The 136,474-nt window shown below is 39.5% G+C and overlaps 21 protein-coding genes, 1 long non-coding RNA gene, 1 other non-coding gene and 1 pseudogene across 29 annotated transcripts in view; 13 read left to right on the top strand and 11 right to left on the bottom strand.

Annotated features, from left to right (window-relative positions):
- LOC133736461 (probable polygalacturonase) overlaps positions 1-322 on the bottom strand; it is a 2,836-nt gene extending 2,514 nt beyond the window's left edge. For 2 of the 5 annotated variants that reach the window (XM_062163952.1, XM_062163956.1), the window contains exon 1: positions 1-322. This exon is cut by the window's left edge and continues 120 nt beyond it. The gene's annotated coding sequence lies outside the window, so the exon portion shown is untranslated. The other 3 variants (XM_062163955.1, XM_062163957.1, XM_062163953.1) reach the window with 2 other exon arrangements.
- A 1,941-nt stretch (positions 323-2,263) lies between these two features.
- LOC133739530 (fumarate hydratase 1, mitochondrial-like) lies at positions 2,264-6,541 on the top strand. The gene is made up of 17 exons (XM_062167317.1): positions 2,264-2,516; positions 2,597-2,714; positions 2,802-2,951; positions 3,051-3,161; positions 3,242-3,325; positions 3,455-3,553; positions 3,675-3,725; positions 3,809-3,858; positions 4,190-4,271; positions 4,410-4,504; positions 4,600-4,666; positions 4,758-4,808; positions 4,950-5,045; positions 5,491-5,589; positions 5,695-5,724; positions 5,821-5,886; positions 6,245-6,541. The coding sequence occupies exons 1-17, from the start codon at positions 2,368-2,370 to the stop codon at positions 6,329-6,331; spliced, it is 1,485 nt and encodes a 494-aa protein (XP_062023301.1). The 5' UTR covers positions 2,264-2,367; the 3' UTR covers positions 6,332-6,541.
- A 520-nt stretch (positions 6,542-7,061) lies between these two features.
- Positions 7,062-10,875, top strand: LOC133739342 (fumarate hydratase 1, mitochondrial). The gene is made up of 17 exons (XM_062167094.1): positions 7,062-7,238; positions 7,334-7,451; positions 7,532-7,681; positions 7,763-7,873; positions 7,964-8,047; positions 8,169-8,267; positions 8,422-8,472; positions 8,564-8,613; positions 8,851-8,932; positions 9,073-9,167; positions 9,278-9,344; positions 9,450-9,500; positions 9,603-9,698; positions 9,900-9,998; positions 10,113-10,142; positions 10,240-10,305; positions 10,400-10,875. Exons 1-17 carry the CDS (start codon positions 7,168-7,170, stop codon positions 10,484-10,486), a joined length of 1,407 nt encoding a protein of 468 aa, XP_062023078.1. The 5' UTR covers positions 7,062-7,167; the 3' UTR covers positions 10,487-10,875.
- Positions 10,876-11,509: 634 nt separating this feature from the next.
- LOC133741621 (U6 spliceosomal RNA) lies at positions 11,510-11,615 on the bottom strand. Its single transcript, XR_009862062.1, has one exon. It is a non-coding gene; the product is annotated as a U6 spliceosomal RNA (small nuclear RNA).
- An 83-nt stretch (positions 11,616-11,698) lies between these two features.
- LOC133736152 (probable ethylene response sensor 1) lies at positions 11,699-14,945 on the top strand. 3 transcript variants are annotated; one of them, XM_062163590.1, is made up of 7 exons: positions 11,699-11,863; positions 12,222-13,148; positions 13,277-13,645; positions 13,733-13,999; positions 14,111-14,154; positions 14,267-14,394; positions 14,566-14,706. In XM_062163590.1, exons 2-6 carry the CDS (start codon positions 12,243-12,245, stop codon positions 14,355-14,357), a joined length of 1,677 nt encoding a protein of 558 aa, XP_062019574.1. In that variant the 5' UTR covers positions 11,699-11,863; positions 12,222-12,242; the 3' UTR covers positions 14,358-14,394; positions 14,566-14,706. The 3 variants fall into 3 exon arrangements, with proteins under 3 accessions (XP_062019574.1, XP_062019573.1, XP_062019572.1); XM_062163589.1 differs by lacking the exon at positions 14,111-14,154 and having other exon boundaries at positions 11,700-11,863; positions 12,228-13,148; positions 14,566-14,945; XM_062163588.1 differs by lacking the exon at positions 14,111-14,154 and having other exon boundaries at positions 11,700-11,863; positions 14,566-14,945.
- A 484-nt stretch (positions 14,946-15,429) lies between these two features.
- LOC133736153 (large ribosomal subunit protein eL19x) lies at positions 15,430-17,181 on the bottom strand. The gene is made up of 5 exons (XM_062163591.1): positions 17,007-17,181; positions 16,447-16,569; positions 16,002-16,315; positions 15,776-15,813; positions 15,430-15,660 (listed from the first exon to the last, which is right to left on the bottom strand). The coding sequence occupies exons 1-5, from the start codon at positions 17,116-17,118 to the stop codon at positions 15,636-15,638; spliced, it is 612 nt and encodes a 203-aa protein (XP_062019575.1). The 5' UTR covers positions 17,119-17,181; the 3' UTR covers positions 15,430-15,635.
- A 2,424-nt stretch (positions 17,182-19,605) lies between these two features.
- On the top strand, positions 19,606-20,936 carry LOC133741228 (uncharacterized). Its single transcript, XR_009861697.1, has 3 exons — positions 19,606-19,826; positions 20,333-20,475; positions 20,569-20,936. It is a non-coding gene; the product is annotated as an uncharacterized LOC133741228 (long non-coding RNA).
- A 2,891-nt stretch (positions 20,937-23,827) lies between these two features.
- LOC133740584 (octanoyltransferase LIP2p, chloroplastic-like) lies at positions 23,828-25,337 on the top strand. Its single transcript, XM_062168535.1, has 4 exons — positions 23,828-24,212; positions 24,297-24,567; positions 24,667-24,817; positions 24,913-25,337. Exons 1-4 carry the CDS (start codon positions 24,037-24,039, stop codon positions 25,266-25,268), a joined length of 954 nt encoding a protein of 317 aa, XP_062024519.1. The 5' UTR covers positions 23,828-24,036; the 3' UTR covers positions 25,269-25,337.
- Positions 25,338-25,902: 565 nt separating this feature from the next.
- On the top strand, positions 25,903-27,487 carry LOC133740585 (dirigent protein 1). The gene has a single exon (XM_062168536.1). It carries the CDS (start codon positions 26,880-26,882, stop codon positions 27,423-27,425), a length of 546 nt encoding a protein of 181 aa, XP_062024520.1. The 5' UTR covers positions 25,903-26,879; the 3' UTR covers positions 27,426-27,487.
- A 1,262-nt stretch (positions 27,488-28,749) lies between these two features.
- On the bottom strand, positions 28,750-30,064 carry LOC133738307 (ethylene-responsive transcription factor ERF071). The gene is made up of 2 exons (XM_062165821.1): positions 29,724-30,064; positions 28,750-29,642 (listed from the first exon to the last, which is right to left on the bottom strand). Exons 1-2 carry the CDS (start codon positions 29,908-29,910, stop codon positions 28,882-28,884), a joined length of 948 nt encoding a protein of 315 aa, XP_062021805.1. The 5' UTR covers positions 29,911-30,064; the 3' UTR covers positions 28,750-28,881.
- An 8,694-nt stretch (positions 30,065-38,758) lies between these two features.
- Positions 38,759-39,956, top strand: LOC133736230 (proline-rich protein 3-like; annotated as a pseudogene).
- A 4,421-nt stretch (positions 39,957-44,377) lies between these two features.
- LOC133735892 (protein SEED AND ROOT HAIR PROTECTIVE PROTEIN-like) lies at positions 44,378-45,542 on the top strand. Its single transcript, XM_062163340.1, has 2 exons — positions 44,378-44,788; positions 45,011-45,542. The coding sequence occupies exons 1-2, from the start codon at positions 44,524-44,526 to the stop codon at positions 45,355-45,357; spliced, it is 612 nt and encodes a 203-aa protein (XP_062019324.1). The 5' UTR covers positions 44,378-44,523; the 3' UTR covers positions 45,358-45,542.
- Positions 45,543-46,169: 627 nt separating this feature from the next.
- LOC133741238 (26S proteasome non-ATPase regulatory subunit 4 homolog) lies at positions 46,170-47,641 on the top strand. The gene has a single exon (XM_062169169.1). It carries the CDS (start codon positions 46,376-46,378, stop codon positions 47,561-47,563), a length of 1,188 nt encoding a protein of 395 aa, XP_062025153.1. The 5' UTR covers positions 46,170-46,375; the 3' UTR covers positions 47,564-47,641.
- Positions 47,642-48,877: 1,236 nt separating this feature from the next.
- LOC133738091 (protein SEED AND ROOT HAIR PROTECTIVE PROTEIN-like) lies at positions 48,878-49,829 on the top strand. Its single transcript, XM_062165532.1, has 2 exons — positions 48,878-49,098; positions 49,340-49,829. The coding sequence occupies exons 1-2, from the start codon at positions 48,912-48,914 to the stop codon at positions 49,675-49,677; spliced, it is 525 nt and encodes a 174-aa protein (XP_062021516.1). The 5' UTR covers positions 48,878-48,911; the 3' UTR covers positions 49,678-49,829.
- A 133-nt stretch (positions 49,830-49,962) lies between these two features.
- LOC133738090 (APO protein 2, chloroplastic) lies at positions 49,963-51,656 on the bottom strand. The gene is made up of 3 exons (XM_062165531.1): positions 51,394-51,656; positions 50,984-51,312; positions 49,963-50,888 (listed from the first exon to the last, which is right to left on the bottom strand). Exons 1-3 carry the CDS (start codon positions 51,490-51,492, stop codon positions 50,060-50,062), a joined length of 1,257 nt encoding a protein of 418 aa, XP_062021515.1. The 5' UTR covers positions 51,493-51,656; the 3' UTR covers positions 49,963-50,059.
- Positions 51,657-52,287: 631 nt separating this feature from the next.
- On the bottom strand, positions 52,288-59,941 carry LOC133736565 (putative GTP diphosphokinase RSH1, chloroplastic). Its single transcript, XM_062164107.1, has 24 exons — positions 59,564-59,941; positions 59,083-59,276; positions 58,416-58,595; positions 58,242-58,307; positions 58,048-58,140; positions 57,828-57,959; positions 57,570-57,671; positions 57,411-57,488; positions 57,249-57,320; positions 56,549-56,656; positions 56,303-56,400; positions 55,835-55,895; positions 55,667-55,729; positions 55,517-55,573; positions 55,317-55,418; positions 54,974-55,132; positions 54,709-54,840; positions 54,502-54,588; positions 54,328-54,399; positions 53,776-53,862; positions 53,227-53,689; positions 53,005-53,066; positions 52,847-52,915; positions 52,288-52,762 (listed from the first exon to the last, which is right to left on the bottom strand). The coding sequence occupies exons 1-24, from the start codon at positions 59,586-59,588 to the stop codon at positions 52,658-52,660; spliced, it is 2,667 nt and encodes an 888-aa protein (XP_062020091.1). The 5' UTR covers positions 59,589-59,941; the 3' UTR covers positions 52,288-52,657.
- A 2,305-nt stretch (positions 59,942-62,246) lies between these two features.
- Positions 62,247-64,141, bottom strand: LOC133741116 (probable receptor-like protein kinase At1g80640). Its single transcript, XM_062169063.1, has 6 exons — positions 63,595-64,141; positions 63,324-63,490; positions 63,162-63,226; positions 62,923-63,061; positions 62,689-62,835; positions 62,247-62,607 (listed from the first exon to the last, which is right to left on the bottom strand). Exons 1-6 carry the CDS (start codon positions 64,004-64,006, stop codon positions 62,539-62,541), a joined length of 999 nt encoding a protein of 332 aa, XP_062025047.1. The 5' UTR covers positions 64,007-64,141; the 3' UTR covers positions 62,247-62,538.
- Positions 64,142-64,595: 454 nt separating this feature from the next.
- LOC133735531 (exopolygalacturonase clone GBGE184-like) lies at positions 64,596-66,909 on the bottom strand. The gene is made up of 5 exons (XM_062162936.1): positions 66,451-66,909; positions 65,969-66,289; positions 65,573-65,862; positions 65,238-65,472; positions 64,596-65,117 (listed from the first exon to the last, which is right to left on the bottom strand). Exons 1-5 carry the CDS (start codon positions 66,811-66,813, stop codon positions 64,854-64,856), a joined length of 1,473 nt encoding a protein of 490 aa, XP_062018920.1. The 5' UTR covers positions 66,814-66,909; the 3' UTR covers positions 64,596-64,853.
- Positions 66,910-89,571: 22,662 nt separating this feature from the next.
- On the top strand, positions 89,572-95,185 carry LOC133738234 (sucrose synthase 2). Its single transcript, XM_062165700.1, has 15 exons — positions 89,572-89,828; positions 89,925-90,057; positions 90,636-90,787; positions 90,877-91,069; positions 91,399-91,517; positions 91,644-91,860; positions 92,067-92,162; positions 92,247-92,420; positions 92,917-93,033; positions 93,118-93,284; positions 93,631-93,855; positions 93,941-94,262; positions 94,340-94,584; positions 94,669-94,807; positions 94,932-95,185. The coding sequence occupies exons 1-15, from the start codon at positions 89,728-89,730 to the stop codon at positions 94,968-94,970; spliced, it is 2,439 nt and encodes an 812-aa protein (XP_062021684.1). The 5' UTR covers positions 89,572-89,727; the 3' UTR covers positions 94,971-95,185.
- A 948-nt stretch (positions 95,186-96,133) lies between these two features.
- On the bottom strand, positions 96,134-98,729 carry LOC133738236 (endoglucanase 17). Its single transcript, XM_062165702.1, has 8 exons — positions 98,345-98,729; positions 98,023-98,229; positions 97,734-97,934; positions 97,547-97,639; positions 97,293-97,454; positions 97,102-97,207; positions 96,850-97,013; positions 96,134-96,762 (listed from the first exon to the last, which is right to left on the bottom strand). Exons 1-8 carry the CDS (start codon positions 98,612-98,614, stop codon positions 96,430-96,432), a joined length of 1,536 nt encoding a protein of 511 aa, XP_062021686.1. The 5' UTR covers positions 98,615-98,729; the 3' UTR covers positions 96,134-96,429.
- A 3,244-nt stretch (positions 98,730-101,973) lies between these two features.
- Positions 101,974-106,325, bottom strand: LOC133738235 (pectinesterase-like). Its single transcript, XM_062165701.1, has 3 exons — positions 105,446-106,325; positions 105,164-105,324; positions 101,974-103,092 (listed from the first exon to the last, which is right to left on the bottom strand). The coding sequence occupies exons 1-3, from the start codon at positions 106,276-106,278 to the stop codon at positions 102,398-102,400; spliced, it is 1,689 nt and encodes a 562-aa protein (XP_062021685.1). The 5' UTR covers positions 106,279-106,325; the 3' UTR covers positions 101,974-102,397.
- Positions 106,326-109,733: 3,408 nt separating this feature from the next.
- Positions 109,734-111,762, top strand: LOC133738237 (probable pectinesterase/pectinesterase inhibitor 20). The gene is made up of 2 exons (XM_062165703.1): positions 109,734-110,676; positions 111,068-111,762. The coding sequence occupies exons 1-2, from the start codon at positions 109,734-109,736 to the stop codon at positions 111,760-111,762; spliced, it is 1,638 nt and encodes a 545-aa protein (XP_062021687.1).
- A 4,481-nt stretch (positions 111,763-116,243) lies between these two features.
- LOC133740789 (probable pectinesterase/pectinesterase inhibitor 7) lies at positions 116,244-118,390 on the top strand. Its single transcript, XM_062168730.1, has 2 exons — positions 116,244-117,300; positions 117,492-118,390. Exons 1-2 carry the CDS (start codon positions 116,313-116,315, stop codon positions 118,184-118,186), a joined length of 1,683 nt encoding a protein of 560 aa, XP_062024714.1. The 5' UTR covers positions 116,244-116,312; the 3' UTR covers positions 118,187-118,390.
- Positions 118,391-119,979: 1,589 nt separating this feature from the next.
- On the bottom strand, positions 119,980-120,864 carry LOC133739702 (putative invertase inhibitor). Its single transcript, XM_062167491.1, has one exon. It carries the CDS (start codon positions 120,745-120,747, stop codon positions 120,136-120,138), a length of 612 nt encoding a protein of 203 aa, XP_062023475.1. The 5' UTR covers positions 120,748-120,864; the 3' UTR covers positions 119,980-120,135.
- Between the last annotated feature and the right edge of the window lie 15,610 nt (positions 120,865-136,474).

Raw genomic sequence — 136,474 nt, 5'->3', positions numbered from 1 at the left:
CGACACAATTCTGCCCTGAAAGCCTCAACAGAGAGAAAGTTTTGTAATTTAATCATTAAATATGATTTGGAATTTAACGAATTTAAAGGGACCATATACGTCGAATACTGACGACGGAGCCGTCGTACGCTGGCGTCAGGAACGCCGGACAGCAACCGATTGTGGCGTCAGCATGAGGGGCCCGCCGGGACCCTGTTGTGTTCGGCAGCTACTTTAATTAGGGGGGAGACCTTCTGTCTGTGCCTGCGGTGATTTGCTGAGTTTGATTATTCGTTTCCTCGTACGGTCACATATAGAATTCTGGGATTCACAGTACTTATTATGCCTTTTACAACACGTCTCGTCTTGTCTTTGTTTTTACCTTTTTACTTTTTTACTTTTTAACACTTTCTTTTTTGTTTGGTGACTTGTTTTACCAAAACTTGCGGCGCCATATGTTGCAGACCTAGTGCCAAGCAGTCCATTTGAAATTTAAGGTGAATTCATTGGTCAAAAGTAAAAATATTTAGTCTTTAAAGTTATCTCAAATAACGAGTTGAGTAAGAGTTGCGTAGTAACTAGAGTAACTCATCATCTTTGATAGAAAGTAAGAAAAGAACAACTCTCATAGATTCAATTGCGACTATAAGGCAACTAGAGCAAAATTATGAGCATATAAAATATTTTTTTCATTGCGTAAACTACTCATCATTTACGTATAATCTATGTAAGTAATATTATTATATGTCAATAAGTTTTGGTCAGACAACTTGGTGACCAATTTTAATGGTTCGCACCCAAAATTTCTACCTCCTATTCACATCATAAAGACCTTACATTTTAAATGGTTTTGCAGTAAAGTTTGTAGTGTACGTTCTAAGCTCTAACTACGCATAACCACAAAATCTGCAGTGAAAAGTGCCCAAGTCTTGTAATAAATAGTTAGGAAACACCATATAGTTCATACACAAGTTGATCATACCAAATACAAGTTACATGTGATGTAGGTGAGCAATATTAGCTGACCACTGGCAACTTGATCATGAGAACATGTAGTGATATCCGAGGTCATGCTTTTAAGTATAGTGTTTAAAGGAGACAATCACATGGTGAATCCGCCACAATATGTGGCGGAGGTAACCACGCAACCAAGCTGAGCAGCTAACCGGAAACTGCCGCCACAGATCCAACGCCTTATTGCACCAGATTTCATTTCCAAAGGGTTTTGCTTCTCCTTTTCTTCCTCTTTTTGTTTCTGAAGTTGGGAAGCAAATGTGTCAATCATGAGTAGTTGAGTACTAGCTAGTGGCCCCTGAGCGACAAATTTGGTTGTTCACTATAACGGTCAATGTCCGTAACTTTGATAAAGTTTGATTTCAATATACGCCGGCCGGCCCAGCTTTCCTCTCATCAGTTCTTGTAGCATGCAGTAGCAGTAGGGTCTCATATCTGCAGGAGATCGAGTGAGGGGTCCTCGTGCTTCCTACCAGATTCATCAATCTACTCCAAGCGTGAAAATTGTTCTTATTTTCTTAATCAAAAACCTCGCACTCTCTATTCGATCTTTACCTCTAATAGCATCATTCAATTGATTGAAAGATCTTTTGCGATAGAACATTATTTTGCTCAAACCCAAGCGGACAGATGTTTGGTGTTCCAATGAGTGGCCGGACTAGACATGACTTAACTAACGGACCAGTTGCAGTCATGCCACACGAAGCGTTAGTGGTTCAATTTCTCGTTCATTCTCGTATTGTCTTTTGTTTATCGCGCTCATTTTTTGCTATGTTTGGCACAAATGCAATGCTCATTAATGTTGTGACACGTAATAGTGCATGTGTGTTCCAAACACAAACCCATTTGTAATAGTTCAACCCCGTGACTAAAAAAATGAACATATCACATTCTTTGAATAGCTTGTTAGATTAATTTGATGGTCCTGAGTTTGAGTCACTGTGGGGGTAGGAGTGAAATCATTTGATCCTCTTTTTGAACATAGGGAAAAAAAATTTGATTGTCCGACCGCCTCACATTGCTTCCTCTTTTTGAATATAGAAAAAAACAAAAAATTTGATGGTACATTGCTTGTCATACCGTGGACATAGAATCAATCAACTGACTGCATGAGCGAGACTGCCAATACATGATCGTCCAATTTAAATTTGGGCCCGCCCGTTCTACAGATCTACATCGGCCCAATAGCCAGTTGGGTTCGTTGGGAGATTGCGTATCCGATTTTCTCTCTCACATAAACAGTCCAAAACGACCCACGCCGCCCAATAATTTCGACCCGACTCCCAGTCCTTCCATACTTCTCGCCCATCATCTCTCAACTCCGATCACTGTGACCTCAACCACCGCTCTGCTTTTGCTTTCAGCTCGAGCCCTATGGCGATGTACGTCATTTCACGGCGAGTAACCGCCGGATCGACGCAGTTAACGGCGTTCCGTTACGCCACTACTTGCTGGAGGAACTATTCGACGTCGTTTCGCGAGGAAAGGGACACCTTTGGACCCATTCTCGTCCCCTCAGACAAGTAAGTAGCTACTCTCACCACCTCCTCCTTCATTTTATCGTTCGCTTTTGACGTGATTCGATTTATTCAAACAAACACAGACTATGGGGAGCTCAAACTCAGAGATCGTTGCAGAACTTCGATATCGGCGGCGACCGCGAACGAATGCCGGAGCCTATTATTCGCGCCTTCGGTGTCCTCAAGAAATGTGCTGCCAAGGTTTTGATTCTTTTGTTTTTGACTGGCTGACTGAGTTTGATAGATGCTGTTTGATGAATTGCCTAGCTGAAATTAAAACCGGTGCAGGTGAACATGGAGTATGGTCTTGACCAATCTATAGGGAAAGCTATAATGCAGGCTGCACAAGAAGTGGCCGAGGGGAAGCTAAATCAGCACTTTCCACTTGTTGTGTGGCAAACTGGTAGTGGAACACAAAGCAACATGAATGCCAATGAGGTTGGTTTTCGACGACTAATGTGAAACAAACTATTCGGTCGCATTGATATTGCTTATACTGCTTGGTGAATATAATTGATGGAATGGGATTGTGTACAGGTCATTGCAAACAGAGCAGCTGAGATACTTGGACATAAGCGCGGCGAGAAGTTTGTGCATCCGAATGACCATGTTAATAGATCACAGTCTTCTAATGACACTTTCCCATCTGTATGTCTTTTCTTTTAATTTGTTGTCCTTATTATTCTCTTGCTTCTCACTGTGTGCTAACCAGGGTGTTTTATTTCCAGGTCATGCACATTGCAGCTGCGATGGAAGTAAATTCAAGACTGGTACCAAATTTGAAAACATTGCATTCTTCGCTACAACAAAAGGTTTTGTTTCTCTCATATATAAATATATTGATTTGTAGCTTTAAGTAGTTTTTATTTCATTTATTTATTTATTTTGTCTGTAAAGAGGTGAAAACATGTTTATGATTCCATCTGTTCTAATATGACCAGTCGGATGAGTTCAAAGATATTGTTAAAATTGGACGCACTCACACACAAGATGCAACACCTTTGACTCTTGGGCAAGAGTTTAGCGGCTATTCTACACAGGTATGCTTCCTTTCCCCTTGCATTGATTGATTTGAGCCACTTTTCCTCCTTTACAATGGCATGACATTCTGGATATCTATTTATTGAGAGACTTATTAATAGCTCTTCTCTTTGGCTGCAGGTGAAGTATGGAATCGAGCGAGTCTTGTGCACTCTACCCCACATGTATCAGGTACTCAAATGACTCTCATTTGGTTTCACTGCCTTCTTGTCTTTTCCTTCGTCAGTACTGATTAGTTGATTTCATTTGAGCAGCTGGCACAGGGTGGTACTGCTGTTGGGACTGGATTGAATACAAAGAAGGGGTATGAATTTAAGAATATTCACCTCTTCGTTGTTATATCTCCTTATTTTTGTCTGCAATGGCATTGTTATGTACTTTTGGTTGTAAGAATCATGCCTTCATCTCGATTTTTTCTTTCTTTCTTGTTTTGATGTTTCAAGATTTAACTTTCTTAGATTTGGACTGCTACGTGCTCTGTAATTTAACATTCATTATAAATTCTAACTGTCATTGTAGAGTACTTGTGTTTCTTTACATTTGTAGTGATGTCATGTCTTCCCATCTTCTAGAATGAGTAATTGCTGTGATCCAGATTTTGTGATACTGACAGTACTTTTGTGCCTATCACGTAGATTTGATGTAAAGATAGCCGCAGCAGTAGCTGATGAAACAAACTTACCATTTGTCACCGCAGAAAACAAGTTTGAAGCTTTGGTTAGTAACTGACTAAAAGCTATCTCTTCTTCTTTGGGTAGAAGAGATTTTCAACTAAATCTAGCATTTGGTACATATTTTTGCATCTTTTACAACAAATTAATGTTGCATCATTGATGCATTTGGTTTTTGTGCCAGGCTGCACATGATGCTTTTGTGGAAACTAGTGGAGCCCTGAATACAGTTGCTACTTCTTTGATGAAAATAGCTAATGACATACGTTTATTAGGAAGGTTTGTCTGCTAGTTGGCTGATACATGATTTTTCCTCATCCCCTCTTGTCATGCCCTTAGTATTTTATGAATTTCATGGTGCTTTCATTGTACAGTGGTCCACGATGTGGTCTTGGTGAACTCATTCTTCCTGAAAATGAGCCTGGAAGCAGCATTATGCCGGTAAAACTCCCAAATCTTTCCCATCATCATTACACGACTCAAAGGAGTTTCCCACTGTACTTACGTTTTGACTGAGTCCATTCTGTTTCAGGGGAAGGTTAACCCAACCCAGTGTGAGGCTATCACAATGGTTTGTGCTCAGGTAAAGTATATTCAATTCTATTCTGTGAAGATAATATACAAAATAAGGTAGTCATTAGCAAGTTGTTATGATATTTGGATATAGTAGTCTTAATATTTATAAGTTTCCGTTTTAAGCTTCTTCTTTTTTAATGTCATGCAGGTTATGGGTAACAATGTGGCCATTACAGTAGGTGGATCTAATGGTCATTTTGAACTAAATGTATTCAAGCCAATGATTGCTAGTGCTCTCCTACACGTAAGTTCTGCTGTAAATTTTGATGATTTTTATTTGAAAAATGTGGTACTTACCTGTACATTACAACTAAACTCTATCAACTGGGTAGGCACATTTCTTGCTTTTTAAAAATTTCTCTTGCTCTGGAGTTTTCAGCATTATAAAAAATGAAAATTAATTTAAATGGAATCCTCTTTGATCTGCGTCTGAAAATTTCCTGAAATGTGCATTCTGGTATTTAATTGTAGTTTGCCTAGGATATATTTGTATAAATATTTTATTTTCAATACTTGGACACCATGTGACTTTTTTGGTTCTCGTTATGATGGACCTGTCCAAGGATTTATCCTTACAGTTGTCTACAAGTATGTGCTTGATTTCGTTTTGGGAATCTTTTGCCCCTACTACATCACCAAATACATTGGCACTTGTTCACTCAGCTGGTGTTTTGACACTTTACTGGCAGTCTGTTAGATTACTTGGGGATGCATCTGCTTCCTTTGAAAAGAACTGTGTTAGAGGAATTGAAGCCAACAGGGAAAGAATCTCAAAGTTACTTCATGAGGTTAGTTTAAACTTTGTGAAGAATATTGAACTTTGTAATAATATCCCCAGCTAACTGATTCTTTTTCTTCTTCTCTTGGTGTATGTCAAATGAATGGCACTGCAGTCACTGATGTTGGTCACGTCCTTGAATCCTGTAAGATAACTGATTTTACTTTCCCAGACACATGTCAATCTTTTCTCATGTTCTCTTTTTAATGAAATAAGAATGATATTCTTGCTCCTGTTTCAGAAAATTGGTTATGACAATGCTGCGGCAGTTGCAAAGAAAGCCCACAAGGAAGGATCCACTTTGAAGGTATTTACTGTACCCTTGTTTGAGTGAAAATTTCTCTGTTGCAAATTCTTGTGCTGAAAAATTAGGAGTTCATAAATAGTGACATTATTTGTTCTGGTGTAACGGCTGGCTCAGCTGAAACTCTAAGTGCTGGAACATGTTTCCATTCTTGTTTGACACAGAAAGCTCATGGTATTATTAAAGCATGTGTTGAGTATAGGATGCATAGGCATAAGTAGGAAGCATGAAATAAATGCAACACATTGAGACCATTAAAGTGCTTAGTACCTAGTTGATTTTGCAGTAGTTATTTGAATCTTTTGCTTCTTTGGATAGTTGATCTTAAGTACTTAACAATGAAGATATTACAATTCTGCAGGATGCTGCATTAAAACTTGGGGTGCTAACGAGTGAAGAGTTTGATAATCTTGTGGTGCCCGAGAAGATGATTGGCCCGTCTGACTGAGTTTCTCAGGATCAAGGCTTTATGTTTCATCATTGCATTTTCTCTCTCCAGATGAAATAATGATTCAACATTGATGTGATTCATAATGATTACAAACTATATTCTTGAGGTTTTCCCCACAGTTGAATTGGGTCTCTCAGGGAAATGCCTCCAAATTTTGTAACAATACGTACACTCAGAATAAAATAGAGGAAATATTACTTTACCGTATTGAAGAGAAACATGTGATGAACCTGTTTCTTTCATTTGTATCAACACAGTGAATAGGAGATGAGCGATCTATTTCCTATTAGATATTGAATCGCATTACAACCTAAAGAACATTCTTCTTCATTTCGGCACCCATGGGCACTCACGTTACCCACCACTTTTTGACTCTGGGTTTTCCCCGAAGTTTAGGCGCATCGTCTTTGAATACGTTTAGTGATGCCATTGAATTGTTCATGTAAAATAGTGTAGCCTATCACCCGCTAGCGGGGACCGGAGGACCTCCATGGTAACGCAAGGACTTGCAAGTATAAAGTTTAAAGAAATCAATGTACGTGCATTTCAGAAGGGATATATGCACCACAGAATAATTTTATATAATTGCTTAGAGGTTCATACTTTTGGCGCCAACAGCGGTTAGCCGGCCATAGTAGATATTTATTTATGGAGAAATACAAAAATAGTCCTACCCAAGTCTAAAATTTAGATGCTAAGAATTTGCGGGAGTACTTTTCTCTTCGGCTCACAGGATTCAAAGAAGATTGTATTTCTATTGGCCGAAACAGAGAAAGAGGATTAAACAAGTAACCAAGTACGTAAAAACTAATTTCATCAGAGAACACAGAACAATGACATCTGATTCAGCGTCATTTAGAGAGGAACGGGACACATTTGGACCCATAAATGTTCCTTCAGACAAGTAATTAGTGTGCCTCTATCGCCTGCATGGACATTTTCTTTTTCATTTCTATGTTTATTGTGAAGTGGGTTGCTCATTTTAGATGTAATTTTCAGGTTATGGGGAGCGCAGACTCAAAGATCCTTGCAGAATTTCGATATAGGAGGCGAGCATGAACGAATGCCCGAACCTATTATTCGGGCCTTTGGCGTCCTCAAAAAATGTGCTGCCAAGGTTTGATATTTGTTCGACTGACTTGTGGAGTGGGAAAGACAATTGTAAGGACTAGCTTACTTTGGTAAAAATTGGTGCAGGTGAACATGGAGTATGGTCTTGATCAATCTATAGGGAAGGCTATAATGGAAGCTGCCCAAGAAGTGGCTGAGGGAAAGCTAAACCAACATTTTCCACTTGTTGTTTGGCAAACTGGTAGTGGAACCCAAAGCAACATGAATGCCAATGAGGTTGGTTTGCAATCATTCATGTAACCAAACTATTTGGTCCTGTTCATCTTTCTAAATATGATGTTATTGGATTGTGGCCAGGTCATTGCAAACAGAGCAGCTGAGATACTTGGCCATAAGCGCGGGGAGAAGTTTGTGCACCCAAATGACCATGTCAACAAATCACAATCTTCTAACGACACTTTCCCAACTGTAGGGATTTTGATTTGTCTAATTTCGTAGTGGAAGTTGTGTTTTCCACTTGCCATTTTCTTGAAAGTTGTGTGTTATTTCAAATCTCAGGTCATGCACATTGCAGCAGCAATGGAACTAAATTCAAGACTGATACCGAGTTTGAAAGTTTTACATGCTGCTTTAGATTCAAAGGTGTGATTTATTTGGTTGTCCATGAAACGCAGACTGTTATATATCTCATGTATCAAATGTTCAAAAATCTAGTTTTCTTTTTTAAACTTGTTCTTGATTCCATCTTTTCTATCATAACCAGGCTAATGAATTCAAAGACATTGTTAAAATCGGACGTACTCACACGCAAGATGCAACACCTTTGACTCTTGGGCAAGAGTTTAGCGGCTATTCTACACAAGTAAGCTTACTTTTCCTAATGTACAGGTTGATTTACCATGGAGGAATTTTTTCTTTTTACAAGAACAGGAATATAGGATCATATACAGGTCCTAGGACAAGCTTGATATACTTTCTGGAGAGGACTTGTCAATAGCTTTTTGCTTTGGCGGCAGGTGAAGTATGGAATCGATCGAGTCTTGGGCACTCTTCCCCGAATGTATCAGGTTGGCAACTCATTTGATTGTCAGTTGCTTTCCCTGTCCGTTTGTTATTTTGTTTGGATGTTCTGGTTGATTGTTGATTTTGTTTGGGCAGCTTGCACAGGGCGGTACTGCTGTTGGGACTGGATTGAACACGAAGAAGGGGTAAGAATAGCTTTAGGAATATTGAAGTTCATCATATTCTTTTTCATTTCCTACACCTGATTCTGCATTTAATAGAGAGGCATGCTTTGTTAAATTTAAATCATAACTTTCATTGTAGTTTTTTTTAGCATTTTCATTGAGATCTTGTCTCCCTCTTACTTGTTGCTTATTTACTAGCATATAATGTGATCGGGATTTTGCAAAACTCACAGTGGTTATTTTCTGCCTGTCATCTAGATTTGATGTAAAGATAGCTGCAGCGGTAGCTGAGGAAACAAAGTTACCATTTGTTACAGCAGAAAACAAGTTTGAAGCCTTGGTTAGTACTAAGTTTTGTCTTCTTCTTCTGGTTGAGGGGATATTTAACTACATGGAGTACCGGTACAAATCCATGCATCGTATATTTGTATTCGATCGTTCATCTGATATTGCAGCTCTATGTAATTTGGTTTATGCCAGGCGGCCCATGATGCTTTTGTGGAAACTAGTGGAGCCCTAAATACAGTTGGTACTTCTCTGATGAAGATTGCAAATGACATACGTTTCTTAGGAAGGTTTGTCCACTAGTTGGATCATGCATGACACCTGATTTGTGTTCCTCCCCCTCCCATGCCCTTCTTGTGTTTATGAATTTCAAATCATATATGGTGTTTTCATTGTACAGCGGTCCACGTTGTGGCCTTGGTGAACTTAATCTTCCAGAAAACGAGCCTGGAAGCAGCATTATGCCTGTAAAACTCTCATTTCTTACCCATCTTATGTTCAGTACTAGCTTTTTGTATAGATATTGGTCCTACTAAACTTGTCATTTTGACTTGGTTCTTGTTCTGTTTCAGGGAAAGGTTAATCCTACCCAGTGTGAGGCTCTCACAATGGTCTGTGCTCAGGTAAAGTGTCTCTAGTTCTGTAATTTCAAGATAATATGAAATTTTCTGAAGTCATAGAAGTTTTTGGTATGAGCAATTGGTATTGTTTTCTTATGTATGCAGGTTATGGGTAATCATGTGGCCATTACAGTTGGCGGATCAAATGGTCACTTTGAACTTAACGTATTCAAACCGATGATGGCTAGTAATCTTCTACATGTACGTTCGGTTGTATATTGCGACGAATTTTTTCTTGGAAATTGAAATGTTGTTCTTAAATCAAATTCAGATAAAAAAACTGTAGTATTTAAAAAGACTCATCTATTGCAATTAATGTGATAATGCTTTGCTAAGAAACTCACTTGATCCAAATTCATGCACATGTTCACTGAGCTTATGTTGCTGACTCTTTACTGACAGTCTCTAAGGCTACTGGCTGATGCATCTGTCTCATTTGAAAAGAACTGCGTGAAAGGAATTCAAGCCAACAAGGAAAGAATTTCGAAGTTACTTCATGAGGTCAGTTTATTCTTGGCAACGACTCCTCAACTGTTTAGCATGTAAATATTAGATCCCATAGGCTATAGCTAATTGAATTTATGCTCTTTCTTTGTGGAAATCATGGCGTTGCAGTCGCTAATGCTGGTGACCTCCTTGAATCCTGTAAGTTTCTACTCAGCATTTGTGTCTATACGTTCATAATGTACCTTTGAATATTTGTGTTTTACTATTTAGACACATATTCCTGTTTCTGTTGCAGAAAATTGGTTATGACAATGCCGCAGCGGTTGCAAAGAAAGCCCACAAGGAGGGATCAACTTTGAAGGTATATATGAATCAAGGCGCCTTGAGTCCTTTGAATCTTTGGATAGTTTAAATATCGAAACCTAGCAAGTAACAACAATGTAACACTCCTGCAGGAAGCTGCAATGAAACTTGCTGTGCTAACTAGTGAAGAATTTGATAGTCTTGTGGTGCCTGAGAAGATGATCGGTCCATCTGATTAACTGACTTGTTATCATGATCTGCTGGGGAGTAAGTGGTGCCACCGCACCCGGCTCCCCCTCCTAAAGCTTCCAAATTTTCCGGCCAAGCTGTGTACACACACACACACACATATATATATATATATATATATATATATATATATATATATATATATATATATATATATGTACCCTACATACCACTTTGATTTTTTTTTTTTTGAAAGGACCACTTTGATGTATTTTCATGTGAGAGACCATAACTGATGTAACAAATTTTTTGATACAAAACTGGTGTAACAATTACAAGTCTTATTGCCGGCCTTGAGTTGTATACATGTTTCTATCTACCCTTTTGGTGTAGGTAATTATGCATATACAACACTTGATTCTCGATGTTTTAAGTTATTACTTTTCATTCAAGACTGCTTTTGATTTGTTTTAGTGTACACGTGACTCTTGAGTTAACTTTTAAATATTTTGAATGAAGTTTGTGTACAAAATTAATGACGAAAATTATAGCAATTTTAGTTTTTCTAAGCTTCTACTAATTATAACTCATTTTTCATTGTAAAGATCATAATCCATAATTTAGGGTTAAATGAACTTTTGCTATCCCACTAGGCCACTGCTACACTGTTACTCTATTTTCTCCGACTTTTTACTAGCTAGGTTAAAGGGTCTTCACCTATATGATCATCCACTTTCACGAACTGATAATGATATGTATCAAGTGACAAAAAGTAATATATAGACTGTGCCTATTGCCTAATGTTTGCTTCATTTCTCTTTTTCTTTTCAAACAAGTAGCTGGCAGCTGGAAGATCGCCATCATACAATGCACCTTGCCCCCTCTTCCACATTTCTGAGACAGATTAAGTGAACAAGGAGTCAAGGGCCTGCGCGTGCCAATATTTCCCATCCCTTTCATGACTGTGAACTTTTGTCAAATTAAACTTTTTAATTAGAAACTCCATAATCACCAATTAAAATCTTAAACTTGTCCAAATTTGATACCAATTTCTTAAACAAAAAACTTTAAAAAAAAAATTGGACCATTTCTGAATTTATACCTGTCATTTTTACGCATGAGTCATGCTAATTTTCTATTTATCGTTTTAATTTTATCGCATGGTCGAACGGACTGAACAAGAAAGTTTTGAAAAAGAAAAAAAAGAGTTGAAAATCTCAATTGGGTCATTCGCACGTGTAAAAGACCCTTGTATTCTCTCGTTCATCGACTCCTTCGTTGTCTGTGACTACTGACTACGCTTTTTGGCTCCACTTTACTCATCCCACTCCTCATCCTCCTTCTCTGTTTCTGAAATGGGTTAGAAGCTTTGAAGCTCTGCTAGTGATCTTTCACCCTTCACTTTCTCCCATCAAGCTTCAAGCCGGGTAATAATAGCTAAAGTTTCTATCTTTTTTTGGTTATATTCAACTCCTTTGCTTACGAATCAAGTATAGATTTGTTCAAACTTGAGCATTGTGCCCACAACAAACTAAAGATCCTTGCTTTTTTTTTTGAAAGTTTTGAACTTTGATGAAATGAAATGCTAGATTTCATCTGCAACAATAGTAGTTGGATATTAATGATTTGTTTGTCACCTTAAGCATTGTCAAAATCACACCAACAGGAAATTATAGATCTTTGCTCCTTTTGGAAAACTTGAAGTTGTGATGAAATGAAACCAAATTGGGTCATGTCAGTTTGACTAACTCTATCAGTTGTTGTTGTTGTTTGTGATTCATTAAGGTTTAGGACAGTAGCCGCATAATGGAGTCATGTGATTGTGTTGAACCACAATGGCCCCCTGATGAACTTCTGGTGAAGTATCAGTACATCTCTGATGTGTTTATTGCGTTGGCGTATTTCTCAATTCCATTGGAGCTCATATACTTTGTGCAGAAATCCGCTTTCTTCCCATATAGATGGGTGCTTATGCAGTTTGGTGCTTTCATTGTGCTTTGTGGCGCAACCCATTTCATAAACGTGTGGACATTCTCTATGCACACCAAAACTGTTGCCATTGTGATGACTATTGCAAAGGTCTCTTGTGCTGTTGTATCGTGTGCAACGGCGCTGATGCTTGTTCACATTATTCCGGATTTGTTGTCTGTCAAGACCCGGGAGCTCTTTCTCAAGAACAGGGCCGAAGAGCTTGACAGGGAGATGGGCCTTATTCTAACTCAAGAAGAAACAGGAAGGCATGTTAGAATGCTGACACATGAAATTAGAAGCACACTTGACAGACACACTATACTGAAAACCACTCTTGTTGAGCTGGGAAGGACTTTAGGCCTTGAGGAATGCGCTTTGTGGATGCCGTGCAGGAGTGGTATGAACCTTCAACTTTCTCATTCTCTCAACTATGAAGCACAAATTGGGTCTACTGTGCCATTTAGCCTTCCTATAGTTAGTGAAGTTTTCAAGAGCTCTCGAGCAATGCGTATACCATATACCTGCCCCTTGGCCCGGATCAGACCACTCGTGGGAAGATATGTGCAACCTGAGGTTGTTGCTTTGCGTGTACCGCTGTTGAATCTTTCAAATTTCCAAATCAACGACTGGCCTGATGTCTCTGCGAAAAGCTATGCCATCATGGTTCTGATTCTACCAACAGATAGCACTAGAAAGTGGCGAGACCATGAACTTGAACTGGTTGATGTTGTTGCAGATCAGGTATTTTTATTGTTCACCTGTTTCCTTTTCACTAGTTGCCTTAATGTCATAATATTTACCCTTTTGGCTCAGTCCCTAGTTACTTCTTTTGTTTAAATCATCAATTGATAGGATATCTATTAATACAGGTCGCTGTTGCTCTTTCACACGCTGCTATTCTTGAAGAGTCTATGCGAGCCAGTGATCAGCTTGTAGAGCAGAATGTTGCTTTAGATTTGGCCCGGAGAGAGGCAGAGCTGGCAATCCATGCTCGCAACGACTTCCTTGCTGTCCTGAACCATGAAATGAGGACACCAATGCATGCAATTATTGCATTGTCTTCACTTCTTCTAGAAACAGAACTAACACTAGAACATAGGGTTATGATAGAATCGATACTAAAGAGTAGCAACCTTTTGGAAACTCTTATTAATGATGTTCTAGATCTTTCTAGACTTGAAGATGGCAGCGTAGACTTGGACATTGGAAAGTTTAACCTCCATGGAGTTTTCAGAGAGGTAAGTTTTCCGGATTCTGGCTTCAGTATATACTTCCCAAAAATTCCATTAATGAGCACTTACACTAGGCATGTCTCTAAACTGTAGGCAATCAATTTGATAAAGCCTATTGCAACTGTGAAGAAGTTGTCGATGACTTTAATTCTGGCCCCAGATGTGCCTGTGTGTGCTGTTGGAGATGAGAACCGGCTTATGCAAACTATTTTAAATGTTGCTGGTAATGCTGTCAAGTTTACAAAGGAGGGTTATATTTCAGTTATAGCATCTATTGCAAAACCAGATTCTTCAAGAGATTGGCGACCGCCTGAATTTTATCCAGCGTCAAGTGACGGCCATTTTTACCTACGAGTTCAGGTCAGTGCATTCAATTTTTGTACAGTACTGCATCCTACCTCTTTGCGTTTTGAGACTGGGGTTCTCTTAGTCTTCTGTATTCTATGGACAATTGCATTTTTGTGGTTGCAGGGTGTAGTTGTTTTAGCTCAACAATCATGTATTGTGACCCAATGGTATCTCGAAATCTAAAGGGAATACGCCACCACATTAGCTGCATGGTGCTCCCTAATAGTATTTTCTTTTTACTTCTGTGACTTGTTTGTTAATATATTCCTATTGCTGCAGGTTAAAGATTCTGGCAGTGGTATTCTTCCACAAGATATTCCTCATATATTCACCAAATTTGCTCAGCCCAGAAATGGATCCAATCGAGTAAATGATGGTGCAGGACTTGGACTTGCCATTTGCAAACGGTAACATTCGAAATGTCTTCACTTTTCACAATTTCCACATGTCACTATACAGTCTATACCAACTATTTAGTGCTTGGAACTAATGTTGGAGCTATGAAGTTGGGCTGTAGCCTCTGGTATGTTGCCTGTGTATTAACATTATAGTCTCACTTTTTGTATTGACCGGATTAGGTTTGTGAATACCATGGGAGGTCATATTTGGATCGAGAGTGAGGGCATTGACAAGGGGACTCTTGTTGTATTCATCGTCAAACTCGGGATATGCGACAATTGTGGTAATACAACAATAGCACATCAAAAAGTACCCAAAGGGGAGGCAAATCATGGAAGTGCAGATCTCATTGGATACAAACCAGCTTTTAGAGATGGTTACGGTTTAGCTTCAACAAATCCGCGTTATCAAAGAAGTCTTTGACTGCAAATGTCTTTGGCTGCAATAACCGTAAATGTTGTACTAAAAAAGAGAAATTTCGTAGTGTATGGAATGTAGATTTAGAATTTAGTTGATGCTAGAAGAAATTTGCGGTTTATATGATTTATCATTTGCCTGAGTTCATCTATGCAACTGGAGTTAAAAAAAACTCCAAATATTAGGCCCTTTTCGTTATTTCGACCAAAGATCATCGGTATCCTTCTCTGAAAACAAAAGAAAATCTTCAGCATCAGTGATTTTTCATCCTTCTTGAATTGTTTCTGCCAGAGGTACCACTTTGAGGAACATCAGCACCTCTACCACCCAACCAAAAAATCACAACTGAATCAAAAGATAGGCCAGTTTCACTTTCAAAACAAGTATTCCCTTGGAGAGCGCATATACGTTTTTTTTATCTCTTAGCAAACAATTGTTAAGCATGTTCCGGGCAACACTAACCTTTCTGCTCCTCAAAAACAGATTGCCATGATAATTTCTTTCAAGGTAAGGGGTTTGTCATAAAAAAGGTTAAGTTTTGAAAATTTGTACACCTGAATTAAATCACAAGAGAATTGGAATACACAGGCTTCAAATTAGAAAACTGATAATATAGAAGATCAAGATCAAGTGCAAAAACCAATAAATAGATAGCAAAACATACGAAACTTCATACATAGTACAAAGATCCTGAAACTTCGTTCAACTACAAAGCAAAGTAATTTAGTCCAAAACAAACAAAGATGCTGGTTCTTTAAAACTAGCCTATCAAAACAACTTGAAACACATGGACCATCAACAGCCATCCATCTATCAGTTATCTTCATAGGACTCACTTCTTGGATTTCTTAGATGCCCTGCAAGCAAGTACATGAGATTGTTAAGTAAAACTAAATAAAAACGAGTACATGAGTCTAGTAAACCTAAATAAACATGATTTGTAGACATAATGTTCTCAAAGAGTGAACTTACTGTGTTGATGCGTCAACTGGCGCTCTCTCTCCAGGTCCCTAAACACATTATAGAAGAATAAGCACCGTAAGAACATAAACTCTTATCATTATAATCCAGAACAGACCATAATTGTCAGTTTACTGTATTAGTACTTCAGTAGAATATAGTTTGTTCAGACTTAGCAAAGTAGGGAACACTGAACCAGACAAATGCAAAACTATCTGATTGATTATTCCAACAATACCTGAGCCAAACGTTCTTCCCTCCTAGCATTTTTCCTCTCCCTGCTAGCCTTGTTCTTGGCACGCTTAGCTTCAAACTGGTCAGATAAAGTCTTCTCTCTTGCCTTCTCGGCCTTAGACTTGTGGATGCTCTCCATGAGCACTCTCTTGTTCTTGAAAACATTACCCTTAACCTTCATGTACATGTCATGGTACATGTGCTTGTCAATCTTCTTTGCCTCCCGGTACTTGCGAAGCAACCGCCTGAGGACACGCATCCTGCGCATCCAGAGGATTTTGGTTGGAAGCCTTGCCTCCCTGGTACCCTTACGCTTACCTAAAATATTCAGAAACCACATATAAAATGTCACACACTGCAGCTCCAAGTAACAGCAGCAATGCAAGGAACAAAATTTCTCAGCCCGAAGACTACAACAATGTCTAAATCTCATATGTAATCAATAATACCATATCCAGAGTGACGGCCCTTTCTCTTGGCCTCCTTCATACGACGTGCACGGGAGCGCGAGTGAATCTTGGTGGGCTTCCTGATGATGAACCCATCCTTGACCAACTTCCTTATGTTTTGGCCTGCAATTTGACAATCCAAACCATCATTAAGCAAGCAACACCAGCAAAGATATCCAACATATTTCATTATAAACATCCATTTATGTCGCAAATATTTCCTGCTAATTCAGAGGTAACATTAATATATTCAGAGGTAAACATAGATAAGCACAGTTCGGTATTAAAACATAGAAAACCACAGCTCATAGAATCCAACCAAATCAAGTCTTACTCTAAACACATACAGATCCCAACCCTAACCCCAACAAGACAGCCTGAGATGCCAAACAATCTACAGCACAATACTCAAACCGCAGCCTTACTTTATCTATGTCTCATCGATATATCAACATCAATACCAAATAGTTCACAGAATCAAACAGATCCTGAAGAAGAACAGACGAAAATGAAAGCAGACTAAAGAGAATCGAACAGAGAGATAGAGGGGGAGAGCTTACGAGAGTTGGCCATGGAGATGTCGCTGACTTCATTGGGGTCAAGCCAGACCTTTCCCTGACCACACTTGAGGACGCTGGCGGCGAGCCGCTTCTGGAGCTTGAGCGAAACCATGTCTCTTACCTCCTCACTTTTCTTCAGAGCAGCTGCAGCTATAGCAGAGAGGCTAGAGTTGTGTGGAAGAGACGCTCTTATATACCACTTGCGTTTGTGGTTTACACCTAGGGTTTCGATTTTGGGTCTTGCAACTCTCGGCCCATTAAACACGCTATTGTATCTGGTATTTTTATTAGCCCAATACCAGGCCCAATTGACTTTGTTTGGTCCGGTTGAAAAGTCTAATATTATTTCTTTTTCTCTTAATTTGGCCTGGCTTCCTCGTATTATTTTGACCCATTGTATATGGTGCGACTAGTAGCATATGCATTGCATATCACGTCCAAATTTTCTAGTTGATTCCAATCTTGGAGGCCAAGTTTACTTGCGGCCTAAGTTTAGTTCTATGTCAATCTATGATTCTATGTATGTAATACTTGCATCATAATATATAAGCACGCAGTCAAGACTGTAGCTTTAAGGGGGTCGAGATATAAAGTACCAAAAAAAAAAATTAACAATTTCAAATCAATTGACAGTATTATTATGTATTAATTGAAACCGAACTCATTATTTGTGCATAATTTTGAACTCTATAATCGTCTGTTGTAAAATTTCATTTATTATATATTTTTATACGGAATTTCATTTAATATTATTTCCATGTACATGACTATATTTAAAACTTAAATGTATGGAAAATAGGACAATTATTAGGTTCACCCCTAGGGTGAATGAGCATATTCACCTCCATTGTCGATTAACATACTTTTACTTAATAAATTTATAATCCAACGGTCCATATCTTAAATTAGTCTTTAAAGATCATTTTTATTAAAAATCAATCGAATCGGAAATCGTTTAATTATCTAATTGAATCAAACAAATGGATGGTTCTAACAACACTTACTACTATTATGATGAACCGTCCATGTATTTCATATAAATGAATAACTAAAAGGTCTTCAATTTGATTGATTTTCTGCAGAGCTAATCTTTGTGGTACGTTATACAACATGAATGGTTTGATTAGAAAATTATAAAGTTATTATGCGTTAATCACAAGAGAGAGTGAATATGCTCATTTACCCAATAGGTGAACATAGAATTATCCTGGAAAATAAATAGTTAATAAAGTAGATAAAATTTTACAAAAGCTATAATTAATTTATTCTGATGATGATATGGCAAGAGGCAATGAGGAAGGAAATGTATAGTCCAAAATCAACGTAGTCGTAACATGTCGCGATATTATTGGAAAAGGGGGCCAAACCTGTACAATTATAATCATATAATAACACGGTATAACTAATATGTTTTCAAAAACTATGGGAGTGTTAGGGCAGCGTTTGGCAAATGGTAGAGATAACCCATTGTGAGGGTCCTTTTAGAATTAAGCAATGAGTAGGCCAAAATCAACCGAATAATTTGATTAATGGGAAGAGTGTGTATGTGATTTAAATCATATAAAAAACAAATGAGGCTTAACGGTATGAAGCATGTTGTGGAAGTTAGAAACACACTGCGGTGAGATAATTGGAGGGTTTTTTGATTTGGAGTTTCTGAAAAATTGGTTTGTAGGGAAGGTTTGGGAAAATGGCTGAACGTTGGACTTATGCTTGAAGGCTTGATTTGCTATAGGTGTTTCTAAGTTTTTTGGGTTTTGCTCCATGATCTGTTTATTATTGCAAGAGTTCCCCTTTTTATAAGCTCCATTAGAGGATTTTAGTTTCTAGGTAAAAGGAAATTACCTTCTTTTGAATGAAATGAATGAAATGAGGTTCCTTCCTAAATTCAATTAAGAAAGGACCAGCTTACTTGAATGACAATCACAATTGTTGGCACCGAGGCTTTGAAGTTGGACGTTGCTTGCTGCAATGAAGTTCACTGCAATGGATTAAGGCAGCGATGGTGCAAGAGTTGCAGGTATCGAAATTTTCATGTTGTTAGGTTATAGCAGCGCCTAGGATGTCAACCATGCAGCTGGCATCAAAACAGGTTTAAATCACCGTGTCAAGAGTCAAGACTAAAGGTGTTATTACATCATTTATAGATTGTACGTTGTAGCTCTGATTTTGTCGTCCCAGGTACAAGTTTACTTCTGCATGGCCTCTAGGCTACCAACAGACCATAGGGTATTAGAGAGATCAGTCCAGGAATTATTGTTTTTTCATCATGAAATGAAAGACTAGTCCATCTGTTTAGGCAGCAAATTCCTGGCCTTGATACTTAAACTGGCATTACTAGCATTACTCTGTTTAAGCCTCAACAGATGCTGCCCAATATGGCGGGGGCCCTACCTCTCACCATTTATTAATTCTCTTCTCATCCAAGAATTAAGAATTTAACAAAAATCTAAGTTCCTCCCTACAAAACAATGAGAGTAGCGAATGGGTGACATCTGTATCCCTACAAAACAATGAGAGTAGCGAATGGGTGACATCTGTATGCCTCCGAAAAAAATAATTAAAATTGGTCTTTATTGCAATGCGTAAGGAAGCTAAAGTGAGAAGCCTTTGGAATCCGAAGCCTTTCATCACTTTACCAAATTATCGATCTGTTGTGCAAAACAGCTCTCTCTCTCTCTCTCTCTGTTTTTGCCTGTGTTGAATCTAATGCCATATTTCCTCTCGGATCTACCCACCAGCGCATCTGAATTCATTTCTACGGCACTCCATGAGCATTCCGAACTACATATCAGTCACTAACCAATAGACTCTTTTCTGGTGAGGAGCTAGCTAGCTTCTTTTTTTTATTTCACCATTTCAATTGTTAGATCCCATGTCCTGGTTGGTAATCGACATCAGGTTTTCTTTTTTGATTGGGTTCTGCAAGTAGAGAAAGCCACATAACTATCTTCTAATCTAGTTTTTTTTTTTTTTTGGGTATTTGGTGTCTGATGCTTATTTTATTGAGATTTAGTTGTGCTGCTCATATGGGTTTTTTTTTTTTTTCTTTTGAGAATAGTCTACTCATATGTTTTTAATGAAAACGATTGTTTAATGGACTAGGTGCTTTATAAGATTTAACTTGTACGAGTTCAGGTCTTTAGGATATGGAACAGAAAGCTGCAATAGCGTATGATCTAGCTGCAACAGAAACTGAAATATGCCAAGTCCTCCTCCAATCATCACCTTGGATTTACTTTCATTATTTCAGTTCTTGGAGGACTTGGCAATATATATCTTTTGTTTAGCATTTTACTAAATTGCAATTGATGCTTATTTTGCAGTCAGTAATATAGAAGAAATAACTTCAGGAAACGACGAACAAGAGAAGATCATTTGCTTGTTCATTTTCACCATAAAGCAATCTAAAAAATGTCTGATCCTTACCCTCCTTGTGATGGCGGAGAACGTGGATGCCCCAGTCTAAGTTTGAACTCTCTCTCTCTCTCTCTCTCTCTCTCTCTCTCTCTCTGTGAATACTATTTCTCATATTTTAATACTATTGTTTGATTTCTCACAGGATACAAATATTCATGGCCTGAGTTAGTTGGAAAACCTGGGAAATTAGCTAAACAAATAATAGAGAAGGACAACCACTTTGTTACAGTCTTGATCCTAAAACCAGGCGATTCAATAACTGGAGACCGTTGTTGCAACCGTGTGTATTTTTGGGTGGATGACCATGGCAATGTTACAAGCTACTATCCACCCAGAATAGGGTAACGAGGAACCTTGTGATCTGTTGTATACCTTGTGATCGATCATTTGTGAGCCCAACCTTATTTAAAATAAATTCCCAATAATTAGAAATATATGTTACCCTTTGATAATAAGAAATACAATATTTTTCAAATGAGATTGAATGTGAAATACAGTTTTCTTCCTAAAGGAGTAAATCATGTCACCAGACAGAATTACATAATATTTTCGTGTGCAACAGTAAGGGCAATGGTGCCAACCTCGGAAGCCCTGCCATTAGCGTCTAAATTGTCATGAACTCATGACCGCCAGCTTCCTTTGGTTCACTTCATCCCATTGCTTATCTAGCACACACAAGTATAGAAATATGGAAGCTGTTTTAACAATTTAAGGTTTCACCAATAGAAATATGGATTTCCGGATACAAACAACATTTCCGTACACAGACAACGATATGGTGAACCGTAGTATTTCTATCATGAAATCTTCGACGACCTCGATCAATCACCGGCGTCATTATGGAAAGGACAATATAGCTTGGATTTTCAGAGAAGAGAAAAGAGACACACGGACTAGCACTACTATTTTCTCTTGAAAAGGCTAGGATTGAGGTGCTTCATTAATATATAGATACGGGGTCTGTGGGTATTAGTTTCGTATATCCGTACGCAATTCTACTGCGCAAGCCTGTTGGCTTATTTACTTCATCTGAGACACTGAAATTGAGTTGCAGAAGGATCGAGTTTTAATTTGATACAAACATGTAACCACATGCTTCAATTTTAATTTGTTACAAACTTGTAACCACATGTATATATTAATCAATTTGTCTCATATCTTCCATGTTATGGATATGAGGATATCCATCTTCTATTCAGATTAGGTTTTATATATATATACACACACACACACACTTCTATATCTTTATATTTAGGTTTCCTCCATATCTACATGCATTGTGTCTCAAGTCAATACTACAAATGAATCACAGGGTGCGGCCCGGCCGATTCTCATCATACAACTTAACTCTTCAAGCTAGCAAGCCTCCAGTAGCTTTGTAAGTTGAACAGAGATTTAAGTACTGCCACTGTGTCCAGTGATCGATTTCATTGCCGACGTCTAGGGTTTGAAAAGATTTTGTTTCACTCTTTTTTTCAGAAACAAAGAAAAGCAGATAGCCGTGTCTCTTCACACAAAAAGGACAGAGGCAAACATGTCTATCACAGTTTTTGAGAAGGATAAGCAGGAAGCCAATCCTCTCAAAGAATTAAATGAGGTATATATAATTTCTTCATTGTAACTATTCTATAATCATGACAATTTATTTATTGTAGTTTGCAAAATATTATACATCGAAATTATCTGCATATTAAGTTTTACTCCTTACAGACACTTCGCAGGCTTCAGAATCAGAAGCATAAGCTTGAGAAGAAGGTCTGTGCAAATTATTGGAAGGCTCAACGATTAAACGCAGCTGTAGAGAGTAAGAAGGCCCTACATATTAATAAAGTATATAATCAATACGGTAAAACCCCTATCTACGTACGAATGTGTGTGTGTGTGTAGGTTATCTATGCATACCTATCACTTTTTGGATTGATTAATTTTATATACCTTGAAGATCTAATTTGAAAATATGATTCATACACAGTGTTGAGAGAATGTACAGAGAAGAAGGGACGCTTACAGAAGAAAATCGACAAGCTTATAAATTTCAGCTTTTGCATTGAGAATCAGGTATGTACATGTAAATGTACAAAATTATTGTTTCAAATTCGAAACAGTGATGAAATTCATTTAAGAGTATAGCCGATTTTCAATATTTTTTTCCTTTATTATTTTAGATTACTTTACTGGAAGGACATGCTAATATTGGGAAAACACCTGTTTATGATGACTCACCAACAAACGAAGAATCTGCAATGAAATCTAAGGACATGGAAATGACAATGTAAGTTGAATTTGATATACATTCCATTAATTTTCAAGGGACTCGAGGGTAATAGTATATCATTTGCTCTGCTTAAGTACATTAGTGCCTCCTAACTTTGGCCTTAATTTTGTATAGGAACAATGATGAATTGAGGGAAATGATAGATGAGATCAATAAGGACATTGAATACATGCAATTGAAATCCTCAGAAAAATTAAGGAGGCGTTGTCGGCACACATTGAACAAACCATTTGTTTCAATGAAGAATAATCTCTGCAAGCTGTTTCAAGGTGATAAATCAGTTATGATATCATGGAGTAAGCCTGGCAATGGTGCTTTTAGATTGAATGTTGATGGATCCAAGTCTAATGGTGGTTTGATTGGTGCGGGGGGAGTGATTAGAGACAGTTCTCCAGTTAGGAGTGTTACAGGCTGAGGCTTGGGGAATTTTCCATGGTCTACAGTTGGCTGTGGGTTTAATTTACTGATTAAGAATATTGTTGTGGAATCTGACTCTACTGTTTTGGTCAGTGTCCTCCAAAGAAATGACTTTATGCTTCACCCTCTTGGTACTCTGTTCAGGAATTGCAGGCATTTTAATGGATTATTTTGATGATTGTCAACTCAAACATATTCACAGGGAAGGGAATATCAGTCACTCTAATGGTCTATGCATTCTTTACAGACCTCCTCCTTTGGTGACTGAGGCGTTATTTGATGATATTGGTGTTGCAAGACCTAGTAAAATTAGAATTGGCCAGGTACTTGGCTAGTTAATGTTCTCTGTTCCTTTTTGAGTTTTGGGGCGTTCTGCCTCCATTGTACCAAAAAAACAAACAAAGGGTGAAAAATCAGTTAGTGAAGGTACTAATCAGACAACAAATGAAGGCCCGAGTCGCACAACTCAACCAACAAACTAACATAGGCATTTTTTTTTTCACTAATTTCAAGAGATCTGTTAGGATCTGAACATTCTTGAGCAAATTGACCGGTACTAATTGCTTTTGCTCAATCGAAAAAAGAAGAAGAAGAAATTACTTGCTTTCTCTCGATGAAAAAATGGGCCTTAAAGCCCACAACTGACAAAGCGCTCAAACAAAACTCAACTCATGTCTCATGACTCATGCTAATGGTTTCAAAACTCCCGAAAGCTTTGAATGCACCGCTAGTTCCCCCATTCCTATTCCTACATCTTTCGATACAAACCAAGCTACTCCTCCATCTCCACTAATCGAAAACCAGATTCCCAAGCTACATATTGCTTCTTTTTCACAAATCTCTGTTGTTGTACTCATCATTTTTTGCCTTCCTCCTCTTAAGGGTCTCACCAAGTCAAAATATCAAAGATCATAACAGATGACTTTCTTGGCGACCCAATGTGTCGTCGCCTCAATCCCAGCATACCCAGTTTGTAATCATCAGCCCAAACCTCCTCGGTGCCTCTCCCAGAGAATCCAATCGAAATCGGACAGAATCCCAGTTGTTAAAACCCAACAGTCGAGCTTTCCAACTACTCAGGAATCGAGAAGAGAGTGAGTTTCCCTACCTGCCATGCCATTTTCAAAAACCACCTGGTGTGTATTCCATGGAACTCACCTGGTCTAATTGTCCTACAGGTCTGAGTGTGAGTGCTTCAATCTGTACGAGGAGCTAGTTCCTTACAGGCAAGCTTGGTCTTGGCAGAAGAGCATTGTCAAGGAGAAAAAGGCTCTGATTGAGAGGAACGAGGACTGCCCGGACTCGCTGTTTGTTCTTCAGCATCCTCCTGTTTATACAATGGGCACTGGTAGCTCAGAAAAGTTCCTCAATTTTGACCTCAAGGATGCTCCATTTGATGTTCACCGGACCGAACGCGGCGGCGAGGTTACATATCATGGTCCTGGTCAGGTAGTGATGTCAACTAATTGCTTGTGTCAGGGTCAGGGTTAGTTCCTGTTGGATGCAATTTGTGTAGCTAACTCTTGATGCATGTTTGTGGCAGTGTAGTTAGTAATGTACCCCATTATAAATCTCCGGAATCACAAAATGGATCTTCATTGGTACCTCAGGTCACTTGAGGAGGTGATCATTCGCGCTCTTTCAAAGACATTTTCGATCAAGGCATCTCGGCTTGAGGGTTTAACTGGTGTTTGGCATGGTATGCTTTTCTTTACTTTTGTTATATTAGCATCATTTGTAATTGCTAAATGGAAATCAGACCAGAAGTATAAATTTTATGTAACTTTTCTTCAGGAAACCAGAAACTGGCAGCCATTGGTATACGAGTGTCTCAGTGGATAGCTTATCACGGTTTGGCACTGAACGTAACCACAGATTTAACTCCTTTTCGTTGGATAGTACCGTGTGGTTTACAAAACTATCAGGTCGGAAGCATTAGAGGGTTGTTAGGGGAGTTTGAGTCATTTGACGATAGTAGTAGAAAACAGCTACCAGATCCTGATGATGGCCAGCTACTTAATATTGCTTGTAAATCTTTGATCAATGAGTTTTCAGAAGTTTTTCAGGTTGGAATCAATTATGCAACCATCTCGAGGTTAGAGTTTTTAGAAAGTGAACCTGTAAAGCCTCTAAAAGAGGAAGTAATTTAGTTGTGGGATTCAGGTCAACATTTCTAATTGCTGGTGTGAAACAGATCTTAACACTCTTGAACATTTTCATTTCCAATCTGTTCCTAGAGGAGTAGGTCATGTCACCAAACAGAATTGCGTAATAGTTTTGTGAGCAACAACAGTAAGGGCAATGGTGCCAACCTCAGAAACCCTGCCATTAGCGTCCAAATTGTCACGACCGCCAGTTTCATTTTGGTTCACTTCAGCCCGTTGCTTTTCTAGCACAGTAAGTATAGAACACTTGTTTCGCATTGAATGTTTCAAATGCGACAAAAGTGAGCAGCAAAGATAACATCACTTTTCCGTCCTTTTTATCTCTTGGAAACTAGATTGCATTGTCAACCTGTGAGGTTTGGAACCCTTTTGAGCAAGTTTGAGTTACTGAACTGTTTTCAAAAGAATTTAGGTGTATCATCATGTAGTATGTGTATTTTGACATTAGTCGAATTGAAGTGGAGTCTGTAATTTTACATATTTAAACTTTTTTAATTAAGTAACATTTTGATGATTGATTACAGGATAAGCACTAATAATGATTAATGAATGTGAAAGTATGAAGGTGTGATACTATTGATATCCAGTTACTTTTGTCCGTTGTTGCTTGCATGTCTTGATTGACAGACAAGATTTGATTATGAATTTGTGATGTCCTCTTATTTCATTCTCCTTCTGTTTAATTTGATGTTTGGACTTTGAAGGCCTCTGTTTGGAATAACTTGCGTGAAGTTTGCCTTAAAATATTGGTAGATGTGTTATCTGCTTCTAATTTCTGCTGTTTTTGCGAGTGAATTTTATAAAGCTAGGTTGTCTTAGTGTCTTATATACTCTCTAAATGGATGTTGATGTAGTTGAGGCCGCTGCTTTTGGGCAATCAGACTCATAGTCCTTTGCCTGATTTGAGTTATTACTTTTATTTCTACTTCTTGCTAATTTGCATATCCTTAAACTTCTCAAGCACTGCATATCCTTCCAGATTTTTATGCAGTCTGAAGCAAGCATACTTACCCAGATTCATATAGATGTGCAGTGTTGCTCTCTACTTTTGAGGTTCCTTCTCTGTTAAACTTTTGTTTTTCATGTGAGAGGTGGAGATTGTGAACACCAGATGCTTATTATGCTCTTGATACCACGTTTTATAACACCTATTTATAGATGTCAGTATTTTATGCTTTGGAAACATTTGGATTAAGATTATTAATCATTATGATTCAGGCACTACGATGAAACTAACCTGCTTTCTTTTATTCTAGTTTCTTATACAATGTTAATCTGTTTGTGTGATGGTAGGCTTTAAAATATAATGTTTCAGCCGTGTCTATTAAGTTTATATATAGATAGGCAGGAGATGATGCAAATCTTCCCATATGCAGGTAGTAGGATGACTTAGAACTTTTAAGTTGCCTTTTTTCCTTTTATGGGTCATAATAGTGACCTCTTGAGCGTCACAGACTGTATGGTATTGGTTTGGTTATGGGATTCTCAATGTGGATTAGTTGGCCTAATCAACAATGTAAAATGTATTAAATGGCCTCAAGGTGCATAATATTCCTCCAACTGCCCGAGCAACTACTTCCAAGTTTCAATGCATGAATGATGCTGGCTAGGATCATATTTTGCGCTGCAGTCCTTTTGGCAACACTCGCTGTGATTCTTCTGGCTTTGGTTTCTCCAGTACCCGAAAGAAAGCCATCACAGCCTTGGCTGGACCTTTCCTTGTACATCCAGCAGCCACACATTGCAAGCTCCAATGCGCATCAATCGGTGGCACAATCAGACCCCGGGGCATTCATCTTCCACCGCAAGCTCACGGAGGGACCTGAGAACACCTCTCGGGTAGTCGGAAAAGCCCAAGGTTTCATTATCCCTATGGAAGACTTTGCACAATCAGCATTCAATATTATCTACCTAACCTTTCACACGCCTGAGTATTCTGGCAGCCTTAGCGTTCAGGCCAGGCATGTATCCCGCAAAGACACAGAAGAGCTCACTGTGATGGGTGGAACAGGATCATTTGCCTTTGCTCGGGGACTGGCTGTCTTTGCTCAGACGGATCAGCAATCGTCGGGTGTCGAATCCACTTATCATGTAAAGCTGCAGCTTAGATTTCCTAATCAGTCTCGGACTACTGTAGGCTGATGAACCTGTTTTGATTGAATTTATTGCTTATATGAATCGGCCTATAGATAATTAGATGTCGACTTGGAGCTAATTGCGATAAGCCCTTCTGATTATTGATATATTGAAGCCATCTATCGGATTTGCAGCAATCGAAATTCTTACAGGTTTAAAATAAGAGAAGCAAGCTGTTGATGATCGTAAGGATTATTTGCATGTTTTTGAGTTTATTTGTATCCGACATTTATCGAGAAGGAAATAATGTAACTAATAGGTAGCACACTTTGCTAGGTTAGATCATGCTATTGATCTTTCTAGGTTAGATCATGCTATTGATCTTTCTGTAGATGTGGCTCTTGGGTTCTCACAAAATGTCATCTACGATGATATGTGTAATTCTACTATGAGTGCTGGAGGTGCAGGTATTACGTCCCTCTCGATGCGACAAACTTTAATAAATAATAATATGATCGTAGAGATGAGCCTCCCAGTTTGATTAGATTTCAATCTCCTTATTCAAAAAAGAAATAAGAGAAGCAAGCAGGAGTTCAAATTTGTCTACTAATTCAACTAAAGATTCAAGAGGGTACTTTCAACAAAAAACAAAAACATAAAGAGTCAGTTGGGCTAGATTGCAGCTAACCCAGTCCGGCATAAATTTACTACCCAGTCCAAATCTGCATGTAGAAGAATTGTCGTAGCAGAAGGCCCAATTACAAGAGAAAAGGCTGCTCCATGATTACGTAGGCATAATCTATGGAGTTACGATATAGACCAGTAGTACGATAAACGTACAAGTTTGAATAGTGGGCTAAAAAATAAGTACAAGTTTATCAAGGTGAGAATCAACTGGCGCCCACAAATTTAAACAATGGAATCTGGTAAAGCATCCAAAACCAGTAGCGCTGCTGGGAATGGGAATGGGATTCCCACGTCCCAACAAAGCCACCCGGAATCATGCAACTTGCAAATTCTGCATCATCATTCATCGCCATGTTTTTTGTCTTCGTTAATAATGTTTCGTTTTTTTTTTTTTTTGGTCGAAAATTGTTAATGATTTTTTCTATAATGCAAAGATTTTGTTAATGAATTTTTCCTATCATGCAAAGACGAATCGGTATAATTTCATCAGTAATTGGAGTTGGATAAAACAGCTCCCACAAATCGATTTAATTGGATTTAGGTTGCCATTTTTTTCAATCTGATTAACTAGTGCTCTTTGGATTTTATCGAGTAATTGTTAATTTCTTGTTGGTGATGCTAGTAAAGACAGAGTACTGTTGGCAATCGATTCAAGCCGCTTTTTTGTAGAACAATTCTTTAACAGGATCATAAGAAACTAAAATGAAAACTGAAAAAAATTCAAACTTCTTATTACAAAATAATGAAAATTAGCATTTTGATACAGTTCTTATAACTAAGACCGAGATACAAATTAAACAAGAATCAATGATCAAATTCATCAATTCGACCATCATCAATCGAAGGAAGATGTGACAGAAGCAGGAACATTCTCATTCTCATCATCAAAGCTCCACAGATCGCCAACCATGCTTTCCTGCGCAGCAGGATTTACAGGGGCTGTGGACTGCCCATCCAGATAGGGAATCTGATAGAACTTCATGTAGTTCTCAAACGCCAGTAGCTCCTCAGAAAGCTTCTGCACTTCATTCTCCTCAGCGGCCACAATCGCATTACCTTGTGTTGATTCCTCTCTCTCTTTCCCATTGTGATTGCAACCCACCAACCCTGTACAGGAGTAAGTCCCCTCTGAACCAGACCCAGAATTCTCTTCCCCAGAAACAACAATTGGGTCAGTCTTAACCACCACCGAGTTAAAACCATTTGAACCATTTGAATTTGAGGGAAATGCTGCACTCTGGTTCAGATCATAACCAAAACCCATATCAAAGCCTTTTGGGATATGATTGTCATTGAAATTACCTGTATTGGGTTGAAATGGATGAGGATTGGAATTTTTCAGATGAGTCTGATGGGGGTACTCTTGGTCATCTTCATTAGGAAAATTAACCTTGGCTTTCTTGCCACGGATTTTGCGAGCCTCCCTGTCATAAGCTCTGGCTGCTTCTTCAGCGGTGTTGAAGGTACCGAGCCAGACTCGGACTCCTTTTCTGGGGTCGCGAATCTCAGCGGCCCATTTGCCCCATGGGCGCTGCCTGATGCCTCTGTAGAGGTTCTTCCTCTGCCTCTTGGCGGGCTTCTGTTCTTCCAGACCCCCTGTTTGTGTAAAATGCCTCACTCAGAATGTAATCGAAACTTTTCATCTTTTAACGGGATACATAACAAATAGCAGCATACCTGAAAAGGGTTGGGATGTTTTGCTCGGAGGTGAGTCCTTGTGAGTAGGTGGGGTGAGATCTAAGTTGAAGAAGAAATTGTCGGGATTGAGCTTCGCGAAGGGCGAGTTGGGCCATATCTCAGAGGCGGAGTCACGGCGGCCGCGGTTGCGAGGGATGAATTCAGCTATTATAGCACCGCCGCACATTCTTGAGCTTCAAGAGACTTGGATTTGTGAGAGGTTTTGTTGAAATGAGAGGGGGAAATAATGAGAGGAGATGTTTAAGAGGGAAAGGGTTTTAGGACGAGGGAGAAATGAAGAGGGAGGAGGGGGCTTTTGTACGAGGAGAATTGACGCTGCTTGTATGGATATGTCGTAACGTGGAAGTTTCGTTGGGGATTTACCTCGGTATTTATCTTACCATATTAGTTAGCCTTTATCGTCACCACAAATATTATTGGATCTTGCGTGGCTGCCAAGGATGTCCAAGGCATAGGATGGATCGGACTGCAGTATAAAATGAGCAAGTGGCCTTTCACTTTGTCATACAGCTCGAAGTGACAGCTGGTCCCTCACAAGAATGGTAAATGGTAAACAGTAAATGCTTGCATCATCTTTTTTTTTTTTTTTTTTTTTGAGGATGTAAATGCTTGCATCATCGAAATTTTACGAATTGTGATTAGACGTTTGTATAATAAAAAGGCTTGACCGCCCTATGAAAATTTGTCTCAACGTGTAAATCATTCATGTCAGACACTGTGACATTGCAAAAAAAATTAAAGTAAAGTTTGCAAGCGATAGCGTTTTTGTAACTTGCAGATTGCGATAACAAACTGTGAGAATGCCAACTGCAAGAACATAAAAAAATAAATTACAAACAACTTAACTTATAGAAGAGATTGCAAACAGAAAAAACTTAAAAGACAAGAACAACGGTTAACTTTCAAAAATTTTAGAGTAAAATTAAAATTTAACCCATGAAAGCTAAGCACGGCACTCTCAGATTTAGTTAAAATTAACATCGTGCATTGTCAAATGGTGATTTGATGAGCCGACAATATGCCAACACAATCTAAATTGCTACACAAGTCAAGAGATTAAGGAATTAAGAACACTTGGAAACCCGGCAGTAAGGTAGTAAAGCACATCGTACTTGAGTAGACAAGCGTTACTGTACTCACAGCAAGTGGAATTATAAAATAGCAACTGGGGATTAATATACACTTTAATTTGGTTCACCAATGTTTACCGAGTTCTCAAAGAAGTCGGTAGATGCTTTAAGTAATACTGATACTACTAGTTGTTTTGAACCCAGTATATTAAAGCACATTGTATGATTACGTGATTGGCATAATCCATGTTGGTTGACTCGTAATCAAAGAGGTGGGATTGAACTGATCAACAGCAAAAGCACGTTGGCAGCTAGCTTCATATTGACTGTCAATGTTTGTAACATGCTTGAGATAGTCTAGTCCAATTTGGCATTACCATCTTCCCAGGTCCAAATTGCTACAGTTAGAAATGTTTACTCTCATAATGGTAGAAAATATGTGTTGCAAGTCAATTAGGTTTTGAGAATACTAGCTGGCATCCAAATGTCTTCTCATGATTGGATTCAAATACTTCTTGCTGAAAATTTTGGATAGATTTAAATGAACCATGTAATTTGAAAATTTAAAAGATAAACTAAAATAAGATTGAACCAATCGTTTATTTGCAAATTCTTATTTGATATTAAAGTCCCAACAAATTAAAGCACAAATATTGGCACTGCAACATTAGTGATTGAAACCAGGAAAATTCACGATCGAAAAGAAAATGTATGAAAGTGGATTTGGTTGGAAATGGAAGTCGATGAAGTTCATCTATTAGCTAAAAAGAAAAAGGAAAATATATTATTTTGTTATGTTTATTTTTTAGTTAAATTTTTAATAGTGAAGTGATATTAATTTATGAAAAGGGCTAAGATATTTTAAGTTAGATAGTGCACAGGGCTGGTGGTTGTGGGGCTCTTCTTCTGGTCCCATCGGCCGGTGTGACGGTAGTTGTGTCTATGGTGGCGGCGCCGGCAATACTGTGGAGGAAGAAGGTTGCTCACCTAAGGTTTGGCACGGTTAGGCTCTTTGTACCTTGGTGTGGGCTTGGTGATTTTGGACTGACAAAATTGTTAGGTTTTTACTTTTTCATTTTAGTTTTGAGTCTTCATCGATGATGGGCCTATTCTTTTTCATTCTTTTGAGTAAGGAATATCGACAAGAAACTAAAAGCTTCGTTGGAGATGGTCTTTTGCCATCTGGCAGCCCAACGTCTACTTTTGACTGTCCAAATTCGTTTTCAACCCATATGCCATTTACACGTGTATTTGACAATTTGAGGCTTTCTGTCAAATTTGACATCCCAAACCTCATCTGTCTTTTTTTTTATTTTTATTTTTATTATTATTTCTCTCTCTTCTCCCTCTTCCTTTTCCCTTTTCCCTTTTCCCTTTTCCTTCTCAGTTCTCACAGAACATCAAAATCCCTTATTAATCAAGAACATCAAAATCCATGATTAATCAAAAAAGTTATTTTCTGCTATCTTCTTTCGTCGACCTCATTCTCCACATCTGGGTCCTCGGCATCTCTATCATCACTTGTTTAATTTACCAATCGGATGAATGATTTTGCAACAACAATTTTCAATTAAGGGGCAGCACCCACAACGAAATCAAAACCAACAATACCAAGGTCTCAAGGAACTCTTCAGCATAAGCTTGAGCGAATTGATTCTGAAGCTAGTTCTTGAAAATGTCAGGGTTGAATTGCCTTGAAGAAGATCTGCTTGACAACGATGAAAAATCCATCATTGCTCACTGAAAATCATCCTCGACTCTCTTTCTTGATTTGTCTCTCCCTCTTTGTTAAGCATCTACAACCCTACAGTCCTACACAACTCCTATCGCTGCTCTCTTTCCATGGCTTCTTGAAGAGAAGAGATACAGAAGAAAAGAGATAGAGAAGAAAGAGAAAGTTGGTTTTATTATATTTTATATAATATTTGAAAAAGAAAAATAATAAAATAATATTTAAATTTGACATCTCTATTAGAGTAGAAGTTTGTCAAAAACAACAATTGCTACATCATCTTTCAAATTCAAATTTGACATAAGCATTTTGACCAATTTATTGGAGATGCTCTTAGGTAATTTTATTTAATTTTGGAGTTATTTGGTTTCTTGTTTTTGTGCTTAATAAAAAAAAAGGTAGTTGTGCTACAGGTGTGCTTAGTAGTATGCATGTGTGAGGAGTGTGCTAGTGTTGTGTAGTCTATGTAATGATTTCTCCTAACATCATTTTCATATTGCTACCTTGCTGAAATGCATAATGGTGGATTGGTGGATGACATTTTTAACTCAAGTTAGACAGTGTAAGTGACTTAATCTAAGCTATTAGTTGTATCTAAGAGTCTAACCAGTTAGCTCTAGAGCATACTAATCAATGAGAGAATATAATCCCCAAGAAATATATTATTGATAGGAACTAACTACTAAGAAACACATTAAAAAAGATGACTATCCTGAAGAAAATCAGAACCTAGCTTCTATCAACCAAAGAAAAAAAAACCTGAAAATAGAAGAAATTGAGCTAAAGAGGGTAACAATATTAGAAGTTTCTTATCCCTACAAGGCTACACGTACGCCCTAGTTCGAACATTCTATAGCCTTGAAACTAGGAGATGGAGATGCTTGACTAGAACTCAAAGGAAGCTTCAGCCTGCAGTTCCATTCACGTTTATGAAACCTTGCGTATTCGTTTATCCTCATAGTGCCACCACGTACGTCAATACTACAAACACCCGCACCACTCCCCCAGTTAAACTGGGAGAGTTCATTTTTCGAAAACCTCACTAACGGCTGTCCTTGAAGAATTGTATGCAGAACGGTCGTGTTCTGGTGGCGTTGTCTGAAAGGTGGTGGGCAACTCAGCAAACTCATCCTTCCCATACTTGGCAACGACTTGGATGTTCTTGTATTGCATACAGATATTTTGTTGGTGTTTTTGATGGCGAGGTCGAGCGTAAGGTTGCAGTTGAGAAAGGCTTCGTTGAGCTTGAATTATATAAGAGGGATCCGGCTCCTCTAAAGTGAAGGGGGTGTGAATTTACTTCAATTTCATAAAATCTGGACTCTCTATCTAATCTAACGGTCTTGACAACTGACACAGCACTCTTCCACAAATTTTTGGTTTTTCATCTAAACCTTAGTTAACTTGCCGTTAACTCTAGAAAAAAAAATTTGAGATTTCTGATCGTCAGTGTTTATCATCTACGTCAAGTTTCTTCTTTTTACTTTTTTTTTTAATTTCTCTTTACTTCTATGGCTGCGCACTAACCATAGAATGACTTCAGTAAATTTTTTGCACTCCGATTCTTTCCAGCCCCATCATCAATCACATCTTCATTAATTAAAATCACCAATCAATTTGAAAATAAATTAATTTAATCTGGAGTTCCTTAAGTTCTTCAAAACCACACGAATTTCTTTTCATGTCGATCTCATCCTTTTCTTTGCTTTTAGTCGTCTTTGGTCCTGTAGGATTTTTTGTTATCGCTACATTGGCTATGCGTTTTGGTTAATGACTTCAGTCCTTTATTTATTTGGAATCTGCTTGCCTCGTCTTCTCTATTTTATATTCTAGCTTGAATTGTTTGGCCATGGGATCTCTTCATCCTTGTGATGAATTTACTTCGTGGGAGTTGAAAATCTAAGATTATGAGTACCTGTGTGTTTTACTGTTTTGTAGAGGCAGTTAGTTTGAAATATTATCTCTCACCCTACTTGGGTCTCAATCTAAAAAAACTGCAAAAAGGTCATTCCATAGTTTGTGCGCAGCCATGGAAGTAAAGAGAAATAGAAAAAAAAAAAAAGTAAAAAGAAGAAACTTGACGTAGATGATAAACACTGACGATCAGAAATCTCAATTTTTTTTTTCTAGAGTTAACGGCAAGTTAACTAGGGTTTAGATGAAAAACCAAAAATTTGTGGGAGAGTGATGTGTCAATTGTCAAGACCGTTAGATTAGATAGAGAGTCCAGATTTTATGAAATTGAAGTAAATTTACTCCTTCCTCACTTTAGAGGAGCCGGATCCATATAAGAGAGGCATTAGTGACTTGACGGCAGGCTTGCGAGAAGGCCTACACCCCCAACGGCTAGGAGGATGGTGACGATCTTGAGGAGTAGTACTCCGTCTTCAGGTTTCATGGTTGAAATAAAGAAATGGCCAAAGAAATAAGAGAGAAGGCAAATGCATGGGCTGAACTATATATGTGCTCCTCGATCTTTATAGTGGTAGCATCTTTATGAAATCTAAGACACCTCAAAAAAAGGCCAAGAAAAATTGAAACAAGGGAATACCAAATCAAGTATCGGGTTGCATGCACAATATGAAAAGTAAATATATACAAAAAATCTACGGGGGTGTATTCATTTAAGAGTTTACAAGATTTTTTTGTATTTTGAAAGTCTATGACATGGGTATTCAATTGAGATTTTAAACAATCCTTTAAAATCTTGATGTATTTAATTAAAATTAAAAATTATCCATTCAAATATGTAGATATTCAAAAATATACGGATTTTTAAGGATTTCATTAAATGCTGAATTTTGGAGGATTTTATAGTGCTTTTTATACATATCAAAACTCAAAAACAATCCAACCACTTCCCAAGAGATTTTGATGGATTCTTTCTCACTAAAAAAATGAAGAAGCTCTTCACCAAAAAAAAAAAAAAAAAGCAACTCTCAATAGGTGACACTCATCCAATTAATACTCATAAAAGTGTAGGAATAAAAATTCTAGACCCAATCTAGGGTTTGTGCAGAGAGCGGTGGCGGGCCTCCAGTGATCGTCTGCTCTAGCTTTGATGTGGCTTTTCATCGTGGTCGAGAGATTTACAGGGTGCGAAGGCTGGATCTTGGTCAAGGCTTGCAATTTGATCTTGGCCAGAAGGTTTTTAGGACGGATCGGGATTGGGCTTGTTGTTAGGTCACTCGATCTGTTGAGGACGTCGACCAAGCAGGCGACGGCGTAGAGTCGGCGGACACTAGGGAGGCGGACTCGGTCTCTTGATTCCTGCTTTCCTAGTTGTTGGGATTGGATTGAGATCGTGATCTGTGTTTGCAAAAGAGCTGCAGATTGTTTGATCGGTGCTTGTTGTCCGGTTGAACGCCGCAGGCAGATCAGAGGGTTTCCTACCCAGATTTGTCTGGGCTTGGTGGTTCGCTGATTGACAATAAATGGCGTGGTGGAAGGGCCAACCACCAGAGCTAATGTCGGTGACGGCGGCGGCTATGGCCAGGCAAGGGAGTTGGGCTTCTAGTTCTATAGCTTGGGCTTGGGCCTGGGCTCAACTCGAGTCAGCAGATTTCAAAGAAAAGCAAGAAGACCAACCTGTTGCCGAGGTTGTTAGCTGCTATATTCTAGTTTTGTTTTGCTATTAGACTTTTGGATGCAAGTCTTTTTTTAGGTAGGGGTAATCTCTATGAGCTTTTCTAAGATGTTTCTAGTTGTTATTTGTACCACAATTGCGTGCCGGCAAATTAGACTAGACGAATGATTTTTCCTTAGAAAGCGAGGTTGTTCTTGCTTAGCTAGGCTTGCTTCATGCGAGCGTCCCATAGACTTTAATGAGTTTAGTTTGACTTAGATAGGTTGTCTGGTTTTTTTGCCAGATTGCTTATATAAGTGCTTGTTAGACTCTGGCCTGTTTTATGGCTTGATTATCTAATGAAATCAACTCCTATTAAAAAAAAAAAAAAAAAAGGTGGCACTCATCCATTTTTTCTTAGACCTATCTTCCCACTATCCTCCTCTGCCTCTGCTCTCATCTAATAATTTTTTTATTTTTATCACTAGCTCTGGAAGCCTTAATCCTTTTGGCTAATTAAGCTCACTTTCAATGGTATTGTTAAGATGATACATATTCACATGTTTTTTTTTTAATCAAACAGGAAGTCGGGTGCCGATATATATATATATATATATATATATATATATATATATATATATATATATATATATATTGTCACTGATATAGCATTATAGTTGGATCCATACATCCATTGCTTTTAAAGAAGAATGGAAAAAAAAATTAACCTACCAAAAACATCATAAGGACTTGTAAAAGCTAAACAAATATCAGTAAATCAATCCATTAGAATCGATCAGAGTCCATATAGAATTTAAACAATCCGTGGATTAAGTAAATCCATGGATTATAAAAACTCAAACAAAATATTTTAAAATCTAAATTGAATACACCCCCCTACATGAGATTTAAACTTGCTTTGGTAAAAGTTTTCTCAAGGTGGCTGTTATTTCATGTATTCTTCTAATTATGTATAAGGTCGACTTAAAAGGAATTTTATGAGGAACATATAGCTAGCCAAATAGCTAGGAAAATGCAACTTCATGTCATAGTAAGCATATATATGTACACTGTATGCTGTGTTTATGTACATAATTGAGTTTGGTGGAGCTGAGTTTTTAGTCATCCCATTGTTAGGATAGTTTTGATTTACTGAAAGCTAACACGGACTTATGTCCTTGATCTAAATATGAAAAACGGTTCGTCTTATTTTCTAGATAAAGTGTTTATTGTAAATTTCAAAAACTGTTTATAAGCATTTCAGATACACACACACACATACATACATCAAGGCCCTTCTAGTGAGGGATCTTTTTTTTTTGGTCTTTTCTAGAGATAGGGCACTAGACCAACTTTTCGATTATATTTTGGCATATTAACCGTTCAGTTTTTAGGTCCTAATGTGTAGATCACTTCTACAAATTTTCAGCTAAATTGATTATCGTTAAGGTATGCAAAACAGTGACTTAAAATTATAAGTATGAACGGTTCAAGTTTGACAGATTTGATTCGTTCATTGATTTAATCTAGTTTGATACCTTAACGAGACCAATTGGCTGAAAATTTACAGAAATGATCTACACATTAGAACCTAAAAATTGAACGGTTGAGATGCCAAAATGTTATCGAAAAGTTGGTCTAATGCCTTATCCCTAGAAAAGACCAAAAAAAGAAATTCCTTAGTGAAAGGACCTATATATACATACACACACAAATATATGAAGATTACAAACAATAATGTTGATTATATTTACAAGCAATTCAGATTTCGCATTACTTTGATGCATCACACAACTAGATACATCATTTGGCTTCTCATCTAATGTTAATCATCCATTTCTTCAAGAAAAAGAGTTTTATTTTTTTTTATTTTTATCCTACAATGTAATCTTTTCTTTGAAACTTCACCAACCTTCTTCTCGCTCTTCTTTAAAATATGTTTCTTTCAAACTGCTTCATCAATCTTCTTTTTGGTTATATTGAGATGATCGAATTCTTAAGGCAGCTAATTCTAATTCGGTTGTCTACCTTCACTACTTAAGCTAACTCGTTCATCCGTTGGGTCACCCACTATTCACTGTTTTTAGTGTTTATTTCCACCATTTGGGTCACCGGCACAGTTTTCAAACTAACCTGGGTCACCGGGTCAGTTTGCAGGTCACGAATTAAGTGACCCAGAAAGTGATTTTGGCCGGTGATCCAGGTCAGTTTGGAAACTGTGCCTGTGACCCAGAGGGTGAAAATAAACACTAAAAAACAATGAATAGTGGGTGACCCGATGACCAAACGGGTAAACTTGCTCTAAGGCTTACCACTAACGTTCTTCTTTCTCATTTTTATATATTTGTACTCTCATAGACTTTGTCGGCCCAGAAAATTGAAACGGCCCAAGGCAATACCAGTAGCAATAGGATACTACAACATTGAGAAGTAGGACATAATAAGCACCCACGTCTACAAAATCGCAATGCCAGCCTATAGATATTATGGGGAGAATCGGAGATTGGTTTTCTTTACCAACGTGCAGTGCACCCTTTTTTGTAACTCTCAAGTACATACAATCCTATCAAAGTTGATAGAAACCAAACCTATATAAGGACTTGGTAGTGACTCTTAAGTTTCAAGCCATCAATCGTTAACAATCCAATTCACCTCTTGTTGCGAGTGCACATTGTTAGTATTGCAATGGCTCTCACTCGCTTCCTCCTCCCCACCTGTCTGGTTTTACTTTCATTGCTACTCATCAACGTCTCTGCAACTGATTATGGCTATGGCCCAAAACCACCACAGGTTGAGCAACCAAAACCTCCACAGGTCCAGAAACCAGAACCACCACAGGTCCAGAAACCAAAACCACCACAGGTTGAGAAACCAACACCTCCACAGGTCTCTGCTACTGATTATGGCTATGGCCCAAAACCACCACAGGTTGAGCAACCAAAACCTCCGCAGGTCCAGAAACCAAAACCACCACAGGTTGAGCAACCAAAACCTCCGCAGGTCCAGAAACCAAAACCACCACAGGTTGAGAAACCAACACCACCACAGGTCTCCACTAATGATTATGGCTATGGCCCAAAACCACCACAGGTTGAGAAACCAAAACTAGATCAGTTGTACGTACGGAGAGCTACTACCTCACAATCTGTTCGGCATTCAAGGGCTTGTTTTATGTAACTCAGGACTTAAAGCCTTCCCAATTCAAGGTAATATAGCTAGTTCTAACTCTATCTTAGCGATTCTATGTATAATTTTATAGGGTAAAAGTTAACGAACATTACTTGAGCTTCAAGCAACCAACACTTTGTAGTTTGTACTTTCGATTTCAACACAATCACTTTTGGACTTCAACATCATATTACATCGTTCTCCTTGATAATGATTTTTGTACTTCAATATCATATTCTATCGTTCAGCTTGATAATGATATGTTTAAAAATTGAGTCTAAGATTATTTATTTGTGTTGCTCAATATTTTGTTGGAAATGCATGCAGGAGCTGTGGCAAGGATTACATGCGTGGGCGAGGACGAAAATGGGTACGAGACTGCACCTTTCTCCATCTTAAGTGGTGCAACTGATGCAAAAGGCTACTTCTTTGCAACATTGTCACCTTCGAAGCTTGAAGGTAATTACAACAATAAGTGGAAGCTCACAGAGTGCAAGACATTCCTCGACAATTCTCCACTGGAGAGCTGCAAAGTCCCTACTGATGTCAACCATGGAATTAGTGGTGCTCCGATTGCTTCTTATCGCACTATCAATGCCAAGAACATGAAGCTGTTCTCTGTTGGACCCTTCTTCTACTCCTCAGAACCTAAACCAGCCCCTAGTGGCTATTAGTTATCTTCTCTATTTACCAATTCGTACTTGAACGGGAAAAGGGGAAATGAAATTGACTCTCTTCATTTTTGTTAATTATGCTTTATTTATTAGTGGTAAGAGTTTTCAACTCTGCCATTTGATTATTTGTAACAAGCTTTGCTCTATTAGGGCATTCCTTATTTTTCACATTGTTTTGCTGATATATAAATTGTTCCTCTAACACCTCTGTTTTAATTTTAAGTTTATCTTTTTCTCTAAACGTACACCAAAGCAAGTTTGAAGTCTTAATCACATTTAAATTAGAGATTTAATAGAGCACTATTTTCCTTCCACCTTCCACCTTCCACCTTCCACCTTCTACATTCCACAAGGTAAAAATGTTACTACTTTTGATGATGAGATATATAGGACTTTCAGAACTACATTATGCAGTAAAAAGATAAATGACATGTAATACCCCGAAAAATCCAAATTAATTTCCGTGGATTTTTAGAAATGATTTCACAATAGTGGGAGCGAGTACGAGGCTCTGAGAAGTTGTGGAATTAGTTCGAACGATTAATTTTCGAAAACGTACGTTATTTAGGGGCACGCGAAAATCGACTTTTTATACGTATGGAATTTGGGAAAACTTCCTTCATGAAAGTTGTAGAGCTCGTCGACACGATCGCGTGCATATATGGAACGCAAAAATCGGAGCTCGTATGAATTAGTTATGTTTTTTTGAAAACGTTTCCAGTTTAATATAAAAGCTTCCTTTTTTGTTAATTTTCCAAAAATACATTAAGTTTCCAAAATTGGAAACTGAACATTCTCTCTCTTCCTCACGCGTCCGAAACCGACGGAAACTGGGCAATCCTTCGCCGGCGTCTATCTTCCAATTCCGGCCACCTCTGGACGAGCAACCACGTCCATCAGCTTCGCCTCACTCCTCCGAAGCCATCTGTGGCAACCTTGCACGGCGGCACGGCCCCTAGCGGCGGCGGCGGCCCGGTTTCGATTTAAGCTCGATTTTGGTCAACGCCGGTTTTCTCCTAGCTCCGGCCACCAAAACTCACAATCATTAGCTCCTTGAACTCACCTCAACCTAGTGATCATGCTCGGAGAAGGATCGCACCTGGAGTGAAGGTTTTCACGTTCGTCGGAGCTCGACTGTTCTTGATCGAGAATCAAACCTTTCGATCGTGATATCTCGAGCTGTAGTGCATCGTTTTGATTGATTCTTGAACCAGTGAGTTCGCCTTGATGTTCTTAACAACTCTCCAGAAGGGATCGAGGCCGGAGGATGAAGTTTTCACGTCGAAATCATAGCATATCGGTTTCTGCATTTCTTCGCCGGTTTCTGGAAAAATTCCGGCCAGTCTAACTGTTCTAGGTAATTTTCGACTACTTCCGGTCATTTTCAGACTTCATGCTAGTTATGAAAATTGTTAAGCTTGTTGAGATGAAGAAGGGCAGCCCGGCCCCGACACCATTGGCGGTGGTCGGCGGCGGCTCTGCCACTAACTCCGGCGGCCCTTTCCGGCCACCTCCGGGGATCAAAAATATGGTTTCTGTACATTTTCAGATTCTATATTTCAATACGATCATTTCGATATATTATACGCAATTTTTGGATATCGTATGATTAAGTTATGAATTTTACGATTTCGATCGATTTCGATCGTTCGATTTGTGATCTGTGAAGATCGGACCGTCCGATGGACTTGTAGTTTTGTTATGTTGATCTTATGACTGTCCCAGTGGCTTTGTGTGGTCATGGGCGAAGATCCGACCGTTGGATCTTCGTATAATTGTGAAATAGTGATTCGGAAGGCGATTCGTGAGAATCTAACCGTCGGATTTTCGTATAATTTTGAGGAGATGTTTGTTAGAGTGATTCAAGAAGATCTGACCGTTGGATCTTCGTGATAATTTTGGAGGATGATCCTAAGGGCGATCCGTGAGGATCCGACCGTTGGATCATCATATAAATTCGATTTGGCCGTTGGATCATCATTAAATTAGAATCCGACCGTTGGATTTCCGTATATGTGTGGTTTATGAATGATTGCTAGGTTAAGATCGTATCTGACTAGGTGATTGACGGTTTGAGTTAGTGGACGATTGTGGATCGTATTTTGAGCGGAATTGAAGACGCAGCGGGATTATCGAGGTGAGTAAACCTCACGTGGTTCATATTACGAACCGAGTACTTTTAATTAATTTATTTTTTGTCGTCATTGTGTGAACTATAGTTGGTATTAATGGGCATTCCTGTGTGAATGTCTATCTATATATATATTATTTATGTGAAATAATATGTATTGTTGAAATTGTGAGATATTATGTACTGTTATGGTTGTGTTGAGTTTATTGTTGAAAAGCAACAATATTGTGAGAGGTATTAAATTTATTGTTGAGAAACAATAAATTGTTGATTTGTTGAGATATATTGATCTGTGGAGATCAATAGGTCACGGGGGTGACCATGGCATCTATTAGTGAACCACGCCCTTGTACCGGGTAGGTGGAAACTAATAGCATTAAATCGTGAACCACGCCCTCGCGCCGGGTAGGTGGAAACGATCAGTTAGAGCTCTAGTCTGTCTGCCAAATGTTGAGTGACCTTATGAGGGTAACGGGGAGTGACTCATAAGTGTATAATATTTATATATATATATATATTTATATATATATGAGAGTGAGAAAGTGAAGTGGTTTTGTGGTGATCATTGTAATTGTGATGTTTCTACATTTCTATACTTGAGTTAAAGGAAATGTATTTTATTAAATCAACAGTTCTTTCTTGTTTACTCATACTGGCTGTAAAAAGCTTACCGGGTTTTGTGTTGTTGCAACTCCCGGTACACTATTCAAATTGTGTAGCGGGTAATCCTACAGGACAGGAGAACCAGGACGGTGATCGTGCGGTTAGAGCAATTGTTAGAGTTTTACAGCAATTGTACGTTGTGAGGTGTGTTATGCTCATTTGAGCTTTACAATATTGCTTGTGAGAGTGAATTGTAATAATGAACTCGAAGTTTCGAGATTTGGATTTTGTAATTGTAATTATTCATGTTTCGGATTTGAATTTATTATTCAAAATTCGGGGCATGACATGACATACTTAAAGGATGCAGAGTATAATCAAGCATCTCATAACAGGAGAGGAAAAACAAAATTGTAAAAGCTAACAAAAAAATTCCAAGTCTTACGAGGAAACAAAGAGACGCATATGATCATACCTATAACAATGGATACGTTGATACCTGTATTTTTAATATGGAAGTTGGAGATTGAGCGACCCTTTAGTTTGGTTTCTAACGAGCAAACAAAACCACAACAATAACATGTATGGATTCAACCGAGTTCTTAAGTTTTAGTAGAGCTTCTCGGTACGTACATGTTTGTGTGCCTACAGTACGTGCATGCATATTGTTACTAATTATATTAACAAGAGTGTTAAATCAAAAGTAGGTGATCATCCAAAAACTCAACATATTGTCAGTGCAATTAATCCTGTTCTTTTCCCTTCTGTGGTTCTTTTATTTTTATTTTTGTGAGAATCGTTCTTTGTCCTTCTGTTGATTTAATATGTTACCTAATTTAAACACAATCTAATAGTCAAACCACTGTGTCGAAAATTCTTATGCTGGTAGCAATTAGCCTTTGCAGTTTTGAGCTCTGCCCGTCTGATACTAACTGGAATTGCTAGTGTTAGCCTTTTCTATAGTTTTTTTTTTTTTGGCAAGGGCCTTTTCTATAGTTTGACGATGTAATTGAAGTTGTTTGAATGACAACGTGTAGAGGGTATAGTAAAATTACCAAAAACATGAGGCTTCCTGCTTTTGAGAATTTGAGCCTACCTTTGTAGGCTGTTGTATCTTCTGTTTATTTTTCACTTTTTTTTTAGTTGTGTAATATGTTAGGCTTAGTGCCTTTCAGTTAGGCCAGGGGGCCTTGACCCATAAAGATAAAATCGGATATTTCTTTTAGTTTCTTTTATTATTATCTTTTATTCTATTTTTTTTTTATCGGAGTGAGCAGGTAGTAAGCTACTTCGGTTATGTTACCGAATTAGTAACACACCCACCTAGTTATCCCAACAAAGTCAGACTAATCTCCTGTAGCAGGCCCAAGAACTTAAACCCCCTCAAACCTGCTTGTCACAAACTATCGACCTCCAGTAAAACAATTTATTGACCCTCACTTATTTTTTATCTTTTTATTCCCAGTTGGTCTTTTTTCTCTTGTAAATTTATTTTGACCTTGTAAAACACTTAAACAGACTTCCAATTTTAGTCCATAAAATTGAGCAAGAACATGGATATATACTTGAGATGTAGGACCATTGTAAGCACCCACGTCTACTCATCTCCATGCCAGCAGCATATAGATATTGTGCGGAGGTGGATTTCTTCTCCAACGTGCAGTGCACACCCTTGTACGTAACTACGTAACTCTAAGTTGCAGCACATATTCAATCCTATCAAACTTGAAAACATACCTATATAAAGAATGTCGTAGTGAATCTTAAGTTTCAAGCCTTCAGCATATTCAGTCATCCTTCACCTTGTTGTGTGTGCACATTGTTAGTACAATTGCAATGGCTCTCATTCGCTTCCTCCTTCCCACATGTATGGTTTTCTTTTCATTGCTAATCGTCAATGCCTCTGCTACTAATTATGGCTATGGTCCAAAACCACCACAGGTTCAGAAACCAAAACCTCCACAGCTCCAGAAACCAAAACCGCCACAGGTGGAGAAACCAAAACCAGATCAGTTGTATGGAGAGATACTACCTCACAATCTCTTCGGCATTCAAGGGCTTGTTTTATGCAACTCTGGCTCTAAAGCCTTCCCAATTCAAGGTGATCTAGCTCTAACTCCACCTTAGCGATTATATACATGTATAGTTTTACAGGATAAAGTTCACAAACATTACTCGAACCTTAAGTAATCAACACTATTGGTATCTCAAAATTCAACACTATCTTAAATTTCATATTTTTGTCATTAACCTTGATATCTTAACGATCTTATCTAGGCATTCTTGTTTTGCTTAATGTTTTACTGGAAATGCATATATGCAGGAGCTGTGGCCAGGATTACCTGTTTGGGTAAGGACGAAAATGGGTACGAGACTGCACCTCTCTCCATCTTAAGCGGTGCAACTGATGCAAAGGGTTACTTCTTTGCAACATTGTCACCTTCAAAGCTTGTAGGCAACTACAACAAGAAGTGGAAGCTCACAAAGTGTACTGCATTCCTTAACAATTCTCCATTGGAGAGCTGCAAAGTCCCCACTGATGTCAACCATGGTATTAGTGGTGCTCCGCTTGCTTCTTATCGCCCTCTCAATGCCAAGAACATGAAGTTGTTCTCTGTTGGACCCTTCTTCTACACCTCAGAACCTAAACCAGCCCCTAAAGGCTATTAATTTATTAATTATGTTCTACATTTACTAATTTGGAGTTGAATGGGGAAGGGGAAAGGATATTGAGTCTTCATCGTTGTTGTATGCTTTATTTCATTACTGGCAAGTGGTTTTACACTCTGCCATCTCGGATATTTGTAATAAGCTTTGCTCTGTTAGAGCATGCCTATTTTTGTTTTGCTAATATATAAATTCTTCCTCTAAACACCTCTACTAGTAGATCTAATTTTGTTTTTCCTAAGTCTGAACTCTGAAGTCTTAATAACATTACTATTTCTACATAGTACTTTTCCTTTCACATCCGGGAAAGTAAAATGTTACTTTCTTACTTTGATGATGAGATTGGAACTTTTTGAACACCAATGTGCAGCAAAAAAAGTGATGAGAATCATAAGATGCAGAGCACGATCAAGCATTTTATAACCAGCACAATTTTGAATTATTTGGGTGCTAAAATACAGTTGATGACTTGATGAGACCAAATAATACTCGCAATGTTGTGTAAACCAAGACAATGAATGTTACATTGATAGGTTCCAATTTCTCTGATCCAAATCCAGATCTAAATCTAGATGGAGAAGCTAATAATCCAAGTCTTACTAAGAAACAAAGAAACTCGGGAACAAAGTAAATTTCAACTTTTGTACATTGTAAGTCATTCATCAATTTGAAAGTAATAAAAAGTAACATTTTACTCTCCTTTTTTTTTTTTTTTTTTTTTTTTGAGAATAACATTTTACTCTCCTTATGGAGATAAAGTTTTATAAATTAACGATCAAAGACGATGTATTACAGAATTGTAGTGTAAATGAATGCAATCACAAAATTGAACCTAATTCCTACTAGGAAACCTAACAAATCTAAATCTTTATAGGAGAGGGAAAAGGAACTAGTCCAAATCCTAAAAGGAAACAAAACTCGCATGGGAGCATATATAAAAACATAGCCTTCTTGTATTAATCCTCAACAAACACACTTCTGAACCAAAACTTGTCCACCCGCGTACCCAAACTCGGCAACCATGGTTCTCGAGGCGACTATGATATGCATCGACAATTCAGAATGGATGCGAAACGGTGATTACTCTCCCTCCCGATTCCAAGCTCAAGCCGATGCTGTAAATCTCATCTGTGGTGTCAAAACCCAGGCCAACCCGGAAAACACAGTTGGTGTGTTGACAATGGCGGGCAAAGGGGTTCGCGTGCTGACCACACCCACCTCTGATCTTGGCAAGATTTTGACTTGCACGCATGGCCTCGAGATAGGGGGTGAGATGAACATAGCAGCTGCAATCCAGGTAGCTCAGTTGGCTCTTAAGCATCGCCAAAATAAAAACCAACAACAAAGGATTGTAGTATTTGCTGGAAGTCCTGTCAAGAATGACAAGAAGGCATTAGAAATAATTGGGAAGAAACTGAAGAAGAACAGTGTTGCTCTTGACATTGTCGATTTTGGAGGAGAAGATGATGGAAAGGCGGAGAAGCTGGAGGCCCTTGTTTCTGCTGTTAATAATAATGGCACTAGTCACATAGTCCATGTACCTCCTAGTCTCCATGCTCTCTCTGATGTTCTTTTAAGTACACCTATATTAACTGGTGATGAAGAAGGAGGAGCTGGCTTTGCAGCCACAGCCGCAGCAGCTGGTATTGGTGGTTCTTCTGGCCATGACTTTGGAATAGATCCCAATATAGATCCCGAGCTTGCTCTCGCCCTTAGAATGTCAATGGAAGAGGAAAGGGCAAGACAAGAAGCTGCTGCTGCCAAAAGAGCTGAGGAAGAAGCTGCTAGCAGACGAGGGAAAGGAGAGGAACGGCCATCCAAATCGGAGGATGTGACCATGACAGAAAGCGATGATGTTGAAATGGTTGATGAGAATGCCTTGCTAATGCAGGCTCTTGCGATGTCAATGAATAACTATGGCTCTGGTAGTTCTGCAGTTGGTGATGCTGAGATGTCAGAGGCAACTGGTGTGGATCAGGACTTGGCTGTAGCTCTTCAAATGTCCATGCAGGAAAGCGCAGGAGGGGCATCATCATCCGAGACAGTTGATGTGAGCAAGGTGTTGGAGGATCAGTCTTTTCTTTCGTCTATCCTGGAATCTCTTCCGGGAGTTGACCCCAATGATCCTTCTGTGAAAGAGTTTCTTGCATCTGTGATTAATCAGTTTGAAAAGAATGAACAAGATCCATCTAATGACGAGGACAAATAAAGTGTAACGGAATTGCTTCTTCAAAACCAAAGATAATTGATATTTCAGAGGAAGTCTCCTATTTATCACAGTACTATAACTTTTAGAGATTCTTACATTATAAAGTTGATCAAAATAGGTGCAAAGAAGGGCCAAATTGGCTCTTAGATTGTAATCGTATTGCTTCAGATTTTTCTCTAACCTTAGATTGTAATCGTATTGCTGTTCTTCTTAGATCTGTAGTCTTTTGTGCATGTATCACTAATATCTGTTCTATACATAAGAGAGTAATCCGCAATAGATGCAAAAATCTATAAATCCCTCTCTCTAAAACCTTTGGTGTTCTTAGCGCACACTATACTCATAATCTCACTATTGGTAAAGCAGAGCTTCTCCAAGTGACATACATCAAAAATAACTCAAGTTTGTTTTACGGGTTTTCCGATTTTTTGACTATGCAAAATTAAAAAAAAACATGGGTTGAGATTTTTTAACTCCCCAAAGTTAAAATTGTTTGAAATCATGATTGCGGGATGAAAAGATTTGGTGAGAAATTATGAACATGGGATTTTGACTAAAAAATCGTGTGCTAGTCCATAGTTTTTAGTGAAAAACATGATCTCAGACAATTTTTTTTTATTTAGAGAAAGCTCGTAAGTTGGTTACATGGGGTTAAAAAAATAACATTTTTTTTGTGTGCTTAGCCTCGCTTCGGTTTGCATGTGTATGATTAGCCTCACTTGTGAATTGTGATCATTATTCTCACTTGCATAGGCTAGAGCACTTGAATGGGCATCATTGACCTCAGTCACCTCACTTACGTCGACATGGGCGTGGACATTTGCATGGACATTGTTAGCCTGACAAGTCTAACTAAAATTTATTACCGTTTTTAATTACATTTTCATTACTTACTCTGGTAAAATCAAAATTGCAATTTTGCATGAATGGATGGGAGGTCGTGGTTTGCATGCAGAAAAGGTCAACTGGTTGGCCCGGATTATTTTATCACCCAATGATTTGCTCTATCTAATTAAGCAGAATTTGATTTGTTAAATACTCAAACCCACTCTCAAGAAGATACAATGTATCAAAAACGACATGGAAACATCTTATTCTTATCTGCAATTAGCCTTTTGCAGTTTTGAAGCCTTTCTTCATTATTTGATTCCAACAAGTCTACGTGCATGTCGTGCAACCAACTAATTATGTTTACTAGTTTCATGTATTTTATTCGACAATAAAAAAACAAGGTTACTTATCCCCCTAAATGCCTTATAAAAACGCCATGGGTGATTCCTATAATTCTATCATCCAGTACTCATATTTGTTTTCTCAGAATTAGATAGAACTTCACAACTTCTTGACAATGGCTTTGAACCATTTCATCTCATACGCTAGCTTTTTGTTAATCTTGGCAGTAATGGTGGTTACGGTCTCTGCAGAACCCGAGTACAAGAAACCCAAACTAGAAAAGGAGAACTTACTATCAACCATTGTGGGCATTCAAGGCCTTGTGTATTGCAAATCAGGCCCTAAAGTCACTCCCCTTGAAGGTATTCACTGGCTCTATTTCTGAGTTACACTTAACTGACTCTACTTATGTCTGAGTTACCCCTGCCCTCTATTTCCATGTCTTTTGAGGCAGTTCGTTGAACATGCACTCATCTTCATCCTCCAAGTGTTGGGCATTTTCCTTTATAGAAAATGACCAATGGGTTCCTCCAATTGAGATATTAATTTGAGTAAACTAAATGTTGTAGTCTCTAATTCTCATTATTTGAATTTTTTTTCCAGGATCGGTGGCCAGGATAACATGTGAGGCTGTAGATGAATATGGGTTCGAAACTGCACCAATCACTATTTTGAGTGATGCAACTGATGCAAAGGGTTACTTCCTTGCAACAATATCTCCATTTGAGATTCAAAACAAGAAGAAGAAGCTGACACAGTGCAAAGCTTTTCTTGAACTCTCTCCACTAGATTCTTGCAACGTTCTCACAGATGCAAACAATGGAATCAGTGGCGCTCTACTCACTTCATATCACCTCCTCCATGAGAAGAACATGAAGTTATTTACTGTAGGGCCTTTCATTTTCGCATCAGAATCTAAACCGGTCGATAATGGTTACTAGAGACACTTATATGAACTGTAACATTGGGTTGCTAAAGCTAGCAGCCCTTGAACAAATGTACCAAGATTGATCTGTTCTAGTTAAAAAATGAGTGATGAAAAAGTGTAGAAAAATGGCTGTAACAGACAAGAAAGTGGATATTATCAATGTCAATGCTCATGTTCATGTTATTTTTCTTTCATTACGGATCAAAGTGAGAATTGCAGGCACTACCAACTCTTTTACCAGTAATTTCATCAGGTGTTGAAGGATTGTTTTAAACTAATGTTCATAAGCAGGTCAACATGTACAAATTTATCACTCTGCATTCAATTCCAATGTTGTGCATACAATTCGCTGTACTGAAAGGAGCAGAAGAAGGGGCAAGGATTAACTTACCTCATCAAACTACCATTTCAGCTTCTCTAACATTTGAGGGAATCCCCACATCCAACCTCATAGTTGGTCTGCATTCATCCGGCACAGCAGCGCCTGCCTGAACACACATTTCAACCACCGCGGGGGCTTGTCCATAGAAGCTCCTCAGCTCCCGTTGCAATGGTGGTCCATTCACATCCGGCACATGCCACACATATCTCGGTGGTATCAAGTCATTGAGCACCGCAGCCTGCCATCCATGCTGCCCATTTCGCTGTTGATGCTTGAAGGCACCACAGTTCTGAGCTTTGTGCCCACTTGGACCTACATGAATCTCAGGGCAATACCCACAAACCCTCACCAAATACATCTTCATTAGCCTCTTGGCTCCTCTCCTCATCTGTTCCCATGCTTGTAGCGTTTCCTCAGCAAGCAAGATCTTCTCCTCTTCATTACACGGGCCCACAATCTCCGAATCAGGTATCTCAGCTAACACCGTTCCCTTTGGACCTTCAGGGTCTGGCAGCTCACTCTCATCTGCATCAACAAACTCACTTTTCGCAATGCGGATGATCGGCTTTCTCCTCCTCTTAGTGGGACACTCGGGGATATCAACCCCAGCCTGAATGCAAAGCTCAACTACAGCTGGAATCCTCGGAATTGCGAATCTCTCCTCATGAGGAATTCGCCTCCCAAGTCGATCAAACAAATGGAAAGCCTCAACAGGCAAGAAAATATCATCCACAGTTGCATTCGTTATCCAATCATGAAGCCCCTTTCGGATACTAGCATCCGGCCCTTTACATGACTTAAACGGATGCCCAACCGGTCCGACATGAATCTCATTACAAAACCTGCACAGAGTCATATACACTAACCAAACTTTACTCTCCATTTATACATAGTTCCTAACAAGTTTCGAGGCTTCGAAAAAAAAAAAAAAACTGACCTGCAGGCATGTACAGGCACCACCTTCAAAAGCTTCTTGAGGTTGTTGATCAGTGTGATTCTGGCATTGTACACATCAAAGGCAACTGGTATGAGGGACTTGACGAGCAGGCCATTCTTGGGAGGTGGGACTGGCTTTTTGGGCTTGCCCTTGCTCTGCTTAAGCCTCTCCCTTGCCCTACGCCTCAAATCTACTATGGGCACCGGAAAGGGCTTCTTCTCTCTTTTCGAATAGTACTTGGGAAAGTCGGAGTTTTGAGGAGGATCCTCACTCCTCACCACCAATTGGGAAACTCTTCTGGGCTTCAATGAAAGCTTGAGTATATTCTTCTGCAAAATCAATGAAAACAATTGAGTGACTGAGACTGCGAAATTTACAGAGGAATGGATTAGTTGGTTAGTAGCGGAAACCTGGAATTGAAAAGAAGGGAGGGAAGTGAAGAGGTGGGGATTGAGAAATTCTGATTTTGATGAAATCTGCAGGGTCCCAAGTTTGGAAGGAAAGTCCATTTCTTCACCACAGACCGGAGCAAAGCTATATTGCCATGCGGGAAGCTTTGAGAGCAAGATAGAAGGAGAGCTAGTTATGTCAGTAAACTAGTGTAGGGAGTTTTTGAGAGAGGATTTGGGTTTAGAGGGCTGTGAAGAAGAAGAAGAAGACGGAGGAGATGATGGTAGAGGATAGAGTGAGAGTGATTGTTTTGGGCAGAATTATTTCGATTGAATGAGGCCCAATTGGTGAAACTGGGCCAAGATTAACTCATGAGCTAGCAAGGGTTGGTTCGATTGAGAGCCCAAGTGATGTTTTGAAACTCGTTTAACAAAGTCATCCAAAATAACTAAATTGAAAACATATATGTGAAAAACACTTTTGGGCGTCGACTAATTTTTTCTTTCTTTCTTTTACTTGTGACGTTACTGGTTCATACTATCCGATTCATCAATGTCCAAAAATGGAACTCGTTTAACAAAATTATCCCAAACAATTAAATTGAAAATATATATGTGAGGAACACAATTTCCTAACGATGAATCCATTTGGTTTCTGATTCGTTTAAAGGCCCAGGAGAGTCCACCAACGTTGGGAAAATGAAAACTGATGCCAGTTCTTTACGTTTCATTTGGTCTAATGTCGGTGTTAATTTGGTACTTTTTATCTACATTAACCATGCCGAAATCCCCCTAAAACTGAGCATAATGTATGTAGCACGTACCATGAACACCACAGTAGACAAAACAAATACTATTTAACAGAAGTGAAAGCAAATAAAAACACCAACCACCTCTGCAGACGGGAAAGACAAATGAGTAAAGACTAGACCATTGATTGCCAAAAAAAAAAAAAAAATACTGGACCATTGAAAAAGAATATGTATGGCAACATTCGTACAACCCTGTGTGTAACTTTATCACGGTCGTCTCCTCAATCGCAACTTCATTTACAAAGTGTATATACTAAGCCTAAGTATCCACTCCTTTCCTATATACAGTGCCCTTGAAGTCGGATTTTGCTCCTCGTATGATGTCCGCTTATCCGGCTAAGAGTGTCCAAAAAATAGATGAAAACTAAAATCTTTTATTCAGCGTGCTGAAATTTCAGTTTTCTCAAGGCAAAACTTCATACCCATGCCTGCAACAGCTGGGGGGATTGAACTATACTGGCTCCATGAATGGTTTAGCATTCAAGTAATCGGGGCTTATCCATTAAGCTGGGCCAGCTGCAACCCATCGACCATCCCAAAACACCTAGAATTATATCAATGCTCGAGCAAGCATTAGCCTGAGGAAAAAAAAATCCACGTCAGAAGAAAATTTACCAAGTGAAAAGATTAATGCATTTAGAGACACATGTCAGAAACAGTACCAAACTTTCCACGCTCCCTTCAACGTGAAATAACATGACAGCGATCCCCCTTTCCCCATCGATCTCAGCCTGGTTATTGATGATAAAGGTGTTACAGAATAAAATTTGAGGGCATCAGTATAAATAAGTATATGCAATTACAGGCTTCAACCACTCACCACACAAGAACAAATAGTAATGCCTGCAGCTGCCATTGCTGTTGTGACCTCAGCGATCATACCTTATAATTATTGTTTTAAAACAAGGTTCAGTATTATGGAAGAACATTTCTATCTCCATTAGGCATTGAATGAAACCAATGACAAGATTACTTTGGATATTCTCATAGATAAATCAGATTACAACATAGAGAGGAAATTTTCAGTTCAAGGAAAGCTAACCTTTTCGATCGATGGAAACCACGGAAAACCAAAGGATGGAGTGCCCTTCAACATTATGCCAAGAGGTAATCTTGCTGGCTTGCCAACTTTCTAAACTGGGCAAGGCTTCCTTGTACATAGGAATATTAGCTTGCAACATTCTAGCAACACCATTTCCTTGCGACAACAACTCCCCCTCAGCCTTCAAACTCACATGTCGAACATGTTTGTTATGTTTCCCGTTCACCTTGGGAGCAGAAACCCGAGCATTTCCATTGGTAATTTGGAAGGGATCTTCGGAACTTCGTTCTGGCAATGCCAATCCTACAACATTCACCAGCATTTTCTCCCACAAAGCTTTGTATCCTTTGGAGGTACTGGAGAGCTCTTCTGCTTCACTCTCTTCTTCAGAATCAGCAACGAAGTCATTTACTTTATCTGCTGTTATTTCATCAGCAGATAGGGCAGCTTGCTCCCTTAAGAACTGCAGACAAGATGAAACATTTGTTACAGCAAGGCAATGTAACAGGAAAAATAAAAACATAAAACCATAGTCAAACGAAAGCCTACTTTCATTATTTTGTGTCGGGCACTGCGTGTTTTTGCATGTTGCAACCACTGCTTATGCCTCTGAAAAGCTGATTTTCCGGTCAGTGACTGGAAGAAAAGAGAAACTATGAGCCATTAAAAACAAGCATAAGGTAATGGAATGCTGATCATGCAAAATTAAAGAATAATATTAAATATAGAAATATCAAGATATCCTGCCTAATGGTCACTAGCCAGAACCTGAAAATTTTCCATTCTGCCAAAGGATTAAGACCTACAGCTAGTTTATAGACACAATTTACAGAAGCATGGATTCCGTATCAATTTCCGAATGGCCAGCAATGTACTGTTTCACTAAGAATCTAAGATTATTGGAAAATTTCTTAAACTTGAGTAGGAAAAGATTAGCATGCCAGTGGCAATTCAAGTTCAGATTAGTATGGCTACAGAGCCTAGAAGTAAGCAAATTTTTAATTTATAAAGACTTTATACATAATAAAAAAAAAATCTGTATATTTTATCGTATACAATTTAAGAAATGCAAAGACAGAATAATGGTTGAAAGATACTGACATTGTAAGTGACTATCTCCACAACTTCCGCATTTGCAAGTACATGCATAGGAGAAACAAGATTACCGTTCACCTGCATACAAAAGAAATCATCACTGTTTTAATTCCTTATAATTTATACTAGAAATTTTTTTTTCAATACGAATGTAAAATCTGCCAAATATGAGCAGAGTACCTTTGCTGCTACCATTTTGTTGCCAATTTCAGTGTGTATCATATAGGCATAGTCAATAACAGTCGCTCCTTTTGGAAGATTTTTTATCTGTACATTACACTTACCAATTTCAGCAAAGTATTCTCATATTTGAAGAGTTATGTTATTCCTATACAATTAAATTTAATAACTATATCATTCATGAAACAATCAAATTTATTTATTTACCTCTCCCCTTGGAGTAAACACAAACACACGACTACCTAATAGATCTCTAGTGATAGTTTCTACAAATTCCCTAGAGCTCATGTTGCCAACGAACTCCTCTTGCCATTCTCTAATTGCATTGAGCCAGCCAATCTGTTGGGGAAAAAAATAAACAGAAATTGTTCATGAGAATGGTATCAAAGAATGGGATTAGAGGTTTACAAATAAATCCCCACAAGAACACAAACAATCAAATCATAAAACACCGATGAATCTACGTGCATACTCTGAGTGCAATGTTTGCATTGTTAAGGCAGACAGTCTTCCCTCTTGAACTTCTACCACTAGGGATTGTGCGTCCAACTAAACCAGTAACAAATCCTCTCCCGCTATAATGGGAAGCAATGCCTCTTTGGGCTATCAGGTCCATCTCTTCTGTCCTTATCTGCCCCCAAAATAAAACCACTTATGTAAATGACAGCTTAGCAAGTAATTGAACTTACACAAAAGGGAAAGAAAATTTCAACTTATTATCAACTGTTTGGAGACTCTATAGCCATTAGGTTTGGGGGTGACAACAGTCTTTCATATATCAAAAAGATAACCAAGAAAGGAACATCACATAATACCTGCACTTCAAGCCGCAACATGCTCTCATACAAGAAAGGAATTACAGTTGTCTGGAGACTCTGATAGCCATTAGGTTTGGGGGTGGCAATATAGTCTTTCATCTATCAGAAAAGATAACCAAATTATATAAATTTTACCAACTACCTTTTGAGAATGATTAAAGTGTATCTTTTAAGAGTAATAGAAGACATAAACTCACAGTTCGAGGAATAGGGGTCCAGATTCCATGAACCAACCCAAGAACATGGTAGCAAATCTGCAGAGAAATGACGATAAGAAAGCTTGATGAGGTACTAAATACAGAGTGCAGGAAAGAGTTCCCTATCTCTAGGCAGGAGCAAGGATTTACCTGCTGTGGGGTGCACAGAGGCCCTCCGCCAAGGCATGGCTTTGGTTTGATAACAATACGAAGCTGGTAATAATGAATAGAAGCTATAAGTCAATGAAGAAATATAAATTATCATGAAGTGTCCTCATCAATATTTTCAAGGTGTTAAAGGCAAATAGCAGAACAAACCTGTGCTATTTGATTGACCTCATTAATTGAACCTTTAGATTTGAGAACAGATTTATAGATACTGCAAGTAAACATCAAGCATGGTCAGCCTGAAAAGGTCCTTATAAAGTTATAAGTATTGTAGTGACTGACAATCATAAATAATTAAACAAACAATAGTAACAATAGTAACTATTTATATATATATATGTTTATGAAGCATATTTAAAGATTTTCCTAGATGTTAGCGTGACACACTAAGCATGAGAGCAACATCCTCACTACAAGGACTATAAGAGTGATAGATAGTATTCTGAACCATTTTAAAAACCCAGAAAAACCCTTTGAATAATGTCCTTTCATTTCCTGTGCCAGATAACATCACAGTACCAAAAAACATATCACTCAGAATAATGCATGAATGAGTTTAGACACACCAATCCAGACCATTAAATGAGTGAGAAAATGATAGTAGATTTATAATCTCACCTGTATGGTTCCTTGCATACAGCACGAACTTCAGTTTTCACAGTCATAAGTTCTAAAAACTGGTCATCCTCAATCTTCTTCACCAAAATTTTGTTGGCCTAGCAAAAAGAACTAAGGTTTGATGAGCAAACATCACTGATGACATAATCCTAGAAAGCTAAACTTGAGAATATAACATGTGAAAATTGTGATCAATAGCCTTTCTAAATCATCATGTAAACCTTGTTGAAAGAATGATTGCATTACCTCTACAAGTTCTTTCTCATGCTCTTTGTAGAGGTCTGCCACTTTTCTCCTGATCTTTGCATAATCTTCAGGATTTGTGTACATGAAGGAAAGGTTTTCAAGTTCCAACTGCAATACAGTACAGTACACTTAGAATATCAGCTTACAGAAGCATCATCATAAAATATGAAAAAATAATAAAAACCATTATAGTTCTCTTAAAAATTGGTACTTTCAAGTGAGCTGGCAAGCAGAAACATGAAATAAGTAGTGGACAACTTCAGGGCAACTATGGAAATCACGGTGGAGATGAAAAGAAAGAAAGACAGAATTCTCAGATCATGGTCGGCTGATTCTGGGACCTCTCAAATTCCCAGTCATCATGATCTTTAAAGTATAACTACCTACACTTTATCTAAAGAACGAAACTTGAAGTCACAACTCTATGACATCTTAAGGACCAAACTCGAATCAGCCAATATATAAAGCAGAATTTTTTTTTTTGTTTTTTTTTTTTTGTTTACCTCCACTATATCTTAAGGATGAAGTTCAATATTATAATATAGTGATCAGAAATCACTTATTTAAGCGAAAAACTATCATAATCTATATACAAGGGTGACGTTAAATTTACCAGTTGAAAACTGAAAGATTGACAATTAAAAAGCATAAATGCAGAACATCACTGGAGAAAAAGAAGGAAAAATAAATAACAGTATACCTTGATTTGGTACATCCCAAGCAACTTTGCTAGAGGAGCAAAGACCTGCAATGTCTCCCTTGCAATGCTGGACTGGATCCAACAAACATCAGAGATATTTAAGCCTAACAGCTAATGAGTAATAACTAATAACAACTAGATCTTAAACAGACAACACATTACCTGCTTATGTGGAGGCATGTGTGAAAGAGTGCGCATGTTATGTAATCTGTCAGCTAACTTGACAATGATAACCCGGACCTGGAACAGCCTCCATTTAGTTTCCAAATGGCTTTACTCAATAAAACACAGAACTCCAAATATTATAATAAACAAAACTACCTCCTCTGTCATGGCTAGAAGCATCTGCCGTAGGTCATCTGCTTTTACATCTTGTACAGAATCATGTTCATCCTTACATTTCAACTTTCCCAACTTTGAAACCTACACACAAAGGAGAAGAACATTGAACAGCAGCTTTCCCAAATTAATTGGCAGGTTTGAGAAACAGAATAGGAGCTACGAAAATAGATATATGTTAGATATAATAATAATTATAATAAAAGTACCAACATCACAACAATAGATACAAAAAGGAACCTTAGTCTCTCCTTCTACAATATGGCGAACAGTAGCACCAAACTCCTCCTCTATCCTTTCAAATGTAACCACATTGGTATCTTCGACTGTATCATGTAGTAAACCAGAAGCAATGGACTCCCAATCCAATTCCTAGAACAAAATATAAAAGTCAAATTTGATTGTAGACTGCAATTAAAGTTACTGAAAGATGGCTTATATAAAACTTTGCGGAACTCACAAGTTCCCCTAAAATACGTGCAACTTCAACAGGATGAATGATGAATGGCTCTCCGCTGCGTCTCTTTTGACCATCATGGGCCTCAAAAGCCAGCTATACATCCAAAAACTACAGTTACATATAACTACCAATCGATTTGAAAGGCTTTGCAAGATAAGTACACACTAAAATTTCAAGTTAGAAATATATCTGACCTTAAGAGCATTATGAACAAGTTCTAGTTCTTCAGGTGAGAGGTATGAGATAGTTGGCTTAAGATCCTGAAATAATTAGATTACAGAAGATGTATAACTCAAACCATATCAAAGTTTGCAGGATAGTGTCTATAGTTTTCATTGATGCGTAGTTACATAATAACCAAGGTATACCTCCCACAATCCTTCAGGAGAAACCTCATAAGAGGTTTCTGAGGACAAGGAAGAAGAACAGTGCAGCTGCCACCTCTTACCAGCAACATGAACTAAACCTGATTCATAGAGTTGTCCAAGAAGTACAAAGTCTGAAGCCTCAGTAGAATGGCAACCTCCCACATTAGAGGATTCACATTTCTGCACATAGTACAAGTGAACAGGTTCCATGGTTAATGACCATGCAAGCTAATTGTATGAACAACTGATCGATAATGCCTTAAATTTATACGAAGAGTTATACAGTCTTGCATCAGATACTTGAATAAAAACCTACGAAGCACCTAGTTCCAGTAACAATCTGCATACTCCTGCTCCTACAACTCTCTGTGTTTATGCATAGAAAGGGAACCTAGTGTTCCCCAAACTTCACATAATCCTTATAAGAAAAACTATTCGCGTCATGATAATACGCTTGTTTTGGTTTTTCTATTGGCATGCTGCACCTTAGAGACATGATCTAGTTTAACACAGCAAATGGCTCCATTATACCACCATACCAAGTTATAAAAAGGTAAAATTGCCCCCACATTTAAGAAATGCAGAAAATATAAAATAAAATAAAAATCCATGAACTTGGAATTCTATCAATAGCACATAGTAAATCCAAATTGCACAAAAAACTTACATAATTCATCCGGTTTCTTCTCCCATTTCGTCCATACGACGACAGCCAAGAACACTGAGGAGAATGAGCTGTGCTAGCAAGGAACCCCGTCAAGGCTCTCGGAGCTTTCCACGCACAAGAGAACATGCTACAGTCATATTTCCCACTCCCTTCCCCTTTCGACAGCTTACATACGTTCACGCATTCTAAAGGAACTACAACAAAATTCAACCATTCCAAAATCAAACTCCGAATCGAATAACCATTCTCAATTAGCCTAATGCTACATTCAAAAGCTCACAAAACACTAGAACACAGACAAAATTCAACCTCTCCTATCTCTCTCTCTAATTCTCGCAAATCAAATCAAAACAACAGCCCCGCCGAGCAGTACTGTGCTAAGTTCACTAGGGTTTCGTCTAACCAAGTCGAAATTACACAGCAAAATCCACAATCAATTCACTGTCCTACATTTTCTAAGCAACAGCAAAGCGTTACATACCTGACATGGAAGAAGCGGAAGCCATTTGTAAAGGAAGAGAGCAATCTCATTGAATCGAGCTGAGCATTAAACGACGACACCAGGCGCAAAACGCAGCGCAGAGAGAGGGAGATAACAAAGTAGAGAGAGCTAACTGATTGCAACCAAACCAAAGCGCCAAAAGCGCGTTTTCCAATAAGAACGGCGACGGCGACGGCGACGACGATTGAGCTGAGCTGAGCTGAGCTGAGAATAATCGGAGAGAGGCGTTACGCGGTGTCCGTTAAACGTTAATGAGCGACGGACTGGAACTAAGAAAAATTTGGCAACAGATAATTTAGAGATAGAGAGAGAGAGGGATATCGAGCTTTGCCAAGGCCACACAAATGCCGTTTGATATAGATATTTTTCTTTTTTTTGGGTTTTGTGGGTGAAAATGTTATGGTGTGGAGGGAATAGATTTGGACTGTTGAGCCATCATGACCACATGATGACACGTCGGACGAAAGGCCACATTTTTGTGTAGAGAGAGACTTAGGTACGGCACCCGCACCACGTGGGTAGTGGGGGCTGCCCAATCAATGCCCAAGCAGGGGAGTATTTTGAGTATTTCACATTAAAAATCAGAGGTAGTTTCAGAAAAAAAAAAAAAAAAAAAATATCTTTATTCTAATTGGAGGGCCGCACCGCCACGTGGTGCGGCAGCCGAATTTCTCTTTTGTGTAAAAGGCATCCACTTTTATTTTGTATTGAAGGTTACGCCCTTTGACTTTCCTACACATACCTTTCTTGCCCTATGAGAATTTGGAAAAAAATTTGGATCACCCTGTAACAAATTTGATTTCACATTGATCGTGTGGAAAGTTTGTTTATGTGGATAATAGGGAAATTGTATGCACCTAATCTCTTAAATGCAAGTGTAATTATCTCGTGTTTATTAACAATAAACTATGTGCGTTTTAGATGTTTTAACAAAGAAAAATGCTTGGGATCCCAAATATTTTTACCAAAATTGAGTCCTAAATGATGTGGCAGTTGCCACGTAATCATTTTCATCCCAATAGTTTATGATATGTCCACTTTCTTTTTTATTAATTTCTTTTCATTTGAAAAAGAAAAAAAAAACTCCGGTATTTTTATTTTCAATGTTCAAATTTAGGGTTCTAGCTACCCGAACATTAATTCATGAATCCAACCTAAGAGCACGTTCATCTTTTCTCAATTTAATAACATTTATATATGCTGCACAAAAATGGAACCTAGCTCAACTAGAGATGAGCAAGTTCTTTTACTAGATGCTTGATCTTTAAAGAGATAGTTTTGCATCTCCTGCCCATCAATTTTCTACCTAAAGATGTTTAGAATTTTTATTTCTTCAATTAGAGAATGAGCATATTGGGAAGATAAGATCTATGGAACCAATTAGAATGTCTTTTTCAATATTAATTGCTACAAGAGAATGGTCTTCGATTCTAGGGTTTGAAAAGAGAGAAAACAATGGCCTGCATATGAAAGAAACTTGCTGCGTTTATGATCTTCAGTTTTTTCCCTGAAAATAGATGAAAATAATAAGCACAAAGTGAAAATAATAAAGTAAGTTGGAAATTATTAAGTTAAGGTCATTATGTGGCAGTTGACACATCAATTGCCACATCATTTGGGATCAAATTTTGGTAAATATATATGTAGCATCACACTTTAACAAATAGTAAAACTTTCTCTTATGATTTCATTTCAATTTTAACAACAAAAATAAGAATAACCTTACTAATTTAACATTATGTGGACGAATTAATTGCTTGCCAATTTCTCCTTTTCTTATCCAATAATAAGATTTTTAAAAGCTATCTTCGTGTGGTGGCATATGGAAACTATTCACAGTTGAAAGGAACTACATTACTTAACTATTCTCTTCATACTTCAGAGTAAAAGAGGGACTAAATTTCAGTAATATCATACAATATTACAATATAGTCCCTTAATTACATGCCATAAGAGATCAAGTATTCAAGCTAGCTCCACGTGCACCTAGAACGTAGGCCGGAAATCTCCACCATGTTGATCAATTCTCTTTTCCTTTTCAACTAATTACTCAATAATAGATCCTGATCGAAGCGTAGGTGGACAATCCATCCATGCATCCAAATACGTAAGTGTGTAGGTAGGAAAACATGTGCGGAGATGCTGTAGCCAGAACTGGATGCTTCTGCTAGCTTGAAACCGTTGTCGTTTCTGTAGTTCCTCGTTCCAGTAGTTCTCCGATCTTTGTCGTGGCCGGAAAACTTTTAATTTGTTTTTATTATAGGTACCAAAAATATATAAGAACCCTTTGACTGAAGGCGGAGATATTTCTACACAAGAAAGATTCGATCTGAAAAACAACAGGAAAGAAGTTCAATTTGTTTTCTTTTGGTAAACCTCCAGGGTCATTCAACAAGAACAAGGAAAGGGGTCGTCATTGCATTGGGAAGAGGAATATACCGTCTGCCTTGATAAGGCATCTATCTGCTGTCTTTTTTGTTTTGTGCTGATATGGTATATTTCATCTCATTAGTTTTCTTCCTTGCAATTTTTTCAAATAGATATTGGAGGAGATTATATCATCTTTAATTGTGTGGCTCTGGGGAAAAAGCAAACTTAATGGAAATGGTACAACATCGCTCATTTGCTTAGCCAGAAGAATCAAGAAAAGACTTCGGTCGAGGACAAATAAAAAAGAAAGCTGTATATAGTTATATACGAGGATCAAATTTCACAAGCTAGCTAGGTTGATCTACTAATTCGATATCAGACGATCAACCTGGTTGAAACCAGGCGCCCATTTTTCAAATAAGAGAACATGCTTATTTCAATCATCCCTAGGTCTATATACATATATATGCATGGAAGGCGCGCAATACTTCAAACATTTTAACAAGAAGATTAAGAACATTAGATCGCCAGTATGTGTAGTTCTGCGCATGCAGCTTGATATCGACATGCTTCGTCTTTTAGTCTTATCGAATGCTATCAGATGGAGATGTTTGCATCACACAAAAATTCTCTCCTTTGAGATAAGATATAATCTGAAAACACAAGAGAGCAATCAGCACATTTTGTCCTTTAAATTATAGAGTACTTGCTAATGTTGATGACTAATTAGTTACCTCGCTTATGCATGGTCTCATATCTGGACTAGACATTGTGCACTGATATGCGGTGCACATCACTCTAAACATTTCATGCATGTCTACATCTTCCCAATCTTCATCTAATAGTTCGTGGAACGCTCGTTTCATCAACAACGGACGAGCCTATGTATATTCAATTAGCAGTGATTAATTAACTAATAATTGAGTAATTAACCATGTAGTTGTGATTGAATATCAGTGATTACTAACCCACTCGGTCAAAGTTTTGTCGTCCTGCAGTGTGGCAGACCTTTTGCAGAAGAGCCTCAACAGCAAGACTCCATAGGATTGGATGTCGAATTTCACTAGAGCCATTGCTTCGCGGTCCAAATGATCCCGAAGTGAACACCTTCATTAATTAATTAACACCATATATACTGCTTAGTTAATTCATTTTAACAATTAAGTACTACTATATATACATGATCAGTGTACTAATTAAGCTATACTTTTGGTTGGAGTTTGGCTTTGTTTGCTTAAGATGAAGCCAGGTAGCTTGCCCAAAACCAGAGATCTATAACAAATTAAGCAGATTCATCAATTACAAAAACATCAATAATTAATTCAACTTACTGTAATTCAAATAAACATGATTCGTGTTAAAATTTCACCATCGGGCGTAAGTCATTTCTCAGAAAAATGTTGGTTATGAGCAAATTGCCATGGACTATGGGACCTTGAGGACATTCTTCATGCATGTATCGAAGCCCTCGAGCAATATCTATAGCTATCTTCAACTTTTCTTGAAATTTCAGTTTCAACTGTTTCCCCATTGATCCTGCATATATAGTTTGTGTTAATTGATCATATGACTAATATCATACATTCACATCACAATCCTTACAAATTTAACATTCATAAACTTGATCAAGTAAAGATTACCATAGAGATTTGTGTGTAACGGCCCTCTTATTGTAAATGGAAATGCCAGGACAGTCGTATTTTCACCATCGTAAAAAGCAGTCAGCCGAAGTATATTTTTGTGGCGCATAGACAAGGCTGCTTTCTTTTCTTTTTGAAGAATAGTATGCCACTCTCCGGTGTATCTCTTTACCGTCAACCGGGTACCATTAACAGGTTGCAATCCCTCATACGGTAAGTATTCGCCATTCTGATCATATGCCGGAATTCTACTCCTGAACCCATGAGTCAGCTCTTCCACCATTTCCCAGCTCATCTCTAATGGTAACCCTAGCACAAAATCGGCCTCTGAGAATTTTCTCCAAAAACTAGTATGGCTTTGCAGAGAAGAAGCCAACGTCTTCTGATAAATGTCTTCATGCTGATCAGACATTATTGTTTGGGCATTCGATCGAGCTCAACGATATCGGTGATCTTGTGTTGGATAAATTAACACCTGGAGCAAGAGGACATATTTTTCATATCAAGTTAGATATATAGGAATTCCCACCCACAAGCTAAGAAATTGATGACGTTGATAACTAATTAATATTCCTTGTTCGTGCCGATTGATGCTGGAGTGGTCTCTTTTAGCTTAGTCGATGAATATAACTTCTATTACGTACGGGATTACAATATGCCATTTTGTTTAATTTGGTCTGAAAATACAAGGCTGATACAAGGAAGCTAAAAGAACAAACGCAAAAGGCAATACTTCACTAATAATATTCCTTTTGCCATTTTTTTGCTCTTAAATAGATTTTTTGTTCTTATGGGGATGGGTTATTCGAAACTAAGACATCACTGGCACTCATATAAATTTTGAATTTTTGTTCAAGTCAAATAACGTTAGCATTCTCTCATGTTAGTGCCAACTTCTTTATACGATTAATTTGTGCCGTACATCATCTAATTGTGTAGGCAACTAGGTGCCCCTTGTCGAATTTTTGTTAGGTTGGAATATCAAATTAGAAAGACATAAATACTAATAATCTTGGTCATTCGATCTCTATTCTTCTTGGTCAATATTCAATGAGGAATAGCCATAACCCAATGCGATGACTTGAGGGTACTATATATGTACGTAAAATGTCTATATATACACACAGAGACGGCAGAGAGAGAAAGATCTAATTAAGACTAGTTAATACAGTAGATGTGTATTTTTACGTATCTTTTTTTCTTTGTTTAGATGAAGTATACCGAAATCTTGTACACAGAGGATATTCCAATCGAATTACTTATTGGCAGGCTGGTGCTGCTGGATTCATTGTGCCCTTAGTGGTAACCTTTGCGTTGTAACATTCCGATGCAACGTCTGTTTTTTTGGCGGTGCCGGCTCCTCCTAAGGCAATGTCGATGTTATTCAATTCAACCCCGTCGCAAGGGTTTGTAGCGCTGCATGATAGTGACACGGCAACGTTGTGCGACGAGGTGCCCTTAATGTTTCTGAAGTGAATATCACTGAGCTTATATAGGGATTGCTTTCCGGAGTTTGGATCCTTCTGTTAACGAAAGAAACATCATTATTATCAGATCGGAAACTAGATTGGTCGAGAGATCCAAAGTAGCGGAAATAATGAATTTGAAGAAATTAACTAGAATTGAATTACTGAATTAATTACCGCATTTTTATTGTCTCCCCCACTTTTCTTTTCTCCATAGTGTTGATCGATGACAATTGGGGCTTTCACATGGTCCAAGACGAGGTTATCGAATATGATTCCTCTTGCTTCTCCTCTGTTCGGTCCGGCCCAAGTTTTGATTCTGGCGCCGTTGGTTGTGTTCGACAATGTGCAATTGGTCACGGTGACACCGACCACGGGTTGTTCGTCCTTGTACTTACCAAGACTTCCAACACTGCGATCAAATTATCTTCGATCATGAACGTACTGAATAAATACAAATTAAATGAATACATGCAATCATATTATAATCAGCTAGTTACTTAGGTACGTACCTAATGCCATGGCCAGGGCCGCAAGTAACGTTGTTGATGGTAACTTGGCGGGCGCCCTGGCCGACGGAAACGCAGTCGTCCCCAGTTCCGATGATGCTGTTGATGACTTTGACGTTGTCGGAATTACTGATGTGGCAGCCGTCTGTGTTAGGGCTATCGCCAGGGGCAGTAATGTGCACATTGTTCATGGTAACGTTGCTGGAGTCGGTGATGTGGTAATGAAAGTACTTGCTGTTCAAGGATGTGATCCCCTCGATAAGTGCATTCTTAACCTTCTGGAATTTTATGTTCTGCATTCACAACAAACCAGCATATAAATAAAATGCGTCTAGGTTGTACGCATTACACCGAAATAAATTGGTTATGGATGGAGCTAGCTAGGGCAATGGATCTTACGGATGGGGAATGAGGGCAGTCGTCGCTATGGCAGCCGGCACCGTTCCATGTTTTCTCGCCTTGGCCATTGATAACTCCATCACCGGTGATAATCAAACCGTCAATATTTTCGAACGAGATCCATTCAGGAGAGGAATAATCACTCAAATCGGTGGTGGCTTTCACTTCTCCCTGAATTTCCAAAACGATTGGCTCCTTGGAGCTGGTGCATGGCCCTTGGAACACAACAGGTCCAGCCAAAAATGTGCCTTTTGGAATAAGAACCTTTGCTGGACCCTTGTACTCTCCCCTGCATGCGGCCACCCACGTCTTAATGAATGCCTGCAATTTATTATGAGGAATTTAATTTTCATCATCACATGCATAAAATGTACGTGCAGAAACACGATCCACTGTTAAATTGTTAAGACTGATCGAATATTTGGATTATTGAACAGGTACATTTTTGAAATTCAATGCTATTATTGTCTCTAGAAACTCACCATTCCAGTATCATTGTCAGCATCGGGATTCAAACCGTCATCATTCCCATCATCGCTGCCAGAGTCGCCGCCACCAGCAACGGGAAGTTGTGGTAGAGGAGCGTCTATATCTCCACCGCCGGGAAGCTCTCTCATTTTGCGTCCTTTTGAATCGCCGGCTTCAGGTTTAGCACCGAAGGCTGTGACATCGAATACTTTACGATTCGTAGTATCAGTGAGGGTCCGACGTGGTGCACCAACCCCAAAAAGATGTCCACGGGATGCACCATTGGCCGCGCAAGCGAGAAAAACTAAGCCTACGAGAAGAATAGCCTCCAATCTCCTTGCGGTGTCCATGTTTGGCGAGCTCAATCCCATAGACATCTTTCTATGTACTAGATTTTTATTTTACTTTTTATTTATTTTATTTATTTATTTATTATTATTTATTATTATTTTTTTGGAATGGCTAAGTAGGAATGCATCTTATACCATTTTAAAAGAATAGCTAGGCATTTATAGGCCCTCTCCCTCTGTATCTATCTTTAGAAGCGCCAACTGAAAGCTGACTAAAAATTTGAACACTCAAACAGTGAGACTATGTTTAGTACGTGATGTTCTCAAATTTAGACATGTATTCTCTCAAAATAGCAAACAAAGACCGAGCTATTTGGTTGTGGTTGTTTTTCTTTCGTTGCTAACAATTTATTCGGTTGTTAGGCCATAACAAAGAAACCAAACACTATTTGATGGTGCCCTACACTGTTTATTAACCATACAACGCATGATGTGACGGCAACACCGGTACCATTTATGATTATCATATTTTAACTCCACAGAATAATTAATCATAATAATTCCAACATAAACGCATGAAAGAAGAAAACACATACAAAGCATATATTGATCGTATCTCTTAGTTGTTTAACAAACTACATTATCAAAAATATTAATTGTTTCTGGTGGCTTTCTCCAGGTACCTCACTCAGAATGCTATACCACCTGGGGTACTGATCCAACTCCTAAATCTTGTACCAAGAACACAGCATTAGAGGGATAAACCGTACCGGACGGTTTATGCCTCTCCGATGCTTGAGTAAGATACCAATATATAAGTGAATTACATAAATAGTGGATAAGGAGTTATTACCCGTAAAAAGTGGTTGTGTTGATGCTTTAATACTCGAGTGTGGGAAAGGAGTTTCCCCTATCTTCGATGTGGGACGCATATTGTCCATTTGTGGCTATATCACCCTTTTGGTGTGTATTCAGATGGACTGTGCTGATCAGGTCCGAACCCCATTGTGCCCAGGGTGTCGTCCCTTACGTGCACCATCAAGGTGGGATGTGAACCCGGCCCGTGGCCTGGTACCTGGGTACTCCTACGGGCCTCAACTGATAGTGCCGAAACTTAGTGAAATACCAACTAGTATGTACATTAATAATATGTACTTACATAAGCATTTGCAAGCATAATTAGCTATAATGAGCCACGCTCATGCTACCGCCAGCGGTACCAACTACCACCAACGGTGTGACCTACGGAAACACAGCCAAGCAGGTTACCGCCTGAGCCCCGGCTCACCCCTAGATCGCCGCTGACGCGCCGCCACGCGCTGCGTCAAGATAGCATCAGAAGCTCCAGAAGCTGGAACTGAAGCATGTCAGTCCCACATCGAAAACAAAGAAGAGGTCAGCCTCTTCCCAACCTATAAAAGGTTCTCTTATCTCTCCTCATTAATTACGCATTTACTACTTACCTACTGTTACTTTGTCAACATAAATACATTGACTAACTTAGGCATCGGAGAAGAGAAGACCGCCCAACGCGGTCTCCCTCTGACGCCCTCTGTATTTTACTTGACAGGTAGCGGAAGCTCTGAGAATATTACAAGTAATGGTCCGCCCATGGGACCAGCGTTAACCACGGTTTAGCTACCGCTGAATCTTAGACATTAACATTGGCGCCATTTGTGGGAACCCTTAAACAAAAGGCCATCCCACCACAACATCCACCATGACTAACGGTAGAGGGCCAAACGCTGAAGAACAGGCCGATCAATCTGTCAACCCCCATCCCACCAACCCAACGACCAACGTTAACCCAGCAGTTAAAGTTAACCGTGCACTATTCAACACGCTGGTCAACCCCGGCGTGGAACCCCAGGTTACTCCCCAGGTCCCGCCAACCCAAACTACAGCGGAGGCTCAGCCGAGTGGCAGCCGCCCACTGGTGCAGGACCTTGCCGCTATGTATGAGCTGGCACTGGCGGACCTTCACAAATCAAATAGGGAGCGCGAGCAGGAGCGCAGAGAAAAGGTTGAGGCCCAAAAACAGGTGGCCACGCTGATGTCAAGATTTGAACAGCTGCCCAAGGCGCTGGAAGCAAACGCTAACCCAGCGCAAAGCGAGCAATCGCGGAGCACCAGACGCAGTCGACCCAACACCGGCGGATTGGTACCCGGACCAATCATACAGATGCAGGTACCTCTGAACCCACCAGAACTACTGGGAATAGGACCACCTCCTCCGCCCCGACTAATGTTAGAGCAGGAGGCGGAGTCACAACCGAACACCAACCGCTCGGCAATCAGGGCTAGAACCGAGGGTAATATACATGTCCCCAGGCGGGAGCTGGCACAGCGGAACATCCAGGCGGGACCTGCTGGAGACACAACCGCCCTAATACTGGAAAGGATGCAACAATTGGAGCAGAGGCTGATCCGGGCGGAGGCCGGCACCCTAGCGCCAATTCCAAATCCACTATTTACGTCCAGGCCAGGACCATTCACCGCCAGGATCCTGCATGCCATCCGGCCGGTACATGCCAAGACTCCAAAGATGTCACATTACAGCGGCATGACTGACCCCTTTGTCCATATGGACACCTTCAAAAAAGTCACTAACAACAAGGGGTTCGATGACGCCACCCTTTGCCACTTATTCAGCGAAACGCTGGATAGCGAGGCAATGAGTTGGTTCTTCGAGTGCCCGCCAGGGTCAATAGACTCATTTCATGCACTATCAAATGCTTTCCTCTCTCGATTCATCCTATTGGCCGCCAGACACCACAACACAAGCCAGTTGTTCAACGTCAAACAGGGCGAAGAGGAAACATTGAAGTCATTTGTCACCAGGTGGCGAGCGACGGCATCTCAGTGCCGAGATCTTGATAAAACAATGGCGCTGGCAGCCTTCAAGAAAGGACTCCTGAAGGGACCATTCCTCTATCATCTCAATTATAACCATCCAAATGCTACATATGACCACGTCATAGGCGAGGTCGTCATCCATGCACAGGCAGAATTCATTACATATAGAGACACCCCGCCTCCCCCGCCAACACTAGTAAAGGCCGCTCAGCCTTCATCCAACCATCAGGAAACCGCTAACAAAGCCCCTGCTACGCCGCCAACTGATAAGAAGAGAGAGTGGCAACAGGGCAACTACCAGAGCAAGCGGCAGAAAGACCAGCATTACCACAAGGGCAACCGCTCATCCCAGGGGGATAACCGTAACAAACAGACGAAGTCCTCCCAGCGGTACGCAGTATTCACAGTCCTCACGGCCTCGTATGAGGAGATACACGACCAGTGCAAGGACCAGATCCCACCGCCACCCCCAAGAAAATACCCAAGAGTGGGAAAACCGAGAAACACTGGCAAGTGGTGCAAGTACCACGAGGACAGCGGTCACAACACTAACAACTGCAACGCTCTCAAAACAGCAACTGAGACTTTGTATCGTGACGGCAAGTTGGAACAGTTCAAGGTGCGTCAACCGCCACCTGTGGTCGCCAACATCGAGCCCATGCGTCGCATCAACACCATCGACGGTGGCGCTCCCATCACCAACATGTCTCATAGGGCAAAAAAGCGCTATGCACGCGCTAACCACCCCAAGGAAGTTTGCAACATCTGATATGAGAGATCCGCTAAGGTCTCACGATCTGGTTGGGAGCCCATCACCTTCTCGGAGGAAGAAGAGCGCGGAGTGCGTTTACCTCACGACGACCCATTCTTGATCGACGCCATGCTCGATAAATGGTCCGTGGGAAGGGTCCTTGTTGACAGCGGAGCCGCTGTCAATGTCATCTTCAATGGTTGTTACAACCAGCTCCAGCGGAATAGAAAATTACTCCAGGATCATGAGCCGCTGCTCAGCTTCTCCAGTGACGTCACGCAACCGCTTGGTTCTGACTACATGCGCCTGGTCATCGGCGCAAGCCCGTGCACAGCAGAAATACATATAGAGTTCATCGTCGTCGATTGCTTCAGCTCATACAATGCCATCATTGGTCAACCATCGCTCAACAAACTAAAGTGCATCATAGCCGGGTACATGCTTCTCATGAAATTCCCTACGCCCAACGGGACAGGCTGTGTGGAGGGAAGTCAGCAATTGGCACGAGAGTGTTATTCAACAACTGTGTCGCGGTCGACACACCGCCATGAGATCCTAACGGTACGAAACCATGCACCAGCACCAAATATCTTTGAGGATCCTAGGGACGACGAGGCAAAATATGTAAAAAAGGAGCCTGTCAACCCCGAGACATCGTTGAAGGTTATCAGCATCTCCGACGACCACCCTGAGCGAACAGTCCGCATTGGCGCTCAACTAGCCCCAGAGGTAGCGGCAGAGCTCACTCAGTTTCTACGTGACAACACCGCTGTTTTTGCGTTGTCCTACGCTGATATGCCAGGCATCTCCCCTGAGATCATCACGCACAAGTTGAGCATAAAGCCATCCTTTTATCCAGTCAAGCAGCGGCGAAGGGCCTTTGACAAGGAGAGATATCATGCAATAAGGGAGGAAGTCGCTAAACTCCGGGGCATAGGATTCATCCGCCAAGTCAATTATCCTCAGTGGATTTCCAACTTGGTCATGGTCAAAAAACCTAGCGGCAAGTAGCGGATGTGTGTCGACTTTTGGTTTGAAGAACGCTGGGGCAACATACCAGCGGTTGATGAACGCTATGTTCGTTGAACACCTCGGCAAAATAATTGAGGTCTAGGTGGATGACATGTTGGTCAAAAGCATCAAGGCCAGCGGCCACGTGACAAACCTCCGCATCATATTCACAATTCTCTTAGCTTATGGGATGCGCCTCAACCCAGAAAAATGCTTCTTTGGCATCACCGCCAGCAAATTTCTGGGTTACATCGTCAGTGAACGGGGCATCGAGGCCAACCCTGACAAGGTATAGGCCATCCTCAACATGACAACCCCGGAATACAAGGTGAACGTTCAGAGCCTGCAGGGAAAGCTAACCGCTCTCTCTCAATTCATCTCCAGACTCACTGACAAATGCCTCCCATTTTTCAAAGTTCTGAAGAGGACCCACAAGAAAAAGGTTGAATGGACCCCAGACTGCGAGACGGCATTCCAGGGTCTAAAAGAAACTTGGCGGCAGTCCCACTTCTGTCAATTCCTGTGCAAGGCGAGGTACTGTACAATTACCTAGCGGTATCGCCATCAGCGGTAAGCTGCGCCATTGTTCGGTGGGAGGGTCAAGAAGAGCTCCCAGTGTTCTACGCCGGCAGAGGCTTGAACGGGGCGGAAACAAGATATACCCCCCTGGAGCAGCTAGCCCTCGCACTCATTGTCGCCGCCAGACGCCTCCGCCAATATTTTCAGGCCCAAACATTCATGTCTTAACAAATCAACCGCTGAGGCAAGTAATGCAGAACCCTGAGCACTCCGGGCGCTTAAGAAAGTGGGTCATCGAGCTTAGCGAGTTCGATATTGACTACAAGCCAAGGACCGCCATGAAGGGTCAAGCGGTGGCAGATTTCATCGCTGAACTCACCGAGCGTCAGGATGAACCCAACCCAAGGGCAGATGCCGACACAGAAATGGTCACCACTGAAGAACCAGCTCCACAGCAGTCAGACTGGAACCTCCATGTGGACGGCTCCGCTTGCGCAAAGGCCTGTGGCGCTGGAGTCATCTTGACAGGACCAGGGGGACTAAACGTGGAGTACGCGTTAAAGTTCAATTTCACAGCCTCAAACAACATGGCGGAGTATGAAGCGCTCATCGCCGGCTTACTCTTCGCCATCGACTCGGGGGCTGACAGTGTCAACATATTCAGCGACTCCCAACTAGTCGTTAACCAGGTCAACGACAGCTTCCAGGCCAAAGACCAACAGTTAGCGGCATACTTGGGGTACGTCAGGACGCTTCTTAAAAAATTCAAATTTCACACCATCACACAGATCCCCCGGAAAAAGAACGCCAAGGCTGATTCATTGGCATGACTAGCAACCGCTCAACCACACCAAAGTCCAGCGGACACAAGGGTGGAGTGTCTTGACAAGCCAAGAAATCACAAAAACCCTAGCGGAGATTTTCAGCATTAAGGTAAATCCCAGTTGGATGGATGAAATCATCGAATACAAGTGCAATGGGACACTGCCAGCGGATAAGGTCGAAGCACGACAGCTCAAGCGGAGAGCAACCCGCTACAACATCCAGAATGGCAAGCTTTACCGCTAGGGGTTCACCCATCCCAACCTCCGGTGTCTAACCCCAGATGAGGGATAAGTCGTTCTTGCAAGGATACACGGCGGGGAATGTGGAAGCCACTCGGGCGCCAGATCTTTGGCTAATCGCACAATGCGACAAGGCTACTTTTGGCCTACGCTTGGCGATGATGCCAGAAGGGTATCAAGATCTTGCCACAAATGTCAACAATATGCGGACCTCTCCCACGCCCCGGCGGAACCCCTGTCAATCATCATTGGTCCATGGATCCACTCCACGTGGGGCCTGGACTTGATGGGAAAATTCCAAACCGCCAAAGGCTAGTTCAAGTACATCATTGTTGCCATTGACTACAACAGCAAATGGATCGAGGCAGAACCACTAACGGCGATAACTACCGCCAAGGTAACCCACTTCCTCTGGAAGAACATATACTGCCGCTACGGCGTCCCCCACACCATCATCACAAACAATGGCACGCAGTTCAACAACCAAGAACTCATATCTTTCACCGCTAACCTGGGCACCAAGATGAGCTTCGCATCTGTCGCTCACCCCCAAACCAACGGCCAAGTCGAAGCAGCAAACAAGATAATCAAGAAGTTGCTGAAAAAGAAACTCGACGACGCCAAGGGTTTATGGGTGGAAAAACTCCCGGAAGTTCTGTGGGCCATCAGGACTACCCCAACTTCTGCCACTGGTGAAACACCATTCTGTATGATGTACGGTACTGAGGCCGTCCTACCCATCGAGGTTACTCAGCCTACCGCTAGAGTCGAGCGCTACTACCCCGAGACCAACGGCGAGGGCATCAACCTCGACAAGGACCTCCTCGAGGAGAAACGACACAAGGCCCATTTGCACAACTTGCAAAACAAGCAGCGGGTATCACGTTTCTATAACGCTAGGGTAAAAGCCCGGAACCTCCAACTGGGGGACTGGGTAATGAAGGAAGTCATTCCACCGCCAACGGCACTCCGCCCAACTTGGGAAGGTCCATACAAAATTGTGGAAGTCGTTAGCCCCGGCACCTTCTACTTAATAGACAAGGATGGCGTCACAACGACCCACCCTTGGAATACCGAACACCTTCGGTATTACTACAAATAGTCATACCGCTACCCAAGAGCATCTTGACTTAGCTAAATTTTTGTTCAATATTTAGCTAAGGGAAGCTACCCAACGGGTACAACCCCGCTTTTGTAAAACGCTGATCTGTCAGCTATCAATGAAACGAGAAATTATTCAAACCATTGTCACCAAGTCCAAGCATAGAAGTTTACTGGCAACGCCAACAATGTTCGGCGGACCACGTCCGCCACACCGTGCACTTGGAACAATTTTAATTCCTTTAATGTTTCGTTGATTAACAGAAGCACAAGTCAAAACTCTGGCGGTATAGCAACATGCCAACAACACAAGGAATCCAACACTTAGAAAACTCAAACGCAAAAACAAACTGTGTATATTAAGGGTCGGGACTCCCCGCCCAAGAATATTGTCAAAAGTACAAGAAGCCTTAGCGGCACAGACAAAAAAAGGAAGGGAAAGCAAAGCCTCAGCGGCTAGGGGTCGTCAACGGGCCGGGCCGGGCCTTGTTATATTTTTAAATAATAGCGGGCCGGGCCGGGCCGGGCTTTATTAAAAATAGACGGATCCAAGCCCGTCCATATAAAGAGGGCTTTGCGGGCTTTTTCGGGCCGGGCCGGGCTTGGCCTTGCGGGCTTTTTTGGGCCGGGCCTTGCGGGCTTTATGTATAAATAAATATTTAAAGACACAAATTAATATTTTTTTTTTTAATCAAGCTTTGGAAATTCATTGGATAATGATCAAATACAATCAAAGATAACATATCTATAATTCTATATTGTACCAAAAAAAATCTTTATTTATATATAGATACTAATTTATTGATAAATAAATTTTTAAAGGCACTAATTTTTTATAAATCTATATTTATACATCATACACTCCAAAGAGCAACATATAGCAATTCAAAGAAAATGAGAAAACTGACCGTTGGATGTGATTATTACAATAAAATAAGAGTGTGGTTAAAAATTTAGTCAATTTCACCATAGTTTCAAACCCGATCGGATTGGTCAATTGTAGTCACTTGCATGTTTTCTTGGTTGACCGATGGCGTGATGAACGCAAAACTTGCTTATTTTTTTACATCACGTTTGTAAATATTTCATCGATGGATGTGTGTGGACATAAGATAAAATTTTCAATTTTTAATTACAAATACGTTGGCCTATACTAATTTGTCTCCTAAAGTTGTATGACTTATACATTACATTTAAATTGTTGAGGTCCATTCTAAAACAACCGTGAAGTGGAAGATGAATTTGGAGAAACCAACCGCTCGATTGAGAGATTGTAATATTTTATGGTGGTTGTAAAAAATCTAGCCAATTTGGTTGTCGTTTCGAATTCGATCAACTAGGTCAAACGTAGTTACTCTTATAAACCTATATTTATATATCATACACTCCAAAGAGCAACCCCTATCAATTCAAAGAAAATGAAAAAACCGACCGTTTGATGAGTTTATTACAATAAATTATGAGTGTGATAAAAAATTTAGCCAATTTCACCATATTTTCGAATTCGATCGGATTGGTCAACCGTAGTCACTTATATGTTTTCTTGGTTGACCGATGGCGTGACAACCGCGAAACGTGCTTATTTTTTCACATCACGTTTGTATATATTCCATCGATGGATGTGCATGGACATAAGATAAAAAAAATTAATTTTAATTACAAACACATTGGCCTATACCAATTTTCTTCCTAAAGTTGTATGACTTATACATTGCATTTAAATTGTTGAGGTCCATTCTAAAACAACCATGAAGTGGAAGATGAATTTGGAGAAACCAACCGCTCGATTGAGAGATTGTAATATTTTATGGTGGTTGTAAAAAATACAGCCAATTTGGTTTTCGTTTCGAATTCGATCAACTAGGTCAAACCTAGTTACTCTTCTAAACCTATATTTATATATCACACGCTCCAAAGAGCAACCCCTATCAATTAAAAGAAAATGGGAAAACCGACCATTGGATGTGATTATTACAATAAATTATGAGTGTGGTTAAAAATTTAGTCAATTTCACCATAGTTTCGAACTCGATCGGATTGGTCAACTGTAGTCACTTGCATGTTTTATTGGTTGACCGATGGCGTGATGAACACAAAACTTGTTTATTTTTTTACATCACGCTTGTAAATAATTCATCGATGAATGTGTGTGAACGTAAGATAAAAATTTCAATTTTTAATTACAAATACGTTGGCCTATACTAATTTGTCTCCTAAAGTTGTATGACTTATACATTGCATTTAAATTGTTGAGGTCCATTCTAAAACAACCATGAAGTGGAAGATGAATTTGGAGAAACCAACCGCTCGATTGAGAGATTGTAATATTTTATGGTGGTTGTAAAAAATCTAGCAAATTTGGTTATCGTTTCGAATTCGATCAACTAGGTCAAACGTAGTTACTCTTATAAACCTATATTTATATATCATACACTCCTAAGAGCAACCCCTATCAATTCAAAGACAATGGAAAAACCGACCGTTGGATGAGTTTATTACAATAAATTATGAGTGTGGTAAAAAATTTAGCCAATTTCACCATATTTTCGAATCCGATCGAATTGGTCAACCGATATTTAGAATATATATATATATATATATATATATATATATATATATATATATATATATATATATATATATATATATATATGCACATATTTTATATAGAAGTATAAGAACTTCCACACACACACACATATATATATATATATCTCTATATATATATAAACACACACACATACATGATATATTGATATATATATATATATATATATATATATATTTATAAACACACACACATATATAGATATATCTATATATAACACACACACACACACACACATATATATATATATATAAACACACAAATATATATCTATATGTGTGTATATATATATTTATAAACACACACACACACATATCTACATATATATATATATATATATAAACACACACACACACACACATATATATATATATATATAATATTTTACGGGCTTTTACGGGCCGGGCCTAGCGGGCTTTTACGGGCCGGGCCTAGCGAGCCTTTGGCGGGCCGGGCTTTTGCTGGCTTTTTGCGGGCCGGCCCACTACCCACCCTAGGCGGGCTTTGCGGGCTTTTTAACGGGCCGGGCCGGGCTTTTAGCCCTCAGGGCCGGCGGGCCTCCATCGGCCCACTTGATCCGCGGGCTTTTTGATGAGGCCTATCAGCGGCACTACAAAAGCTATGGAACAGTTTCAGTTCTCAGGAGTAGCGGCGACGTTATCCCCAACCGGCGGTGGTTGTTGCCCAGCCAGGCAGCTCGTCTAATCAGATCCATGGGCGGTAGGGCTCGGCGTCAATATGGTGCCATCCGCTAGGGTATGGGCGGCCATGAAACTAGCGCGAGAGACTTCGGATTGAGTAGGAGGTGGAGTTCGCTGGGACTCGTCCGCCGGACGCTCACCACTTTCTCCACTACCTGAGCGGACACCCTCGACTCCAGTAGGGACCACACTACTCGAGGGTTCCCGCTGACCTGACGGCCCGGCGAATTGGGACGCCTTCACCCAGTCAATGGCGCCTTTTTGCTTCAGAATGTCCAAGTTGGCGACGGCCTCGGCCTTCACCGCCTCCGTCATTGCCTTCTTATACTCCGTCGACTGCTTGAACGCCTCCACGGCGGCGGCCTCCATTCGGCTCCTCTCCGTTTCCCGCTGGGCAACCTCACCTTCCAACCACTTCACTTCCGCGGATTTAGCGGCATAATCCCGCTAAAGGATCTCAATCTTCTTGACCTTCGCCGCCAGGATCCTTCAGCAGAGCTATATCTTGCTCCAGCTGAGCCACACGATCGTTCCGCTCCAGGTCCCGCTCAATGGCGACATTCAGCTTGCTGCGAGCATCCGCAGCGTCGCACTCGGCCTTGGTCTAGCACCACTGGAATCTCGGATTGGCTCACCGCCAGTGTCTCGAGATCAACAGTAGTTTGTTGGGCCTCCAGCCCAGCGGCGTACATGCTCTCCAGGAAGTTATTGATCTCTGCACGATCCATGACCTTCTCAAACGCCTCGCGATTGGCTTTGTTTCCCGGCAGTGAATCTGCAACCATCGCACAAATCAAAAAAAAAAAAAAAAAAGGATAAAGGACAGGTCGGCGGGAACTGCTTACCAATGGCGCGTGTCAGTTTCAGATCAACCAACAATTCCCACCCAGTGAGCAGGCGGAGGTCGAGCAGGTTACGATTTTGCCAACAACCTCTTATCCTCGCCAAGCAGCACTGCTCTTCACGCGTCAAATTATAACAAAGACCCGCTACACAAGAAATGAGGCAAGGATTAGAGAAATAAAATATATAAGTACAGTATAGGCACATCGTACTGGCAGTATCCCCCAAACTTCAGTCAGCGATGACTATCAACAACCTCGGATTGGCTGGAACTCTGACTTAATCCTATATGTCGGCGTCCCTTCATTGGCACCGGCGTCATACTCCCACCCCGAGGTCGCCACGCAATAGGTCGCCCGCCAGGGAGACATCGAATCTTTCAGATTCTCTATCAACTTGGATGCCCCCTGGCGGCGGGTGAGGTTCACCTGCCCGCTACACCCTTGCCGCCGCACATAGGTAAGCTCGTAGAAGTGAAGTACCTCCGCCACGGTCGGCCCTTCATACCCCGATAGGCGCCACAACGAGTTCAGCGCTAGCAGCAACCGCCACATGTTAGGGCAGATCTGCCCAAAGGCGAGATCAAACTCGCATACCAAGATCTAAAGATTGGGGAGTAATGGGAAGGTGACACACTGGCGGAAGATGGCCTCGTGAACGGTGGCATGCCCCGCTGGCAGAATGGAGGCCCTATCATCGGCAATCGGCGGCCGCAATTTCACCGCGCCGGGGTGGCGAAAGACCCGCTTCACGCGGTTGACGGCAGCCGCCTGCATCGGCCGTCGGGGAGAACCCAAGCTGACTCAACCTCTTCCCCGCCAGCCTCTCTCACCACACCAGCGGAACCGCTAGCGGCGCTATTGCTCGCTAGCCTCTTCTCCCGCCTTTTACGAGCGGCAACTTCCTCTCTTGCCCTAGAACTCTCAGGACGACCGGCACGACCCATGGCAACCTCCCAGGGTATTGTCTGCAGCGGCACGATGTCTAGCGGTTCGGACAGTGAGGTTCCTGCAGAGGGGCAGACGGACGCAACGAGTCAATAAACATCCTATCCGCCACGTTGAGCGACACGTCAGACCGGAATCCTCACTGCTCGAGATCTCTACGACGCTAGCCATCACAAACCCTAAAACCCAAACCAGTCAGTTCCAACAGGATCTAAACTCACCCTTATCTCTGTTTTCACCCAAGAACATCAAGAACACCCATACCCAGAAAACCCAGAAAGTGCCAAAACAAGAGCAAAACACACACTCCAGCCCAGATTCGACCAGCTAGCAAGGCAAGAATCCTCAACCTCCTATCAAACACCTAAAACCCACCCCTAAACACAACTTTACACCCTTAGAGACACCGGAGAGTGCCAGAAACCACTTCGAAACCAAAAAACCAGAAATCGACAGAAGCAAACAAAAACCAAATACAACAGGGAAGAGATTTGGGCTACCAACCTCAAGGATAGAAACTCTGGTATGCTCGAGGATTCTCGTCTTCGCTTCACGAAGTCTCCGTCCTCCAAAGATCGACAGCTTCACGGAGATTGCAGAATCTTCTCGGATCTCAGAGCAAGGCTTGAGGATGACGATAATAGGTAAAAGTACAAAGTGTTAAACCTCCAGGTTTCCCTCTCTTTTATGTCAACATCAGACCAATCTAGGCCGTCCGCTGAAAAAATGACATCGCACCACAGCCGTACACGTACCCCTCGAACGCACTAACTCCCCGAATTAACCGAGGCGTCGCCTCGGTTACAAAATCAATAATTACTCGCATTAATGGCGAGGAGACGGGCGTGCTGTGGGGATGTTGTTCCACACGCTAACCCAATACATGTTAGCCACGTGTCGGGCGCCTTCAGACGAAGCGTCTGTACGAAGTTACTATCCACAATGCAGGAATACTAACCGTCAAGAGCGAGACAGTCTCCGCTAAGCGCAACTCCGCTAGCGGAAGTTCTCCTTTCTCATCTTGCAGGCGAGACAGGCTCCGCTAAGCGCAACTCCGCTAGTAGAACTTCTCCCTTCTCATCTTGCAGGCGAGACAGGCTCCGCTAACCGTAACTCCGCTAGCGGAACTTCTCCCTTCTCATCTGGCAGGCGAGACAGTCTCCGCTAAGCGCAACTCCGCTAGCGGAACTTCTCCTTTCTCATCTTGCGAGCGACACACTCTCCGCTGAGCGCAACGCCATTCACTGGGCTACCACCAAGCGAGTCCCCGCGACACTGCTTGCGACTTACTATCAGCGGAGGGACTTCCGCCAACGGCAATTCCCGAGGCAACGCCTCGCTCTGACAACGACCGTCAAGCGGCGTTGCAGTCAAACCATGGTCCTCCAGGACAAGTAAGGGGACACGTCGACAGTCTTCGACGGCCCTGATAAGGCACGTTGACCCCCGCCACTTGGGTATCAAAGATTGGGCTCACTACCCAACACCCTCTGCTCAGCGCAGCTCCCCTCAACAAACAATACACCGGCCAAACTGAGGTCTATCTTAGCCGGGGAGTGGGGGACTCCCTCGGGGGCCTAGCAGGGGCCCACCCGAAAGGGTATAAAGCGTTTGCTCAGTAAATCCATGGTTGACAACGCACTGACGCTAATTATGCTTTTGCAAGTTTAGTGGAGGAAACGCTTCGAACCGCTAGGTAACTCCCCAACCAAGATTGCCCTCCTTGACTGGGGACTTGTACTTACATAAGCATTTGCAAGCATAATTAGCTATAATGAGCCACGCTCATGCTACCGCCAGCGGTACCAACTACCACCAACGGTGTGACCTACGGAAACACAGCCAAGCAGGCTACCGCCTGAGCCCCGGCTCACCCCCAGATCGCCGCTGACGCGCCGCCACGCGCTGCGCCAAGATAGCATCAGAAGCTCCAGAATCTGGGAACTGAAGCATGTCAGTCCTACATCGAAAACAAAGAAGAGGTCAGCCTCTTCCCAATCTATAAAAGGTTCTCTCCTCTCTCCTCATTAATTACGCATTTACTACTTACCTACTGTTACTTTGTCAACATAAATACATTGACTAACTTAGGCATCGGAGAAGAGAAGACCGCCCAACGCGGTCTCCCTCTGACGCCCTCTGTATTTTACTTGACAGGTAGCGGAAGCTCTGAGAATATTACAAGTAGCGGTCCGCCCATTGGACCAGCGTTAATCAAGGTTTAGCTACCGCTGAATCTTAGACATTAACATAATATCAATACGATGGATAGAGTGAGAGTAAAATCGCAACACCTTCTTTATATAGTCTCAGCTAATGACTATATCATTATGAATGTTTTGTCCCCAAAATGATGTAAAATGCATAGATTAATGTGATATTCTTGGGAGCTTCTATTCATACCTCCAAAATTGGCATTTGGACCTCTTTATTTTTTCAAGTGATAGTTGACTTTGTCAACTCATGTCAAATTACTAATAAAGACACAAAAGAGAGAGAAAAATAATTAAAAAAAGTTTTTTCCCTTTTAGAGGTATGAAATCAACAAATGGTCATCCTCATGCCATTTTTCCCCTTTTGTTATTGTTATGGTCTTCATCCTTACCAAGCAGCGGAGAAATCAACAGACCAGTTCCTTACTTTGCAGTTCTTCGAGTTAATTTCGGATATGCAATATTCTCTAACCAAAACAGCAACATACCACTTTCTCTTAAAATCATACTCATCCATTGGAGCGTACTGTTCGAGCAAATATATGAAACGAGGGAATCTTAGGAAGTTGAAGAAATGAACTGCTCTTGGTCTCTAAAGATGCATATGCCTACAAAATACAACAATAAGCAAGGGAGGAGGGAGAGGGAGAGAGTTATCAATTGATTTTTTTTTTCCAGCTTAGTTATATCAAGAGAAAAATAATATTGTGAAATGTTTAAAAATTGATGGAGGTCTAACTACCGATTTTGGAGGTATATGAATAGAACACTCTAAAAAAAAAGTTTTTATTGATATTATTGGATGATGGGTATTATGGAAAAATTAGGGAGGTGTAGATAGCATATTGGAGGTATGAATAGAAGCTCCCGATATTCTTTCATGCCTTGTCCAAAATTTACCGATGCAAGTCAATTGCTTACTCTCGATCTTCTAAAATCGACTCAAGTGTATAAATAGTTTTTTTTCTTTTTCTTTTTTTGTCAAATCAATTGTATAAATAGTTAGCCTGCCATAGTCGATCTACTCATTAATTTAATAAGCCTTTTTGCCACCCTTTTATTTTCTTTGTTCACCTTACTTACTCATTATACCCTGCATTTTAATTTTAATTATTAAATTTTATTATCTAACCCATTTCTCTTTCCAGAAATATCCTTATGTGACATATTCAATTAAAAAATAAATTTTTTTTTTAACGAAAATCTCTCATTTACTTTATATCAATTAAAAAAATAAAATATATTAAAGTTTCCTAATAAAATATATTAAAGTTTACTTTATATTTATTTACAGATAAAGTGTAAAATTATTTTTTACATATATTTCTTCACTTTATTAGGGATATATCCTAAAATTCTTCACTTTATCGGAGATATATCACAAATATCGTAGACCAGCGAGTGGCTTTCAACCACCTAGAGTATTTTTTTTTGTTTTTATAAACCTATTATAACTTGTGGTGTATAGGTTGAAGACAAAATTAAAAAAAAAAAAAAAAAAACAGGAAAAAAAAAAAGGAAATTTTTTATTTTTTTATCTTGAATTGACCATTTTAGCCCTCAAAGTGGGCCCCATTATCGGACTTAACGTCCAATTTGGACGGAATAGGAGACATTGGGCATGGAAGACAAAAATTGGAAAGTTCAGGGGGTAAAAAAGTGAAATTGAGAGTTTGGAGGGTGAAATGATAACACCCCTAAACCTCAGGGGGGTAAACTGAAATTACTTTAATCTATATCAAAAAATTAGTAAGTTAACAACTATGAGCAATGAAAGAAGAGATTGCTTTTTTTCTTCGTGCGTGTTTTAAATTTTTACTTTTGGTTAGGGCTGCACACGGATTGGGTTGGATCGGTTTTGACTCCAAACCATCTCTATGCCAAAGTGAGCGGTTTAGGCATTTTGGAAAACCGGTCATTAAAAAAAATAAGCTCAATCCGACCCAATCCAATCCAATTAAAGATGGTTTGGTTTGGTCGGTTAGGCGGTTTTCACCTATATAATATTAACATGCTATTTATGAAAAAAATCATAGTAAAAATTCAATCTCAAGAATTGAAATTATGTTAAATTATCTAAATTTAAAATTCAATAATTTAAATCCAAAACATATAGTCCAAAACTAAAACCTAAATTAGATTCAAAGTGATTCACTTATTTAACGACTTAGCCATCAATACTAGCTTAATATGATAATATTAAAGGTCAAAGAATGAGAGATTGAGAGATCAGAGATGTGATATGAAAGGATCAAAAGAATTGTAGCGATTATATACTAAGGTTTTAGGCCTTTGAGCCTTGAATTCAATATGATAGTATATCATTTGAGAATAAAGTTATAACTGGAGATTTAGAACTTACTTAGAACAAACCGGACAAATGAATATATATTTATTATGTGTATATATATATAAAAAAAAAATTTCTCTTATGTTTCAAACATACCGGTCGGTTCGGATTCCGCGGTTTAAGTATAAGAGAAACCAAACCAACCCAGTTCATAAATGGTTTGGTTCGGTATTGAACCAATTTTCAATTTTTAAAGTTAAAAAACCTTAACCAAACCATATTTATCAGTCGGTTTTGACCGGTTTGGCCGGTTTGTACCATGTTTTGCACACCCCTACTTTTGGTGTTCATAAAGGATATTCAAAGATTTTGATGAAGTTAACACTAATGGTTTTGTGAATTGAATAATGAATTAACGATGAAGATGCACCAAAAGACAGAAAAATAGTAATAAATTCAAATTTAGGTGGAGAAGATGAAGACTGATGTTATTCGATGAGAAATTAAGTAGTTTTGTATTTAATTAATTAATTATGTATTTAGTTTTCCTTACAGATTAATTTGGATTTAGAAAATTAATGTATTTATTTGTAATTTTACATTTGGATAATATAGTCTTTCAATAATTCACGTATTTGTAGGGTGAACAAAGAAAATGGTAGGGTGACAATCAGTGGCGGAGGGAGGAATATATATGTATGGGGGCCAAAAAATTTAACCAAACACCAATTAAAATACCATTGATGAACCAAAATACATCCCCTGTAGAACATGAATACATGATACTGATGATAGAACATCAAGTCATCAATTCACATTGTTCTCAATAAGTCTATAGGAAATATATAAGAACAGAGCCACAGAGGAGAAGAAAAACAGTAAAAAAGAAACAAACAAATTAATCAACCTGAGTGCTGGCTTTGGTAGTTGAGTTTGATCAACAAAGAGATATTGATATATGAGATTTGAGAAATGAAGTCATCGCAACAACTAGGAAGCCAGCAATATCAGTTTATTGACTTTGAGTGCAGAGTGTTGGCTTTGGTAGTTGAGTTTGAATATATATGTTGAATGGGGTTGCATAAGAAGCTTCATGCTCCCATTTTTCTTGTTTTTTCCGTTGGTTTGTGGGAGTTGTGTGTTGTGGGCCTACTGATATATTTAGACGGTTTGGACTATCATATTTGTGGGCTTTGAATTATGTCATTGTGGGAACTGGGCTTTGAATTATGCAATTGTGGGAACACCGAACACATATATATTATCATATATGTTGTTTATATCTAGGCACTTGATGGGGGCAAATTGTATCCTTGTGAGCCATATGTCATAATCTCAATGGATTGCCCCCACTCGTCCTGAACTGCCTCCGTCCCTGGTGGCAATAGCCGCACCCGTTAATAAAATGATTTCGACTTTGATATAATGATATGCCAAACTAACGAAAGAATAGTGTTGTAGCTCGTCTAGTCTCATGACCAGTCCAGAGAAGACCTACTTACATTCAAAAGGACCAATATTAAGAAGTAACAGAATATCAGACCAAAAAAAAAAAAGTAACAGAATAAGGAATTTCTGAAAAAGATCCGGTTCAGTGACTTGGGTTTCAATTTTGGAGTGGTTCAGTGACAAGAGACTTCTCACCCACTAGATTTGGATAAGCAATATTTAAAGGTTTGGTTAGTTTAGATAAGGTCTTATCCAAGTAGTCAATTTTCTACTAGTCGTAGTGACAGAATAATTAGCTTGTGACTTTTTTGAGGGACCAATAGGGCAAACTTTGATTCATATAAATTGGCTTCAAATCCTCTGGTCTCCAAATTCATGTCTCCTCCCCTGTCTCCCATTAAAATTGTGACACCTGTTCCACTACCTAACAGAACTTAAACTCTGTTAATTCTTATTTATAAAAATAAAATAAAATTCTATAACAGTAAATTGAAATAGTTCCTTCTTCTTCTTTCGCACTTTCGCACTTTCGCAGCCTGCAACTCTCAAAAATCCAGTGCTCTCTTTCTCTATTTTTCAGTAACTCTTGTCTATGAAATCTCTGAGGATGATTGTCCACCATCTCCAGCAACCATCTTTTCATTTTGGTAGAGATAGGCCCATTGAAGAGTATGAAAACATAATCAAATCCAAGTATCAATTAATCTTTCATATAATCCAATCCATTCATGGATGGATCTGGACAAAAATCTAGCTTCGAGCATCAAATAACCTGAGCGCACAAGATTCTTCATCTTTCTTCGAAGTTTTAGATCCGTTCAGATAGTTCAAGTTTGAAATTCTTCATAATTACTTTTGGTCGAAATTTTTCATGTTTCGATCTGGAGATAAATCTCAATATGCAGGGATTAAAATCCATAGCGGGACGGTGGGTAAATTGCCAGAGGTAAAAGGAAGAATCGATCTGTATATATAGATTGAAAGAAAACCGGTACAGAAAGATGATGGTAAGTTTGGGAGGGGAATCGGGGATGGTTTGGGAAAAGAGTGACCCGATTTGTCGTGTTCTTGAGATGAAGAAGAGTTCAATATTGAAAAAAAAAAAATGAAAAATTAATATTTTTCCTGTCTACAAGTTAACGGCGTTAAGTTTCAGTTAAATGAAATGCCAGGTGTCACAACTTTATTGAGAGACAGGGAAGGTGACAGGGATTTGGGGACAGAAGATTTGAAGCCATATAAATTCGATAGATTCTCTAATCAAATTTGTTATCGACATATGCGAAAACCAGAAACCAGTTGGCGTTTGCTGGTTTACACTTTACAATGATTGAAGGCTGCAACTACCGTGGCACTTAGAATTGGATAAACACCCCGATTGGAAGAACCATGGGCTCCAATGAAAAAAAAAAGGAAAAAAGAACCATGGGATCTAAGGAAGAGAAATTCTTGCGTAGGGGCTGCCGGTGTGGCCTTCTAATCAGAAGAAAGAAATTTTTCCATCTTTTCTAAAACTGCCCCTGATTTTTAATGTGAAATACCTAAAATATCCACCTTCTTGGACACTGATTGGGCCGCCGCACTGCCACGTGGTGCGGGTGCCGTACGGAAGTCTCTCTCTCCAAGGAAAAAGCAACTAGGAAAGTGAGCAAAATGTACTGATGTAGAATAATATCATTTTTATGACGAATATTATCAGTATCATTATTAAAAATTTATAATATTACACAGAAAAACACACCTAATTTAATTTATAAAATATAACATATTCAGAGAAATGATAACACTTGTTATTTCTATATAAGAAAAAAAACTGACCGATTTTGAAAATTAAAACCAGAGACAAATGTGAACATGCGTCTTGGTAAGTTTTTTTTTTTTTTTTGAATAGAAGTTGATATCATTAGATCAACAGCAAATAGGCTGTAGTCTACCAAAACTTACATAAAAAACCCGGCAAGAAAATCCAGTATAACTTATCTAAGCTAAAGCACACCATTAAAGATCTTTGGGACGCTCACAATTAAGCGAGCCTATACAAGAATGAAAAAACCTCGCCTCCTATGGAAAGAAATCATTCAACTAGCCCTCACTTGCCAATCACGCAATTATGGTACAAGCAAAACACTAGAAACGTCATAGAAGTTTATCCAACCTCACACAGGCTCAATACCTAAAATATTTAGGGCCCAGATTGCCTTGACCTGAGCCCAAGCCCAAAGGCCCAAACCCAAATCAGATCTTGCTCAGCAGGAAGACTTTCTTGCCTCATCAGCCCAAGCGTGAGCCCAGGCCCAAGCCCAGGCCAACCAAGGAGAAGCCTGTTGCACTTGTGCCTCCGCCACCGTCATGTCCTCCGGCAGCAGATCTGTCCACAGCATCATGTCGAGCAACAGCCTAGTCTGCTGCAGCAATCCTCGACCACGCCTTACCGGAGCACGAGCGAAGCCCATCGATGGCAAAACCAGTTTCACCTCCGAACTCCAACCCCCCTTGTCGCTGACGGAAGGGACTGGTTCTGACAGAGCCGCAACGTCCCGCTCTCTGTCCAATCGGCCGGAACCAAGGAGGGCAAATATCCTCCAGAACCCGTTGCCAACATCCCCCGGAAAACAACCCCGGGATCCAAACCATTGCAACCATCGACGACGAACGCACCAGGGGCCAGATTGGCCTACTCTACCCGAGAAGAGAGGAGGCCGCCGCCGCCCAATACTGCCGCCATCGCTTGCTCGAGCACTAGGGTTCGCTCGCTGTCTTCCGCTCATCACGGACTTGATCTCCATTTCTTCCGCTGCAGCAATCCATGCGTCTTGGTAAGTTGGTATTACAATTGGTAGTAAAACGAAGAGTTGAATATCCAATACTTCCTTGTGCACCAGCTAATAATTTTATTTATTCTACTCTTTATTTTTTTAGGGCAACGGAAGACTGATCTATTGACATAAAATCATACGACCTCACTTGGTCAAGCTTGAGAGGTCCGAGGACCCCTCATATTACAAATCTGTGCTCAGATAACACGACTATAAACCAAAACGAAAACTTCAAAAATACTAAAATCCTAAAGGAACTGCAGAAAAAGAAAATGCAGAATTTGAAAAAACTCCCTAACCCTACACTGCCCTAAAATGGAACCAATGTCTTGAACATCTTGACACCTAAGACCTTCTCGGTGTACTTCGCAACATTCAACACACCCACAGCAACATTCTAGGAACAAGTGCAGGACAAAGAGCAGAACAGACTACCACCAAAAAACCTAAACTCAACCCAAGGGTGAGAGAGTAGGGGAATTGGGCAAACCTAGGCTCAATTCACTAGACTGCAACACTACACCCCATGAAGGTAGAGGCCTAAAGGCCCACTGCCCAAACCCTACGTCCCCAACATCCAGTCTGGCTCTTCCAAGAAGCCGCATGCCATCTCCTAATCAATCCGGCGGCCTCCCTAGGCAGGAGACCATGGCGACCATCCTGCTGCCCACCAAACCTATGCTAGCAGCTGCACTAGCAACACCAGGCCGACTTGGGTTGACTTCGACCGAACCAGCTACGTCGCCGATCAAGCAGAGCTAGTCGCCTCCAACTTTGACGTCGTTGCTACCACCGCTGGTGCAGAGAGGGCCTTGGAACACCCTAAGAGCCGCTGCGCTGCACAAAAAGTGATTTGGATCTGATTGCAGACGGAACACTAACGTTGCCAAGTACTCTCTTGCTTCTCTGACTGGAAGGAACAACGCCGCGGCATCCTGCAGTAGACGGAGATCCGTGGGGTTCGCCGCCACTTGCTTCACGAAACCTAGGTTTCGGAATATTGCTCCGCGAAGACCGGTGCCCTTAAAAACTCTCGACTCAATGAATTTTGTTTTTATTCTACTCTTTATTGATATAATGGACTAGATCTTTTTTCCTGAAATTATTGCCTTGTAAACCTTGCATTTAGTCCGACATTGTCATTAGTTGTATTGTTTTGCTTTTCTGTTCCAAAAAAATCATTCCAAGAACCAAATTGAGGTAGAGTATTTAAATTAGTTTTGATCTAGATGTTTGAATTCTAATCAGCTTTTCTTTTTATAGTGATTCTTATGTTTCTTATATATCAATTAATTAGGAAAGTTACAACAAAACTTTCAAAGTGTGATACTTTTTATTTTATTACCTATAGAAAACGAGCAGACTTAAGAGACGACTATTGTCGAGGAGCTAATATCACTACATTTTTTTTTTATTAAAAAGAAGATCAAATGATTTCACTTCTATTTTCACGGTGACTCGAACTCATAACTTCAATCTTAGATAATGGATACTCTAACCACTGAGTTATTAAAAAAAAAAAAAAAACCTTTGAAATTTGTAATCTGTTCTAAATTAGGCGGTACCACTGCCAGGTGTGAAAAATATCCCCTCGTAGTCACAAGCGTCTCTGAAAGATAAGGCAAAAGCCAGACACGTCTCTCCCCTCCTCCACTATATATAAACCCATGCCTTCTCTTATGCTACCACGTCGCACTTTAGACAATTTACAATTTCACACACAAACTTCGTGAGCCCAGTAGAAAGCACACTAGAAAAGACGTAGACGAAAAAGCACAGTAGAGAAGAAGAAGAAGAAGAAGAAGAGCGAGCTTGCAAGTTGCAATTCAATCATGGCGAATCGCGCTAAGCTGACTCGAATACCGAGCATGAGAGATCGCGTGGAGGACACTCTCTACGCTCACCGCAACGAAATCGTTGCGCTTCTCTCCAGGTTAGCTCGCTCTACTCAATTTTGTTTCAGTCGAAAAATCTGAGAGGTTACTGAGTTGCGGTGCGGTCAGGTTACTGTTTTCTTTTGGTTTTGAAGGTATGTGGCTCAAGGAAAAGGGATACTGCAACCACATGACCTGATCGATGAGCTCGAGAAAGTGATCACTGATGACAAAGCGAGGCTGAAGCTCAGCGAAGGTCCTTTTAGTGAAGTCCTCAAGTCGGCACAGGTTTGTTCTAGTTCATGTTACTTTTCTTAGTTCAAATCCGTAGAAGTGTTATCATTTTCAATTGCTGTACTGATTATATGTCTACGTGATGTTAGTGAAGAAACACTCGATCATTTTCAATCATTCTGTATTTATGATGCTATATTTCTATGTTCTGTTTTATCTATTTCCTTGTGATCAGTCAGGAATTGACCAGAGAATCGGTTTGCTGAGCTAAATTTGGAACAAACTCCTCCTCGGTAGTGATTGAGGCTAAAATTAGAAAGTATATTTGTGTTTGCTCTAGTTACGGCTATTTAATTCGTCCTCCAATTGATCTTTTGGAGATTCACATAATTCCAAGAGGAACTGTAATATTGTCGTTGTCGAGTGGTCCAACTTGTTCTACTATTTGCTCAAAACTCTAGAGAACAAAATAAATGAATTGCATGAAGATATAGTTTCAGATACTGCTTGTTCTATCCTTGGAAATTTTATAATTTAGGTGGGGACTGCGGGTGTTCTATCCTTGTATGGATTTATCATGCAAATTAGCTTTCCATGAATTAACAGAGATTCTGGTGGTATTCTGGTGTCAGGAAGCCATTGTATATCCTCCATTTGTGGCTCTAGCAGTTCGTCCAAGGCCAGGTGTATGGGAATTTGTTCGTGTTAATGTAAATGAGCTGACTGTGGAACAATTGAGTGTTTCTGAATATCTTGGCTTTAAAGAAGAACTTGTGGATGGGAGGTAAGTAAATTTGCCTTAAGTGAATTATCTATTTTTTTTGTATAAGTTACATCATGTCTAACAGAAATTTCTTCCTGTTGATGTATTAGGTCTAATGGCAGATATGTACTTGAGCTCGATTTTGAGCCATTCAACGCTAATTTTCCTCGTCCCACCCGGTCATCATCCATTGGGAATGGCGTTCAATTCCTCAACCGCCACCTTTCTTCAATTATGTTCCGTAACAAAGACTGTTTGGAGCCATTACTGGATTTCCTTAGAGCACACACATATAAAGGGCATGTAAGTTGTTGAGCAAGGTTTTTTGAAAGAGAATTATTATTTCAGTCTCTTTACTAGGGATAACCGGATAAGTAGTTTACTTTTGGTGAAGTTTACGTAATATCTATTTCGAATCTGATTGTTGGAAAGTAAAGTTATCATATCTATCATTTGTTTATTTTTCTTCAGTTTGTAACCTTCTTCTACTTGTTATGAGTTTTGCATTCCTAGTACATGTCTTTAACTTACCCTGGGCATAAAATGCCTGTAATAAAAGACTGATGAAATTATTCTGTGTTTTTGTGTGATTACTTCTTTGATCTAGTATTAATGAAAAAAGATATTTGCAGGCACTGATGTTGAATGATCGGATACAGAGCATATCCAAGCTTCAGGCAGCTTTGGTTAAGGCCGAGGATAATCTTTCTAAACTTCCATCTGAGACACCCTATTCTGAGTTTGATTATGTGTAAGCTTATATACAGAGATACAACAACCACACATTCACACACGTTTATGTATTAATGACTAATTTCTTTCTTTCTGCAACTGCCACACCCAACTTGATATCGTATGTGGTTCTTCTTTTATGTAGATTACAAGGATTGGGTTTTGAGCGAGGTTGGGGAGACACTGCAGAACACGTATTGGAGATGATGCATCTTCTCCTAGATATCCTACAGGCTCCTGATCCTACTACCTTGGAGACATTTCTAGGGAGAGTACCAATGGTTTTTAATGTTGTCATTTTGTCTCCACATGGATACTTTGGGCAAGCAAATGTCTTAGGCTTACCCGACACTGGTGGGCAGGTATTAGTTCTCATTTTTCTTTTTAAATAAGTTAGCAGTATTCAAAAATGTGTATACTTAATTGTATATCGGTTTATCCTTGTCCTTTTCACTTCCTCTTTATACATCTAATTCAGGTTTACCATAATGTTCTGTATATGAGCATTAAGATGTCAGTCGTCAATGTAATTGTTAGAATAAGAACTACTTATACGATTTCTATGCAGGTTGTCTATATACTGGACCAAGTGCGTGCCCTCGAGAATGAAATGCTTCAAAGAATTAAGAGGCAAGGATTAAACTTCGCTCCAAGAATTCTTATTGTAAGTGTCTTTATCATTGATGCAAGACTGTAGATGTTAGCTAATATCTGTAAAGTTAATGGATGTTTTTGCTGCTGGTCCTAGGTAACCAGGCTAATACCTGATGCCAAGGGAACTACATGCAACCAGCGGCTAGAAAGAGTCACTGGAACAGAGCACAGCCATATTTTGCGAGTTCCTTTCAGATCAGAGAATGGTATTCTTCGTAAATGGATATCAAGGTTTGATGTATGGCCTTATTTGGAGACCTTTGCTGAGGTAAAGATGTACACACTCTGGTTCTTCTACCCATTACAAATAATGCTTTCAAATTAATGCTTCACCTCCAACAGGAAACAATATATGTGGGATGGCTCTTTTATTTTGATACTAAATGATGTGGATTTTAATCTCCAGAGGGTAGGAAGTGCATCTTATATGTTCAATAAGATTAATTTCCACTATCCTCTTTAAACTAGCTAGTAAAACTGCCAATGTATTCTTTTTGTGAAGTATCCATCTTAATTCAATGATTTTACTTGTACAGAGCAATACTATCATAGCAAATTAATCCATGTGATTTCTCTGCTGCCACTGGCACTAGCCATTTCGCTTAAGTGTTGTGTATTTAGAATCATATAGAATTAATCCATCCTTTATCATGAAGATAGCACATGACTTTGTTTAGTCATTGTGTATTTAGAATCATATAGAATGATATTGTCTTCTATGTTCTCATACTTTCATGCTTTCTCATTGTTTTGCATGTTACCAGGATGTTGGAAGTGAAATTACTGCTGAGTTACAGGGATATCCAGATTTTATTATTGGAAATTACAGTGATGGAAATCTTGTTGCCTCTTTGTTGGCTTATAAAATGGGGGTTACACAGGTTTGATATTTCTTATCAGCTGCAAGGTTCATCATATTGTCCAACAAGAATGTTATCTGACTATTTTAGTTTTGACATGTGCAGTGCACCATCGCGCATGCTTTGGAGAAAACAAAATATCCGGATTCAGATATCTACTGGAAAAAATACGATGAGAAATATCACTTCTCATGTCAATTCACAGCTGACCTTATAGCCATGAACAGTGCAGATTTTATAATCACCAGCACATACCAAGAGATTGCTGGAACGTAAGTCTTTTTGTCATTATTTTTTTGTGTGGGATGTGATATAATGTTATGTTCTTATCTCTCTCTTAGCATGTCCCATTGTTGGTTCTGTTCAGCCTTGTTTAGTTTGGTATATTGGCCATGCAAAGTACACTATACTCTGTTTGCGTGTGTTTGTGCACATTTCCTTTTATTTTTTTTTATCTTTTTTTTTTTAATAAGATAAAAAGGTTATTCACAGTCTCACATCTTACTTGAGCATCAATAGTGCATTTGAAAAATGGGATGCATCTACTTCTCTAAATTCATCTGCCTTTTTCTTGTTGTAGTGATGTTAATATCCGTGGTTGCTTGTCCATTCTTTCAGGAAGAATACTGTTGGACAGTATGAGAGCCATAACTCTTTCACTCTTCCAGGGCTGTACCGTGTTGTTCATGGCATTGATGTTTTTGATCCAAAGTTCAATATTGTGTCTCCTGGAGCTGATATGAGCATTTATTTCCCTTACTTTGAAAAGGAAAAGAGACTTACATCCCTCCATGGTTCCATTGAGAAGTTGCTTTATGATCCTGAGCAGAATGATGAGCACATGTGAGTTCCTTCATAGGGTATCAAATGTAGGAATGCAAGTAATTTGTGGCAGTCACCTTATAACTTTTCTTCTTTATTGGTCCAGTGGTCTTCTGAAGGATCCATCAAAGCCCATCTTATTTTCCATGGCAAGGATGGACAAGGTGAAAAACTTGACCGGTTTGGTTGAGTCCTATGGTAAGAATGCCAAACTAAGGGAACTAGTAAACCTTGTCTTGGTGGCTGGTTACAATGATGTGAAGAAGTCAAATGATAGAGAAGAGATTGCTGAGATTGAAAAGATGCATGCTCTCGTTAAGGAGTACAACTTGAATGGTCAATTTCGATGGATATCTTCCCAAACTAACCGAGCACGTAATGGTGAGCTATATCGTTACGTTGCAGATACTGGAGGTGCTTTTGTTCAGGTATATGGCCTGTCAGTTTTCCTTCATATAAATCTACTGGGGCACTCTAATTTACTTTGCTTAATTTGTAATCGCAGCCTGCACTTTATGAAGCTTTTGGACTCACAGTTGTGGAGGCCTTGAATTGTGGCCTTCCGACATTTGCCACAATCCATGGTGGTCCTGCGGAGATCATTGAGCACGGTATATCTGGATTTCATATCGACCCTTATCACTCTGAACAGATGGCTGCAATTATGGCTGATTTCTTTCAACGTAGTAAGGAGGATCCTAGCTACTGGAAGAAAATTGCAGATGGGGGCCTGAAAAGAATTTTTGAAAGGTTTGTAACTTCCTGAAAGTTATGGAAATATACTTCTCAACTTTTTGTTACTTGAAGTTGAGCGAAACCTCTGTAACTTTGTAGGTACACATGGAACATTTATTCTGAAAGGCTAATGACATTGGCCGGTGTTTACGGTTTCTGGAAGTATGTGTCAAAGCTTGATAGGCTTGAGACCAAGCGATATCTCGAGATGTTCTACATTCTGAAGTTCCGCGATTTGGTGAGTAATACAAGATATAATCATACTGGAGAGTTTAATACATAAAATTCGACAGGATTAATTACACTTTGTGCTCAGACTCAAAGTTATATCCTTCTCATAATAAGTGCATGCATTGTTTCAGGTTAAAACTGTTCCTGAGGCAAGAGATGATCCACATTAAGGCATTAAGCTACAATTGCTCAACTGTTGGGCCTCCTGTAACTCGATGACTTCCGTCTTCCACAAGGTAATAGTTGTACAAATGAAATAAAGTTACCCTTGGGTGTAAGATGTAAAACTGTATCCAAGCTCTTCTGAAGCCTTTTTATTTTAACACGTTCCAGTAAATTTGTAATGAAACTCTTGATATATGCCAAAAGTAAAATTATTCTACAATATTCTTTAGAATAGGAAATCCTGTTATGGATAATAAGCTAGTGGTCCATTTGAGTTGGAATGTCATTTGGTCCCGCTTGGTATCTTTCTTCTGAACTCGAACTGTATCCCCACCACACTAGGCCTGGAGCATGTGAGTATCTCCCTCCGTCAGATATGACAGACCAAAGACCAAGCCTAGCCACTTTTTTTTTCGCGCCAAAACACCCTATTCTGACACTACTGACAAGCCTGCGTAGAGACATAGCAGCTTTTTTGACTATAATACGAATACAGCAAAACCCAGCGGCTGTCACATGGCACCACAAAATCTTTCTTTTTCTTGATCTATCTCCCTTGAGTCCGTTCCATGTCTTTTTTCCACGCTCTTTTCAACGGTCAAATTCTCGTTAACCACCACCAACGGTAAATTATTTAATCCTAACATTATCCACTGGCACCCAATCCTACATAACAATGTTGTTCTTATTGAATCACAACTATAATTCGTAGTCATGTCATGGTTTTGAAACACAAGTCTTTCTAGGGTTAACCCAAATGAGATTATGGAGAAAAATTTTACACTTGAATTAGAGTATTAGACTAAGTCGATAGTTCGATTATAGTGTAGGATCTCAACTCTCAAGTATGAAATATTAATGAAATTATGAAATACTGCGGAATGTGATATCCGTTTGGTGTAGTTGATAACAATTTGCTACAACGTACTCATGCCTCTTGCCTTTGGATTCTACCATTTTCAGCTCTTCCTAGGGCAGAACATCCGACATTTAATGTTGCTGTAATTCCATCTCTATGGACCCTAATCGAACCAGGCAATAGGGAGTTAAACAGTGGAGGACAAATTAGACCAACAAAGCATCCATTAGAATAGTTGTAGAGATATAAGCAACCCCAATGGCCATTCATAGAGCCCATAAACTTTTACACAACAATAAACATCGTTACTGGCACGAAACTTTCTCTGGCGCCAAGGATCATAAGCCCTGAACTATTAATAATCATATTAACCCTAATACAATATTGAGCCAAAGCCATCATCCTCTTCATCATCTAGACCTTGACCACTGTGCTTCGTAGTTCGGGGCCTGGCTGGACCCTCTTGGTCTCGGCCCTATCACCACGTGCACTTTGCATCCAAAAACTAAAAAGAAGCGCGCTTAATAAGTTAATAATATTCAAACCAGACACCTAACAAGTTGGAGAGAATCTCAGACTCATTATCTGGGTCTCTCTTTAGAAGTTTAGAGTTGGCCAAACGAGTGAGCAAGATAGGCTAGTGCTCCTACAAGGGGTGCGTTAATGTAAGTGGCCGGCTCCGACTGCTCGTAATCGGACCGGTCATCGGGGAATCTGTCGTTCTGGTCCGGCCCACCAATCACAGCACCCACTAAGATATTGGGGTTGGGAGACTGGGACTTCATCACGCTGAAGCCTGAGGAGCACTGGATCTTGGCCGGGTGTGAGGCCATGCAGGGTAGTGATGAGCCCCTGTGGTGGATCCTCTGTGGGTACCTTGGGCCATACCCCACCATGTAGGACATTTTCATGGGGTTGTCTCCTAGTAAATAGTCCACCTGATAAATTTAAGGAGAAAGTTTAAAAGACTAAACACGATTAATTAAGAGAATGATGGTCCTTAATTAGTTAATGAGTTATGTGACCTGTCTTTTGGCAATGGCTTTGAGTCTCTTTGGGGTGACAGTGGTGCCACCACAGTTAACCACCTGGTGCGAAGAGGTTAAGTACTTGGCATAGGCCAAGATCATGAAGGAAGTAGAGGTCACATATTGCATGTTGCTATCGTTCATTTTGAACAAAAGACCACCTACAACAAAAAACCAACGCTGTTAACTAGCCGTTACAAACAAAAGGACCACTGGAATATCACATTCTTAAAGAGAGAGATAGGGGACCTGGGGTGTATTGGGTTGATGAAGAGCCTGGTAGGATGGAGCAGATGAAATTATCAGAATGCCCTTTGTATTCATGGAGGGCTGGTAGCTTCTGGACCAGGAATGCCTGTAAAAGAGTCACGTTTTCATATCAGACTGGTAAAACATGAAGGATTAAGCATGAGAAAAATCAAATTCTGAGGAATTTGGACCTTGGAGAGAAGAATTCTTGCTCCAACATGCTTGTTATCCCATCCGAATGTGTTATCGAACTGCGCAGCGCCGAGAATGTGGCCATTAGTTTGAATGTAGCCAAGGTAGGTTGGGTTCTTGGTGGCCTTGTGTAGCCAAGCAGCTCCCCATAATAATTCGTCCTAGCATAAAAACAGAACAAAGATAATAGCTTTAGCCACTGTCTATAGAAACAACTATAATTGAGAACTTGAAAAGTGGATTAAAGCTTTACCTGATATCCTGAGTAGTCACAATAGAATGGGCACACATATTTCTTCAATCCATTGCTGTAGGCTCCCCTGTGCTTATCAGCAAACTCAAACACCTAGTAGACCCAGAGGCAAAAACAGTCAGAAATCAAATACCCTGTTTTTGTTTGAAATACACAGTTTTGGGCTTGCTTCTTAATCTTTGCCTACCCTCATAGCCCTCCTGACCAAAAGCTTGGAGTAAACAGGGTCACTTCTCCTGAAGACCAATGAAGCAGCTGCAAGAGCAGCAGCAGTTTCACCTGCTACTTCAGAACCAGGGGTATTTGCGTCAATCTTGTAAACACTTCTTGGGGTGTCCATGTCCTCTGGTCTCTCCCAACAAGCGTGGTCCCTGTTAGCATCTCCAACCTGCCAATCAAAACCCCCCTTCATCAGCCTCAGCACTCAAATTTTGTTCATTTCTAAAATATGAACAATGCAGAGCAAAAAAGCTAACCTGGACATAAATGGTGCCTGGGTGGGCTGTTGCTTTGAGGAGGTAATCAGTGGCCCAACGAATGGCTTCTTTAGCATTCTGCAACTCACCCTTCATCAACCCACCAAACTCAATCACACTCCATGAAAGCATGGTGGTGGTGAAAGCCATGGGGAACCCAAACTTGACATTGTCCCCTGCATCATAGTACCCTCCAACCAAATCAACCTGCATTGCACAACTCACAAACTAAATGAGCAAAATCCCACTTCAAATTCCAAAACCAAAAACAGAAAGAACACAATATGGACTTTATTGGGTTTTATGTGGCTTTTTTGCTTACATGCAAGGCTGAGCCATCCGAGAGACCAGAGTCTCTCCTCCAGTTAAGCCTCTGGTTAGGAGGGAGCTTCCCAGACCTCTGCCCTTCAAAGAAGAGGATTGACTTGGTGAGGGCATCTTTGTAATTGTGACTGGCGACGCGGGGATGGTGGCGGTGGCGGTGGACTGGGTTGTGGTAATGGCCAGGAATGGTGGCATTGCAGAGAATGAGGGTGGTGAAAATGCAAGAGAGTAGGAGGCCAAGTGTGAAAGAGAAACCAAAGGAAGCCATTTTGGGTGGCCCAAAGTAATGAAAACCCAACCAACCAACCAACAACTACCAAAGCTTTAAGCCAAGAGGGTGAGGAGGAAGCAGAGACCTATCACTGTATTTATATACTGTAAAGCTGCTACTGCTACTGCCTCAGTACCTCTTTAACATGCTTTCTCATATAAAGAAGTATTAATTTAAGCCCATGTTCTCCAATCAAGGCTGGCCTTTTGTTATTTGATTTGAATTATGTTCACAGCGAGACATTTGTCACACTGTTTTTGGTTCCTTGTGCATTCCCACTTTTGATATGTAGTGTTAATCTCTTTCTTTATAGTGAGTACAGAAATGACAATTCTGTGTTTACCCTAGCCCCTATTTGCAGAAGTCCTCACATGGTTACTTGCACTCCTATAACATTTTTAGTAGTTACATCAGAAAAAAACTATTCTGACATATTTGCTCATTGCAATGACAAGTATCTTTGCTTCGTTTTAGTTGCAAAACCCCTTGTTTAGCCCAGAGTTTCTGTATTACCATATACCAGAAAACACATTAAAACTTAATCCTTTGGGATCACAGGCAAAATGTACTGAAAATGCATTATTGGTTGGATAGATTTGAAAAATGTGTGGCAATTTTAGACACTTCTATCTTGTTTTTCAACTTGACATTACTTTGAGAAAACAGTAACAATGAACCCTTTCACTTTTCTCTTTTGTTTCTTAGCAATACTTGACTTTTTTTTTTAGAAATTATTTTTTCAGAAAATTAGGAAGTGAAACAAAAATCAATTCTACTATTTATATACCATGTGGAGTTATCTTTGGACATTTGTTGTTGTTTGAAAAACTCTTCACTTTAAAATTGTAAGATATTATTTGTTTCAGTTATTAAGTTGCATTATATGTACGTTTGTCGAAAATGGTGAAAGTCGAAGTACTTTGTTTTCCTTTTTCTTTTTTGGACGTCTACTCTAGATATGTTCTTTACATATGACATTATGACTGATTGACTGAGGTTGCTTATTTACGCTTTGGAACGGATCTTCTGGAGGAGCTGTTGCCCATAATCTGAGATAGATAAACGCAAAAACTGAAGGTCAGTCAGAGAAAGGTGATGAACATATAAAATGGGTTAAAAATATATGAAGGCAAATTTGCTGTCGGACATAAACGTGGAAAATCTTTGAGTTCTGTGATTGAGTCACAAGACGGTCAAGAAAGGACCATGCAAAACTAGTGCTCAGGAATGGAGCACTTGAATCTCAGACCAAAAAGGAATGGAGGACTTGAATCAAGAAGTATGGATAAGCCAAATTATTTCTGGGTTCTAATCCCCCATTCACATAATACCAGAAAAACCCTATCACTTCAAATCATGCACACAAAACTTCAAATCATGCACACAAAAAATTATGGTTCCTACTGTACAAGTAGGTCCAGTTGCATTTCCATCTTGTAGTGATATGCACCGAATAAAGCCTTCACGATTTTAGAGCTGAATAATTTTTTTTTTTTAAATTAAATAGAGGATTAGGCGATATTAGTTCCTCTGCGATAGCCGATTTGGGGTGACTAGCACCCACCCACAATCTCGAAAGAAATGGGGCAATCGCAACCGGGAACCCACCGCCCATCCCTCTATTTTATGTTATTAATAAAAGAAAAGAAATTACAAGAAGAGAGAGGGGGACATGAACCAAAACCTCTCTGAGAACAAAATGAAGTAAAGTACTCAAAGTGAGCAGTAAGCATTAGTTACAAACTGATGGAAAGAAGAAGGACATGCAGTAACCATGCAAATATATGTGACCACGCAGCAACCACATATATGGAACACACCTATAGTTCATCAGCAACCATGCAGCAGAAATCACCATAACCCAAACCCACCTTTTCATGAAGTCTAGCAAGCACCACAAAATTAGCGAATACGGAAATTCGGTAAACCTTGCAGATTGTGAACAAAGGCAGCCGAAGCACAAGGAGGGCAAGAGTCCCACCAATAATGCCCCTCATGATCCACCCCATAGTTAGCTAAGCAGTCAGCCACTTGATTCCCTTCTCGATAAATATGTGAAAAACGTATCTGCATAGAGGAGAGAATGGTACAACAATTGACCCAATCAACAGATAGACGCCAAGGGACGGAGCAATTATTAGTGGCAAGAAAGTGAATTGCTACCGCGGAATCACACTCAATCCAGAGAGAATTCCATCCTTTTCCTGATGCTATTGTAACTGCATGAATAATGGCCCTATGTTAGAGCTGAATAATTAGCACAAGACGGCCCTATGTTTTTGTGTGGTAAAAGGATACATAGTTACTAGGGGCAGCTCGTAAAGTCATATAGTCGTATGTAGCCAAATGAGGCAACCGTTCCGAACTAAGGCCATGTTTGGTTGGTGGAAAGGAAAGGAAACATTTTCATTTCCTTTGGAGAAGTGATTCCTGAGGGGGGGGAGGAACCAATTTCCTCCACTTTTTCATTTCCTTTGGGAACCACTTTCCCTTCCTTGGCTGTCCCAAACGCAGGAAAGGAAAGTGTTTCATTTCCCAATGCCCAGATTCCACCAACCAAACATGGCCTAAGAAACTCGAGAAGTTCTCCAAAAGAACTTCTCGAGTTACCAAAATTCATTACATGTATATTGCTAGTAGAAATTATACACTCTTCTCAATTTTCATATACCGTTGTAGCATTATTTAGTGGGGAATATTAGCCTCCGCTTTGGAATACAAGATAGAAGCAAAGAGGACCCAAAGCATGTTACTTAAGAAACTAGTGATTAAGTAAATAGTTTTATACATAGAAAGGACCAAGGAATAAAAAGCAACACCCGAAAACATGGATCGAGGGGAGGAAGTTGTGCATTATTAAACCCCAATGGATAAAAGAGGCTAGGCATTAATAAGGGAATGGAAAACTATGGATTATAATCATTCCTGGATTGAAGTTGTGGTGAGAAAGCGATGGCCCTTCAATCTTTGACCCTAGACCATGTTTGTGAAAATGGCCTATGCAGATCATCATGTGCTCCTCTGGGTACGTGGTGCCCAGCTCCCACATGCAAAGATAGCAAAGAAAGCATTCATTCATGTTCTTCTTCAAGAGGCCTCTCTGTAAAAGAGGAACTAGTTTATAAAGCAGACAATGACACCCTGCATTTGCTTATCTGCATTATGCGATCAAATTTATTCCAATGGAGTAATGTGTTTTAGGAACTTATTCTGGTCTTAACATAAGCAACGATTAGATTAATTAATACATTTCATGTGCTCTAAATCCAAACGTGCATGTGTATAAACATAAGTTAAGGCCTCATGAGTTCGTGGATAAAGTAGAGCATGTGGTAACCCTTCTCATCATTGCAACCCCTTCCAGACTTTTAGGTATCAAAATCTGATGTCCCCATATGCTCTTTCTCAATTTCTTTCATTATTTCCGGTTTGCATCCCGCCATTTCCGGTTTTGTTCGCAGAGCTCGCCATGATTATTCATGGACTAACACATCCGAATCCAATGGGGTGACAAAATTATTACACAAATATGGAATTCATTTCAATCCCTACGTACGCGGATATAATTTTCACTTTTCGAATAAAAATTCTACAAAGTATTATAACCGTATTCATTTTCAATTTCGAAAATGTACCTAAAATTCTATCCTAGTAGGGGCGTAGGGCACTTCTTACCCTATCAATCATGCACCTTAATTATCATATAATTGCAAATTATTTAAGAATAGGGCACTTCTTAACCATGTTGGTACCGGAAATTAATGAGTGTCGCCGCCGGCATTATGTTAAACCAGCAAAGCACGGAACTCCGGTAGAATTGAGCCACTCATTTCCTTGTATAAACGCCCCAACCGTGAACTGACTCGCCTCCGTGGAGCTATTGATAACCCGATAACCCGGCCACGTCACCCTGGCGCTCTTATCCGACCCGTTTCCCCGGTTCAAATACTCTCCATAATACAACGTGCTCAGCGCAAACGTGCCATTCCACTCCAACCAGCCGGCGGGGTCCACCACGTCGTCGATACTCGACCTGAGATAAACGGTCCGGGAGTACTCCTTCCACGGACGGCCCAGATACGTCTTGAACGTGGACTTGACCGGAATGAGGTCGGACGCGGCGGTGACCTTGCAGTTGAGGATGGAGATTCCGGTGTTCTGGTTGGGGTCCTCGCGGCCCTGGGCGGTGAAGATGTTCTTCTGGTTCTCGTTGGGCTTTCGCGCGTAGAGGTTGCAGTTCTGGAAGACGACGGCGGCGTTGCCGAAGATGAAGTCGACGGTGCCGTAGACGTCGCATTCGCGGTAGAACTGGCGGAGGGAGTGGACGTAGAGAGTGTCTTGGTAGCCGACGAAGCTGCATTGGTAGAAGACGGAGAGGTCCGAGCCGGAGCGGAGGGCTACGGCTTGGTGCTTGCTTGGTCCGGCTGAGTTCTCGAATGTTATGCCTTTGGCTATGAACCCTCCTCCGACCACGGCTGCAAACAAAAATTACAAAATGGATCAGTTAGGTTTGATCACATAATAAATGGGCAACTAGAACAACGAAGCCCAGCAATGAATGAAAAAGTTATCTAGTGAACACATATATGCTTATGTTTGGGAATCACAACCCATGCAACTCTGTGGCCCAGAGGAAAGCCCATTCAAGTATCAAAGTGCCTTCTGAAGTTCCGAATCAGAAGTCGGTAAGCTTGATTACTTTATCAGAAGTTCAAACTTGGGTCAACTGATTTGTGCAACAAAGCTTGAGTTTAAGGGTTTAGGGTTTAGCTCAGCTCGACTCATATGTAGAATATTATCAACTTAAGAGACAAGTTTGCTTTGTCTCGGACCAACTACTAACTATATGTTTACGAGTTTTCTGAGCTTAGGATCTTTTTAACGAGCTTAATATGTTTTTAAAACTCAGCTTGTTGCTTACAGGAACAAATAAGTGAGATTCTTTGACAACTGACAACTGTTTGGGAGTTCTTGCATGTGACCCTTCTTCTAAAGAAGTACTGTTTTGTCAAAAACCACGAGACTGAATTCTGCTGCAAGTGCCGGAAACAAACAAAACCAGAACTATTAGGATTAAAAACAAAGATTCTGTACAATGTCCAGTTATTCTATAATCAAGAGTGGGTAAATGATTGTCTCCATTGAAATTTGGAAATTATTGTTTTTTGCTCTTAATAGTAGTTAAGCAGTAAGAACTGTATTATGCACACAAAATCAGAAAGGGCACCCATGTTTTTCAAACCCTAATCTGGCCTTTTGGGTTTGTCACATGGGCACGATTGAAGCATTATGATGCTGTTTTTTTTTTTTTCAGAACAAGAAATGTATAGTCTGCAGATCAAATCATTACCAACACCGAAAATGTGTGGAGTTAGAGGATAGGAGACGAAGTCAAGTTTGACCAAAAAAAAAAAGAAAAGAGACGAAGTCAAGTGAGTATGAATGGTTCAACGTAAAATGGATTGGAAGGGGAATGGGACCGATATATCATTATATCTATACGAGAAGAGACGAAATCAAGTAAGGCAGAGACCCACCTACCATATGAGGGGCCAATTATGATTTCAATTTTATTAGTCTCAAAATGTAAGGTTATAAATTATATAAGATAGAAAAGTATTTTAAGATGTTAGATTATCTAACATATATTTTCTTAATAAATTTATCTTTGTACACGTTTGTTTTTATCAATGAAAAATAATAGAATTATTGAAAAATTTAGATACAACATCTAATATTAATACGATAGAGTTGTGTAAATTTACAACATAAAGTTATAAAATAGATAACGAATATACTAAAGATAGGTGGAGAGTTGACTTCAATTAAGTAAATTATATTAGTGAATAAATTCCCTCCAAATTAGTATCTTGCAGATCAAATATTTTTTCGTTCTTGTGTTAACCGACACAACCTTCTCCACAATCTACGGGTGATTAGTTAATTAATCGATTAAGGATCAATCACTTGTTGTGCCATGATTCCGGCAAATGCTTTATGAATTATGGACATCCCAATTCACTTTTTTTGCCAATTTCTTCTAGTTGTGGGGTATCTAAAACTCAATTTGACACCTATGCCGCTATGCGAGAAGAACTTAAGAACTTAAAACGTTATAATTACAAAAAGTAATCTTATTATGAGATCTTTAATTAAGAGGCAATTGATAAAGCTAATCAATCAAAGCACAAGTATGTTGACTTGTTTATATTGAACGTATTCAATTTATTGCATCATTATCGACTCTTTGGGGTTGTTGGTATCTTTCTATATAGAGTTATAGACACACATGTATATCGTAAATGGTCCTACAAGTATATTTGATGCATAATATTGCTCACTCATCCAAGATCACATGCACCGTGGGACAACCCTAACCTTCACGAGCGTACCAAACGGTTTGAAAGATTTGAAGGATGTTTGCCATTCATAATGTTCTACTTTCTTTTGGTTTTTGGTGAGATAAAGGTTTCAAAATTCACCAGCCAAAGATAGACAAGCAAGTAATTGAAAATATAGATATAGTAGAGAAGAGATTAAACTCACCGACGGTGGCCGATCGGAAAGTAGTCCAGCCGTCGACAACGTTCCTACTCGCTTTCACAACTGTCTTTCCAATCCCATCTCCCAAAAACATCAAATTCTTCTTCTTGCTCACAACCTCTACATTCTCAAAGTACGCACCAGCTTTTATGTATATGACAAACCTGCATATAATACATCCAACGAACCCAATTAATATTCCACTTCAACCACATTAATGTGTACTTATTTATAGTATACCTGTATACGTATCAATTGGTAAACAAATTTGGCTAAGGAGTTTACCTGGTTGCACTCGAATTTGGAGCCGCAGCCACTGCGTCGGTGATGGTGGTGAAGTTTCCGCTACCGTCTTTCGCCACCACCAGATTATACTGGGTCTGATTTGCCGAACTAGTCTGCAACAGTTTTCGAGCTTTGGATCCGACCCATGTAGGGAACCCCTTTTTCATGGGTCCGTACTCGTCAGTCTCACGTTCAACCACCCCCGGAATCTTCTTGAGCATCACAAGGGCATTGCTAATGTGCTCGCAGGTAGTATTCAATCTGCTCTCCAATTCATCCTTCACAGCTTTCGCCGTACTACTGCTGGAATCAAACCCTTCGAGACACGTGTACTGGTTCGTCATTGCGGCGCTGAGCAGCGTCCTCAAGTGGTTGTAGTGCTTGGCCGCCGGCGACTTCTTGGAGTTGAGTTCCGACATGACAGCCTTGAGCTCGGCAATGGTGTTGTCGAAGAGCTCGAGACAGTCGTCGAGAGCTTGCTGCTGACCGGCGGCGAGCTTGGTCTTGGTGTGCTTTTTGATGCCGGTGCAGTTGGAGTTCGAGGCTATGACCTGGTACATGGTCTTGTTGACGGTGGAGGATATGATTTCCGGGACCGATTTCGAGCTCAGATTCGGGAATGAGGTCAGGGTCGAGACGCAGAGATCTTTGTAGAGTGTGTTTTGGCATGTTGAGTGGGCTACCTGGTTGTGCTTCTGGACATGGATGATAAATTCTTTTGTGGGTTTGGGGCTATTTGTGAAGTGGCTTTGTGAAAATAATAGGATGAGGATGAAGGCTGAAGGTGGAAGCAATGATAGCAAGAGCTTTGTTCTCCTTCTTAGACTATACATGGCTGTGACTTTGTGCTTGTGGGATGGAGAAATGTGCGAGGATAAGGAATGTGAGTAATGAGTATATATAGGATAGTTGATGATGAGTGTAAAAATGAGCGGTAAATAATTTAGTTTCTGGGTTATTGGTTAGATTCTATTAGATTTTCTTTTGGGTTATGTAGATTCCTTGCCTAATTTAGTAATGAATATAGCCAGCTAGCACAAGTCAATTACCCACATGACCTCTATTTTCCAGATTTGGCTACAAGATCGAGTATTATCACGAGTTCTTTTACTATATTCACTACTTTTGCTTTTGCTCGCGAAGTTTAAGTGAGTGTTAGGTTTGATCATTTGGTTGAAAATGACTTAAAGAGAGGCATCTATTAAAAAACTGAAAGGGTGTGTAAAGACTAAGGCCTCGTTTGGTTCACTGAATGGATTTCTTAATAAAGTTGTTTTTTTGTATTTCTATCGGGAAGGGAAATTAAGATTCTTACTAATGTGTTTAGTAGCACTAAGGAATGGAATCAATAATTAATAGTATAATTGAAGAAAATTGGTATTTATTTTTTAATTTTTTTTATAAAATTATTTTAGCCATACAAGTAGTGTAATAAATCTTAGAAAAGTGTAATAAATACTAGGAAATGAGAAAGGAAAATGATTCCTTAGGAGAATGGAAGGATTCATTTTCCTTCCTATTTTCTCTTGCAAGAGGAACCATTTTCCTGACCTTGCACTTACCAAACACAGGAAAGTAAGCACTTTCCTTTTCCCGAGCTTAAAATCTGTGAAACAAACGAGGCGTAAAGAGAGTCTAGAGAGTAGAGATAGTTACTGGACCGGCCGGGTTGTGTTAATGGCTATTCCTTCAGATCTTCATGATTGAGAGTCGGTTTAGGTTTGAAGTTACAGGCCTATGTTATATGTTGCACTCATGCTCTCTGTTTTCTACTCTGTTTTGCTTTAGCATCTTTGCACACCCCTTCAATGATTTAATTTGATAACGAACCATTAAAAATATTACAATCTATCCTATAAGGTTATTAATTTGCTATATCATTTTCTTTTTTATCAAATACAAAAAGCCAACTGAGGCTTCTGCGTGTAAATGTTTGACCACAATAAAGATTGGAGTCAGCAAGAAGCACATATATATAGTGCTGAAGCAATCATTCTCAGAACATTTCTTCATTTCTCGCTCTATCTAACTCTATATATATCGTTCGAGTCTAATGTAAACTGATCAAATTATCATTCACTAGCCAATCTTAGGATATAAGCATGGATCACGGATAATATATATACAAGACGGTTTTAGAGCGGACCTTCTTAAACTTGAAATTTAAGGATATTTTTATTTTTAGCATGTAGTTTAATAATTTAAACTACTAATTCTCTAGTTACATATATAAATATGAATTCTACAAAAAAAATTAGCAAAAATCGAAAACGTTTTAACTATTTCATTAGCACCATGTTCGTTTTAATTTTATTTAATTGACTATATTTGTCTAGACATTTTCAATGATCAAATGATTATTGATTTGGTTGTTTTTTTAGACACAATTTTTACATAGAAATTTAAAGGATCAATGATTGAAATCGTTAAATTAAATAGTATATTAGTGAGGAATAGTAAAAAGCTTCAAACTTTAAAAGTAAGGAGGTCTATGCATTATAATTTAGTTGGGTTTGGTGACGAATCATAAAAGCTTTTCGGTTTACATTATAATCAATGCATGCTCTTTGATGATCATAGTTCATGCATTATGATAAATTGATGATCGATCGTAGGTTTCATGTCTCCTATTTCTTCAAACGTAGTTTTTGGTGTCTCTTCCTCATCGTATAAAGTACAGTGGAAATAGAGTTCGATCTGTATTATTGGAGCTAAGAACAAGGCATGAAGGAAAGCCTCAACTCCCTTAAAAATTGCATGTGCAGTTGTGCACATTGATTATGTCCTAACTAAATCGAATCAGAACGTACCATGTGAACCCCATCAATAGGCCTTCTGAGACCTAATTCAAACACGAATTAGCAGATATATATATATATATATATATATATAAAAGAAAAAAGAAGAGGAAGAGGAATTGAACAGTACGTACGTACGTAATTTGAAACTTAAAGTAGCGCATGAATATATAGCTATATAGCATAATTTGTCGAGGCAAATAAAGAAGCTAGCTAGTAATAATGAGATTAATTATTGGGAAATAAAAGGCCATACTGTTGTATTTGGCCGTCTAAAGTAGCTTGGGAGGGGTCCAAGTCTATTTTGGGGCACTTCGATCACTGGTTTGTCCTTTGCATTATACAATACATATTTAACAAACTATTGAATTCCAACAACTTAATTTATTACAAGTTTACAACTATAATGGAACAATAATAGTGAACTCCATTAGTTGTTCCTCAATTAAGCAACTCTACAATCTGTTCAAAATGTTCTTAAGCTAAGCTAAGCTTAGAAATATGTGGTGCATGAATATCTGTTTCTCATTTTAGGGGATCTGGTTTACTTAGTTGCCTTCTTCATGCCTCTAACTTAGGACTTAGGAATGAAAATTTGATGAGACGATGAAATTTTAGCAGTTTGGTAGTAGTTATGAAATAGCACATTTTATTTATTTTTGGTCCATATGCATGTTTTGAGCTAACACCAATCGAAAGATGGAATATTTTCAACTTAGAATCAAACTAGGTTTCATATTAAAATGTACAGTGAAAAATTATAAAACGTAAACATTAATGTTAGTTATTTAGATCGAAGTTGCAAATTTAAATAAAAGTAGTGATTCTTGTAAAGCAACCCAAACAGACGACCGACAACGTAATTGCCTCTAGCTTGTTAATTTGATAATACTTTTGTAAAGGACATTTTATTTTTCAAGTCCTTTTGGTTGAAAAGAAAGATCATGATCGAGGACCGAAAGATAGACATGCATACAGAAAATGGGTGACAGACGTTACTTGATGGCACTTTGAGCTCAGCTATACGTCACAGCAATCGACAAACCTCATGCAAAATGGTAACCGTTACCGTTACTGCTGAAGTTTGCAGGTTATGAAAACCTCGGCATAGTAAGCTAGGTGCTTTATAATTTAATTTCCTTCAAGCTAGGTGCATAGTAACCCATGCATCAAAATGTTGAAAATAAAAATGACTTTCATAGAGAGAGATTGCCTAAATAGAAAGAAAAAGTAGAAGGGCTCCTTAATTTCAAGGTTTTTGACTGCATTAGCTATCTGGCTTTAGGGTTGAGTATTGACGTCCAGAAACTACGTACTGATCAGCATGAAACTAATCTTGTTGAACTGAGCTTACTTAAACAACTAATCCAAACTCCAAAGGCCTAGCTAATTAATCCCATCACGCTTTTCTCTCTCTCTCTCTCTCTCTCTCTCTCTATATATATATATATATATATATCTCTTGTAAACTCTACAATAGCAAAGCCAATATGGGTTCACAACCATTCTCTGTGTTCAAACTCTCGACTCTCATTCTTCATCTTATTCCCATCCTTTTTGCCTCTCGATCTTTAGCTGCAGAGGTAGGTTGTGAAACTGATCCAGTATCCAAAGAAATCATTTGCGAATTCACCCCTAACCCTTCATATTGCAAGTCCATGCTACCCAACCAAACAAACAATGTGTATGACTACGGCCGTTACGCGGTCCGGAAATCATTATCACAATCCCATAAATTACTTAACTTGGTGAACAAGTATCTCCAACGCAACTCGACTCTCTCCAAAACCGCAATCCTCGCCCTTGAAGATTGCAAGCTTCTTGCAGAACTCAACGTAGATTTTCTTGCAAGCTCCCTACAAACCCTCAACGACACTAACCGAACACTTCCCAGCTCGAAAGCCGAGGACGTCCATACCTGGCTCAGTGCCGTCCTAACAAACCAGCAAACATGCTTGGATGGCGTACAAGCAACTTCTTCTTCATCATCTTGGAGGAGTATGAAAAATGGACTTTTGCTCTCCAACAACACGAACCTTTATAGTGTTTCTCTAGCTCTGTTCACGAAGGGATGGGTGCCTGAAAATGAGGAAGACGAGGAGAAGGAGGAGGAGGGGGAGGTGATCACATGGAGGAAACGGCTGCTTCAGAATTTTGGTGACGTGCTGGTGAGGGAGACTGTCACTGTGAGTCAGGACGGAAGTGGGAACTTCACCACCATAACCGACGCTGTTGCCGCAGCTCCGGTTAACACTAAAGGTTTAAATGGTTACTTCTTGATTTATATCAAGGCAGGAGTTTATGAAGAGTATGTGAACATTGCAAATACGAAAAACTATCTGATGATGATTGGTGAGGGCATCAACCAGACTGTCATAACAGGCAATCGGAGTGTTGTAGATGGCTGGACAACTTTCAATTCAGCAACATTTGGTAACTGATACTAATCCCTAGCCAATCGGTTAAAGACTTAAAGTTCAGATTTGAAATTTCCGAGCAATAAAGTTGAAGGCCGGATTTTCTTTTGTTTTATTTTTTAGTTTTGGTTGCTTAAGTTCTAATTTGTCTTTGTTTTTGGTATCTTAAATGAATACTTGATAAGTTTAATTTAGACCAATATATAGTTTCTAAATCTGCAATGTAATATATAGAGAGAGAAAACCACACTCCTATTATCCTATAATTTTGGTCTGCATCGATTTTTGGATTTATACATGGACTGAATAAGGCATCCCCGTAAACGTTCATTTACCAAAGTGAAAAAATCACAAAAACCCTAAAATTAATGCTAAATATGATTAACTTGTGTTCATTAATATTGCAGTGGTAATTGCACCATGGTTTGTAGCAGTGAACATAACCTTCCGCAACACCGCCGGAGCAATCAAACACCAAGCCGTCGCCGTCCGAAACGGTGGAGATTTGTCCGCATTCTATAATTGCAGCTTCGAAGGGTATCAAGACACCTTATACACACATTCCCAAAGACAATTCTACAGAGACTGCAACGTCTACGGAACAGTTGACTTCATATTTGGAAACGCAGCAGCTGTTTTCCAAAAATGTAACATATACCCCCGGCTTCCGATGCGTGGGCAGTTCAACGCCATTACGGCTCAGGGTCGAGCAGACCCGAATCAAAACACCGGCATTATGATCCACAACTGTACCATCAGAGCTTCCGATGACTTGGCTTCGGACAAGGGAACTACCAGGACTTATCTAGGGAGGCCATGGAAGGAGTATTCAAGGACGGTGTACATGAAATCCTTCATGGATGGTTGCATAGATAGGGAAGGTTGGAGTAAATGGACTGGAGATTTTGCTTTAAGCACATTGTATTACGCCGAGTATAAATGTCAGGGCCCTGGATCGAACACTAGTAGAAGAGTTACATGGCCAGGTTACCATATATTGAAAAAAGCTAAGCAAGCTAAAAAGTTTACAGTGTCCAAGTTCTTGCTTGGGAAGAAGTGGCTGCCTCAAACTGGAGTGCCATTTTCCGGTGGGTTGATTTAGCATAAGTAGGGACTTCAAAAAGAAAATAGTAATAATCTTGATTGGATATGTCTTTATGATGTTTGCATGAATTTCTAGCTTATAATTTCTTGTAGGGTTTATTAATCAGATCGAATAAACAAATTAATTAATTATCAATACCAAGTTATAATTTGGGGTCTAATTAAATGTACCCATCAAGTTGATCCTCGCCGACGGCAACTCCTCTCTCTCTCCACGGCAACTCCTCTGTCTCTCCCTCCCTCTCTCTTATGCTTACAGTTTCAATTATGGTGCTAGACTGCTAGGTGAAGCTGTGAAGGTCTTTTTTCTTGGTTTTTTGTTTTTGTTTTTCTCTATTACAATGGGGATAGAATTCAAAATAATAAAATATATTTTTAGGGTTGGGTGTAGTAAGATAATTAATTAATTTGTTTTATTCTGATTAATAAAATTGTTTGGTTTAGTACTTTAGTTGACATCGAGTTCTTTCCTACGTTAATTGTTGACCATAATTGTACATAGATGTGTGATTACGAGTCGCATGTAATTCTTGGTTTTCATGACTTCAACATGGCGAATTGGGAACCAAGCAGCGTGAACACAAGAACTACACACGTACTAGTTACGTGTGCCAAACGTCACGCGAAGTTGTTATTAGTGCAACCTCTCACACTTCCATCGATAAGCTTTTAGCTTAATTAATTTTCAGCATAATGTATCAAGGTTTATTAAAATTGAGGAATGTTAACTTCGTATCAAATCCGTACACCCAAACACATGCATGTCGTAGTAGTCGAACACTTGTATTATCCCCGTCCGACTTGTATTTAGGAATAAAATTTTGAAAATTAAAAAATCCTCATATATAAAGATAGAGTGATGCTACATAGCCCAAATATATTTACCAAAATTTGATCCCAAATGATGTGGCTAGTGATGTGTCAGTTGCCATATAATGACATTAACTTGATAATGAGTGATGCTACATATCCCAAATATATTTACCAAAATTTGATCCCAAATGATGTGGCAAGTGATCGATGTGTCAGTTGCCACATAATGACCTTAACTTGATAATTTCTAACTTGCTTTATTATTTTCACTTTGTGCCTATTATTTTCATCTATTTTCAGGGAAAAAACTGAAGATCATAAACGCAGCAAGTTTCTTTCATATGCAGGCCATTGTTTTCTCTCTTTTCAAACCCTAGAATCGAAGACCATTCTGTTGTAGCAATTAATATTGAAAAAGACATTCTAATTGGTTCCATGGATCTTATCTTCCCAATATGCTCATTCTCTAATTGAAGAAATAAAAAATTCTAAACATCTTTAGGTAGAAAATTGATGGGCAGGAGATGCAAAACTACCTCTTCAAAGATCAAGCATCTAGTAAAAGAACTTGCTCATCTCTAGTTGATCTGGGTTCCATTGTTGTGTAGCATATATAAATGTTATTAAATTGAGAAAAGATGAACGTGCTCTTAGGTTGGATTCATGAATCAATGTTCGGGTAGCTAGAACCCTAAATCTGAACATTAAAGATAAAAATACCGGAGTTTTTTTTTTCTTTTTCTTTTTCAAATGAAAAGAAATTAATAAAAAATAAAATGAACATGTCAGAAACTATTGTGATGAAAATGATTACGTGGCAACTGCCATGTCATTTGGGACTCAATTTTGGTAAAAATATTTGGGATCCCAAGCATTTTTCATAAAGATAAGAGATAGTTATGATGATCTGAACCAAAATTCTATTATCTTAAATTTAAACAAAAAACTGAGTTTCTCTTTATGGGTAAAAATTTGAAATTACTTATGTATGTATGCACACGTAGAAGTTTGAGTATTGGTAATAGTTGTGGTGTTATTGATCTTCCAACCAAAAAAAAATTACAAACTAATCACTTATCTCAGTTGAAAAGATATATAACCGAGATAATTAATTAGAGAGGATATTTAATTAATTAAAGCCGGTGGCTCTATACATATGAGTGGATATGCATCAATACGTTGGGCAATTGAACGTACAGATCAAGTTGCAACTAAACCAAGATACGTAACTATACATAGATGTTTATTTGTGTACGTACATTCAGCATGCATTAAGCATTTTCTGGTATGACTAAAAATCTACCAACTTGATTCAACAAGAAGTAATGAAAGACGGTACGTAGTTTATGTGTAGGAGTTTGTCAATAAAACCAGCTCGCTGCCTTACATAGCCAACCTGTCGTCGACTATGACTATGATTAATGAAAACCAAAATTAAAACCCTGAAGTCTAGAACATACACATTTAAATTCAAACTTCGAGACCAAATTGACTTAGAGATGCATATTAATCAATTTGATCGATTGTCTTCTAACGACTAGATATCTCTATATTGCAATTATTCCAGATTTGTATAGGGTATATAAAATACATTCTCGTCTCTTTTTCTTTGAAATCAGAATATATCCTTGTCTTAATTGGCTAGTCTCTGGAATATTGTTAGGTACAAGATCAGTAGTACTAATTAAATAGTTTTATCTGATCAAGCAGACTTCAAAATATAAAAAGTCAGTAAATAGATTGTAGTTTGAGGAAGCTTCATTCCATTTGCAGGGCTAGCTCGGAGCTGATTAGCTAGCTTTTCTGTTTCCGGATTAAACGCGAGGTTTTAACTGGGGTTGGAAGTTCTGAAATCGACGAGTAGTGATTGACTTGGTCATTACTGGTCAAATAAACCCAACTTGTAGATGGAGTAGGGTAACAAATGAAGCTAGATCTAGACTTGTGCAGATTGAGACAGAAAGGCATGGTCATTGACCGGTCCCTGCGTCCACCGTCGTCTTCGTTATTGAGCTAGCTAAGCTTCACTTGGTTTACATGTTCAGTGTCAGAAAGCTAGGTAGAATGACAAATCCACGCGGTTTAAGAATTTGTGTTTTTAGTCAAACTCAGAAGTACGTTGTAAGTTTGTGTATCGATCTATCCTTTCCATCATTAGCGTAGTCAATTGTTTGTTAATCTTCTAATAATTAGGCTCTTCCTATTTGGAAAAGGTTGGTCTATGGGTTTTAGCTCCTAATGCTCGGTTTTACCGAGTAATCTAGCATGTTGTATTCCCCAACTCAGCCATTGTGTACCTATTTTGCATTCTTGTTTTTCCTTCGTATTTACATAAGATTTTAAATTTTTTAATATTTTTGTAATTAACGTTATATCAACGATCTATGTATTGATATATTGTTTTAATCAAATATTGTCGCAAATGACAAAATTTAAATTTCGAGTCAGAGATATTTGCTTATATATAATTTCATGTTAATTAGAATCATGAGCAACTCCAACAGATTCCCTATATTTTGATTTTTCTCTATTTTAGGGAAAAATAAGTCTCTTTTGCTCCAACAGATTCCCTATAACTATCCATATTTTAGGGAAAGTGAGGAAAGAGAAAACCAAATTTCCTATATTTACAGCAAACTCTAAAATTTTAAGAAAAAATATGAAGATTTTAGAGATTGTTGTAAAGTAGGGAATCTGTTGGAGTTGGAGAAAAAAAGGATACTAAAGCTTTGACTCTTGCTTCCCTATAATACAGAAATTATAGAGAAGTTGTTGGAGTTGCTCTAACTAGCTAGCTAGCTAATTGACATTGTCTTCCATGATTGCTTAGACATAAACATACATAGAATGTGGGGTTTACATTGCTGTAGTGTGTTGAATACATGCAAGTGTGCAACACATGATTCCAATCACACTGTGTTCAAAACTCATAAGAACGTACCGAAGAAACTATATCTAATCAGATTCCACCGTCGTCATGCCAATTGAAAGTGAATGAACTTCTTCTTTTTCATTAGTTCATCTTTTCTCTTCTTTTCTTTTAGACATATTAATTTGCATTGCAATAATGCTCATCATATATACAATGTGAAGACGGCATGAACCCGCATGTTAATATATATCTTTTCTGTGTTAGTTGATAATAAATAATCTTCTTTTCAAAAACTAATTTGAAACAACGTCGTCAACCACTATAAGAATAATATCAAATTAAAAACTGCTCAGAGAAATACGACAAAATCTTGAAGAACGTTCTTTACAATTACCTTGCCGATCGATTATACAAATTAGAGCCTGGAGATCGAGATATCCCACCTGTAATTGCTTATCTCATTAATCCGGTTGGCTCCTACCCTACAGTTGACAAACACCTCTACTTATCCTACCCGGCCCCAACCCAATCACCGATTCCCAATGAATATAGATATTGTTTTATTGCTCTGAATTCTGAAAATGAAAATAAGAATATCAGACAAGCAGAATTGCCTAACATCTAAGTCCAAGATCGACGCGTATTGTACAGTCTCCCAATTGAAGTTGACCTCTCAAAGTCACATACACAGACAAAAACCCACTAGAATTTAAATCAAATTCTTTACCACCACTACCCAATTTTTAAATCTCAAATCCTCTCCCTCCCAACCCCTATATAATACACCCCAACCCTCATGTAGCTAATCCACTACTACACAATATTACATCACAGTTCATATAGGTCTAGCTAATCCAAACCTCATGGCTTCTTCTAAATCCCTAGTTACAGCTTCACTTCTCATTCTTCTTTCTCTCTTTGCCTCCCTATCTTTTGCTGCCGACACCACAGCTCCAACTACTCCTGTATCTTCAGGGACACTATGCAAGGATACCCCGGACCCTTCTTACTGTAAATCAGTCCTTCCCAACCAAACATCCTCTACCGTTTATGATTTTGGACGATTTTCCGTCCGAAAATCCCTGTCCCAAGCCCAGAAGTTTCTAACCTTAATCGACAAGTACCTCAAACAAAGGTCCTCTTTGTCCGTCCCCGCCGTCCGAGCCCTCGAGGACTGCGGGCTCCTCGCGGGGCTCAACATGGACTTCTTGCTCAACTCATTCCAAACCGTCAACAAAACCAGCAGCCTTCTTTCTACTCTCAAAGCCGACGATGTTCAGACCTTTTTGAGTGCTATTCTAACAAACCAACAGACGTGCTTGGACGGCATACAATCGGTAGCTTCCTCTTGGGGACTGAAAAACGGGCTCTCTGTCCCTCTCCGCAACGACACCAAGCTCTACAGTGTCTCCCTAGCTCTCTTCACCAAGGGTTGGGTCCCCAAGAAGAAGAAAGGGAGTGGCGGTAGGACCGGGAGGAAGAGCGGGTTCAAAAACGGACGGATGCCGATGAAAATGTCGAGCAAATCGCGCGCGGTTTATGAGGCAGCGAGCCGGAGGAAGTTGGAGGACGATGATGGCGTGTTGGTGAGTGACGTGGTGACGGTGAGTCAGGATGGTAGTGGCGACTATACTACTATTACTGACGCCATTGCCGCTGCACCGAATAACTCTGCCGCGGCTAATGGCTACTTCATGATCTATGTGACGGCCGGTGTTTATGAAGAGTATGTGTCTATTGCAAAGAACAAGAGGTATTTGATGATGGTTGGAGATGGGATCAACCAGACGATTCTCACCGGTAATCGGAGTGTTGTTGATGGATGGACAACTTTCAACTCTGCAACATTTGGTAAGTCCTTGAAATTGAGTCACAAAATTTAATTATCAAATGTTTTTGAAGTTGTATAGTAACATTATTTTGGTGAACAAATTTTTTTTTTAAATCTAATATTGTTTGTTCTAAAGTGCACATGTAATTAAATAAAATATAGAACTGGTTATGCTTAACGTCTAGCAATCTCTTCTGTGTGTCTATTGCAGCTGTTGTTGCACCCGGATTTGTAGCCGTAAACATGACATTCCGCAACACCGCTGGAGCCATCAAGCACCAAGCGGTCGCAGTCCGAAATGGCGCAGATCTATCCACATTCTATAGTTGCAGCTTCGAGGCGTACCAAGACACCTTATACACACATTCCCTAAGGCAATTCTACCGAGAATGTGACATCTACGGAACAGTGGATTTCATCTTTGGAAATGCAGCAGTTGTTTTCCAAAACTGCAACATATACCCTCGGCTTCCAATGAGCGGCCAGTTCAATGCCATCACTGCTCAGGGACGAACCGACCCAAATCAAAACACTGGCACTTCGATCCACAATTGCACTATCCGAGCCGCCGATGACTTGGCTTCGAACAATGGAACTACCAAGACTTATCTTGGTAGGCCATGGAAGGAGTATTCTAGAACAGTTTACATGCAGACTTTCATTGATAGTGTGGTTGATTCAGCTGGGTGGAGAGCTTGGGATGGAGACTTTGCTCTTAGCACATTGTATTATGCAGAGTACAATAACACAGGGCCAGGATCAAACACTACAAACAGAGTTACATGGGCAGGATACCATGTGATTACCAACTCTAGTGATGCTTCTAACTTTACTGTGTCCAATTTCTTGCTGGGAGATAATTGGTTGCCTCAAACAGGAGTGCCTTACACTGGTGGCTTACTTTGAGAAATTAAGTTGAACTTAGCTAGCTAATTTGTTCCTTCATTTTTTATGTTTTATTTTGCCATTGTTTTAAGTGAAGTAATAAGTATGTAATACCCAATTAAGCTTAGTTGCTGGTTTTGAATATTGTTATTGAATCCCAGAAATGTCAATACTGTGAAACTATAGATTCTAAATTAATTAAGAACAGTGAAGCAGTTTCCATTATTACTCTTTTTTTGTTGACTGATGACCAGGCCTAATTTATTAAAGACTTATGAGTTAATTCGAGTTTTAGGATATCTGTCTTCTGTGTCTCTTTCTGAGAAAGATATATAAAGAAAAATTGACCAAGACTTCTAGTACGTAGAAGCTGCTAGCTATATAGCATCTGGATTGCAATACAGATAGAATATCGATATAAATATGATCGAGGCCCCATTTGTATCATGTTCTGTTTCCAAAGCTTCAGCAGTTGAAGTTTGAACACTGTCAATATTCAACAGCTTCTAAAAATAGAACCGTACTTCTATATAAATTTACTATGCAAAACTTACAAGTCGTCTTAAAATTGAATTTAGTCTTCTTAACCTAACAATATTTGGTCTAGATCGCAATATGTGCCTAAACTTTGGTCTAAAAGCGTTGGAGATCATTTTAGTAGACATGTGTTATCCCCAATATATGTAATTCAGAGTTTCAGACCTGAATTAATTATGGCTGGGTGTGAACATACATTAGTGCTTCTTTTCCACATAATGCAGTATGTATTTAAGATTGCTCTTACTTCGTTTCTATACGTCTTCGGACAGCACAATTGTCTAATTAAGGTTAGGGGCAACTGCATTACTTATTAATAACGAAACTAATTTTATACCTATAGAACTATAGATATCCTGTTCTTTCAGACCTAAATTAAATAAAAAACAAAACATAAAAAGTTAAAAACTCTGTTCAATGTCTTGGCCAGGACGCATCAGATGAACATGAACATATGCAATAGTAGTAATCATCATTGTGCCCCGCATTTTCCCACGTGCATGAAGTTAATCATAGTTGATTAAGGCATTCCTGCATCTTAGTCTTATTTAAGCAAAATAGAGAACATGTAATTACCATAATCTCTCTAATTATAAACTTGATCGAATCAGCTAGATGATGCAACTTTGCTGACATCAATTGCCTTCTAATCGAGTTCAGCATGGTATTATATATATATATATATATATATATATATATATATATATATATATATATATATATATATTGAAATGAATGTGAACTTTTATTCACATGAGATACAAATACATAGAAGCGGAAGAGTCAACAATGACAATCCAAAATTTAATATAAAAGTTAGGAAACAAAAACCCACTAACTATTAATTAGTTGCGTTGCATCTAAGAGCAATTAAATTCATCTGTTGGGTCACCAGGTCACATATTATTCACTGTTTTTTAGTGTTTATTTCCACTCTCTGGGTCACGGGCACAGTTTCCAATAAGATCTGGGTCACCAGGTCAGCTTGCAGGTCACCAGGGTGACCCAGAAAGTAACCCAGGGTGACACATGGCGACTCAGGGCACGAAATATACTGTGCTCGTGACCCAAAGAATAAAAATACACATAAAAATAGTGAATAGTAGGTGACCTAGTGACCCACAGGTGAACTTGCTCTAACTTTCATGAAAATACATACTTATAACTAAAAATTTGATCGAAGAAAACAAAGTTTTTCACTTCTTCTCAAACCTAATCTAAATGTGGCATCATTAAAACTTTGCCCGGATACATTTCGTATATAAATGGACAAATAATTCTCGTTGAAAATTGCTAATTTGTCATTTGAACTCTGAACATCATGTGTACGTATATATAAATTGATATTACAGCTAAGTACTAAAGCTATATGCAATGAGTACACGAATTTATGAATACTTCATAACATTGATTGATAATGATTAAGGATCTCATCAACCCTTTTGAGTCACGGCCTTGATCATGGCCAAGACATTTTCGCACATCTGCATAAACAATTTGTTCTTCTGTTCAACCACAGTGTGCTGACCCTTCATGGCGTTTTGACAATAAGCCGCATCGCCAATGGCAACCTTCACCCACATCTCGACGTCATTGAATTCCTTGGCCGACACCGCGGCCACCGAGTCGTCAAGCTGCTCGTTGGCGTCGGTGTAATGTTCTATACAGTCCGAAACCCCCTGCTGAACCTCCGGGGATAGAGAGGTGGCATTGTTGATCATCAACGTTCTCAGGTGGGATTCCACGTCAGCGGCATTCGCGGCGGCCAGCCTGATCGCAATCAAGGCCAGGCCGACGAGGTCCGCTCCTTGGCTGTTTGGGTCTTTCTTGAGGTTGGTGATGCACAGATCCTTGTTAGTCGCGTATTTGCATGCTTCTTCTATTTGATTACCACTGACAGGCCCGGAGGTTCCTCCCGGTTGGCCTCCGACGGGTTTGCCAGGTTGGCCTCCGACGGGTTTGCCGGGTTGACTATTTGCGACGAGGGCAACTTGTTGGAGCACGCACAGGGTTGAGAGGAAGAAGAATGATGTAGTTGGCTTCATTGTTGTCCTTCTTTGTGATTAATGGTGATTTAGTCGATTGAAATTGTGATGACGATGGAGCAGAGTGAATAAATACGAGAGGAATGTAAGGATCGACGAGAATTGATGAGAGGTGGTGAATTTTCAATAAGGGAGAACCTCTCGATATTGCGATTTCTAAGGAACTACTAAACGTGTACGTTTTGTGCGTTCCTTCATGCAAGTAATAATTAGCGTAATAATATGAAGGTGCAAAAACTACTAATCAGGTGTCATAGTCCAAAACAATGTGGTTCATTCTTGTTGTCAAGATCAAATAAAGCTTTTTGCTCAAAATTGGATGAAATATTTTTTAAAAATGATATAGTAGCACCGGACCAAAGATAAAAAAAAAAACGAAAACTTACATTTTGACAGATTTAAACAAATAATTAAAGACGCACAGCCCATGTCCAAAGCAAATGGAGCAGATCTAGTTCCCGACTTTAATGCAAAATTAATCAATTTATAAAAAAATTTAAAGCGATGCCACCAAGGGTCAGATAACCCCAAACATACACAGAGGTCATCGCGCTCGCCCTGTCCTCTCACCTTCGCCGCCGCCCAGAAGCTGCGGGCAGGTCTAGCAATTTTTCTGGCCACCATCATCAGTGCTCACGAAGAAGCTACCTTTGCTGCGGCCTTATCTGCTTTTCGTCGGCGATCCTATCCCGTGGCTCATCACAATACAAAAGGTCATGAGGAATTTGAAATCAGCGAGATTTTTGTACACCAACTCATACATATACCATAGATTTGTGCTTGGAGCAGTGTCGAATACAGCTTCATATGTACATTTATGGGCACTCAAGTGGGTGGCTAAAAACTTAAACCATTTCATAGCATCCAAGCTTAATTAGGCATCTTAACCTTTATGAACGTGTGTATTGCACATCTCAAACAATTGTTGATATTTCCTGTTTTCAATATTACATGATGATCCTCTTACTTGTCCTTTTTTTGCTGTGTTCCGCTTAGCACATTCAGAGTTTGTTAAACTGAATGAGCAAATCAAATTCCATGATCAATCCACAAGAACATAAACACACTGGATATTAATCAATACCACATGAACCAAAATACAAAATTCAGAAGCTAACATTCTTCTGTGTTGGGAGCCATTGCAGCAGCACTAAACTATCTTGACAACGAACACAAGTTGATCTTCTCCTCAGCTCTGGAATCAAGCTCCTTTCTATGGGGCAGGACTTAATCTTTTGTAACAGAGAGAGCAGGGACCAAACCATCTATTTATATTGGTTAATTATCCTAAGAATCCTCCCATAAAAGTGTTTCTTAGAAAACAAGTCACCAATAACAAGAAGCCTAATGCAACACTAATTTGGATTACAATTGCAATCGAACTAATGGATTCCTAACCTATGAGCTGGATATAATTGTCTCAATAGGTTCCTAGGTATTGTACTTGTCATACATCTCCTATTAATGATCAAAGTTCCAATCCAATTTGTAAACTGAATAATAGATGATGATAGGTCCACTTTTGTTCTAACATTCTCCCACTTGGACCATCATTGTCTATACAAATTGAATCAAAACAATTTCCAGAAATAGTTGAAGTGTGCACTGAGATGTAAATGTACCTTAAATCCATTCAATTCGATCTGTCAAAATGAATAACCATTGCAGAATCAAGAAATAGCCATGTTCAAATGAGCATACTTGTTCCAGACCACAAAACAATAGTTTCTGCACTTTACATGAATTCAAACTTAATGTGATGCAATCAAATAACATTATATATCAAACTGCCGTTGTTATTTGACAACAGTCCAACCTAAGCATTTTGAATATCAAAATCACAATGCAAACACAATTTTCTTTACACACAGTGGATCAATGTTTACTTCTTACTGAATATATGCATATATGACAATCCACTTGATAAAATAAACGAACTGATAAAATGTACAGCAACCATAAATTTATCATGTACAGCAACCATAAATTTATCAAAATAAATAAAGCTGTCAAAACATTAACTGAAAATACCTCATTTTATTAAATCAAAGCATGAAGTACAAGCATTTCTGTTACATAACTCAAAACATAAAATCAAGAACTGAGTCTAAATAAAACTAAATTGAAAAACAATTTTCTCAAAATATTTTGCTCCCACTGAACTTAAGCATTTTGAAAACTCGACAGAATTTCCATATTCCTGGAATGCTCCTTAAAAGCTGATACTGACAATGCCTTTGTAAATGGATCAACAAGCTGGTCACTTGTCTTGATTCCAGAAATTTTAACTTCACCATCTTTAACTCTCTTCCTGATACTGTAGAATTTCAAATCTATATGCTTAGAGTTGTTTGACCTTTTGCTATTCTTACTGAAGAACACAACAGCCTCATTATCACAAAACACTTTTAGACTACCAGTAACAAGATCACTCAAGAATTTGGTTTCCAAAATAAAATTTCTAATCCATAAACCTTCACAAACTCCTTCATATATAGCTATCACCTCTGCTTGCATGGTGGAAGTAGCTATCAATGACTGCTTCATTGTTTTCCAAGCTACTACACCGCCTACTAGCATATAAACATAGCCACAGGTTGACTTCATAGATGTAGGATAATTCCCAGCAAAATCTGAATCTGTAAAGCCAACTAATTCAAGCTTTCTCACACGTTTATACACAAGCATATGGTCTTTGGTCCTTTGTAGGTACCTTAGAACTTTCTTACCAGCTGTCCAATGCTCATGTCCAGGATTTGATTGAAACCTGGATAGCATTCCAACTGCAAAAGACAAGTCTGGCCTTGTACAGACTTGTGCATACATTAAACTCCCTACTAGCCTAGCATATGGCACTGACTCTTGGTTAGTTTATCTCCCTTAGACATTGGAACTTCACCATTAGCACAAGTTTCCATTCCAAATCTTTTCAAAATTTTTGAAATATAATTTTGTTGAGACAATCCCAACAGTCCCTGCTTCCTATCTCTCTTAATCTCAATTCCTAGTACATATGATGCTTCTCCTAGGTCTTTCATGTCGAAATTACTTGATAAGAAAGCTTTAGTATCTTTAAGCAATTTTACATTACTGCTAGCAAGAAGAATGTCATCTACATACAGGATAAGAAAGACAAAATTGTTTCCAACTACTTTAAGATAAACACACTCATCAACAAGATTTTCAGAAAATCCAAAAGATGAAACCACTGAGTCAAATTTCTTATACCACTACCTACTAGCTTGTTTGAGTCCATAAATGGATTTCTTAAGTTTACATACCATATTTTCTTTTCCTGCTTCAATAAAACCTTCAGGTTGTACCGTGAAGATTTCTTCCTCCAGCTCCCCATTCAGGAAGGCTATTTTTACATCAATTTGATGTAATTCCATGTCATAATGGGCTACTAAAGCCATTATGATTCTGAATGAATCTTTAGTTGAAACAGGTGAGAATGTTTATGTGAAGTCTATCCCTTCCTTCTGTGTGAAACCCTTAACAACTAGCCTAGCTTTATGTCTTTCTATGTTTCCACTGGCATCTCTTTTGGTTTTAAAAACCCACTTACAGCCAATAGGCTTGTGATTTTCTTTTGGCTTCACAAGCTCCCATACACCATTTTTATACATTGATTCAAGCTCTGCAATCATAGCTTGAGTCCAAGCATCAAAATCTTTACTTCCAATTGCTTGTTTAAAACTAGTGGGATCATTGTCATCAGCCAATGCAGACTCAACTTCATTCAGATACACTTCATAAATATCCTCCTCCCTTCCAAACCTTGGTTTCCTTACTCTCTGTGATCTTCTAGATTCCACAACTTGATTTTGTTGTGGCTCGGGTTGAGGTTCAGGTTCAGGTTCTGGATGAGGTTCAGGTTGTGGTTCATTTTGTAGTTCAGTTTGAGTCACTTGTTCTTGCTCCTGCCCTAAGTCTAATTCATCCATTTCGGAATCATGATCATTAGCCTCTAAATTTTCATCTACAACATTTTGACCTTAAACTTGATTTTGACTTTGAGCCAATCCTGAGTTTAACAAATTATTTTGAATGCTTGGTATTACTGCTACATTATCCACATTTTCTACAATTTCTTCAAAATCTGAAGACAAGTCCTCAAAATTTGTATTGCAGACACTTTCACCTAAAAATTTAACTTGATGAGTTTTAAAAACTCTAGGTGAATGATGAGGTGAATAAAATTTATAGCCTTTAGACTTTTCACAATAGCCAATAAAATGACAAGTTACAGATTTTGGATCAAGCTTTCCTAAATTTGGATTATAAATCCTTGCTTCTGCTTTACATCCCCAAACATGACAATGGTGTAAACTTGGTTGCCTACCACACCATAATTCAAATGGTGTTTTATCTACAGCTTTGCTTGGGGATCTATTGCAAAGGTAATTTGCAGTTCTTAAAGCTTCTCCCCAAAGCATCTTTGGCAATCCAGAAGTACACATCATACTTCTTACCATGTTTAATAGAATTCTATTTTTCCTTTCAGCTACCCCATTTTGTTGGGGATTATATGGTGTTGTATACTGAGCCTTTATGCCTACACTTTGCAGATATAATGCAAAAGGACCCTTTTGTTGTCCTTGCTCAGTATACTTGCCATAAAACTCTCTCTCCCCCCCTATCAGACCTCACAACCTTAATTTTCAAGTCCAGTTGATGTTCAACCTCAGTTTTTAAAATTTTAAAAGCCTCAAGTGATTGTGATTTTTCTGACAATAAGTAAATGTAGCTATACCTGGAAAAATCGTCTATAAAGGTAATGAAATAAATATTTCCACATATTGTCTTATGTCTGAATGGTCCACGTACATATATCTGTACGGATTAATTCCAACATTTTCTTGCTTCTATTGGCATTTTTCTTTCTTAAGTTTGTCATTTTCCCTTTATAACATTCAATAAAATTTTCAAGATCATCAAAGTCTAATTATGGAAGTGTTTTATTTTTCACAAGTACTTTCAATGTATCTTTTGATATGTGGCCAAGTCTCCTATGCCACAAGTATGCAGATTTTTCATTGTGCAGGGTTCTTTTTACACCAGTAATGGTGTTTGTGCTTGATGTGTTATTGTTATTTTCAACAAGTAAAGTTTCTTGTTGACTTAATGAACAATTCAATCTAAAATAATCATTCACAATAACACCAGAACCAAAAATAGAATAATCCTTAAGCAAGAAATCAAGAGAATCCTTGAAAATTTTTATTCCATTAGAACCAATGTGAAAATTACATCCACTCTTAACCAAAAGACTAACTGAAAGCAAATTCCTCTTAATTGAGGGAATATAATAAACAATATCTAAAACCAGAAAATTTCCTAATCCCAAATCTAGTTTTAAAGATCCTACTGCCTTGACTGCAACCCTCATTCCATTCCCAACGCAGATGTTAGCTTCATCACTTCTTGGCTTCCTCTTCCTTATGAATCCCTGCAAAGAATTCGTAATATGTAAGGGACTGCCACTATCTAACCAATAAGAATGAGGTTCAATGTTAACAAAATTAACTTCTAATGAAAAAGTTAATCATTTATTAAATAAATTAATCTTACCCTTTTTCACAAGCCATGCCTTAAAACCTGTACAATCATTCTTCATGTGTCCTACTTTCTTACAAAAGTAGCACTTGAACTTAAATGGCTTGTTGACTTTAGCTACTGCAGTATTTCCTGATGGCTTAGCTATAGTTTTCTTAGGCTTGAGCTTGTTCTGTTTCTTTGGCTTCTCAACTAGGTTGACAGAGGTGGAGGGCTGCTTCTCTTTCTTCATTCTACTCTCCTCATCCATGCAAATAGCTATTAGATCATTCAAGGTCCAGTTCTCCTTCTGTGCATTGTAGCTAGTTCTCAAGGTATTGAAGCTAGGTGGCAGGGAATTTAAGGCATTGTGAACAAGTTGGTCATCCTTAACTCCCATATCGAGATCCCTGAGTCTAGCATTTAACTCAGTGAGCTTCAGAATGTGTTGCCTAACTCCTCCACTACTAGTATATTTTAGCTCATTCATCTCCTTAGAGAGCCTTGCTGCCTCAGCCTTATTGCTCTCTTTGAATTTCTCGGCTATGGCATCCATATAGTCAACTACTAAAGCTGGTTCATCTATGCTATCCCTCACGGTATCAGTCATTGTAGTCCTCATTACATTCTTAGCTCTATAATTTGCTCTATGCCAATCTCGATAATATTTCTTTTCATCAGGTGAGCTATTGGCATCTATTCCATAAGGCTCTACATCAGTAAAACATAAGTCCATGTTTTCATGCATCATGAGATAGAACTCTACACCACTCCTCCGGGCCTTAAAGTTTGATCCAGTAAGTGTAATACCCCGGAAAATCCAAATTAAATTCCATGGTTTTTTAGAAATGATTTCACGATAGTAGGAGCGAGTACGAAGCTTGGAAAAGTTGTGGAATTAGTTCGAACGATTTTATTTTCGAAAACGAACGTTTTTAGGGGGTCAACAAAGTTGACTTTTTATACGTTCAAAATTTTGGAAAACTTCCTTCATGAAAGTTGTAGAGCTCGTCGATACGAGTTCGTGGACATGTGGAACGCATTATTCGGAGTTCGTATGATTAAGTTATGAATTTTTGAAATTTGGGAATTTTCTATAAATAGAGAAATTTTCCGAATTCTTTCTTTAAGGACAAAAAAAATGGGAAATTTGCGTTTTGGCCCCCCAGCTCTCTCCGTTCTCTCTCTCGTGCGTCCCTCAGACCCGACGGGTCGCGACCGACCCGACCCGGTCGGAAAGGCCACTTCCCGGACGCCACAGCCACCGGACCCGCACCAGACCGGCGCGCCTTGCCGAGCATAGCTGCTCTGTGGCCTCGCCCCGCCTCGCCGCTGCCTCCAAGCCGAGATCAAAGCCCGACCCAAGTGCAAAACGGACCCAGCCGGAAAACCACTTTTCCGGCGTTGCATGGGCCGATCGTTCACATTTTCGTGATCTCCTCCTCCCCCTGATCATCCCCATATAGGCCTTGCTTGACGATTTGGAGTGTGGAGTGAAAGATCACGAGTTGAAGATTTCGACGTCCCTGATTCAATCTGGAATCTGATCAGACGCACGAGATTAATCCAACTTCAAGGCTTAATCTAGGACGATCTAGGCCGAACCAGGCTTAGCTCCAGGTATGAAAGTCGACCACCCTTTCATTTTGAACCAGTTTGTAGTTGGTCACTTTGCCATCTGAGGTGGTTGACCGGCGTTGACCGCCGCGTTGACCGCCCACTGACCACCGCTTGTGGCGGCGCATCAGACCATATTTCGAGTTTTCATTATCTAGGCGATGATCTATGCATCCATACGAGCGTTTTGATATATAACATGGTCATGTTAGAAAAAGTTGATAAATAGTGGATTTTCGTTTTGACGTTACTATTTAACGTTTTTACGTTTATCTTCGGTTTACGATCTGTGAAGATCTGACCATCGGTTTTGCTTCAATTTTGGATATGTTGATCGTATGACTGTCCCGGTGACTTTGTGAGGTCACGGGCGAAGATCCGACCGTTGGATCTTCGTATAATTGAGAAATAGTGATTCGGAAGGCGATTCGTGAGAATCTGACCGTCGGATTTTCATATAATTTTGTGGAGATGTTAGTAAAGGCGATTCAGGAAGATCTGACCGTTGGATCTTCGTGATAATTTTGGAGGATGATCCTAAAGGCGATCCGTGAGGATCCGACCGTTGGATCATCATTAAATTCAGATCCGACTGTTGAATCATCGTTTAATTTGAATCTGAGCGTTGGATCGTCGTTTAATTACATATTTGAGTTGTTGGCTAAGTCAAGATCATTATTGGACTAGGTGATTGACGGTTTGAGTTGGTGGACGATTGTGGATCGTATTTTGAGCTGAATTGAAGACGCAGCGGGATTATCGAGGTGAGTAAACCTCACGTGGTTCATATTACGAACCCAATACAATTAATTGCTTTATTTTGTTGCAATCATATGAACTATTGTTGGTGTTACTAGACATTCCTGTGTGAATGTCTGTATATATATTATTACGTGAAATAATATGTATTGTTGGAGTTGTGTTGAGTTATTGTTGAGAAACAATATATTGTGAGAGGTATTGAGTTTATTGTTGAGAAACAATATATTGTGAGAGGTGTTGAGTTTTATTGTTGAGGAACAATAAATTGTTGTGATCTGTGGAGATCACTAGGTCACGAGGTGACCATGGCATCTATTAGTGAATCACGCTCTCGTACCGGGCTGGTGGTTATTAATAGTATTAAATCGTAATCACGTCTGTGGCCGGACGAGTGGTTACGTTCAGTTAGAGCTCTAGTCTGTCTGCCAAATGTGGAGTGACCTTATGAGTGAAATTGAGAGTAACTCATAAGTGTCAATATATATATGGTAACCTTATGAGGGAAATTGAGAGTAACTCATAAGGGTCTATATATATATATGAGTCTGTCTACCAAATGTTGGGAAATCTTATGAGCGAATTTGAGAGTAACTCATAAGTGTCTATATATATATATGAGAGTGAGGGATCTTATGAGCTAAATTGAGAGTAACTCATAAGTGTCTACATATATATATGAGAGTGAGTGATCTTATGAGCTAAATTGAGAGTAACTCATAAGTGTCTATATATATATATGAGAGTGAGAAAGTAACGTGGGTTTGTGGTAGTCTTGAAATCTAATAAATCAACAGTTCTTTCTTGTTTACTCATACTGGCTGTAAAAAGCTTACCGGGTTTTGTGTTGTTGCAACTCCCGGTACACTATTCAAATTGTGTAGCGGGTAATCCTACAGGACAGGAGAACCAGGACGGTGATCGTGCGGTTAGAGCAATTGTTAGAGTTTTATAACAATTGTAAGTTGTGAGGTGTGTTATGCTCATTTGAGCTTTATAATATATTGTGAGAGTGAATTGTAATAATGAACTCGAAGTTTCGAGATTTGTTTTTTTGTAATTGTAATTATTCAGGTTTCGGATTTGAATTTATCATTCAAAATCCGGGGCGTGACAGTTTGGTATCAGAGCGTAAGGTGCATATTTGGTGATGTGTCAATACCTTCCGAGTGATGGCCCGTCTGCAGCGGATCCCCATCGTGTGCTCTTTGGTATTGGCTAAGTCATTGGGTATGCGTGAGTGTTGGGAATTGTTTAGGCCGCTAGGTCGTTTAGGGAACGTGAATACATTCCCTATAGTATTGACTTGGTTAATATGAATTTGTATTTGACTTATACTGTGTTTTAAGTGTTATACATGTATTAGCCAAGCATACTATACTCCTTAGGTGATGGAGATTCGAAGGGGTTGTACTTAGAACCTTACAGTTGTCTTGTAGGTTCGTATTGGAATAAGTTCAGTGGCCGCGAGTTACAATCCTTGAGGAATAGGAACCTCTTGATTCAACTCTGTTAAGTCAACGAGGATTGTTGTATGGAAGTGAGGTTCTTTTGGATGTTGAAGTGTTTGGTTGAAGGCATGATGTGGACCTATGCACGTACCTAGTGTGGATACGAGTATTAATGGATAGAAAGTTGCCTTCTTAAGTTGGACGTACATATGTTTTTGGATGAGATGTACATGTCAAATAATAGATATCTTGTTTTGTAATGAGATGTCCTTGTGGAGTTTGTTAGTAGGGTTGAGGTTAGGGAAGAAATTATTGTGGTTACTTCTTCCTTGTGCTTGTAAGTTGTTAAGCAGGGTTTAAGGTGCGAGACAAGAATTTTATTTTGTGCTCGATGGTTAGAGATGAGAGACCATTGTTTTGGGTTGTCGTTGAGTACTATAATTCCTTCAGAATCAGGATTGTTGGTAGAATTGGAATTAGTAGTAGTTTTGGTGATTCTGAATTTGAATTGAGTTCGCGAGATGTGTCTTATATACGTGGTTGATGTTACTTGCATCATTTTGGAACGATACGTTACGATTCACAAGGAAAACTGGATTTGAAATTTATTCATTTGAACACCATGGGTTGATGACCTGACCGTGACTTGTGAATATAGTTTTGTTCAAGTGAATGAAATTGAATTTTGTGGCCTTTGTGTGGTGAACTAGTTTTCTTAAGTTTTGGATCGTAGTATGGAGATGGGCTGCAGTGAATTTGAAGTTGTTGTGTGTTTTAAGTTTAAGTAGGCGGGACACTTAAAGTTTTGCAATGGAGTTGATTTTGGTGTAATTAATTGGGAGAGTTAGAATCAGTTCTTGTGAATGATGTTGGATGAGAGTGTGTGCCTTTGGTGATTGATTTTAGGTGTTATAGTTAAACGCAATTTCGGATATTGATTTTAGTGATTTTGTTAGGTATCCATAGTGGTTCAAGTGAATTACTATGTGATATGGAGTTTGATTTGATTTCTGAATCGCTAAATGTTAGGGATTGAATTGTGGTGAGTTTTTGTTGAAACAATTGATAGATGGAATTATCGAGATTCTATAAGAGTTGTAAGAGTAACTCTAAAAACGTGGGTTTTTCCTAGCTAACTCAGGATGTGTTTAGCTTTATAAATCCCTAATCCTATCGATGAAATTGTTGTGTTTGGTTTGACTCAGAGGATACTAGCTAGACCTCGATGCGACTTAATTGATTGTTGGATTCTTTTTGAGTGATTGTTTTTATTGCATCATTATGAAAGATGTGTGCAGTAGAGTTGTTTATGGTTTTGAAAACAGTATTGGGTGACCAAGGTTCGATCCTTGGTGTTGTTGTTGGTTAAACAAACAGGAAAGAAAACATGCACACCATCTTATTGAGTTTATATTACAAAAAAAAAAAAAAAAAAAAAAAAAAAAAAAAAAAAAGCGAGGACTATGCTATACTAAGCCTAGTCAGCAGCTCCGGATGGGTTGAGGCTGAGCTCAAGAGAAACGTTTGAGCCACTGTGGTAACCGCCTGAGCCACCAGAATAGTAACCAAAAGCGCTACCTTCCTCGGAAGTAGCCTTCAGGTTACCAAAGACGTCCTCGCCGTGCACGGGGAACAGAGGAAGAGTTTGAACCTCCTGGTGATCTCCTCCTCGTTGTTGCAGGGATGTTTGTCCTCCTGTTGTGCCAAAAGAGTTGTACTAGTATTAGTGTTGAAGTGTGAGGAAGAATATGAAACAGAATTTAAATCAAGAAATCCTTCATTACCAGTAGAATAGGTGGAACCAAAGTTGAGATCAATGGATCTACCATCATCAGTAGAACTAGTGGACCCAAAATTGATGTCAATGGATCCACCAGCTGGCCCAAAATTGATGTCGATGGATCCACCAGCACCAGTAGAACCAGTGGACCCAAAATTGAGATCAATGGATCTACCAGTACCAAGAGAACTAGTTCTCATGGGCACTGGAGCAGCCTGATTACACCTATTCATCTGCTTCTCTCGAGCCCTGACGTTCTGGAACCAAAAGTAAATGTTCTTACCCTCAACATACCCATACTGGTTCAGCTGGAGACAGATCTCGTGAATCTGCTCTGTAGTTGGGCACTTAAATCCCTTGACGTAGTAAAGATCCTTGAGGATTCTTATTTGTTCTGGAGTAGGAATCCACCTGGTACGGCTTCGCCAGAAATCCATGTTGGCACTACTTCCAGCTGCTTGGGTGTTTCCTCCCTCCTCTGTTGGTTGCTGTTGTTGTGGTTCCATTTGTTGCGGGGTTTGGAGCTCCATTAGTTGCAGAGTTCGTGGCTCTTGGGTCATGGGGTGAGAGGATGTGGAAATCGAGGAATACATGGTTTAGTGTTTGAGGGAGATTTTGTTAGAAGGATTGGAGTTGTTGAACTGGTGATTGGAGATCTGAGATTCTCAGAGGAAAGATGAGATCGAATCTTCAAATGGAAGAAAAGATCTGAGAAAGAAGGATTGAAGATTTGGAGGAAAAGATTGAAGATCTGAAAGTTCAGAGGAAAGATGGGATTGAATCAACTAGATGGGAGAGAAGATCAGAAGAGAAGGATTGAAATTGATGAAGAAAGGATTTGAGAAGAGAAAGGCTGAAGAGTTGAGAGAGAAAGGCTTGAGCTCGGAAGAAAATTTCTTTTCTTTTGGAGTGAACAGTTTTTCCCCAGAATGCACCTATTTATAGAACAAGGTGAGCAGATCTCCACCGTTGGATGAACGATCTCAGAATTTGAATCCACGCGTTGGATTAAAGTCATCCGAAAACCCGGAAAAGTTGTTGGCGCGTGGAGAGCGTGTAAGGGGACAGGCCGAACCTCGAGATGCTGTGGCAGACAGCTTTAGCCGAAAGCAGATTTGACTGCCGTAAATCACGGAAGGGATAAGCCGTGACACAAGTGGGCCGTACTTGGGCCTGTCTCGGATCAAGGCATCACTGTAGCTGTGGGTGGAGGCCTGATGGGCCGAGTTTCAGAAACAGTTTTGGACATGATGGGCCGAGTTTCTGAAACAGTTTTGGATACGTTGGGCTGGGTTTCTGCAACAGTCTTGGATGTTTTGGGCCGAATTGTTGAAACAGTTGAAACAGTTGGTTTAAATAAAAGGATTGGTATGGATAATAACGTGAGCAGCCGTGCTCGAGTGGTTGAGTGTACAGTTCGTGTACAAGAGGTCTGAGGTTCGAACCTCGCCTCTCGTTTATTTTTATTATGTTCGTTTATGACATAATAAGTATAAAATTTGTACACATTATATTAAGCACAGCTTGTGCTCCAGTGGTTGGGGGACAAAGGTTTCGTGCGGCAGGTTGAGGTTTCGAACCTTGCCTTCCCCGTTATTTCATTTATGTCACTTATGACATAATAAATATAACACGTGAGCATATATTAATGAAGGCAGCTCTTGCTTCAGTGGTTGGGAGCAAAACCTTCGTGTTTGAGGTCGGGAGTTCGAACCCTACCTCTTACAAATATTTTTGGGTCTCGTATATGCTTGATATACGGACGTATATACGGTCTGTACGGTATGCATACGAATATACTGTTGTACGGTATGCATACGTATATACGATCTGTACGGTATGCATACGTATATACGGTATGTACAATTTCATACCGTAGCCGAGCTGGAAGTTGGTGGGCCGATTGGTAGGCCCAAATAGTAAGCCCAAATAGTAAGCCCAAATAGTAAGCCCGAATGGTAGGCCCAAATGGTAGGCCCAAATGGTAAGCCCAATTGTTCGGCCCGAATAGTAGGCCCAAATGTTAAACCCAAAGTGGTTTGGGCCGGTTCGAAATGTGGATGGTTCGGTTTCTTCGGCCCAATTGGCCAGCCCTAGTGCTTAGTCCAAGGATTGAGCAAGCCCAAGTCATCATCATTGGGTGACATAATTTATTGGCGTGCTTTTGGGGATGATTTGTTTTGAGTGATGCATCTCTATGGTTGTGAAGAGTGGTGCATGCTTAAGTTTTACTATGGAGATTTACCGTGATGCTAATTGAGTAGCGAAACACTTTGTGGGAGTGTTTACTGTGCTTGTATGCCAGTACAGAGTGATGATCTATGTGAAGATCTATGTGATGATCTATGTGAAGATCTATGTGAGGATCTATGAGATGATCCATGTGACGATTTTGTGTATGTGATGTGGAGTGTTGTTGAGCAGTTGTTGTGTGAGTTTACGTTTGTGATGAAAGGATTTAGTGGCCATAGGAATGTATTTTTATACAAGGGCTGTGGCTTTGTAGATTACTACAGATTTGGAAAAGATGGAGATTCTATAGTTAGGTCAACCTTAATCGAGAGGAATTGACTTACGCTTAAATTTCGGGACGAAATTTCTTTAAGGAGGGTAGACTGTAATACCCCGGAAAATCCAAATTAAATTCCATGGTTTTTTAGAAATGATTTCACGATAGTAGGAGCGAGTACGAAGCTTGGAAAAGTTGTGGAATTAGTTCGAACGATTTTATTTTCGAAAACGAACGTTTTTAGGGGGTCAACAAAGTTGACTTTTTATACGTTCAAAATTTTGGAAAACTTCCTTCATGAAAGTTGTAGAGCTCGTCGATACGAGTTCGTGGACATGTGGAACGCATTATTCGGAGTTCGTATGATTAAGTTATGAATTTTTGAAATTTGGGAATTTTCTATAAATAGAGAAATTTTCCGAATTCTTTCTTTAAGGACAAAAAAAATGGGAAATTTGCGTTTTGGCCCCCCAGCTCTCTCCGTTCTCTCTCTCGTGCGTCCCTCAGACCCGACGGGTCGCGACCGACCCGACCCGGTCGGAAAGGCCACTTCCCGGACGCCACCGCCACCGGACCCGCACCAGACCGGCGCGCCTTGCCGAGCATAGCTGCTCTGTGGCCTCGCCCCGCCTCGCCGCTGCCTCCAAGCCGAGATCAAAGCCCGACCCAAGTGCAAAACGGACCCAGCCGGAAAACCACTTTTCCGGCGTTGCATGGGCCGATCGTTCACATTTTCGTGATCTCCTCCTCCCCCTGATCATCCCCATATAGGCCTTGCTTGACGATTTGGAGTGTGGAGTGAAAGATCACGAGTTGAAGATTTCGACGTCCCTGATTCAATCTGGAATCTGATCAGACGCACGAGATTAATCCAACTTCAACGCTTAATCTAGGACGATCTAGGCCGAACCAGGCTTAGCTCCAGGTATGAAAGTCGACCACCCTTTCATTTTGAACCAGTTTGTAGTTGGTCACTTTGCCATCTGAGGTGGTTGACCGGCGTTGACCGCCGCGTTGACCGCCCACTGACCACCGCTTGTGGCGGCGCATCAGACCATATTTCGAGTTTTCATTATCTAGGCGATGATCTATGCATCCATACGAGCGTTTTGATATATAACATGGTCATGTTAGAAAAAGTTGATAAATAGTGGATTTTCGTTTTGACGTTACTATTTAACGTTTTTACGTTTATCTTCGGTTTACGATCTGTGAAGATCTGACCATCGGTTTTGCTTCAATTTTGGATATGTTGATCGTATGACTGTCCCGGTGACTTTGTGAGGTCACGGGCGAAGATCCGACCGTTGGATCTTCGTATAATTGAGAAATAGTGATTCGGAAGGCGATTCGTGAGAATCTGACCGTCGGATTTTCATATAATTTTGTGGAGATGTTAGTAAAGGCGATTCAGGAAGATCTGACCGTTGGATCTTCGTGATAATTTTGGAGGATGATCCTAAAGGCGATCCGTGAGGATCCGACCGTTGGATCATCATTAAATTCAGATCCGACTGTTGAATCATCGTTTAATTTGAATCTGAGCGTTGGATCGTCGTTTAATTACATATTTGAGTTGTTGGCTAAGTCAAGATCATTATTGGACTAGGTGATTGACGGTTTGAGTTGGTGGACGATTGTGGATCGTATTTTGAGCTGAATTGAAGACGCAGCGGGATTATCGAGGTGAGTAAACCTCACGTGGTTCATATTACGAACCCAATACAATTAATTGCTTTATTTTGTTGCAATCATATGAACTATTGTTGGTGTTACTAGACATTCCTGTGTGAATGTCTGTATATATATTATTACGTGAAATAATATGTATTGTTGGAGTTGTGTTGAGTTATTGTTGAGAAACAATATATTGTGAGAGGTATTGAGTTTATTGTTGAGAAACAATATATTGTGAGAGGTGTTGAGTTTTATTGTTGAGGAACAATAAATTGTTGTGATCTGTGGAGATCACTAGGTCACGAGGTGACCATGGCATCTATTAGTGAATCACGCTCTCGTACCGGGCTGGTGGTTATTAATAGTATTAAATCGTAATCACGTCTGTGGCCGGAC

The sequence above is a fragment of the Rosa rugosa genome, chromosome 3, assembly GCF_958449725.1.
Source record: "Rosa rugosa chromosome 3, drRosRugo1.1, whole genome shotgun sequence".
Lineage (NCBI taxonomy): Eukaryota > Viridiplantae > Streptophyta > Magnoliopsida > Rosales > Rosaceae > Rosa > Rosa rugosa.
This window is presented reverse-complemented; position numbering and strand designations above follow the sequence as displayed.

Bases quoted from the DNA above. Each gene is read 5' to 3' on its own strand.
- LOC133741238 (XM_062169169.1), top strand. From the start codon at position 46,376: ATGGTTCTCGAGGCGACTATGATATGCATCGACAATTCAGAATGGATG.
- LOC133738307 (XM_062165821.1), bottom strand. From the start codon at position 29,910: ATGTGCGGCGGTGCTATAATAGCTGAATTCATCCCTCGCAACCGCGGC. The intron at 29,643-29,723 runs GTATGCTGCTAT...TTACACAAACAG, and splicing joins AACATCCCAACCCTTTTCAG to GGGGTCTGGAAGAACAGAAG.
- LOC133738091 (XM_062165532.1), top strand. From the start codon at position 48,912: ATGGCTTTGAACCATTTCATCTCATACGCTAGCTTTTTGTTAATCTTG. The intron at 49,099-49,339 runs GTATTCACTGGC...TTTTTTTTCCAG, and splicing joins TAAAGTCACTCCCCTTGAAG to GATCGGTGGCCAGGATAACA.
- LOC133738235 (XM_062165701.1), bottom strand. From the start codon at position 106,278: ATGTATAGTCTAAGAAGGAGAACAAAGCTCTTGCTATCATTGCTTCCA. The intron at 105,325-105,445 runs GTAAACTCCTTA...TATTATATGCAG, and splicing joins CCAAATTCGAGTGCAACCAG to GTTTGTCATATACATAAAAG. The intron at 103,093-105,163 runs GTGAGTTTAATC...TTTTGTTTGCAG, and splicing joins TTTCCGATCGGCCACCGTCG to CCGTGGTCGGAGGAGGGTTC.
- LOC133738090 (XM_062165531.1), bottom strand. From the start codon at position 51,492: ATGGACTTTCCTTCCAAACTTGGGACCCTGCAGATTTCATCAAAATCA. The intron at 51,313-51,393 runs GTTTCCGCTACT...TTGATTTTGCAG, and splicing joins TCCCTTCTTTTCAATTCCAG to AAGAATATACTCAAGCTTTC. The intron at 50,889-50,983 runs GTCAGTTTTTTT...GACTCTGTGCAG, and splicing joins GTGCCTGTACATGCCTGCAG to GTTTTGTAATGAGATTCATG.
- LOC133739342 (XM_062167094.1), top strand. From the start codon at position 7,168: ATGACATCTGATTCAGCGTCATTTAGAGAGGAACGGGACACATTTGGA. The intron at 9,699-9,899 runs GTACGTTCGGTT...CTTTACTGACAG, and splicing joins TGGCTAGTAATCTTCTACAT to TCTCTAAGGCTACTGGCTGA. The intron at 10,306-10,399 runs GTATATATGAAT...ACACTCCTGCAG, and splicing joins AGGAGGGATCAACTTTGAAG to GAAGCTGCAATGAAACTTGC.
- LOC133735531 (XM_062162936.1), bottom strand. From the start codon at position 66,813: ATGTCTATGGGATTGAGCTCGCCAAACATGGACACCGCAAGGAGATTG. The intron at 66,290-66,450 runs GTGAGTTTCTAG...AATAAATTGCAG, and splicing joins CTGACAATGATACTGGAATG to GCATTCATTAAGACGTGGGT. The intron at 65,863-65,968 runs GTAAGATCCATT...TTGTGAATGCAG, and splicing joins ACTGCCCTCATTCCCCATCC to AACATAAAATTCCAGAAGGT.
- LOC133740584 (XM_062168535.1), top strand. From the start codon at position 24,037: ATGACTTTCTTGGCGACCCAATGTGTCGTCGCCTCAATCCCAGCATAC. The intron at 24,213-24,296 runs GTGAGTTTCCCT...ATTGTCCTACAG, and splicing joins ACTCAGGAATCGAGAAGAGA to GTCTGAGTGTGAGTGCTTCA. The intron at 24,818-24,912 runs GTATGCTTTTCT...ACTTTTCTTCAG, and splicing joins TTTAACTGGTGTTTGGCATG to GAAACCAGAAACTGGCAGCC.
- LOC133735892 (XM_062163340.1), top strand. From the start codon at position 44,524: ATGGCTCTCATTCGCTTCCTCCTTCCCACATGTATGGTTTTCTTTTCA. The intron at 44,789-45,010 runs GTGATCTAGCTC...GCATATATGCAG, and splicing joins TAAAGCCTTCCCAATTCAAG to GAGCTGTGGCCAGGATTACC.
- LOC133740585 (XM_062168536.1), top strand. From the start codon at position 26,880: ATGATGCTGGCTAGGATCATATTTTGCGCTGCAGTCCTTTTGGCAACA.
- LOC133739530 (XM_062167317.1), top strand. From the start codon at position 2,368: ATGGCGATGTACGTCATTTCACGGCGAGTAACCGCCGGATCGACGCAG. The intron at 2,517-2,596 runs GTAAGTAGCTAC...AAACAAACACAG, and splicing joins ATTCTCGTCCCCTCAGACAA to ACTATGGGGAGCTCAAACTC. The intron at 3,726-3,808 runs GTACTCAAATGA...TCATTTGAGCAG, and splicing joins CTCTACCCCACATGTATCAG to CTGGCACAGGGTGGTACTGC.
- LOC133738234 (XM_062165700.1), top strand. From the start codon at position 89,728: ATGGCGAATCGCGCTAAGCTGACTCGAATACCGAGCATGAGAGATCGC. The intron at 91,070-91,398 runs GTAAGTTGTTGA...AGATATTTGCAG, and splicing joins CACACACATATAAAGGGCAT to GCACTGATGTTGAATGATCG. The intron at 94,808-94,931 runs GTGAGTAATACA...GCATTGTTTCAG, and splicing joins TTCTGAAGTTCCGCGATTTG to GTTAAAACTGTTCCTGAGGC.
- LOC133736152 (XM_062163589.1), top strand. From the start codon at position 12,243: ATGGAGTCATGTGATTGTGTTGAACCACAATGGCCCCCTGATGAACTT. The intron at 13,149-13,276 runs GTATTTTTATTG...CTATTAATACAG, and splicing joins TTGATGTTGTTGCAGATCAG to GTCGCTGTTGCTCTTTCACA. The intron at 13,646-13,732 runs GTAAGTTTTCCG...TCTAAACTGTAG, and splicing joins TCCATGGAGTTTTCAGAGAG to GCAATCAATTTGATAAAGCC.
- LOC133738237 (XM_062165703.1), top strand. From the start codon at position 109,734: ATGGGTTCACAACCATTCTCTGTGTTCAAACTCTCGACTCTCATTCTT. The intron at 110,677-111,067 runs GTAACTGATACT...TTAATATTGCAG, and splicing joins TTTCAATTCAGCAACATTTG to TGGTAATTGCACCATGGTTT.
- LOC133736565 (XM_062164107.1), bottom strand. From the start codon at position 59,588: ATGGCTTCCGCTTCTTCCATGTCAG. The intron at 57,489-57,569 runs GTAGTTTTGTTT...AGGCTGTTCCAG, and splicing joins TTCTAGCCATGACAGAGGAG to GTCCGGGTTATCATTGTCAA. The intron at 54,841-54,973 runs GTATGCACGTAG...TTTCCCCAACAG, and splicing joins ATGCAAACATTGCACTCAGA to ATTGGCTGGCTCAATGCAAT.
- LOC133740789 (XM_062168730.1), top strand. From the start codon at position 116,313: ATGGCTTCTTCTAAATCCCTAGTTACAGCTTCACTTCTCATTCTTCTT. The intron at 117,301-117,491 runs GTAAGTCCTTGA...TGTCTATTGCAG, and splicing joins TTTCAACTCTGCAACATTTG to CTGTTGTTGCACCCGGATTT.
- LOC133738236 (XM_062165702.1), bottom strand. From the start codon at position 98,614: ATGGCTTCCTTTGGTTTCTCTTTCACACTTGGCCTCCTACTCTCTTGC. The intron at 97,208-97,292 runs GTCCAAATTCCT...ACTCTTTTACAG, and splicing joins CAAGAATTCTTCTCTCCAAG to GCATTCCTGGTCCAGAAGCT. The intron at 97,014-97,101 runs GTCCCCTATCTC...TTTTTGTTGTAG, and splicing joins ATCAACCCAATACACCCCAG to GTGGTCTTTTGTTCAAAATG.
- LOC133736153 (XM_062163591.1), bottom strand. From the start codon at position 17,118: ATGGTTTCGCTCAAGCTCCAGAAGCGGCTCGCCGCCAGCGTCCTCAAG. The intron at 15,814-16,001 runs GTATTGTTGGAA...TAATGTGTTTAG, and splicing joins GGGAAGAACGTTTGGCTCAG to GGACCTGGAGAGAGAGCGCC. The intron at 15,661-15,775 runs GTAAGTTCACTC...ACTTGCTTGCAG, and splicing joins CCAGTTGACGCATCAACACA to GGCATCTAAGAAATCCAAGA.
- LOC133739702 (XM_062167491.1), bottom strand. From the start codon at position 120,747: ATGAAGCCAACTACATCATTCTTCTTCCTCTCAACCCTGTGCGTGCTC.
- LOC133741116 (XM_062169063.1), bottom strand. From the start codon at position 64,006: ATGTCTGATCAGCATGAAGACATTTATCAGAAGACGTTGGCTTCTTCT. The intron at 63,227-63,323 runs GTGAAATTTTAA...AATTTGTTATAG, and splicing joins GAAATGACTTACGCCCGATG to ATCTCTGGTTTTGGGCAAGC. The intron at 62,608-62,688 runs GTAACTAATTAG...TTGTGTTTTCAG, and splicing joins TGAGACCATGCATAAGCGAG to ATTATATCTTATCTCAAAGG.